Source organism: Sminthopsis crassicaudata, chromosome 1, assembly GCF_048593235.1.
Source record: "Sminthopsis crassicaudata isolate SCR6 chromosome 1, ASM4859323v1, whole genome shotgun sequence".
Classification (NCBI taxonomy): domain Eukaryota; kingdom Metazoa; phylum Chordata; class Mammalia; order Dasyuromorphia; family Dasyuridae; genus Sminthopsis; species Sminthopsis crassicaudata.
Genome location: NC_133617.1, coordinates 181,028,086 through 181,172,264, shown reverse-complemented (window position 1 = coordinate 181,172,264; position 144,179 = coordinate 181,028,086). Strand labels below are relative to the sequence as shown.

General features: G+C 34.4%; 4 protein-coding genes across 8 annotated transcripts; 3 read left to right on the top strand and 1 right to left on the bottom strand.

Moving 5' to 3' along the window:
* The first annotated feature begins 6,006 nt into the window (after positions 1-6,006).
* On the top strand, positions 6,007-33,121 carry DEK (DEK proto-oncogene). The gene is made up of 11 exons (XM_074272475.1): positions 6,007-6,176; positions 6,864-7,020; positions 10,482-10,583; positions 11,024-11,133; positions 12,576-12,670; positions 14,155-14,275; positions 16,788-16,970; positions 25,321-25,456; positions 25,815-25,963; positions 30,504-30,572; positions 31,308-33,121. The coding sequence occupies exons 2-11, from the start codon at positions 6,873-6,875 to the stop codon at positions 31,317-31,319; spliced, it is 1,125 nt and encodes a 374-aa protein (XP_074128576.1). The 5' UTR covers positions 6,007-6,176; positions 6,864-6,872; the 3' UTR covers positions 31,320-33,121.
* Positions 33,122-40,965: 7,844 nt separating this feature from the next.
* On the bottom strand, positions 40,966-92,837 carry KDM1B (lysine demethylase 1B). 5 transcript variants are annotated; one of them, XM_074272421.1, is made up of 22 exons: positions 92,661-92,835; positions 92,264-92,307; positions 88,443-88,545; positions 87,814-87,944; positions 86,329-86,418; positions 85,732-85,843; positions 85,239-85,355; positions 84,550-84,588; positions 79,519-79,705; positions 77,711-77,895; positions 75,433-75,609; positions 74,819-74,893; positions 73,879-74,016; positions 72,190-72,361; positions 68,796-68,923; positions 65,811-65,942; positions 65,440-65,514; positions 52,744-52,860; positions 48,021-48,146; positions 46,869-46,991; positions 42,393-42,545; positions 40,966-41,813 (listed from the first exon to the last, which is right to left on the bottom strand). In XM_074272421.1, exons 3-22 carry the CDS (start codon positions 88,530-88,532, stop codon positions 41,730-41,732), a joined length of 2,451 nt encoding a protein of 816 aa, XP_074128522.1. In that variant the 5' UTR covers positions 88,533-88,545; positions 92,264-92,307; positions 92,661-92,835; the 3' UTR covers positions 40,966-41,729. The 5 variants fall into 5 exon arrangements, with proteins under 5 accessions (XP_074128522.1, XP_074128546.1, XP_074128512.1 ...); XM_074272445.1 differs by having other exon boundaries at positions 79,510-79,705; positions 92,634-92,828; XM_074272411.1 differs by having other exon boundaries at positions 79,510-79,705; positions 92,668-92,823.
* Positions 92,838-92,910: 73 nt separating this feature from the next.
* Positions 92,911-117,928, top strand: TPMT (thiopurine S-methyltransferase). The gene is made up of 9 exons (XM_074272460.1): positions 92,911-93,113; positions 96,353-96,536; positions 100,260-100,352; positions 102,132-102,264; positions 104,762-104,814; positions 106,053-106,127; positions 113,858-113,943; positions 116,934-116,978; positions 117,395-117,928. The coding sequence occupies exons 2-9, from the start codon at positions 96,397-96,399 to the stop codon at positions 117,505-117,507; spliced, it is 738 nt and encodes a 245-aa protein (XP_074128561.1). The 5' UTR covers positions 92,911-93,113; positions 96,353-96,396; the 3' UTR covers positions 117,508-117,928.
* A 9,037-nt stretch (positions 117,929-126,965) lies between these two features.
* On the top strand, positions 126,966-130,972 carry NHLRC1 (NHL repeat containing E3 ubiquitin protein ligase 1). Its single transcript, XM_074272396.1, has one exon. It carries the CDS (start codon positions 127,114-127,116, stop codon positions 128,365-128,367), a length of 1,254 nt encoding a protein of 417 aa, XP_074128497.1. The 5' UTR covers positions 126,966-127,113; the 3' UTR covers positions 128,368-130,972.
* The last annotated feature ends 13,207 nt before the right edge of the window (positions 130,973-144,179 follow it).

Below are 144,179 nucleotides of genomic sequence, written 5' to 3'. Positions count from 1 at the left end.
TAGTTCAGGAGTATTGCAATGTTTCTTAGGGTTTTCTTTGTGGGATCTCTTTTTTAGAGGTGATCAATCGATTCTTTAAATGACTATTTTGCCCTCTTGTTCTAATATACCCAAGGAAATTTTTCTTGAAGAATACTATCCAGGCACTCCTTCCCTCCCTTCCTCTCTCTTTGTCTCTCTTTGTCTCTCTCTCTTTTGGTCGTGGCTTCAAGTAATCTAATAATTTTTAAATTGTCTCTCCTAAATCTGTTTTCCAGGTCAGCTGTTTTTCCAATAAAGTATTTTACATTTTCTTCCACTTTTTCATTTTTGTTAGTTTTTTTGACTGATTCTTGATGTCTCATAGAGTTAGTAGCTTCCATTTGCCTGGTTCTAGATTTTAATGTATAATTTTCTTCAGTAGCTTTTGTATCTCTTTTTCCATTTGATTAATTCTACTTTTCAAAGTGTTGCTTTCTTCATTGGATTTTTTAAAATTTTATTTTTATTATTATTATTTTGCATTTGGCCATTTGTTTTACAGGAATTATTTTCTTCAATTTTTGCCCTTCCTTTTCCAAGCTGTTGATTCTTTTTTGCATGCCTCTCATTTCTTTTCCCAATTTTTTTCTACCTCTCTTAATATGACTTTTAAAATCCTTTAGGATTGCTTTCAAGAAAGCTCTTTGGGCTTGAGACCGATTTAATCACCCTTTGAGGTGTTGTGATTAAAATCCTGTCATTAGCCTTCCTCTACACTGTCTAAGCTAGGCTGAGCACCCTTGAATACCCCTTTCACTCCAGTGAGAATGACCTTTCTTTGAGTCCTTCCAAGAGGAAAGAGAATAGTTTCATCCCAACTCTTTGTAGGCTCTATCATTCTATTATCTGTTCTGAAGTTTGGTTTTCAAGGAAAACTGGTAAAGCTTGAGCAGATTCCTGGTTTTACTCTGTCATGTTGGTTCCACCCCCAAAAAACTTCTCTCATGGAATTCTTGACATTTTTACTTCAGATTTAATTATTTTGTATAATTCTATAAAGTAATTCATTGGTAATTTGATAAGCACTAAACTTATAGATTTAGATAGAATTATAATTTTTATTTTAATGACAGTACATTAAAGTCCTCTCTAATAATTTGAGTCTTCCTTTATTTCTGTAAGTAATTCTTTGTGGTTATATTTATATAGGTCTCACATGTACATCTTCGTAGGTTAACACAGACATTTTATGCATTTTGTAATTATTTTGGATGGACTTTCCTCTATTACTTCCTAGAGCAGCCAGAATGATAATAGATAGAATACAGGTCTAGAGTCAGGATATCTGAATTTAATTCCAGTCTCAGACATTCATTAGTTATGTGATCCTTGCCAAAATTGCTAAACCTCTCTCTGTTTTATTTTTACCTCTCTGTAATAATGGCATCTACTTCCCAAGATTGTTGTGAGGATAAAAGATAATATTTGTCTTTTTTTTTTTTTAATAATTATAACTTTTTTTTTTTTTTACTACATATGCATGGGTAATTTTTTACAACATTATCCTTTGCACTTACTTCTATTCAGATTTTTTTCCCTTCCTCCCCCAACCCCCTCTCCCAGATGGCAGGCAGTCTTGTACATGTTAAATATATTACAGTATATTCTAGATACAATATATGTGTGTAGAACCGAATTTCTTGTTGCACAGGAAGAATTGGATTCAGAAGGTAAAAATAGCAGTTTACACTCATTTCCCATTGTTCCTTTTCTGGATGTAGTTGATTCTGTCCATCATTAATCAATTGGAATTGGATTAGCTCTTCTCTATGTTGAAGATATCCACTTCCATCAACATACATCCTCATACAGTATCATTGTTGAAGTGTATAATGATCTTCTGGTTAAAAGATAATATTTGTAAAGTACTTTGGAAACCGCAAAATGTTGTATAAATGTTGTTGGTCATTTCATTTGTATATAATTCTTTGGGATCTCATTGACCACAGCACACCAGGCCTTTCTATCCTCCACTATCTCCCAAAATTTATTCAAGCTCATGTTTGGTATACCTATGACACTATATCCATCCATGCCATTCTTTGCTATCCCCTTGTCTTTTTTCCTTCAATCTTTTCTAACATCAGTCTTTTCCAATGAGTCCCCTCTTCTCATTATTTGGTCAAAGTATTTAAGCTTCAGTCTCAGTATATATTGTTCCAATTAGTCTGAACAAATTTCTTTAAATATTCACTGAGTTTATCTTCTTATTCTTTATGGGATTCTCAAAAGTCTTTTCCAGCACCACAATTTGAAAGTGTCAATCCTGCAATACTTAGCTTTCCTTACAGTCCACAGCCATATAATACTACTGGAAAAACCATAACTTTAACTATATGGACCTTCATCTGCAAGGTGACATCTTTGCTTTTTAGTATGCTATACAGATTTGCCATAGCTTTCCTTCAAAGGAATAAATGTCTTTTTAATTTTCCAGTTTCAATTGTCATATGCAGTGATCTTTTTTTTAAAGAAGTTGTTTTCCTTCTGCAAGCTTTTGGCATTTTCCCCAAAACTTTTATAATTCTCCTGCACAGCTCTCATTTCTTCCTCCCATTTTTTCTTTTATATTTTATGATCCTCTTTGAGCCTTTTGAACTTGAGACAAGTTTTTATCTTCCTTTGAGACTTCACATATAGACATTTTGCCTTTGCTATCCTCTTCTGGGTTTGTGTTCTGATCTTCCCTGTTCCATAATAGTTCTCTATAGTAAGAGCTCTTTTTGGTTTTTTTGCTCATTTTTAAAAGCTCTGCTTCTATGATACAGGGGAGATTGTCCCAAGCTTCTTTTGCAAGAGGACAGAGGCCTCTCACTGACTGCAGTAGGGCCAGTGGGGCTGCAGGCTTTCCCACTATGCTAGATGAATCTGTCCGAGTCCTGCCTGTGCTGGGGTTCAGGGACTCACAATTTGCCTTCTGTGGTTGCCTTAAAGGTCTTATAGCTGGGCTGCTGATTCACTGGTCTTCTGAACCACAACACTGTAGTCAAATTCCCTGCACAGGTCTCCCCATATTGTGCCTGCTCTAGGCTGCTTCTCCTCTGCCCAATTGAGACAGACATTTCCTGAAATCCTTCCAAGATATAAGCTGGAAAATTATTATACTCTGAATATTTGTGGGTTCTGTCACTCCAAAATCCATTCAGAGACGTGATCTAATATTTATTCTGAGGGAAGCTAGGGAAAAGCTCAGGCAATGTTCTATCTACTCTCCACCATCTTGGCTCTGCCCCATCCATCTACAGTGATCTTAACATTCAAAAATATGAAATCTTACATCCATTTCTTCTCCTGAATTTGCCAGGAAGTGATGAAATGAGTTACCAATTAATTTAGCTTTTTTTTTTTTTTTTTTTTTTTTTTTTTTTTTTTAATGATAAGCTTCAAGACAGCTTTTATACTCTCCTCTTTTAAAGATTTAAGATTTAAGATGCTTCTTAATTAATTTTTACTTTCTTACAACAGTAGGGTATTATCTATATATTAGAGATTGTTAATATTTCTCTTAGCAACTTTAATTCCAGCTTTTGATTCATCCAGTCTGGGATGAATAAGATGATAATACACAGCCTTGTTATACTCCTTTCCCATCTTAAATCAATCATTCCACATTCAATTTTTAACTGTTGCTTTTTGGCCCCCATACAGGTTCTTCAGGAAACAAGTAAGATGATCTGGTACTCTATTTTTTTGAGAATTTAACCCATTTTGTCATGATTCACACAAAGGTTTTAGTGTAGTCAATAAAGTAGAAGTACATGTTTTTCTGAACTCCCTTGCTTTCTCCCTAGTCCAGTGAATGTTGGCAATTTGGTCTCTAGATCTTCTGCCTCTTTGAAAACCAGACTGCTCCTCTAGCAATTCTTGGTTCACATATAGCCGAAGGCTACCTTGCAGAATCTTAGCTTAACTTTGTTGGCATGTAAAATAAGGGCAATTTGCTCATAATTTGAACATTGCTTGGCATTGCCCTTCTTTAGGACTGGGACATAAACTGATCTTTTACAATCCATTGGTCACTGGTGAGTAGCTATTATTTCCTCCTCATTTTAGTTAGTAATCTATATTCAATCATAAAGCATATGTTAAATGCCTACTATATGTAAGGTGCTTTATGAGACCATGGACATATAAATGTTTCTGCTGGAAGATACAACAGGCTTGCAGATAAGCAAAATGAAATACAAATACAAAGTAAATTCAGGATAAGAATGGTATGCAGACTAAATAAAGGAATCAGAAATGGCCTCTTGAAAAAGTGGCATGAGCTGAGATTTAAAAGGAGGTTGGTGTTGGAAGAATTGAGTTGGAGATGAAGATAATAATTGTAAAATACTTGGTCAGTATAATTTTTTTTATTTATTATAATTTTTATTTACCAGATATATGCATGGGTAATTTTACAGCATTTGCAATTGCCAAACCTTTTGTTCCAATTTTTCCCCTCCTTCCTCCCATCCTTTCCCCCAGATGGTAGATTGACCAATATATGTTAAATATGTTAAAGTATAAGTTAAATACAATATATATATACATGTCCAAACAGTTGTTATGCTGCACAAAAAGAATCGGACTTTGAAATAGTGTACATTTAGCCTGTGAAGGAAATCCAAAATGCAGGCAGACAAAAATAGAGGGATGGGAATTCCATGTAGTGGTTCATAGTCATCTCCCAGAGTTCTTTCGCTGGGCGTAGCTGGTTCAGTTCATTGTCAGTATAATTCTTAACTTTGCAGTATCCCAAGAGCAGAGAGATATGCACAGATATCTCACTGGATAAAGCACTAGTTACAAGCAGTTAGAAAGACTTCAGTTCCATTTGCCATTCAGATACAGTGTGACTGTTGCCTCCATCTGTAAAACGGGGATAACAGCCCCAGTCTGTCAGGGTTTCTGTGAGGCTGAGATAACAATATACAGTCCTCTATGTGTGAAGTCCTACGGATCTTCCTTCATCCGGGAGACTGCTGGGAGATAGGTGCTATTGTCTCCATTTCACAAACAGGGAAACTGAGTCAAGCGGAGATTAACCGGCTTGCCCAGGGTTACATACATGTGTCTTAAGATCCCATTTGAATTCTGGCATTCCTGACTCTAGAACCAATGATCTATCAGTTTTATCATCACCTAGCTTTATAAGCTTTAAAAAATAATACAAACTATTGTTGGGGATCTCCCTTGAAACTTCCTATACCTTCAAAAGTCTGTGACCACGAAAAAAATGAACGTTTCTGTGATTAAATCAACTGCTTTGCTGTGAACACTTTTGCATCCCTCGGATAAACAACTTTTGGGGACTGGCTGTATCCCCGTCTCTGCTACAATTTTATTAACAACTTCTGCATTGGTGTTCAGTAGTGACCTGAGAAGCTTTTCTAATGGATCTCTCATTCTTCGGGTGTTGCAGGACAAGGACGGCCCTTAGGGAACGGGATCCTTTTTCGGATGGATAAGTTAAATCTCTCCCATACGTGTGAAAAACAACACTGCCTAAAACAATACAAGGACAACTACAGAGAATATGACATTTCTCTTCCAAGAAAGGAGCAGCAGCATCTGTAAGGGAAACAAGACAGTTTTGTCTCTCCGAAGCCAGAATCGGCCGATGCCTGCGGGTTTCGCCCTTTGGGAGCACAGTCCTACTAGGTTTTTCTGCAGACGTACGAGCAGCGCGACCTACCAGGGAGGGATGGCACGAATGCTGCCCAGACGCGCGCAGGCGCCTCTAAAGCCCACGCCCTACCCGCCTTTAAGGCGCGAGCCGCTCGGGACCACAGTCGGAATCTATAAACCCCCCTCCCCATCCCCCTTCCAGCCTGAATCCCGCCAGCCTCGGGCAGCCCAGCGCGCTCCCCACTTCTTGCCGCGAAGACTAGCGTCCAGCTCCGCCCCCAGCCCCTCCCTATCCAGGAGGCATAGATCCACCCCTCGCCTAGCCACCTTCCACTGCGGGCTGCTGATTGGCTGCTGCATTCCCGCTTCCTTCCCGAACCGCCATTTTGAAAATCTGGTGGCTTCTTGGGAGGGACACGGTGCAGAAGCGTCACGCGCGAAAAAGACAGAAAGGGTCCTCCGCCGTTCCCCCACCCACCAACCTGAGGAACCTTCCTCTCGCCTCACGAGCCAGGGAGGCCCCAGGCATCCCCGACCTACCGGTGAGGGGGCGCGAGGGCGGCGGGAAGGGAGGGATAGCGGCTGGACGTCTCGAAGGAGGCGCCGTGCCCGGCCGGGAAAGGGGGAGGGTTGGCGGCTGTTAGGGCTGCGGGGCCGGGAGGCACCGCCATGAAAGTGAAACTGCAGCAGACGCCGCCGGGCTCGGGCGGCCTACGGAGCTGAGGCGCAGGCGCCCCCGAGCCGCCGGCCGCCCCTCCCGAGCCTCACTGCTGGGTGGCGGTTGGTGCCCAGCTGCAGCTCGAGGGCCGAGCTGCGCAGGATGCACGGGCCCGGCCCGGCCCAGCGCCCCGGCGCCTCGCCCCGCTAGGGGGCGGGCGATGGCCTGCGGGTCCCTCGGATTCCCCTCCTTTCCCGCCTGGGAGGGGGGGCGGGAAGGACTACCACAACACTTCGAGGACCGCCCCTAGGGAGGGGTTGCGGGAGGGGCAACCTCGGCTCCCGAGGGCTGCTTGGCCCGCTAGGATGGGGAGGCTGGGGGACAGGGAAGCATTTGCAAAAGCGCAGGATGGGGCCGGGGGAGGATCCCCCATCCTTGCGGTCTCCTTTAGGAGGGCTAGGCCTCCACCTCGGCAGGCCTTGTTGTAAAGGGCAGAGGCAAGAAGCGGATACTTAGAAGATGGCCAGAGATCTCTTTTCTGCCCCGATCCCTTCCTCCTACTCCTCTGCAGGTCATTAGCATGTCTTCTTCAGCCCCCACCCTAGAGGGGGAGGACCTGTCCTCCCAGACCGCCCCGAAGAGAGACCCCGAGGTCCCCGACAAGGAAGAGAGTGAAGAGGAAGAAGAGGAGGACGACGAGGATGAAGAGGATGAGGAGGAAGAAAAAGGTGGGAGAGTATTTATGCTGCATGCCACATTCTTTTAGAAATCTATGGTCACTGTGCCAGCTAGTCTTTGAGACATTAAAGAAGCGGAGGTATGAATGAAAGGGGGGAGTTACCACCCCTCCTGGTAAACAGAAACGCCGTGTTTATTTCTGGTAGCAAAGGGATTCTGCCATCATTGTAACTGAATTTAATAAAAGGAAACATACATTGAATTATCAATTTCCTTCTCACCTCTTTCTCAGCTTGTTTTAATTTTAAAAAAGAAACATGCATCAGGTTATCAATATAAATCTCAGTTCTATCCATGACTTCCTAAAAGCTGTTTTATTAGAACCTAAATTTTTCTAAAATCACTTGGGATTGTTGTGGGCAATAGAAAATGAGATAATAGAATTTTTTTTAAAGATAGAATGGAAAATACTTTTCTCACTCAAACTTAGTAAAGTAAGGGGAACTGCTCGGGTCTGGGCAGTAGCTGGAAAAAATAATAGGTATTTAAAAAATTCTTCCCTCTAGTTATTGCTGAACTTAATTCCCCCACAAAAAAGTCCCTTACCTACTTGAGCCATGCTGATGGAGGTTACTTAACCAGTTTTTGTTCTTTAGCTGCAAGCTTGAGGCTTTAGGAATTCAAATTCAAATTGAGTGGTATCCTATATAATTTCACTTATCTTTCAGGAATCAATCAATCAATATCAGCCAATAAAATTGAGTGCCTGTTTTGTGCCAGATAATGTTCTAAGTGCCTAGGATACAAAGGCTTTTTTTTTTTTAAGTCTCCAACCTAAAGGATATTATATTTTAATAGGAAAAGATATTATGTGAACAAATATATACAAAGCAAGCTATATACAGGATAAATAGGAAATAATTGACTGAAGGAAGGCATTGGAATTAAGAGGAATCAGAATTCAGGATCTCTGTTCCGGCCTCTATTACCTATCCTGAGATCTCTTAACTTCAGATATGTTCTGGTTTGTAGACTTAAAAGGTCAGTGGGCATCCCTTCCTATAAAGTTTTGCTTATTGGAGAAGATGGAAGAAGCGGATTATTGAATTATGTAATAGTAATAACATCTGTTTGGCTTAGGTTTTGCTTGCAAATTCAACAGATGTATAAAGTGATCTCTATTTACTCAGAAGGCCCGACATTATTACCATCTTACCTATATTCCAATGGGAGCTGGGGGAGATTTAAGATTTCCCTTACTATTTTCAAGTACTGAATTTTTAAGCCTGTATGTTTAAATTTCTCTAACGAACATTTCATATTAGTTGGAATTTATATCCATGTGAAAGGCATTGTTTTATCTTCAGGTGACTTAACAGGTTTTTATATTTTCCTAAATTTCATCGATATAGTTTGATTTGACTTTTTTGGAAATTTGTGGGTTCCTAGGATATGAACATTCATATTTTAAATACTCTAACCACTTGAATCTAGTCTAGTCTAATAAAAGACTAGATCTTGATCAAGATTTTCCTTTCTTGATATGAATAAATATAACACTAATATTAGAGAAAGACCAATTACTATTTTTTGGTCAAGGATCTGGCACCTTTTTTTTTTTTTAAATGATAATTGTTTCTGGCTCCAGGAAACTGAAGACCATACAAGAAAAAGGCAAACACCTGACTTTTCATTTAAGAACAATAAATATAACATACTTTAAAATAGAGTAATAATTATATGTCTACTATCTATTAGACATGTGTTAAGTGCTTTATTCATGACCCTAATATAATCCTACCTGGGTGATGGTGCTGCTATTATCCATTATTCCCATTTTACATTTAAGGAATCTGAGGCAGCCAGGTTAAGGGATTTGCCTAAGCACACAAAACTGGGCTCAGATTAAATTGAACTTGGGGTCTTCCTGACAGTGCCATTTAGCTGTCTCTATATATTTTCATTCCATATTATAGCCAGTTAAAAGGGGAAAGTTATAGTAGGGAAGGCAAGAGTCGGAGAAGGCTAGTGTAACCATTAAAAGGTGTTAGGAATCTGCTTAAGTGTTAACTTATTCACTTGAGCAATTTCTCACTGGTGTAACTTTTGCTATCAAATTAGATTCTGTAGTAGTTACTCACCATAAATCCTGAATGATGGAAAGCAGATGATGATATACCTTTATCATACTGTATAAGGTCTACTTAAGTTTAGCTCATGCCACTATTATTTTTCAACTTTGGCTGGTTATTGCCAATTAACTTTATTATTGTACTTCTTATGCACAAGTCTTTGGAGGGCTTCATACAAACAGAATCATAGCAGATCCCTGGAGTTCATATTCTTCTGAGTTACATTTGCATTGACCTGAACAATATTTCCCATAGGCCAGATGAATTAAAACTGAGGCCTGAAGCCACTCTCTAACTTAGAAATTGTCCTTTTAGAGTAATCATGGATATTGGAAGTTTGAAGATAATTATACAGAAAATGTGGAACTTTGAAATTGTTCTTAGAAAAAGGAATTTATTCAAAACACTGAGATTTAGTGGTAGAAATCTTGGTCTAGCTAAATATAAATTACTTTTTGGTGGCAGTCTTGTGGTGTTGGGTCAGCATTGTTTGCAATTAATATTATAAACATGACTATATCAAGCTGGTCCTTTACCTTTTGAATATTCTGAGAACATTTAATTATGTATATTTGAAATTAAACATAATTCTGAGAACATTTCGCCAGACAGAGGTCCATGAAATATAAGAACTCCTCTTCATACACAGTTGTATTGTAAATAATGCTATTAAAAAACATAACAGTGCTACCCTTAAGGAGATAAGTTGATCAAAAAAAAAAAAACCACTCATTTTTATTTCTATACATGAAAGATAATTAGAATCTGGAAGCAATGTCATCTCTTATTTTTAGAGGTTAAAACTTGTTGAATGGTAATTGTAAATGAATTGTAAAAATAAATAAGCATATGAAAGTAAAGTTTTAAGAAATGGAAGAGTGAACCTAATGATATCAGATAGTAACCTTGAAAAAAATCCTGACAATGCTTGTGTTTTGTTTTCCTAATATTCTGTTTACTACAGACAAGATACACCTATCTTGTATTCTCCCCTTAGTCATAAGTATCAAGAGGTCATGAAGAGTTGGCATGACTAAAAAATGACTAAACAAAAATAAAGCAATAGGAAATAGGGATGGCTAATAATGGGATAGAATAACATGAGCTAATCCATATTAATGTAGTCAAATATTATTTGAGTCTTTCCCTCATAGATGTTTACCTAATGTTTTTACAAGACTTATTATATAGGGTCTTTGGGTTTGAGCCTAGATAGGCAGAAAATAAGCAGCATATTACAACTATTTCAGAGTCATTATGTTAGAAGTGAAAGAGGAGTTCAGGTTTGATCCCCTTCACTTATCAGGAAGGAACCCTGCTGATGATCATACCTAAAGCTTCTTGTGATTTAAAAAAAAAAAAAATAAATTATCTTTCAGAAAAGAGTCTCATTGTAGAAGGCAAGAGAGAGAAGAAGAAAGTGGAGAGGTTGACAATGCAAGTATCTTCCCTTCAAAGGGAGCCATTTACAATTGCCCAAGGCAAGTATGTATTTCTTTTTCAATTTGGTCTGGTGATTTAATCAACTGGGCATGCATGCTATGGAAACTTTTGATGATACAGTTTAGCAACAAGAGTCATGATTTACCCCTAGCCCATATTTGTATTGTTATGTTCTCAACATAAGACAACCCTAAATGTATGGTATCACATTGGCTCGTTTTCTGCTTCCATATTGTAGTGAAATACTCAAACTGTCCAAGTGGTGATCAAATAAATGTTTTATTTTTAGAGAATATATTTTGTTTCTAACATAATTTCTGAAATTTGTCTTCTTATTCCTTCCTACAAATTAGATAATTGTTTATATAAAATGAGCAATTTATTTAAAATTTTGTTTGAAGTTTTGTATAAAATAAAGTAGTACATAGTTTTTCAGCTAAATTTATGATGTTAACCATTTAACTTTTTCTTTTTACAGGAAAGGGACAGAAACTTTGTGAAATTGAAAGAATACACTTCTTTTTAAGTAAGAAGAAAACTGATGAACTTAGAAATCTTCATAAACTACTTTACAACAGGCCAGGCACAGTAAGGATTATTTTAGACTTCTGGTATTTAACATATTTATTGAAGTATTTCAGAGATACTTCAAAGTTAGCTGATGCTTAGCTCAATGCTATATAGTTCTGGTAGACGGCATTCATATTGGAAAAGCATTCAGATTATCCAATCAAATTTATAATCCCCTCTATTACATTGTCAGTCTGTCCTTAAAGACTTTTCTTTAGAGCATAATCATAAGGCATTCCATTTTCCTTTGGGTATCTCTAATTGTTCAGTTTTTTATTATATTTACTCTTAAGTCTGCCATTTCTCAACTTCTACCACTGATCCCACTTCAGCCCTCTGGAATTAAACCAGATAACTCTTTAATTATTTTTCCATATGCAACTTCTTAAGTATAGGTACCATATGTCCCCTAAATTTTCCTTCTCTTTAGGCTAAATATTTTCCCTTTATCCAATTTAATGATATCTTTTTAGTCTTTTTCTTTTACACAGTTCTACCTCTTTGATTCAGACAAAGTTATAACTGGTATTAACCAATAATAAACTAAAACTGACTATGTTCTACAGCAAAGCTTCTTCTTTTTTTTTTTTTTTTGGTGAGACAATTGGGGTTAAGTGACTTGCCCAGGGTCACGCAGCTAGGAAGTGTTAAGTGTCTGAGACCAGATTTGAAGTATATTTGATTAGTTATGTTAATATTTTATTCTTAGAATCTTGTTATATCTTTAGCAAGTCATTGTGTTTTTACATCAATACTGACACATTTTGCATGAGACCTTATATTTTAAAAATAAGTGGTGATTTTTTAGCTTTACAAAAGAATTCTTTATTGGATTCTTTTAAATTCCATGCAATTAAAACTTTAAACTTCAAAACTCTTAGCCAGGGCAGCTAGGTGGCACAGTGGATACAGCACCAGCCTTGAATTCAGGAGAACTCGAGTTCAAATCTGGTCTCAGACACTTAACACTTCCTAGCTGTGTAACCCTGGGCAAGTCATTTAACCCCAGCCTCGGGGAGACAACTCTTAGCCATTTTGTAAAATGTAATATATCTTGAGTTGAACAGTCCTGATTCTTCCTTCCCATTCCATACCTATCAATGCTCAAGTAATGCTTTTGTTTGAATTATGTATTCTAAAGTAAGACAAGGAATTTTATAATGTTACTAGTTGAAATGTGCTTAAGAACCTTTAACTGGAGAGAAAAGAGGAGGGTAAGTAAGATGAAAGTTTTGATTTTTTTTTGCAAGGACTTAGGCAACAAGTTGACATTGTATATAGCTTTTCATATATATGATGAATCATTTGCAGTGTTCATATTAATAGCAAATAAAGTTCTAAGTGAGCATCTGAAGGCATATATAAATAGAGGGTGTTTTCAAGTATTAACAATTTCTCTCTCCTACTTATAAAAAGTCTGCTTGGAAAATTACAGTATTTAATAAGAGAAACATTTTTAGGTAGCTTCTCTGAAGAAGAATGTGGGTCAGTTCAGTGGCTTTCCGTTCGAAAAAGGAAGTGATCAATATAAAAAAAAGGAAGAAATGTTGAAAAAGTAAGTTATATTTATAAATATAAAATGTTTGTAAATAAATATGTCTCGATCATTGTTCTTATAGCTTCAAAAAATTTGTGGTCATGCCCAAAAGGTAATTTTTTCCCCTAGATACAAAGGTGTGGCTTGATTTAATAATTAAGTTTTTATTGTCTGTAATAGCATTTTCAGTAAGTAGAAAGGTGGTATAAAAACATTTTCTAAGTGAAATAACCTTCCTGAATTGTTAATAGCTCACATAAGCATTCTATTGTTTCAAAACACTTTCTACAGGACAATTTTTGTTGTTCATCATACTTCCTTTTGCACCTTTTAATAAAGATATGGTGACTTTATAAAGGTGTGGTGACTTAAACTGTGGTCATTTAGCTAATAAGTATTAGATTTGAACTGGGGTCTCTTCTGACATCCAAATTTAGTGCTCTTAATACTGAACAAGTTGCCTGCTATGGGTTATAGTTTTGGTTTTTTTTCTTGGAAATTTTATTAATAAGTTTATCATGAGCAATATTCTTCACTGCCTAGTGAGCATAAGATAGTATTTAATATAATTTTTATTTGGGGAGATTTCCTCTAGGAAAGAAATATTTTTAAAATGCTATAGATGATTTAAATGATAAGGTTGAAAATTCTTATTTCCAGACACTTCGTAACACAAAATGTACTATTTAATACTATATAATAATTGTACAGTTAGAGCAGTGAAAGGAAAGAAATGTTAAGGTCCTGTAAGAATGTTAATTCCAAATTTTCTAACTTTACAATTTACTGCAAAAGATTTTCTAATGAATTAATTTTTTAAAACTGGGTGTTTTTATGCCTATATCTTTAAAAAAATCTATCTTTTTTGGTCTTAGTCTTTAGATTACAAATCTGTTCATATTTTCGGATTAGCTGATGTATTTATTGGTTTTAAATCCCTGGGTTTTCAGACTTTTATGAATGAATCTCTTTGTATTTAGTTAGTTTGAATTTAGTCTTCAGTTAGCAATAGTGAGGAAACTCTTGTAGTTTAGCAATACTCACCCAGGCTTGTACAGTTTTGAGGTAGTCTTTGAGCACTAAGGACCAGCATGTCATTTATGAGTTATTGGAGTAAGTTATATTGGTACATAGAAACACTTGGAGAAATTTTAAATCTAGCAGCAAATGCTAGTTTTGAATATGTTTTCTGGTTAAATTAATTACTTTTTGTTTTAATGAGTTTCCAAAATGTCTGGGCATATAGAAATTTCAGATACCTACAAATATGTAATTTTTTTTTCTTGCCTTAGCATCATCTACTTGAATGTTGACATGGTACCTCTTCCTTCAAAAAAAAATAAATAAATAAACATTGTGGGAAACTTTACTTTGCTATTTCATTAATTTATGTCTTTGATGGGAACATTTTAAAATACTCATTCTAATTTTTTTTAATATGTTAAGACATATGTTTTAATATGTTAAGACTTTTTACAATTTTTTTTTCTTCTTTTGTTTAGATTTAGGAATGCCATGTTAAAGAGCATATGTGAAGTTCTTGATTTGGAGAGATCAGGCATAAATAGTGAATTGGTAACCAGGATCTTGAATTTCTTAATGCATCCAAAGCCTTCTGGCAAAGTAAGAATTTTTTTCTTTTTTAATTGTTCAAAACTTTCAATGTTGAAAATAATTCTTCCTTGTAGGTAGCTTTTTTAATCTTAATTAAAGCAACCATTAGCATACCAGTAGAATAATATCTTATGAAGAGCTTATGTTCACCTAAACACATAAAGTATGAGGATAATTAAAAAATGTTTTAAATGTTAACTATTGTCATGTGTCTGAAAATATAAGAATTTAGGGGTAGAGTGGAAAGTTTTGGAGTGGCTTCAGGGTAGTAACCTGTGTTGGGAAAGAGTTTTGAGTCTTGGGACATATATTAAAAAGGTAGGTTTTGACTTCTCAAAGGAATCAATGAAGAATGTTCCACATAGATTATTTCCTGGCAGCTACAAAGACTTAAAATTTCATCATTATAAGAGATTTGTGTTTACAGTCATTTCTCATCTTTTTGTATCAATACTGGCGTTATTTTTGTTTTCTTTTCAAATATATCCTGAAGACTTTATTCAACAATTATTCTCTCTCATTGACATCCAGCAAAACACTGCTCTCATGAACTTAACGTTTAAGAAAATACATAGACTGGATTTTGCACTATACCCTTTCTTTTTTTAAATCAAACTCTTGCAAAGTCAGTCCATTCATTTTTCCATGTCTGCCTTTCTAGTTTAGTAAATTTTTTCTCCTCCTTGTAATCTGAATGTAAATTTGCCTTTCAAGATTCTGCCTTTTTCCTCTGAATTTGTAGCACTTTTCTTCTCCTTTCACTGTTGAGAGATATTGTACATGGAGGTCCAATTGGTTTCTTTAGGAAAGTTTTCCTTGATCAGGCCATTGATTGATAAAAGTTTGCTAATTTCAAAATGGCAGAAATGGGGTGATTGCCACCCTAAACAGTATCAAGAAGGTGTGATTGGGTAGTAATAGTACTGTGTTTGGGCCAGATTTAGAAAATATTTACACAAAACAAGTCTGAAATCAGAGGATCCCAGCAAGCATGAGGTGGAGGGAGAAGTGTGGGGGAAAGAGATTTTCTAAGTTGACAAAGAAATTGTAGAACCTGTGATGGCCCTGAATCCAATAAAACATGATTTTATCAGGAGAGGAAATATAGTATAAAAAGAGGGCTGACCTTGAAGTCTGGAAGATCTGGGCTTAGATACTAGTCTACTTGTCTTAGACCAGTCCCTTAATCTCTTAAAGACTAATTTACAAATGAATTACTAATCCTTATGATTGGAGGAAATTTATGCTTTGGAACTTCCATACACTAATGAAATCACAATTCTGGTCCATGGGAAGAATTGCAGAAAACTGTTAAGGAATGTAATACCAAAAATTAGTGTATTCTAGTTTTAAAATTAAAAATGTGAGCAAAACATTACTAAAATAGAATTTAATGTGAATCACAGCTGGGTTAAGTAATGAAATTATGATTTTTTTCTCAACAATCTAATGATTGGAATCTGGCATTTTTTAATTAAACATGTTTTTAGTTATTTAACATAATAAAGCAACTAAATTTATGATCTTTGATTAGTTTTAGCATTCTTGGAATTTGTTAGAAACATTGACCATAGTTCCTGTATTTATTAAAATGATATCCTGGTGATGGTATACATTTTATACAAATCATAATTCATATCCAGAGTGCATAAAATGAAGGTAAACTATGTTGGATGGCTAACCCTTTAAGTTTTTAGTTGTGTCCAGCACTTCATGACCCCATTTGTGGTTCTCTTGACAAAAATATTGGAGTGATTTGCCATTTCCTTCTCTGGCTCATTTTACAGATAAGGAAACTGAGGCAAGCACGTGACTTTTCCAGGTCACAGCTAGTAGTTGTCTTGATTTAAATTTCTAGAATCTCCTAAAATTAGAATTGGTGTTTATTTCCATGGCCTTCTAAGAATTACTGCTTTAGAGTTGAAAAGGAATTTAGAGTTCATTTAATCACATTTGCTTTTGGTGCTGATGAGTGAGAAAGAAATTAGTTTGTCAGTTTAACTAGCCTGTTGTTGTTATGACCAGGCTGTGTAAGTTAATCACAAGGACAATATGACCTTCAGTTTTATAACAAGATTGGATGGCAGAGTGATAGAATGTGAAGTCTGAGCTAGCATATATTCATATTATTAGGATAGTTATTTAAAGCACTAATGTGAAAGTTTGTTGAGATAATTAGGTGAGATCATCATTGAGATAATGAAGCAAAGGATTTCCCTGAGAAATTATCTTTCCCATTCCACCCCCTTTTTGAATTTTATGATAGTAAAATAACTTTGCAAATAACTTCTAAGTTCTATAAGCAATTCTAAGATGATAAATTGCAAGGAAGGTGCCAGCCTGAGTTGATGAGGACCTAGGGAATTAACCTGTACCAGTGAAATCACAGGTCCAGTGCCAGTCGTGCCAGTAAAGTTAAATTTTATCAAATAAAATGTTTAACACTTTGGAATTGAGATATTTGTTGGGGGAGGATTATTTTTATTTTTTTGTTTTTATCATGACATCTTATTTTACACAGCCATTGCCAAAATCAAAAAAAACACCAAGTAAAGGCAGTAAAAAAGAACGGAGCAGCTCTGGAATGTCAAGAAAGGCTAAGCGTACCAAATGCCCTGAAATTCTTTCAGATGAATCTAGTAGTGAAGATGAAAAAAAAGAAAAGGACTCTTCAGAGGAAGAAGATAAAGAAAGTGAAGAAGAGGTAAAATGTGTTTTTGTGGTAGTTCTCTGGAATCAGCTAAACAAATGCTGTGTTTTAAACTGTTCCTCTGGAATAGGTTAAGTGCATCCATACACATATACATATATACACAGATGTCTGTATATCAGAAAACAGGCTTATGTAACCATTTAGCAAAAGCATCTCAATTGTCATGGAACTTTGTAGAGGAGATATATTCTGAAGTTTACCAGAGTGCACCATATGCTTTTTAAAATAGATTAAAACATAACATTTAAATTTTGGAAATGGAGGTCATGAGAACTTGTGGGGAAAGTATTAACTTTCGTTTTCTATGAAAATATTCTGAGGTTACCATATAACCAACCAAAGAGGACTTACTATATTAGATTACATATACCAAAATAATTGAATTGACATAGAATCAATAAGATCAGAATGTATCTGATTATTTAATGCCAGTAGATTTGGATCAGTCTACCTGTTTAGCTTTCATTGCCACCAATAAGTAAGTAAGCATTAAAAAAGATGACGTATGGAAAAAAGATGAGGGACATATTTGGTCGGGAATAACTGTTAGCAATTATTGCTACAGATTGTTTGCCTCTGTAATAAATTAGTCTATGGATAAGGAGCTCCAAGAGGCTTGGAAGTGGTCTGTGCTACTCAAACTTTGGAGAGATTAAATTGGTTCCCTAAAATGATATTATACAATCTTTGCAAATTTGTACAATTACAAGGATGTAGTGCAAGTAATTATATAATAGTATCTGTTTTGTACAGGGCACTAAGTTCTAGAGGAACAAAAATGTTAGATGACTTTGCCTTTGCCTTCCAGATAATTTAACAATATAGTAGAGGAATAAGGAATCAGCCCAGATATCTGTAGTATGCAATAGAACATAAGCACAGCATTACAAAAGTACAAAAATAAAAAGTCCTGTGTGCCTGAGAGGGATGGTTGTCAACCAGAAGGATCAGGGAAAGCTTTTTAGAAGAAGTGGCATTTGAGCTAATTTTTCAAGGATGGAAAGGTATTTAACAAGTAAAAAGATGGAAGGGAAGACATTTCAGTCACAAGGTGCAATTTGAATAAAAGAATAAAGATATTTGGTTGGAATGCATGGAGGAGAATGGCATGAGTTAAGATCAGGAAGGAAGATGAAGAAGATTTATAAAGAACCTGGAATTCTCTGTACAGTAGAATTAAGACTCTTGAGAGCTTTTGAATAAGGGAAGAATTCTGTTCATAGGAAAGCTTATTGTGGCAATGATAGAAACTGACCTGGAAGAAAGGGAAATGGGGAAAGGCAGGAAAACATGTTTAAGAAACTTAATAATAGTCCAGATAGGTAATAGGGTTAGCATGGTAATACTGATAATAGAGAAGATTGATGCTAGAAATTGTCGCGTTAGAATTGATAACACTTTTTAAGATTGAATGTGAGACTTAAGGGAAAGAGAAGAATCAGAAAAGCATCATGGCATATCAAAGCCCTAATTATGGCAACAGAAAGTCCTAGGTTTACATTCTGCCTTGTGTGACCATGGGCAAGTCACTGTCTGAGCCTCAGTTTTTCTTCTGTAAAATGGGAATATTAATAGCTGGAATGTCTTATTTCATAAAATTGTTACGAGGCTTCAATGAAATGTTTGTAAAGTAAGCTTTGCAAATCTTATAGCACTCTATGTAAATGTAAGCTATTTTCAGTAGTAGTACTAATGGTAATAATAGTAATAGTAGTAAGAGAGAAAAATCTAAGTGTTATAAACCTGAAAAACCAAGTAGTTTCCCATATAAAATTATGCAGTTGGAGGGGAGGAAGAAATCGGATGTAATTGGATGTATTGTGTTTGAGGTACTGATAGTGCCAGATGATGTCCTGAAGTTTTTTATAACTTGAAGAAACCCCACTCTCCACTTCCAGAGTTTTTCCCCACACACACTTTTTATCTTTTTGAAACTGAGATTGGAGCATTCTCATTTTTATAGACCAAGAATTGCTATCAAGTGATTATTGTTTCTGGGTTCTAACTAAAGCCCATGATTTCCATATTTTATGAATCATAGAACAGTTCTGAGCCATTAAGACTTTGTTGGAAGGCAAAATTGGAAAGTCAGTATTATGTCTGCTTAGACAATTCAACCTATTTAAGGGCTTTTTTTTAAATGAATTTATTAATTTTGCACATTTCTTATTCTTGCTATATTCTTCCAGCTAAGCAGCCTTTAATAGATTTTCATTTATTGTGATTTTCAGACACCCATTCTGGGTTTCTAAGACAAAGTATTTTTTAAAGTAGCTTATTGAAAGCTAATATATATTTTATTCATCTGTTCACCCAGTACAACCTTTCTGCGGTGAGGACAGGAATCTGGCTCTGTGACAGGCGTCTTTTTTGGAGACCCTCCTTCAAGAGCCCTGCTGCCTATAAAAGATAGGTAAGCTCCCCCAATATTTTTTGGCCTTCCTTCAGAAAGTAATGGCGTGTTCCTCTGTTTCTGTTCCTTCAAGGTATCAGACAGATGGAATTTTTTATATATGTATTACATACATATATACACACACACACACACATGCATAGATTTTTTTTCCCTAATTTGGTGGCTGGTCTTGAATGTTGGACTGGCTGGTATTGTTGTGCCTGTGCAGTCTGATCTGTTCACCTGTAGCACACCAAAAAAAAAATTCTGATTTTTGAGAGAAGTTAGCCGAGTCTCTTGGCAGCATTTTTTCCCCCCAAAGAACAAGCCAACTTTAAAATGCATATCTGCATCTCTGCCCCATGATAATTAAGCTTTTTTTTCTTACTGTTTTTATCTATTTCTATTCATGAACTTTGCTTAGCAAACAACTTCAGACCCCATTATATATTTGTTTAAAGGTCAAAGCTGTTCTGAATTATGCAAATTTTTCTGACATTTTTCTTTTGAGTTATTAGGGTCAATTTAACTTTAGTATTTCAGCCTCATTCAACGAATACTATTTAGTGACTGTGTGGACAGCATTGTGAGGATCACAAAATAATAAGTGTAAGAGATGGTATGTGCTATATATGTGGTACAAGGAAAGTTCTCTTTGGAAGGAAAGAATATTTTCCCTGGGATGATCAAGAAAGGATTTGTGGAAGAATTAGTCTTTGAGATGAATCTTGATTTCATATGGAAGAAGACTACCAGTAGTAAGCAAAGACATAGCAAAAAAAATACAAGATGCATTTTATGAATGATCCAACTTTGCTTTTGTAGAATTTAAATAGAATGATGAGAAAAGTCAGACTTAATTATGGAGCCTAGCTGAGGAGAGAGAAGCAAGTTACTTAAAGCATTTGAATTAAAAGTCAAAAAGCATTACCTCTATTTTTGAATCCAGATTATCTTTGATATCTTGTGCAAATTATATATCAGCTTTTCTTTTGATAAAAACTCCAGAACACAATTTTTTAAAGCCAAATAAATATTTCTAAGAAAAAAATTTATTTTTCAAATGGACACCATAAATTCTAGTTATATAATAAATATTTAAACTTGTTACTCATTACATGAATGGAGACTAGATTGTTGAAAACTTAAATTGTATGCACTTGACACCTGGGTAGTTTAACTATTCCCAAGTTTTTAAGGAACTTTGAGAATTCAGGAAAACTGGTTTCATTCTGGTTTTTGTTCTACTAACAGGAACAACATCATACTTCTGCCCTCAAGAGAAAAGCTGAAATTGGAGAAAAATAGGATTTATTAGGATTGTGTTAGCTAATCTATTCTGATATTCTCTTTATCTGTGCTTGAAGTGGTTTTATTTTAGTTATGAAAAAGTGACTTGTTATATGCCTATTACTGTTTACTGTAATTTTTAAGTAATGGGAGTAATCCCTATCTTTTTACTTCTAGATAGTATGTTGATTCCTAGTTTGTATTTTGTAGATTTTTAGTTTTGTACCTTTTTGGTTTGGGAGGGTTTTTTAAGTTGATTGGTTTTTTGGTGGGTTTTGGGTTTTGGTTTTTTGGTTTTTGGTCTGTATAGTTTGATTTGGTCAGATCACTAGGAAAAATTCTAAATTGGCATGAATATAACTTGATTAGTTTGACGAATAGATCACTAGGACCAACATGTTTGCTTAGAACACAAAATTTTCCAAGTAAAGGCTGTAATGTCTAATTTATGATACCATGGCCTTTGCTAATAAACATGTACTTTAAAATTTTTTCAAACTGACTCTAATCATTTAAATTTTAATTTGAGAACCTAATTTAGCTGACATTTACATTTTTCTAATAGATTTGACTATAGATATACCTAATAATATTTGTATATCTGAATGTGATTGAACTCTTGGTGCATTCAAGCACTTTCCTAAACATTATTTACCCCTAGTAAAGAAATATTCAGTGTAGCAAATAATGCAGTAGTTATATTGGGAAAATCATACATGAAGAGTATATATTATAAATATAGTATAAAAATCTCTTGTATAATAAAATACAATATAGATCTTCATGGTATATTGCCATTCTCCAGAATCTAAATTGCAGAATTCATCAGTAAGTTCCAACAAACTATGTTCTATTTAAAACTTATGACATTCAGTCCATTTTTCAGTAAGTAGTACAAAGGCCACAATCACACTTACTTACACATTGCCTCTAAGAGCTCCTTTGGAGAGGAATTGGTATGCATTTACTTTCTTCACCAGTCTGTTAAGATCGATTTCAGGATCTAGTCCTATTCTCCATAAAAGGCAGCTTAGTGGTACAGTGAATAGAGCTTTGGGTTCTGTCAGGAAGAACTGAGTTTGAATCTGGCTTAATATAGCTATCATATTCCCAAGGGCAAGTTGCTTAATCTCCATCTGCCTCAATTTTTTAAAGTTGTAAAATGTAGATTATAATAGCTCTTATTATAACTACCTCCCAGTGTTGTTTGTAAACATCAAATGAGATAATTTTTGTAAAGCGTTTAGTTCCATATTGAATAGAATAGAAAAAAGGAAACTAGTACTAAAGAGTTAAAGTGACTGGTCCTTTATTTTCAGATGACCAAAATAATATCACTATGCTAGGAATTGAGTTACGGTATGTCCGACTGTGGCTGATCAAATCAATATAAGTTTGGAATAATCTGCCATAGAGCAGACCCAAATAGTCCATATGAACATTTGGAGTGGCCACTCTTAATTTGTACATTTCTTTTGGGCTACTTCAGTTCTGCTTTGCTCATAGAGCATAGCACCACCTCTGATGAGGGCAGGCCATGCTAGACAGAAATGTGCTGGTTCTCCCCTATCATACAATCAATTATAAAGTTCTTAAGAGATCCCTTGAGAGTATTCTTGTATCACTTTTTTTGACCACTGTAGGAGTGCTTCCCCTATGTAAGTTCTCCATAAAATAATTTATTGGGCATTCAAACAATGTGGCCAGCCCAATGGAATTGTGCTCTCTGGAGTAGAGTTGGAAGTTTGGCAGTTTAGTTTGAGAAAGGACCTTAGTGTCTGGTACCTTCTCCTGCTGGTGATTTTGAGAATCTTCCTAAGATAATTCAAATGGAAGCGATTCAATTTCCTGACATGTTGTTGGTACATTGTCTAGTTTTCACAGGCATACAGCAATGACATCAGCCAGTGACTCTGTAGACCTTCAATTTGGTATTCAATCTAATACCTCTCACATTTTTCCTTCAAAGTCTCCCCAAAACTGAGTTATCCCTGGCAATGTGTGTGTCAATCTGACAATGGGCAATGCTCTCAAATTTTTCCAGTTACCAGCTGGGTGCTTGTTCCCATACTATTTTAGCATGGTGTTTTATGTTCTCCAATGCCTTCAATGAGGACATACATGGAATCAAAATTAGCTACCACACTGATGGTAAATTTTTTCACATTGAAAAGACTATAAGCCAAAATCAAAGTGGAGGGAGTGTTGGTGCATGATTTTTTTTTTGTTTGCAGCCACCGAAACAGAGATGCAACAAAGTATAGATCTGTTCTCTGCAGTTTGTGCTAATTTTGGCCTAACAATTAACACCAAGAAAACACAAGTCCTCCATCAGCCAGCACCACACCATCCACATGTGGAACCATCAGTTACAGTAAATGGTGAAGTTTTGAATGCTATAGATAAGCTCACTTACCTTGGTTGTATACTTTCGAGGGATGTCTATATTGATAATGAGATTGACACACTCATTGCTAGTTATACAGATAATAAGTAGTAGTAGTAGTAGTAGTAGTAGTAGTAGTAGTAGTAGTAGTAGTAGTAGTAGTAGTAGTAGTAGTAGTAGTAGTAGTAGTAGTAGTAGTAGTAGAATCAAAACTTGAACACAGAAGCTCTATGACAAGTGTTTTTTTTCTTACCTCCTGTTCTTAAAACTGCCATTTTCTCTTACCTCATATCATCTGCCAATACATACTAGGTAGACCATATTTCCCTACAATGACATGACTCTCATAACAATATGCTCAAATTAACCCTTTCTGAGTTATTTATGTTTCATAATAACCTTATCTTCCTCCATTATGCTTCTAATTAGAATTCCTGTTTTGATTTCAGATAGGGAGGGGTTAGGAAAACAAATGAATTTATATTAATTCACAGTGAAGTATTTATAACTTTCAACCCACCTTGGAGTATTAGCTTTTTTTTTTTTTTTTTTTTTTAAGTTGTTTCTAGCCTAACCAAATCTCTTAAGAATTAGAATTTCAGTTATTTTAAAGATTTTTTTTTTTGTAAAGCCTATCCATTGTCATATAATATACATTCATAGTAATGCTATAGCAGAAAATAAAACTGCTTAAAGGATTTTTAAAAAAATAATATGCTATTTTATATTTTAAATAATATGCTATTATCTACTGAACTGTTGACTTTTAGCAAATTCTTCCACATTACTACCATTCCCAACTGAAATCTTATTCCATCAATAAAAGATACTGACTCATCTCTGTCTTTGTGTAAATTCATACTTATCTTGGAAATTTAAATTTTTATAATATATCTATGTTAACTACTATGAATTTCCCTAGTCAGTATTACAGTCTTAATAGAAATATAATTTCTAGAACATTTTTCAGTGTTGTTGGATTTGTGGAGATTAATTTTCTTAATACTACTATCTACTCCCAATGTATTGTCTTCCATGTGAAATCTATAGAGTAAACAGCTGTACACATTAATACTGCCTGTTAAGCTGAATTTATAGTTTTCCTTTGATCAGTACTTGAGCAGAGAACTTGGCATTTTCTTTGTATTCCCTTCAATACCCAAGACATATTAAGTACAGAGTAAGCATTAATACTTAATTTTGAAACTACATCTTGAAAAAGCATCAACATAAAATATATCCCTATTGAAATCTCACTTGAGAATGCTCATTCAGAAATTTCAGCCTCCTAGAAAGTAAACAAGAACTAACCCAAAAAAAGACTTGTTAGGAACCAAACAGATAGCACATACTCTGTGTATTAAAATCCTTGTTCTTGACTCTGAACATTGACTCAGCTACTTAAACATAATTTTTTCCTCTTATTTTACATAACAAGTCTAACAAGCTTGATTATACTGTTTCCCACCCCATCAAAATAGGGCGAAGGGAAGAATCTCATAGAGACAGGCCATGACCAATATAATAATGGAAGAGGAAGGAAAATATTAAAGTAGATATAAAAGCATTAAAAACCTGGACTTATTTAAATAGTACACTGGATAAATAGCCAGACATCAAGGCAGATTAGAAGAATGATAATTTATTTGTTCATAGTAATGACACTAGATTATTAGATATAATTGTGTTCAGTTTAGTCTTTAAGAAAGCAAGAATCAATAATCTTATAAAGCTACCTATCAAAAAGAATTTGACCATTAGAAAAGTAAATTTGAAGTTTTCCTAGAAAATTCATTTTCATAGAATTTTCTGTGTTGATTAAAAATTTGTCCCTGTCTCTTTTGGTAAATAAATTTTAATTCTGCCTTTTTAAATGCCACTTTCTTATGCCAAACAAATGAAGTGCTTGTTGAATTTATATTAATTTTCTCACACCTTAAACAATTTATTTAATAAAGAAATACACACACACACACACACACACCATAATTCCTTGCTCAGTTAATTCCAGATCCTCATTGTTAGGTTTTTAGTTATCAACTATTAGTGGATATCCTCTGGGAATATAGGTAAGGGTTTAATAATCAGGGAATTTAAAAAGGTTTATAAAATTGTGGCAGAGATTATAGCTTACCAGGCCTGTACTGCAGAGGAATGAATAATTATTAAATATTTGTGTTTAGTCTAAAGGTTATTGGTCCTTAATTTTAATTGCTAGATAGAGTAAAAGCTATGAATTTAATCCATGCATGTCTCTATTCTTTCAATAGCCACCAAAAAAGACATCTAAAAAAGAAAAACCTAAACAAAAAACTCCTTCGAAAAGCAAAAAATCTGTTAAGAGTGCCAATGTCAAGAAGGCAGATAGCAGTACCACTAAGAAAAATCAAAATAATTCCAAAAAAGGTAAAAAAAACAAAACCAGTTTGTTGTTCTCATTGTCCTTGTTTATTTTGTGTAGCAGTAATGATTTCAATTTAAAATTAGCTTAATGTTATTGTGGAGGAAAGTTTGACATGTAGAAAATGTATTAATGAGGAAATTGAAATCTAGAAAATAAATTGAAGTGTGTCTTGGTGAACCTTTAAGAATACTGAAAAGGCTCACGTTGACAATTTTGTAACTATTAAAGATTTGATTAAACAACAAAATTAAGACAATAGTTTCACCATTTATATGTTATGGTGATTGGTGAAATTGATAGAGAATTATATGAATGCAAACATTTGAAAGTTCTTATACTAAAATCTTTTTCTAAATTTAGAAAGTGAGTCTGAAGATAGTTCAGATGATGAGCCTTTAATTAAGAAACTGAAAAAGCCACCTACAGATGAAGAACTAAAAGAGACTGTAAAGAAACTTCTGGCCAATGCCAACTTGGAAGAAGTCACAATGAAACAAATTTGCAAAGAGGTATGTGTACATATATATTTATATATTTTTTAAACTATTTGCTGGTTTAGTTAATAAAATCCTTTAAAGAGCCTTTTTCTTCAATTTACTTTCAGTCTGTATTATGTCATTTAGAAATATTAAGAACAGATGAAATTTTGTATAATTTTATATTTTTTATTTAATTTTAAAAATTCTTGAGTTCCAAATTCTTTTCCTTCAACCATACTTTGCCACTTGATAAGGCAAGATAAGTAAAATCATGCAAAACATTTCCATGTTTCTTCCTCTGCTATTCCCCAAAAAGATAAAAACAAAGGAGATATTTTAAAAGTATGCTTCCATCTTCACTCTAGTGAGTTTGCATCAATTCTTTTTCTGAGGTGGGTAGCATGAGTCTTGGATTATTTTATTAATTAGACTAGCTAAGTTTAGTAGTAGTTCAGTTCAGATCACCATTACAATATTGCTGTTACTGTGTATACAGTGTTTTCCTGGTTGTGTTAACTTCATTTTGCATCATATTCGTTTTTCTGAAATCATCTTGTTTGTCATTTCTTATTATAAATTGTATTACATCACAACCATATACCTCAACTTGTTCAACCATTCCCTAATTGGTGGTCATCCCCTCAATTTCCAGTTTTTTTGCCACCACAAAAAGAGCTGTTCCAAATATCTTTGTACATATGGGTCCTTTTCCCTTTTCCTTGATCTTTTTTGGGATACATGTGTGATAATAGTATTGCTGGGTTAAAGGGTATGCATGGTTTTATAACCCTTTAGGCATAGTTTCAAATTGTTCTCCAGAATATTTGAACCAGTTCACTACTCTACCAGTAATACCTGTTATTTTTTTAGTCAGTAATGACCTAGAGTGTTTTTTCATGTGACTGTTGACAGCTTTGATTTCTTCTAAAAACTGTTGATATCTTTGTGAGGAGTGACTTATTTTTATAAATTTGGCTTGATTTCCTATATGTTTGAGAAATGAGGACTTTTTCAGATAAACCTGCTATAAATTTTTTTCCTTCTTTTCCTTTTAATTTTGGCTGCATTGCTTCATGCAATCAGAATTGGCCATTTTATTTCTGGTAATCCTCTCGGTCATGAACTCTTCCTTTATCTTTAGATCTGACAAGTAAATATTTTCATTCTTCCCTGTGATATTTACCCTTTATAACTAAATCATGTACCTATTTTGAGTTAATCTTGGTGTATTGTGTGAGATATTGAACTATGCTCAGTTTCTACCAGACTGCTTTCCAGTTTTTGTAGTAATTTTTATCATATAGGAATTCTTGCCCCAAAAGCTTAGAGCTTTGATTTTATCAGACACTAGATTGTATGGTCTTTTACCTCCATATATTGTGTACTTAATCAATTCCACTGATCCTCCACTCTTGTTTCTTAGTCAGTTTTGTATAATTGAAAGGGATAATTTGTATAATTGAAAGTTTTATTGTATAAATTGTTTTACCATAGAGAGCTTATACTTTTACCTGTATTGCTTGTCTAAATATAGTAGCCTCACTATGTGATGGGGAAAATACTGTTTCAGACTGTGGTAACATAATGTGCCACTGAACTTGATTTTTTGAATAAAATGTCTTGCATTTGAGGTTGTATAGAATTAATCTTAAAAATGAGAGTTCATCTAGTCCAACTTGCTTCCCAGTAAAAGTATGTCTTGTAAAATAAATTAGACTTAGTGATCTTGTTTCTCTTTCTAAACTTCTTTGTCAAGGAGAGCACTACTTTCAGCCAGCATTTAGTGGTATATTTAATTGCTAGAGAAGAAGAAGAAAAAAAATCAACCCCTCCTGTAGTTCCTATTTACTCCAGTTCTGTCCTCTGGAAATAAAGAGAATCTGATTACTCATTATATTTGCCAGCCAATTGTCAAATATTCAAGCCATAATTATATTCTTCCCTACTCTAGAAGAATTTTCTTTTCCAGAATAAACATTAACCCCAGTCCTTTAATTAAATTTCAGTTAACCTGTTCATCAAATTTCATTTTTACATATTGCTTAGAAGAAATTAATGTAGTGTTCCAAATATGACCTGTCCAAGCACAGTGTATTTGGTTAACATTCCTTAAGATTTCATTAGGTCTTTTAGCTCTAATGTATATCATAGTGCTGGCTGTTATTGAATTTGTACTCAGTTAAAACATAAGGTCTTTGAACCATCTTTAGAAAGCAGGATGTTTTTTGTCATCTTGTCAGAGTTGAAGGATCATTTGTAGTGTTGTTGTTTTTTTCTTTTTTCCCAGCTTTTAAATTTTTGAGTTCCAAATTCTATGCCTCTCCCTCCGAGATAGTAAGCAATCAAACATAGTTTATACATGTGAAAATCTGTAAAATATTTCCATGAGTCATTTTGTACAATAAGACTTGAATAAAAGAAAAAAAAAATGAAAGAAAGTAAAATATAGTGTGCTTTAGTCTGTATTTATTACTTTTTTCTCAAATGGAGATGGGTAATATGTTTCTTCATTCGTCCTTTGGAATTGTCTTGGATCATTGTATTGTTGAGGGTAAGTCATTCTCAGTTCATTGAATACTATATTGTAACTACAACATTTTTCTGGTTCTGTTCACTTCATTATGCATCAATTCATGTAAGTCCAGGTTTTCCTGAAATCATCTTGCTTTTCATTTTTTAGAAGACAATATTACACTCATACAAGTGGAGTTAACTTTTTCCCAATTGATGGACATCCCTTTGATTTCCAATTCTTAACCACCACAAAAAAAGCACTATAAATATTTTTGTATAAATAGGTCCCATTCCCATTTTTTGGGTGTCTTTGGGATATAGACTTGGCAGTAGTATTGCTCAATCAAAAGGGCATACATAATTTTTATAGCCCTTTGGGCAGAGTTCCAAATTGCATTTCCGGTTGGTTAAAGGATCATTTTGAATCTTAATTCTGTCATCACATCCACATATTCAATAAAACTCTTTTTTTTTTTTTTTTTTTTTTTTTTAAAGTCTTGTCTATGTCGTATTCTGTTCTTTCCATATTACCAGCTTCAAGCTTTTAGGATCACTTTTTTTCTGAGATTTCCACAACTTCTACTCCTACAACCTGTGCATCAAGTCTAAAATAACAGCTCTGCTTTCATTGTTTCATCTATTTCTTGAAGTAAAATTGTCAGCAAGTCAATTTTTATTGGCTTCTTTCCTTTTTGTATAGTTGGACATGAGGTTTGGATAGTTGAAGAACCCATCCCTTGCCTGTTGTTTCATATTATCTTAGTCTCTGTGATCCCTTAAGGGGAAGCATTGTCAATATATTCTCCAGCTTTGGTATAATGTCATTTGTGATTTTGTGTTTCTCTTTTTAGTCTCATTCACATTTCACAATATTGGTGCCTTCAGGTTCTATGTAAGGTTTCCTGTGTTCTTTTCTATTTTATTTCTTTCACATACCCTACAGTCCAGTTACAGTGGTTTATGTAGGGTTCCCTCTGCAAGACTTGTCATCAATCATCCATCCAGAATGGATGTTCCTCACCTCAGTTATTTTTGTTCTCCCCTGCTGCAAGAGGCTGATGCTGCATCTTCAGGCGAATTTAGGGTTAGGGTTTAGAACTAGAAAGAGCATTAAAAATCATCCAATTCACCTGTTATCTTATAGATGAGAAGATTATCATCTTCTAGTGATATTGACTATAAAAGGCCAGTACCTTATATGGAGCAAGTTTTCTGATTATACATCCAAAGCACTTTGTACAGTTACTAGCTCTTTGACCCTGGGCAAGTTACTTAATCCTTCAGTTTTCTCTTCTGAAATGGGCTGAGAAGGAAGTGGCAAAGCACTTCAGGATCTTTGCCAAGAAAATTCCAGATGGGATCACAAGAAGGCAGACATGACTGAATAATAATTTGTTTTAGAAAAGATTTCCATTTAGAATGATAAAAATTGTATTTATATTTCAAGAGTAAGCTCCTTTTTTCTGATAAATTCACTTGTGGGAAATACTTTTTATTGCCTGGTAACACTAGTTACTCTGTATTAAAATGTTATTTTATTTTAAATTGGAACCTAGATTTTAGTATTTTTATTGTTACATCATGTGTTTCCATCATGTCAGACTCTGCCTTATGCTGAAAAAATTCTAATACTTAGCTAACCAAACCCCCTACGACAGTAAATTACAATTATATTGAAATTAATGCATTGTCAGATTTATGTTTCATCGAGAAAAATAAACTTTCCCCCCCTTGAGGCAATTGGGGTTAAGTGACTTGCCCAGGGTCACACATTTAGGAAGTGTTAAGTATCTGAGGCCAGATTTATGACATAATAGAAAAAGGCATTTATAAGAGGATATAAGATCGTGATAATGAATAATCTGAAATATTGTGTGTGTATATATATATATTAAAAACTCTTTAGGCTACACATGGTGTTAAATATAAACTCATAATTTTACTATGCATTTATTAATATTCATATCTGGAGATTTACCAAGTCTCTTACATGATGGTACTGAAAAAGTATTTTGATGATAATCTTTTATTCTTTTTCATGTTTTGTGTTCTATAGGTATATGAAAACTATCCTGCTTATGATTTGTCTGAAAGAAAAGATTTCATTAAAAAGACTGTTAAAGAGGTAAAGTTTTTCATTTCTGCTGATTTAATTATGTTTTATATAAATAGAATATCAAGCTTCCTTTAATTTTTCTCAAAGTACTTTCTCAATCCTATTTCATCCCCATTAATCCTGTGAGCTAAGCAAGCTGCTAACATCACCACTCAACAGATGAGGGGAGTAAGAGGTACAGAAAACGTGTGACAAGTAGAACTACACCTCAGAGGACTTCTTGGTCAATACTCTTATTGTCATTTCACACACTTGATATTTTATTATTATGGGTTTTTTGTCCCTGTTACATACTTTCTTGAGCCAAGAAAGAATCTTGAATGTTAAGAAAATGACATTACATGCTGCCATTAAGAGTTCTCTTTCATATTGAGTAGATGTTTATTTTTTTGTTTTTGTTTTTTATTTACCAAGGCAAATATTTCCTGAATTCTTAGAATACAGTATTTCCCTCTTTGGTGATATAGTTATACATTTCTCTCTTCTCTTTATGCCTAAGGTATATACAGACTCTCTCCCCATCGCCCAACTCTCCCAGACCCTCACTCTTCCCTTCCCACCCTGTTCCTGTTAGTTTCTGGGCCGCTCCCCCCCTCTCCCCTCCCCCCCTGTCTCTCTCTCTCTCTCTCTCTCTCTCACACACACACACACACACACACACACACACAGATCTAAGAAAGGAAGTTAACACAATGTTCTGATATATATGTATATATATATATATTTTTTTTTTTTTCGTTTCAGTTAATTTCATGAGACAGAGATCATTTATAAAGGCTGCTGATTTGGATTGTTCCCGTGAATTCAAAGATCTGATAAACACCAGCAAAAAGAATGTATTTCCTTTTCTAAATCTTTGTTGGTTAAGCATTGTGTTAAGCAGAATTGACTGCTAACTTTGTGTCATAAGTGTTATGTAAAAATTTGTTTGAGTTCACCATTTTAAATTGCATTTTTATGCAGTTTTTTTAGTTAAGATTTTTGCATGGCAATGAATGTTCCCTGCTTTTTTTTTTTTTTTTTTTTTTTAATAGTTGTGTATTTTGTACATTTTGGATTTCTTTATATAAGGTAATGGACTCTTGGACTGTTGTAGCTTTTAGTGTGCTTAATATTCATAGCTTGCTAATGAAATACTTTTAATAATCAAGTAGAACAAAAGTTGTAACTATTAGCATCTTATATATGCAGAGTTTGAGTTATTGCAGTATTTGGTATAGAAAATATTTTGAATACACATTCTGTCTAATCTAAACTTAGAGTAGTGTGTTCATTATATTCAGGATATACAATATACATGCTATAAATATTTGGGTGACTAAATCTGAACTATCTAACATATACTGCAAATTATTAGCATGACAATTGGCATAGATGTTATTTTTGTACTTTTAAAAAACAGATTTGTTGTATATAAGGTTTTCATATTTCTTTGTGCAAATCAATTTTTAAATCTATGTATCTTTAGAATTATAACATGAAGTGTCAGTGTTTTGCCAGAAGGCTATGATGGAGCAGTGGAAGTGGACCTTATGAAGATAATACTGGAGGAGTAGTTAATTTACTCTTTCTTTTCCACTTAGTCCTGTTTTGCTTAGAAGTATAATCTGCCTATAGCTAGCTTTACAATATGACAGCAAATGCATTTTATATTCCAAGGATTAACTTTAACATATATATATATGTATGTATGTATGTATACATATACATACATATATATATATATATAAATGTATAAATCAAAACTGCTTCAGAAACTTTGGAGAAAAGCTCAGAAGAGTAACCATGTCCAGCTCATCATAAACTTGAACTCAGTTTCATTTAACTGAATTTTGCCCACATAAAATATATTATTATTCACAGGAAACAGACTGCTTCTGTAGTAATGATGTAGAAGTTAAACAAATGCCAAATGAAGATAATGTAGTTACCTAGTATTCGTCAGCAGCAGACCCGTGACTAAAAGTATTGCTCAAAGAAGCCAGTAGTGCATTTATTTTTACATTAATGGATTGATATGTCACATCAGGGTTGTTGGAGTATAACTTTTGGCCAATCAAGATGTTAGTTGATCACAACAGAAGGATTAATTTCTACTGCATGTGATTCTTCATGAGACTAAAATAACACATTTTATATTTTATATAGACCATATCTTAAATCATTTTGCCAGATGAACTTGTATCTAATTCTGAAACAATTTTGATTTGTTAAAGGGAGACATTTGACCTTTGAAGCATTTGAATAGAAGCTTTTCATTGTCTTTGTATCAAAGGACAGTGTAAATTGCTGAAATGTTGAGTTTGAATGGTGTTTTCCATGTGGCATACTGGCACTTGTGTTTCCTTATAATAGGACGTTATATTTTACTTTTTTCCTTGGATGACAGTTATTAGAATGTTAGGGTATGCTTATTAATTCAGATAATTGGAATAAGCTACTTTAAACTAACCTTAAAGCAGGTCCCAAAATTGACTTCTGATTTTAAAATAAAATTTCATTTTTTTCCTGTGAAACTTGTCATTGAAAAAAATTAAAATTGTGAGTATTGAATGTTATATTTAGTCTTTTGCATTTGATTCTTATATCCTGTTATCTTTTGAGAAACTAATTATGGGGATTAGCAAATATAAAAAAAAAAAACCAAAACAGCTTTTTATTAAAAAAAACCCTCATCAAAACCCTTAATTATTTGACATTTTTTCTACTTTTAGTAAAAAGTTACAATGCTATTTTAACTCTTAGAAGTAAAGGTTCCACAATTTGTTGTTCAGGGATAAATAATGGATTCAAATCACCCTCAGTCTTCTCTGTCTAGAATGATAATATATAAAATAATGATCCAGAGAATGTTACTTAGTTTATTATAATTAGGTTACATTTTAGGAAGACTTTTTAATCATTTGAAATGAAAGAGGTCTGTTTAATTAGGGGTTTTTTTTTTTGGCTAGAGTAATAACACAGGTTTCATCATATCTATGATTTTACAATTCTTTATATAAAGTAATAATTCCTTGAGAGTTGGTAGCTCTTAGTGTACTTTAATAGTTTATGAAATCTTTTAATATGCAATCCCCCCCTCTCCCAAAGGTGGTGTACTTGAAGGCTTGAGAAGTGTGTGGTTACTTTATCTGATCATAATCATTACATTTCTTCCTGTAGGTTAAGTTCTCCCAAATGTATTCATTTTCTCCACAACTAGCAATCTCTACTCTTTAATCTTTGCCAATCTCACTCATGCCTTGGTTTCACTCTCCTCCCTTCTAGATTTAACTTCTTGTGAGCCAGTTCAATCCTACATTTGTATTGTTGAATCTTTTTCCTTTGGCTTTATCCATCACCAAATCCCATCCTCCTGCTTCCAATAATCCTAATAGTCCGGCAGCTTTTCACTGTATCAGCTACAAATACATCAAGTGGGCACTGCTTTTACTTCTCTCTACCTGGTTCTTTTTTTTTTAATCCTACTCTTCACATCAAATATTTCTAGTTTCTATTCCTGTAAGGCAATTTGGGTAAAGAACAGCTGGGGTAACAGTTAAACCTTTTAGTAGAAGAGAACAGATGCCAACAGGGAACCGTCTCATTGTGCATGGTCACCTTTGCTTTGGTTCATGAGCAGCACTCAGTGGAGTACCTGGACTTGGGACTGTGAAATGGTTTTCCACTCTGGGCAAAGACCCAGAGCAAGTGTTAGACAAAAAGCCAGCTGGCACCAATAAGAGACTGTACTGTCATCCCTAGGGAAGAGAGTAGTACAGTAGAGACCATTGAAATGAGGATATTTTCTAAGTTGTCTTCATGAAAAATGGGGGACAGATATATAAAATTTAATTCTAACTGTACTACATAACAAGAAGTAGGACTGGAAAGATGTGAAAATGCTTGGTCTGTGTATTCATGTATATTTTGGTCAAGGAAAGGGATAATCCATACTGTTTGACCAGTTTTTAACAATTCACATGCTGTCCTCAAACCTACCTTGTAACTGTCCCTTCTCATAGTTTACTACAAAAACCCAAAACCATGTGTTAAAGAACTTTCCTTGTATCAATGGCATCAACTTGTCCTTTTTATCAATACTCCAGCCTGATGGTCTTTTTCTTGCCAAAGCCAACTCCTCTATACATATTTCCGGTTCTATATCTTACCTCCAGTAGTCACAACATTATACCCATTCTAACTTAAACATTATTTTCTGATTTCTTGCTTAAAACCACATTAACATTTCTGTTCTTTGGGGAGGGAAAAAAACCCTTGGTAGATAGATCCCAACTGTCTCCTCAGCCATCTTCTATGAAAAAGCATCTACATTTGGTGCCTCTACTTTTTCTCTGCAATCTTTCTTCCAAACTTATTTTGGATTGCCTTACTTTTCCCCACTCTAACCTACTACACAATTGCCAGAGTGATTTTTCTAAAATCTGAATTTGATCAAGTAACATCTCCCCCATTCGGTAGACTCCAAGGCTCCCTATTATATTTAGAATTAATTATAATAAGCCTCCTCTATTTGGCATTAAATCTCCTCACCATCTGAACCCTTTCAGCCTTTCTAGTCTTCTTACACATTACATGCATTTTGCAGTCCAGCCTAGTTATTCCTTGTACACAAAATTCCCATTTTCTATGCTATGGCACTGGCTCTTCCCACATGTGTGAAACCGACTCCCTTATCTTTGTCTCTTGGAATCAGTATACTTCATGGTTTTCAGAAGGTGGGTACACACTGGTTTTCAAAAGTTCATTTCTCATCTTATTCAATAAGGATTACCCCAACACGGAACAAAACGTTTCCAACAATCTACTTAGAGGTAGATTTCAGAGGTCTTACCTCAGTGGTTCAGAAATGTCAGATTTGGTATTGTGGCTATTCTTTATATTAAAGTTTTGGGTTCTGCGTAGTTACCAAAAGTAATTCAGTCCCAAGGGAATATTCTTTAAAATACTGGGGGCATTTTCTGTTAATAAATCATATGTTGGAATAGAAAATACTTATTAGGTAAATTTACTTCTGAATTCCACCCTTTTGCATATTTAATTCCTCTAGGGCCAAGTAGAAAAACAGTTTTTCAGATACTTGGAGAGCTGTCATCCCTTTAATATGCTTCACCATTTTTTTAATTGCTCCATATGCCTTGGGAGATGAAACAGACTTATAAATAACAGTTGTTAGTAGTCATTTAATTTGATCAATGTAGCCAAGTAGATGAATATTTTTAAAATACTTTTTATTGGAAGATGATAAAAGACAACAAAAATACCAGTAATGAGTGAAAATAACAGCTTTTCTTCAAGGTGTCATGTTTCTCAGTATGCAGCTATATGCACCAAATAAAACTTGTAAACTTGAATTGTTTTAACTCAGCAATAAGTCTTGTTATAAATCATTTTCTCTATTTGGTTCTATTTGAGGATTGGCATCATATCTTAATTTCCTCTTCATGTTTTTAAAAGTATGAGTGTGAAAACAACAAGAAGGTCATTTTGGCAGGGCAATAGAGTTTGGGAAGGAGTGAAGGATGGACTCTAAAAAACTTATTGATGAAGTTTCCCAAGACATTCAATGAAGATAAATCAGGAAAGTGACTACAACTTCAAAAAAATTCAAAAGCTTTCTAGAAATGGTGATGAATATTTAAATGAGCTAGAGGATCCTTGTGCATTTTAACCAGTCTTTCAGAAATAGGAGCATGATAAAATAGAAAAAGCATTAAACTTGAAGTTTGGGCAGGTAATACATAAAACTAAAAAAGGTTAGGGTTGGGTTATAAAGGACTTCAAATTTCAGACAGGAGTTGATATTTGATGTTGGAATCATTACAAAGCCATTTGAGTTTGAGTAAAGGTATGACAGACCCGTGCTTTAGGAAAATCACTCTGGATGTTGTGTGGATAAAAAAAAAGCCAGGAAGAGGCAATAAACTAGATAAAAGGTGATGAGGGCCTAGTTAGGGTGTTGACAACTTAAGGAAGGAGAAAGGGCCTTATTTGAAAGGTAGACATGTGACAGGAAGAGATGGCAATTGCCTGTGTAGAATAGGTGGAAGGAATGAATGAATGAATAAAAAAGGATTTACTAAGCATTATGTACCCGCCCTGTACTTAGAGCCCAGGATACAAACATAAAAGTGAGTCACTACTCTCAAAGAGAGTTTACTGAGAGAAAACACTAGAGGATTCAGCATGTAGATAAGTGGTTTTAGGGTTCCATAGAGATATAGGTGGCAAAGTGATAGGGATTCTGTAGGGCATAGTAAGGTAGATGGGAAAGACTTTACATTTACTGGAGAGCTTATAGTTTGTGATTCCTCCAGGTAAATCATGTGCATTCCATAGGTGAGAAGGGCCTGAAGAGAGCTGGTTCATCATTTTGGGGAAGGAGAAAGTGGAGATTTGGGGTTTGCGACAGGGATGGATGAGGTGTCTTGTTTAAGAGAAGGGGCCAATGTGTTAAGGTTGAGGATGGCACCTTGTGATATTCAGGTTGTCTAAGTGCCTAGATGGCATCTAACTGATCTAGAGGAAGAATGATGGTCTGCTCAACAGAAATAGAAATATTTAGACAGAATAGAGAAATAAATTAGGATATCTACCAGCTAGCTATATCACAACCTCTCCAAATTTGGGCAGTGGCCCCAACTAAAATGGAGAAGAAAATGGGTCCCACAGTCACTGCCTTGAATATACACCTCTTTTTTGGGGGGTATTTAATCTCTTTTTTTTACTATTTCACATACTGTTTGGTGACTAATAAATATAAGGCAAGGAGATAACAGAAAACGAGTAGATGTATGCTCACCAGAGTTCTTGCCATTGTGGATGAAGGAAATCTAGCTCAGAGTTGAAGTAAAGGAGTTGTTCCTACCAACTGTACACCTCATTTTTTTAATGGTTATTTTCCCCCAGTTACATGTAAAAACAATTTTAAAAATTTTGAATTCTAAATTCTCTCCCTCTCCACCCTCAATTAAGAAGACAAGCAATTTGATAAAATAAATGGTATAGTCATGCAAAGTATTTCCATGTTGGTCATTATGAGAAAACAGATTAAAATAAACTTCAATCTGTATTCAGATACCATCAATTCTTTCTCTAGGGATGGACAGTATTTTTCATCATATGTCCTTAAGAGTTGTCTTGGATTGGTGCAGCTCACTTTCTGAGGAGCTTCTGGAGCAGCCATAATGTGACCTGAGACCAAGGGGGAAGAGTTGCCTAGTGGGACCTGTGCAGCTGCTGCTGAGGGTGCCCTATCTTCAGTTGGAAACCTACAATGATAGGAGGTGTAGTAGGAAAGTATTAGCAGGGCAATCACGAGTGATGGGTAGATAAAACTGATGGGAAAGCCCCACTTTTGACTTGGTGAGATGTAACCCAATCTCCTATGCTGTAAATGGTGGAGTACAAACCACTTTTGCTTCATGCCATGATCTCCCACTTTGGAAACTATTTTTTAGTCTTCAATCCTTATCCTGTCCACAACAGTAGTATGATTTTGTTAAGAACCTTGCTAAAGGGGCAGCTAAAGGTGGCACAGTGGATAGAGCACCAGCCCTGAATTCAGGAGGACCCGAGTCCAAATCTGGTCTCAGACACTTAACACTTCCTAGCTGTGTGACCTTGGGCAAGTCACTTAACTCCAGCCTGGGGGGGGGGGAAACGAACTTTGCTAAAACCTAGACAGATGAGTCTGTATCCATGCACCCACATGGGAAGAAGAATGCATTCCAATGATTATCAAAGATATGAGGTTTGTTTGAATACTTGGTCACAATGAAATTACGCTAGGCAGTTAGGTGATGCAGTGGAAAAAGTACATAGAATCTGAAATACCCCGACTTCAAATCCTGCTTCAGATATTTACCTGTGTGACCCTGGACAAGTCACTTAATATGTTTCCTCATCACTAAAATGAGGCATAGTAATTACTTCCCAGAGTTGTAAGAACACAAAAATCAGATACTTTAAAATTTCTTGGCAAGCCACATATAACTATTATTATGGCTTTGTGACCATTGCTTCTTTTTCTAAATGTTCACTCTTTCAAAATGTTCTGAAATTTTAACAGAAATTGACAAGTTCCTAGTTGTATAGTTTTTTTTGTTTTTGGTTTTTTTTAGGACATGTGTCCCTTTTTAATTCAGTTCTACACTTCTCATTCACCAATCTTTCAAAAATCACCAGCAGTGAATGAATGTGGCAACTACAAATTTAAATAATTATAATAATCTGTTAATACCTGAGAATATTATCCCTTTAGGATTAGTGATTTGACCTCATTAAGTGCGGGTAGTTTTCTCATGATTATCAAAATTCCCTTTTCCCTATTATTCCCTATTATGTCTTCAAGTCCAAAAAACTTGGTAGAAAAAAATTGAGTGTCTGCCTTCTCTTTACTGTCAGCAATTGTAAAATTAAGTCTCCTGTCTCTTTTCCTCTTTTCCCAAGTATAGCTAAAACAGTGTTTTTTGATACCATCTTTTCCTCACCAAGCTCAGTTCATTTGGAGCTATTGTACTAGTGACACTTTTCCAGGATCATATCATACTTATGTTTTAATTTTTAATTTATAAGCCTTGAATTAAGGCTTATACTTTTATTTTTAAATCTTGCCAACTTGGTGACTTTAATTTTTCTCTAATGAAATGCTACTAATGTAGGATGGAATCAACCCTGGGATCCAGCACTTGGCTGGAAAGGCTTCAGGGATGCAATGATAGATTATTGCCTGAAGACCAGCCTAAGTTCTAAGAAGTTTATAACTGGAGTTAAAAATTTTTGTCAACCAACTCCTGAAAAATTATGTAAGTTCAGCACTCATAATACTAAAATCCCAGATACTATATTCTGGTTTTCATGAAAGTGTATATAAAAGCACTTGGACTATAAAAAGATTATCAGCTCAGTGATGTGATAAGAATAGTAAAAAGAGACTATAGAGTTGGTTAGGAGTGCTTAACCTAGGTTAAATTGTTTCAACTCATGGAAGGCAGTATGCATGTATAAAATCATTTGGCCCTCCTGGTTTGAACATCGATCAGAAATTAATAAAACACATTTTACAAAAAAAAAAAAAAAAGACATTTCCAGTTTTATTACACATCTTTAACATAACATAGTCACACAAAAGAACATGCTCTGCATTCAAACAATATACTTAAAAAAAGGCTCACTGTATATTTACAAGTCTTTGTAGACAAAATGGAAAGACATGCACATTCAAGTCCCAAGATTGAGAAAAAGAATATTGTGGCCTGTTAAATAACAAAGCGTCAAACCAGAGACTATTAGTTCTGAAACAATGAATGTTTCAAAATATAAACATTTACTAGAATTTTTCATGTAGGTATGTTTTTCTCCCACAACTTAAAAAAGTAGTTTTTTAAATATCCTCATATACTGACATAATTTAGTTGTGAGGGTAAGGATGTGTGTGTCTGTATGTATGTATATCTATCATTCAACCTTGATGCTTTACACTGATAATTTAACTCTTGCCATATCTTTACTATGTTCAAATAGTTAAAGGTGTAACAGTCCAACTAATACCAATGTTCTCTTATAGAAAAATTTTAATTGTAATTCTGAAATTTTAATTTATCCCCTTTAACAATGAAAAAAGAGTTTTGGTTTGGTTTTTTTTGGTTTGGTTTTTGTTTTTTCAGCCTACTCTGGGAATATGCTTGAACCTGTTTAGGTTTTTTTTTTTTTTTTTTTTTTTTTTAATTCAAAAAATTGCTTTTAAATTTTTCCTCATATGTTTAAGGTAGATAATTGTGCTAGTGATATATCCTTAAGGTTCAATTTTTAAATCACTGAAAAACAAGTTAAATTGCCATCTTTGGATTAGAAAAAACAAACAAGTTATAAATATTCCCAGACAGTTTACATTGGAGATTGTGATTAATCTGTATTCACAATGGGACATCATTTGAACATAAATAACACAAAATAGCTTTCAATGGTCACAAGGCAAGTCTCATGAAAATGTTATTTTAAAGTAACATTAAACTAAGCAGTGTATAATCAAATTAAGTATTGTTTCTAGGTGCATGTGTGCTTGCATGTATATGTACATGTATATGTGTGTGCACTCATGTGCTTGCGTGTATGTGTGTGTATAGAATGGGGTTAAATCTAAAATGGGGGGAGAGAGATTAGGAAATTCTGACATTTTTCTGTAACTTTCCACTGGACCTGCCTATGGAATACTCTGAGCAGAGATCTATTAGAAGATATATTCCAGTTATTTGTGTCTTAATTCTAGTAAAAGTCTTTTCTAAATTTTACAAAATTATTTTCTCAAATCTTCAAAAGTGATTGCCATTCTTAAGGACATTTCAAGTATGTTTACCATGAAGTTTGGCTTCAAAAAAAAGAGCCTTTTTAATGCCACTTTAATACAAAACTAAATAAAGTTTATTTCCGATTCTCAGTTATTCAGGCTAATTTCCTAAGCAATTCAATGGTTTGAGAAATTTGCTTTTGAGAAGAGATTACTTTTGGCTCTCTTCCAAATGTGACTGAACAAATCGAAAATGTTTTATCATAAAAGATTTCTAAAATTTAAATACCCTCCAAGTAGCCAACAGGAAGAAATATGTACAGTACAAAAAATAGTTTCAGAGTTTCGGCTTATCTTTGATTAAAGCAAAGATCTGCATAATGCCTTCTCTGTTATCCAAGGTATAAATAAAAGCTTAGTTTTAGGGACATACAAAAGTCTTAAGGCTCATGTGGTAAAGAGGATGAATTTTCATGATTTAGATTCATGGCTACATCTAGGTGGTTCAATGGTTCCTTTAATTTTTCACTTTTTGAAGGTGACACGCTGGATGAAACAAATTTTAATTGTCTCCAACCATGAACCTTACTTTAAGACACAAGGTCATTAAATGTCCATAGCCTTACTGTCTGAAACACAAAAGGCTATAGGCATAATGTGAGCTAGTTAAGAGGAAAAGTCAAATATAAGTGCTAATATTTTTCTGTGGCTAGTGCTTCCATATTTAGTGCTAAACAAACATCAATACATCACAATAGAAAATTTTCAATTTCTGATATCCAAAAAGTTTTAAGAAAAATCAGTTGAAACACAGTGTCCATCTTTGTTTGTAATGTTTGTCCATTAGGAGAAGGAGTTGGGTCCAGAGATAAACAGAATTAAAATGCTGCTATCTTGCTTGCTTCTCGTACACCACTCAGGTATGCCCCTGTGACTGTTTGTGGAAAGTGCCTATTTGTTGCCTGTAACACAGTATGAATGAGATCAGATATAAAAAACTGGGATAATAAAGTAAAGCATGCTCTAAAAGTTACAATTACAAATGGTCACACAAAGCAAGGAAAGAGATCAGATAGAGTTCGGTAGAACTTAAATGAAAAATTTTACTCTATAGACATGTAGCACATAAAGTCATTCTCAACTAACATTTTACATTGATATTTTGATAAGATCATCATAAGGATTATAGTTAAATACTATAATGACACTATAAGGTGATCACTGTCCATTTACCAACATAGTACTAACAACTGTCTATAAGATAATTTCTTTTAATATTTTTATTGAACCAATTAGTAATATTAAGTATGATATTTTTATACTAGAAAATACTAAGATGAACATACAAACAGCAAGTAAGCACACAGTGTGAACATAATACTCCTATAGTTAAGAGATAATTTTTCTAGATGCTATCACAAATGTGTCTGGTACATAACTGTTTATTTAACCATTTTTTCCTTGGTCCTACAGAGAGCCACAGAACATTAATAATAAAATTAACCAAATATGATTGGATGTTGGGGAATTAAGTCACATACCTCACCAGCAAAAAATATAGTGCGTTGTATGTCTTCTGCTAGGATGTCATAAGCTTCACCAGTTCCACCTGTCTTTACAAAACTATATGCCATCTGGATCCATGGCTCTGTATTCCACCGAGTAACAAAGAAGTTTACTGGGTCTGGTATTTCCTGTGTTGACCAGAAATTAAAAAAAAATATTATACAACTGGAACTGAACTTAAACAATGGGGGGCAGGAGAGAGGAGAGAGGATAGAGGAGAGAGAGAAGAGAGAGGAGAGGGGAGAGGGGAGAGGGGAGAGGGGAGAGGGGAGAGGAGAGAGGAGAGAGGGGAGAGGGGAGAGGGGAGAGGGGGGAGAGAGAGAGAGAAGAGAGAGAGAGAGATTCATTTTCTCATACTTAAGTCTCAGTATGACTTCCTAAATATTATGTCTTGACTCGGATTTCTAGTGGCAAAAAATGTTGTTTGGAAATTGGAGGGTAGTGGGGTGAGGAGAAAACAAGTAAATAGCTATTGGCTGAAAATATTTCATAAGGTTATTTGCAATCAATTATAATAAGCAAAGATGGCCTAATGTCTGATTAAACAATGTGTATAGGCCCCCTAGCATACTGGATAATGAATTCACCTCAAAGCTGGGACAATCTGAATTCCAGTCTTACTTCTGACACATAATGGTCTAAGTGACCCTGAGCAAATCATTTAAGCTCTTGAGTGCTCAGGACAACTAACTCATGACTACAAGTTTCAGAGAAAGGACTTATTTGCAGAAATCAATATGGAACAGTTCCCTATATATATCAATAAAATTAGAAATCTAGTACCTAAGCTTTATCCTATGGACTCCCCTCTTCCCCCCCAAAAATAGAAAAAAAAAATCAGGATATATAAAATATTATGAGGCAGTTTCTTTGCAACTATTACTGTCCCCATTCTTAAATTAAAGGTAAAAGGTTAAGTGAATCCTACAATGAGTATTAGACCCAGGCAATGAAGCCTGGTGGGCTAATTCTGCATCCAATGTTTTCTACAGTATAGACAGCGAGGTGGTACATCAGGAAGAGCTGACTTCAAATATAGCCTCAGATCCTTACTAGTTATACACCCTGGATGTCACTTGTTTCCTCAACTGTAAAATGGGGATAACTGATTCTCAAGGTTGTTGCAAGAATCAAATGAAATATTTGCAAATGCTTAGCCCAATGCCTTATTAAATTTTTCTTCCCTTTACCTCCTTCCTTCTCTCCCTCCACTCCCTCCCTCTGAACGTAGTGATGTCATGACACATGGCAGATGCTATTTAAATGCTTAGTTTCTCCTTCCCTTTTCCCACTACACTCAATTTTATCACTATGAAAGGACACTGAAGAAAGCAGTATAGTTGTAAAGACTAAAGTGTGTATATGCTCTAATATATTTAAGTAAACATACTGACACCTAAGAGACAGTAAACAAATCTCCATTCTACTTCCAACGCTTATCAGAACCTCTTTCTCAGGCCTAAAGAATTACCACTTGTGTCTTGGAGGGTTTCAGCTTCTCTAAGCTTGTAAACTAAAAGAGATTGGAGAGGTAGAGACAGGCTTCCAGGTATCCTAAATTAGTATTCTTAATACATTTTCCCTATAAGAAACTTTACAAATGATAGTGAAATTAAAAATTAGAAAAGCTGCTGGAAGGGAAAGATCCAACTATCTGATCTTATCTTTGCTACTATGTGATTCTGGGCACATCATTCACTCTGGATTTATTTCCCTTTACATAAACTAAGAGTTGGACTACATGACCTCCATTGTTCCTTCTAGCTTTAAATTTTGTCACTAATATTATACTTTAGGTACATGATGGGTTGAATAGTCTTTTGTGGGCTAACCTGTAAACCTAACCAAACTTTGTAACACTATTTCCCATGGGAAGGGGGAAATATCAAATTCTAAACCACTTCCAAACTTTTGAAATAAAACTAAAAGACCACCTGAAGAAAAAGACTATTTGATCCAAATGCAAAAATTCAATTGAACAAGCCTTTTTAAGAGGCACTTTGCTAGGTATTGGAGATATATATATATATATATATATATATATATATGGAGAAAAGGATTCAAGCTCTGCCCTAAGAAGCTTATGTTCTATTGGCAAGAGGTGGAAGAATAGAGAGATGACACATACTTAGAAAAGTTAATACAAAGTATTTGAAGGAATGCACTAATAAGACAGAGGAGTACTAATAAAGGCCTCCTGTAAGAGAAAATACATGAGCTGAATCTTCAAGAACATAGGGCAGTGGTCCTCAAACTTTTAAAATAGTTCACTGTCCCTCAGACTGTGGGAGGGCCGGACTATAGTAAAAACAAAAACTCACACTCTGTCTCCGTCCCTCAGCCCATTTGCCATAACCCAGTGGGCCGCATCTGGCCCGCGGGCCGTAGTTTGAGAACCCCTGGATAGGGATTCCAACTGAGTGGATGTCCATCAATTTTAGAATGGCTAAATAAATTATGGTATATGGATGCTATGGAACACTATTGTTCTGTAAGAAATGACTAGCAGGATGAATACAGAGAGGCCTAGAGAGACATGAACTGATGCTAAGTGAAATGAGCAGAACCAGGAGATCATTGTACAGCAACAAGATTATAAGATGAGCAATTCTGATGGATGCAGCTCTCTTCAACAATGAAATGACTCAAATGCAATGATGAGAACCATCTACACCCAAAGAGAGAATCATGGGAACAGAGTGTGTAACCCAACATAGCATTCTCACTTTGTTATTTGCTTGCATTTTTTTTTTGTTTGTTTTGTTTTCTTCCTTCTTATTCTGATTTTTCTTTTTTTTTCCCCCTGAGGCTGGGGTTAAGTGACTTGCCCAGGGTCACACAGCTAGGAAGTGTTAAGTGTATGAGACCAGATTTGAACTCGGGTCCTCCTGAATTCAAGGCTGGTGCTCTATCCACTGCGCCACCTAGCTGCCCCTTAATCTGATTTTTCTTGTGCAGCAAGATAACTGTATAAATATGTATACATATATTGGATTTGACATATTTTGACATTTTAACATGTATTGCACCTTCTGCCATCTAGGGAAGAAGGTGGGGGGAAGAAGGGGAAAATTTAGAACAGAAGATTTTGCAAGGATCAATGTTGAAAAATTACCCATGCATAGGTTTTATAAATAAAAAGCATTAATAAATAAAAAAAGAAAATAAATTTTAAAAAAAGAAAAAAAAGTATAGGGATTCCAACAGAAGACAGTGAAGAAGGTATGCATATTTCAAGCATAGGAGAAAACCTATCAAATAGCACAAAGGTAGAAGACAGAGTGATAAGAGAAATTAATAGGCCTGTAAGATTGTAAGGCAAAATATGTGAAGAGAAATAACAGGAGTGTGGAGGGAGGAGTCTTGAGAGGTTAGCTGGAACCAGACTCTGAAAGGCCTTGAAATGACCACGGTCTTTCCATTTTTGCCTAGTGACAGTGTATATAACCACAGGAACTATTTTAGCAAAGAAATGACACTGCTTCAAGAATATTAAATTTGGTATCTGCGTGAGGGAGGAATTGGTGCAAGAAGAGAAGGAAATCAGACATCCAAATTAAGAGGCCATTATTATAGTCCAGGTGAGAGCCAATGAGGGTCTGAAACTAGTCTTGTGGCCATGTGACTGGAGAGAAGGTGATGAAAGCAAGAGATACCATGGATGTGTAAAATTCAAGACTTAACAACTGACAAGAAGTTCTGAAAAGCAACTTATTTGCAACCTAACTCATGATCTCAGATAAATCACTTCACATTTTCATGTCTGCTTCATACATTAGATCAATATTAACTTGACATCCATGCATAGACTCCTGTGAGGATTATTCAACTGATATGTGAAGATCACCTAAAGCTTTCTGTGGGGAGGAGGAAGCTGCATTCTTCTTAAGGGAAAAATTATATACCTGATATTTGTGCACATCATGTAGCAGAAAACACCAGAATTGACATCAAAAGACCTGGATTCAAATCTTGGTTCTGCTACTTGCCATCTGTGCAATCTGAGACAAGTTATTTCCCCTCTGTATGTCTTGATTTTCTTTACAGTCAAAGTGAGATGGGCAGCCAAAGTAATATCCAAGATCCCTTTCAAATCTGAAGATTAACCTATGATTGCTAGAATTCTATATAAATTACATCCTTAAGGAAACCATAGCTATAAGTTCGCTAAAGTTTGAAAAATTATATACAGTTCTCAATACAAAGTGATATACTGGAGCTTTCAAATTTCAAACTGAGAAGAAATTTCCAAGATAACCACAGAAAAGGAGACAACAGGGTGAATCATCGATTTTTAGCTAACATTGGGGAGTAAAAAAGTAAAATTTATGAAAACATTAAAGAATACATAGTTCTCTTAATTCTTTTCCTTTTTGACCAGTTTTAGTCTTGCAAAGAATAATAGATTAAATTACTGGATAGAATCTCTTTCTCATTTTGAAGAGTCTTACCTGCTCTTTGAACAGTTCCCGAAGTGTGGCCATACACTGTTGTAGGACTTGTTTATCATCCAGGTTCTTAATGGATGCTACAGCCTCTCCAGTAATGACTGACATCAAAACACTATATTTACCCTAAAAAGTACCAGGAAAAACATTGCTTCCTTAATTTTTACAAAAACTAAACCTATCTTCTTTCCAACTTGCTATTCCAAGATGACAAAAGGGAGAGGGAGAGAAGGACTGCGGGAGAGAGAGGGGTGGGGAGGAAGGGAGGGAAAGATAGAGGAGGGGGGGTAGAGAAAGAATTTATTTCCTTTCCTCAAAATGACTTTTCCTGTTTTTTCCACTCACCAATTCCATCGTTTACTTAATTTCACTCCTATTTAGGCATCTGCAGTGATATGCAACTCTTTATTTAACATGGGTATTCTTCCCTCCACAAAGGACTAAGTCACTCTCAAACCTGTGATCTTGTTGGTCTTTCCTTACATAGTTTCATAATAATAATAAAGTGTGGTGGAAGATTGAAAAAATGCAAAAGTTTAGGGCCAGAAAGAGATTTAATTGTTAAAGGCCCTTTCCTGCATGATACAGAAAGTCTACTACTTATTTCCATATAAAAATTGATGAACTTCAGAAACAGAGGCTCCAAAAATAAGTTTATACAACAGCAGCAATAACAAAATACCATAAATTGTACAATGGTCTCAAGCTTCAACTATGGTTGCAGTAGTACAATCATTTCTACCCCTTTCTTATTCCAGAGTTCCTTTTTTTTTCTGTCAGTCAAAATCTCACCTAGACACAAGACTATTTTCTTGTAGTAAGACAATCTCACTAAATATGCTTATAGATGTTTAAATTTTCAATGATTTGAGCACCATGACAGTAATTTGATAAGGAATTATTCCTAACTGACCTGAAATAAATACATGCTATCCCCAAATTCTCATATTCACTTTGAGTCTCAGAATCTTATACTCTAGGAAAATAAGGGTTTCCCATAAACACACAGCCCTCCCCGCCTTAGAATGCAAATCCCTAAGTAATGTTTCTTATATTCTTTACATAAAACAGTGTTTAGTCTTGCAAATATTGAGTAATCAAACCAAATTCTGGCTAGAATAAGAAAACTCAAACCACATTACACATATCTCATACCTGAGGATCCATATCATAAAATACAGCAAAGAGTCCACGCTTACTGGAACAAGGAGGAACATGGCCAAAAAAATCAGCTCTTTGAATCTTACTGTCCCAAAATCTATAAGGAAATTCCAAGGCAATCTAGGGAGTAGAAGAAAGAGTAGTTTGTTTTTTAACTGTTAAGTTATTACAATGCTAATTTCCCACATTTTAGCATCTTCTCTTTTGACTGACAGACTCATATGAGATATCCTTTAATATCAAGATTTAGGGAAGGACAGTGATACTAAAACAAGTACAAATGAATCCCAGTTTCAGATATCATGTCATTCAAAAAAAAAAAGACCAAAAAGGAAGATGGGTTTATTACATCACAAAGAAGATGCATAGGCTTAGGAGACTTATAGTGTAGGGAAAAATGTTTTAAATTACTATTGATTAGAATCATCTTAAATTTGCATTTCTCTAATGTACCACTTCACTACTCTCAGATTGGCTGAGATGACATGAAAAGGATAACTACAAATGTTGGAGGAGATGTAGGAAAATTGGGATAATAATGCATCGTTGGTGGAATTGTAAACTGATCTAACTTTATGGAGAGCAATTTGGAACTATGCCCAAAGGGCTATCAAACTTGTACATAGTCTTTGATCCAGTGGTGTCTGTACCCAAAAAGATGATAAAAAAAAAAAGGGAAAAGGGCCCAAATGCAAAATGTTTGTAATAGCAAGGAACTAGAAATTGAGTGGATGCCCATGAACTGGGGAACTGCTGAATAAATTATGGTATATGAATGTAATGGATATTATCATTCTGTAAGAAATGATCGGTAGGATGATTTTAGAAAAGCCTGGAAAGACTTCCACAAACTGACACTAAGTGAAGTGAGTAGGACCAAGAGAACATTTTACACAGCAACAAGACTGTGTGATGATCAACTGTGATAGACATGGCTCTTTCCAACAATGAGGTGATTCAGGGCAATTCCAATAGACTTGTGATGGAAAGAGCCATCTGCATCCAGAAGAGGATCTTAGGGACCCGAAGGTGGATTTTGATAATATTTTCACCTTTGTTGTTATTGTTTGTTTTTTTGCTCTTTTTTTTTTTTTTTAAACTTTTACCTTTTGATCTGATCTTTTTCACAGCATGACAACTATAGAAATATGGTTAGAAGAAATGCGCATTTAACCTATATTGGATTGCTTGCTGTCTATGAGAAGGGGTAAGGGAAAGGGAGGGAGAAAAATTTGGAACACAAAGTTTTGCAAAGGTGAATGATGAGAACTATCTTTGCTTATTTTGGAAAAATAAGCTATTAAGAAAAAAAAAAGTTATAGTGTACATCAATGGAAGTAATAATGACATCATAAATCCTCTGAATCATTCCTGCCAACCTCATTTAAAAGCAGCCACATACAAGCTAATATGGTCACATACATGGTCTTTAACTGTATGGACACTACTAAAGGAGCAGGTAAGAGCCTCAAAGACAAATATGGATCCTTATACTAGTTAGCATTGACCAAGTTAAGTGGCAAAATTAAAGATGGAAAGAAATAAAATCTGTCTCAGTAGAAATATAATAAAAAATACTCAGATTTAATATATACTAGCTGTATGAACATAAAGTCCCTTAATCCCTGGTTTTCAGTTTCTTCTTTTGTAAAATAGAGATAATACTTTCACTATCATATCATTTATACATATAGATTTTATATTTATAAACCTTAAAGGACTATCTAATGTGAGTCACCCATTATTAGTGATAGGAACTAGACCTATGATTTTGTTATTAGAGGGAAGTCTAAGGTGAGAAAACCATCAACGCAAACTTACTGTCTCAGAAAAATGTCTAGAGCACCAAAAGATTTAAGTGGTTTACTCAGGCTCACAGAGTTAGTTAAGTGCCACTGGTATTTCAAATTGAGATCTCTATTCACCGTCTTACTACCTCACTTATTAATAGATAGGAATTGTTATTTATTGGCTCAAGAGTCATAGACATCTTGGCTAACTTTCTTGTTTTATGGGTATTCTTAGACAACTCTGATGGTTATTACTTGTGTGACCACAGGCAATTCAACGCTACACTATCTTCCAATCTTTTCATATCACCCAGTCGAGCCTCCATCTTGGATCGTTCTCATCATTCACTGACTTTCCTCCTACAAACATATTGAGTCAAAGTGGAGAAAATTACACAACCATTCTGACTAAATCCATTACAAATTTACATAATACAACCTCAAGTGGGCCCTTACAACTGCTATGCAATCCCAGCTCCTTTATCAATTCATTATCCTACTCTCCACAGCAACTTTTTTTTAAAATCCCTCCTCAAACTTCCCATGATTCTTTCCTCCACTACTCTTTCAGCCAAGAAGCTTGCCTCTTATTTTACAGAAAAAATTTATGCTTTTCACCAGGAGCTTCATTTCTCCTTTGTTCTTCATCACTTATCAACTCAGATGCCTTCTGCTATTTCAACTTCCCTCACTCTTGTTTCACATGTTAAAGTGATCTTACTCCTTACCAAGGTTAGCCCCTCTACTTGTTCAAGTGATTTCATTTAATCCCATCTTCCCTCCAACAAAATTCCCCTGCCCACTACCCTCCAAGTGTCATCCCTACTCTAGCACCTATTTTCAATCTCTACTGCTCACAAATATGCCCATGTCTTTCCCATCCTTAAAACTCTCACCTGATCTTTTTAACACTACTAACAATTATCATCCTGTATCTCTTCTGCTTTTTGTAGCTAAGCTCCTCAAAAAGGCTTTCTGCAATAGGTGCTTTCCCTATCTCTCCTCTTGTTCTCTAAACCTGTTACACTTTGGTCACTCTTACACAGTCTCCTTTCCTGGATTCTCATGTTCTCTGAGTTTCCTTAGGGTTATGTCCTGTGCCCTCTGCTCACTTTACTTGGTGATCTGACAACCCATATGGATTTAATTACCATCTCTCTGATAATGATTCTAAAATCTACTTATTCTGCCCCAGCCTCTGCTAACTTCCAATCTTGCACTTCCAACTGTCTTTCAGACATCTCAAACTGTATGTCCAGTACATCTTAAACCTAACAAGTCCAATGCAGAAGCATCATCTTTCCCCTAACCCTCTCCACTTTCCCTATTATTATAGAGCGTAACCTCCGGTTCACAACCTAGGAGTCATCCTCATCTCCTCCCTCTCTCTCATCTCCTCCCTCCATCTCCATGAAATCTGCTGCCAAGTCATGTCAGATTCACCTTTGCAACACCTTCCAAATATACCTCCCTCTCTTCTCTGCCACTGTCAGCACTCTAATGCAATGCTTCAATCACCTTATGACTAGACTACTGCAATAGCCTGCTGGTGGGTTTGTTCTTCCCACTATAGTGATTTTCCTAAAGCACAAATCTGACCATGTTATTTTCCTACTCAATGAAGTCCACTGGCTCCCTATTGCCTTCAGGATCGTATACAAAATTCTCTGTTTGTCATTCAAAGCTCCTCACAACCTACTACAGACGTTGCCAGTTTTCTTATACCCTAAATCCTCAGCACACACTCTTCAACTGAGTCTCACTAGACTACTGACTATTCCATAAACAAACTACTACATCTCTTGGCTCTAGGGATTTTCTCTGCCAGTCACTCATTTCTATAAATGCTCTTCTTCTCCAACTCCATCTACTGAATTCCACGGCTTCCTTTAAGTCCCAACTAAAATCTTGTCTTCTGGAACTTTTCCCAACCTCTCTTAATTCTACCTCCCCTCTAGTAATTGTTTCATATTTATCCTATTTGTAGTTTTCTTTGTATATATTTATTTGCATGCTGTTTCCCCCATTAGACTCAGGAATCTAATGTAAGCTCCTTGAAGGTAAGGACTATGTTTTACCTTTTTTGTGTATCCCTAGCACTTAACATAGTAATAAAGCTTGCCAAATAATTGATTAGCCTTCTTGGGCTTCAGCTTCCTCATATATAAAATGAGACAGCTAATTTACTAGAAGGCCTCTGAGCTTTAGATACATGATCTCCTGATCAATTATTAAAATCATTTGGCAAAGTTTATTTTGCAGTCTATTTCATTCACTGCCTTTGCTCCTACAAACATATTGAGTCAAAGTGGAGAAAATCACATAACCATTCTGACTAAATCCATTACAAATTTACATAATACAACCTCAAGTGGGCCCTCACAACTGCTATGCAATCCCAGCTCCTCCTTTATCAATTCATAATCCTTCCTAAATCCTTCCAATTTTAACTTGGAGTGATTATTGTAAGAAGTAAATAAAAAGCTCTTTTTAACTCATGCTGCTTCTAAATTTTAAAACAGTATATACCTTTTCTTTTTTACTGCCATATTAACATACAGATTTACTAAATGCCTACATGTAAGATTGTCCTGTTTTCATCATGGAAAAACTTATTTTGCTTATGACACAAAGTGGCCTCCCCCAGTGACTTGACTCCCAACAGAGTACCTTGTACTCTGAACTGTGTTCATACTGGTCCAAAGTCCAATGTCTCTTTGAGGAATCATTCCAGTTGGTATCTTCTTACCCAACCATTAACTCTTTTATAATTCACGGTGAATTCACTGAGCCCCCACCCCTGTCAGAATGTAATCCATGAAGAACAATGACAAATATGTAGTGATCTAGAAAACGTGGGAACATCTCACATACCAACTAACAGTGACCCTTTAATTCCAAAGGTGGACCAAAGTGATCAAAATTACCTTTTCAATGATTCCTGCTCCTAAACTGTTGATGGCTTTTGTTTTCTTCTCAGGCAATGGTGGGTTAAACTGAATAGCACCTTTCTGAAGCAAGGACAAAGGTACAGTGACTAAGACCTGTGGAAAACAAAACAATGAAGACATAAATGACCAAAGGCTATGAACAAACAATTTGCTAAGGAAGAAGCAAAAGAAAAAAAAAATACTCTGAATCACTAAAAATTAGAGAAGTGCAAATTAATGCTGCTCTGATTATCAGAATTCAATTATATTAACAATATGATGAAAAAGAAAATAATAAATGCTGATAGAGACATATACACACATATATTTGGACATGAATATTATGGTAATTTGTTTTGCTTGCCTATGTATATTCAGGAGCAAATACTCCTGAATCATAGATGGTCACTTTATTGATCAGAGTTCTTAAGATTTTCAAAGTATCTGTTTTTCTGGGATTTTCCCCCAGTGGTGAAAAGTTGGATGGGTAGGAAAGAAAATTAATTTTTGCTTATTGGAAAAAAAATTAATAAAAAAACTAATGCATACACATTTGGCAGATGAATGACATACGTGCTCTAAGAAGTTTATAAGTGAATTTGTAACACTTTTATGGTTTTAGAATCAGAAGAGGGAAATTTTTTTAAAAGCTTATAATAGTATAATGGTACTTCTTAACACACTAGCATACTATTTCTTCCACTGAAATGTATGATTAAAAAAATCAATAGGTAAAATGAACCGATTCAAATATAAGCCCCCAATCTGACTAATATAAAACTTATTGACTACTGGAGGATTCTGGGAAGATGGTGTAATAAATTGGTAAATTTCAAGCTCTCCTTATTTCCTCCACAAATAGAACAGATTTGCACCTTAGAGTCAAACATAAATGGTGAAAAACCAAAAAGTCTTGGAGCAGAACAAGGGCCTTCCTGATATAACTTGCCAAGATCTGAAGAAAAATCATTAACCTATCTGAAGTGCAAACTCCTCCAGGTTAGCTCCACAGAAACATCAAGTGGGATCCCTTGGACTAGTTAGGTGTGGCTGAAGCCTCAGCAGGAATTAGACACTTTCACCTCCTGCATTGTTTGTTGAATTGGGATTTGAATCCAGGAAGACAAAGTGAATCTCAGCTGACTGGAAATTGCTGCAAGGTGCAATCTTAGTGAAAGGGAGCCAGTATCTGGCCAGTGCAAATGCAACAGAGCAGGGCAGAGGCACCGCTCGCTGTGGGCACTTCCAAGAAGGTAGAGCTCTTGGTTTGGGGTTCCTAGGCAGAATGGAGAGCTGAAGGGAAGTTTGAGGCATCATCCACCCCATAATTAGAAGTACCTCTTATTTCAAAAAAATGAACTGGCAAAGAAGAAAGAACCCCACCATTGAAACATATTTTGGGAACAAGGAAGACTGGGATTCTTCTTCAGAGGAAGAAACTTTAATTAAAAAAAAAAAAACTTCTACCCCAAAAAGTAACATGAAATATCTCCCTGCCTAAAGAGAATTTATATAAGAACTCAAAAAAGAATTCAAAAATCAAATGAGACATTGAGGAAAAACTAAAGAAAAATTTAAAACCATCCAAGAAAAACAAGATTATGAAAAAAAAGTTAACTAATTAGAAAAGAAGGTATAAAGTCTCAAAGGTGAGAATAATTCTTTAAATATTGGAAACGGGTAAAGAAAAGCCATTGAAGCTATGAGAGAACAAGGAATAACAATCAGATCATAAAGAATGAGGAAAATAAAACAATGTGAAACATATAAGAAAATCAATAGATATGGAGAACAAACAAGAAGAGAAAATATATAAATAATTTGACTGCCAGAAAGTTTGACCAAAAAGAGAATCTAGACACAATAATGCAGGAAATAATCCTAGAAAACTATTCTGAAGTGATAGAACATGAGGGAAAAGTAGAAATAGAAAAAAAAATCTACTGATCAGCACCTCAAAGAGATCCTTTGTGGAAAACACAAAAGAATATTACTGCCAAACTTCAAAGCCCCCTGATCAAAGAGAAAAATTTGAAAACAAGAAAAAAACAATTCAAATATGCTGATGGCACAATTAGAATTGTACAAGACTTAACAGCAGCTATAATAAAAGACCACAGGTCGTGAAATCATATTTTACAGACAAGCAAAAAAAACTTGGCCTGTGGCTAAAATATCATATCCGCAAAATTATCTCTAATTTTTAAAGAGAAAAAATGCACATTCAATGAACCTGCAGATTTTTGGGACTTTCTATCAACCAAACCTGAACTTAACAGAAAAATTAACATATAATAGCCAATATCAAGAGCAATTTTAAAGAACTCAACATGGACAAACTTTTAAAATGGAAAATTGTTTACATGGGTTTTTTTTAAACATGGGAAATGTATACTTTATGCTTAAGATTTACACATCAACAATAGGGTAGGCTCAAAAGAAAGATTGGCAGAGTAAAGGTAAAAATAGTTATCATAACATACAAACAAGGAGCAGAGAAAGAATAGACAAAGAGGCATTAGAGGGGGGAGGAGGACTCATAGCTCTGAAAACCTACTTGTATCGGGAATGGATTCACTAGAAAACACTACATATATACCTTGAAAAGTATAGCGCCCTCCAAAAATCTATTAAAAAAAATAAGAGGGGAGGGAGGAATGGATGGGGAAGCAAAGGGTGAGGGAAGAAGGCAAGGAGGGATCCCTGGATGGGGGAAGATTAAGTAATAGTGAGCCAAGTTATGGAGCAGAATTTAATTAAAATTAGCATTTGTATATCTGGGGTGCGTATTTTATGTATGTGAGTGTGTGTATGCATGTTTATATCTACATGTATCTACACAAATACATCTTAACTATAGCTTGCTTGGGGCTGGAGACTAAAAGGGAAATGTGTTTATGTATATATCTACATATATAAATATAAATGTATCCTTTCCTAACTATACCCCGCTTGGGGGTTAGGGGAGTTGAAAGGGGGAAAAAAGAATAAAGTAAGTAAGACGTGCAGCAGAGAACAAATTACAAGGAAGTAAAGAAAAGAACATTCATGAATATAATTTCTTCTATTATATTTATGAACATAATTTCTTCTTCTACTAATACTTTCTTAAATTGGTATTTGTTGTAATATATTTTGAAAATTCCTTGATGTTCTGCTGGGCACTTGACAATGTTTTCTTTTGTTTTGTTTCATTTTGTTTTATATTTTTTTTCTTTTTGTTTTTTCTGTTTCTTTAAATAAAATAAATTTGGAAAAAAACTTGACTATTATTTAAAACTATTACTATTTTTCCAAGTGTGTATGCATGTATCCGTGTGTGTGTGTGTGTTTGTGTATATATGTGCATGTGTATATATTTATATTTCAGAAATCTTTAGGGTGCTCTATATTCAGGGTCAATGAAATATTTATTGAATTCTTACTATTACCCAGCTTATATGATACAAAAAATAATAATAATAATGATAGCAGCATTCCTTCCAAGAACTTATAGTTACTATTACAAGAAACAACTGAAGAATAAAGAAATAATAAACTGCATTTTAATGGTTGTGTAAAATAAGAACTCTAAGAAGGAAAATCAATGTGAGCTGGAGTACTTAGAGCAGGCTTTATGGAATAAGTAGGATTTGAGTTGGGTCCTGAAGAACAGTGTTTAAACAACTAGGTCCATAGGAAGACTATTCCAGGCAGCAAAACATCATGAAAAAATCTTTCAGACTGGCAAGTCACAGGAACAATTTTGACAGAAATGGAAAGTATACATTGGAAAATACTCTGAGGCATGTTAAAGAGTTATTCCTAGAAATGAGCATAGCATTAGTATTTACATAAACCCCATCAATGTTTTAAATATGTTTGAAAATTTCCAAACATACTTAAAATTCAGATATTATCAAAATCAAAATAAAATCCAATACTTTTAAAAGCCAAGGAGGGAAAAGTACAAACTATCCCATGAGGAAAAAGTGTTAGGAAAAGTGCTAAAAGCCTGATATTTTGATTCTGGTCATACTTACTTGATAGCAGAAAAGTCTTCAGAATCAATAAGCATGGATATAACTACTAGCTGAAGATATGACTTTGGTGTATCAAATATGAGTTGAAAATTGCAATTTGCCTTTAATTATTTTCCTGGATTGACAATGGGAAAGGCTTTAGCCTATAAATTGTGGCTTATATTAGCTCCATAAAAACGAAAAAGTTGCTTTATAATGAAAGCCGGATATGCAGCCAGGGTGTAGTTCCTGAGGCTGTAGCACTCCTTTAGGGAAGTATTATGGCACAGCAGACAGAGTTACATAATTTGAATTTAACTATTAGAAATCCTAATAGCAAAGTTTCTACCACACTACCTTAAATTTATCATCAAGGGAATTCACATGGAGGGAAGGAAAGGTATTGTAAATATGGCAATTCCCATGGTAGCACATGATGTATTAAAAACCAAAAAGGCAAATAGATTATTTCACCCTCTTCAAGTTTGTCCCTGATCATCCTAACCCTATGAAGTACACTAGAGGACTCTATTTCTATACCAGGGAATCTAATAATGAATAGACTTAATTATCTTTTTAAATAAAAACAATACATCAAATCTCAGAAAAATTAATTAAAACATTCATTTACAGCAAGTACCTCCATTAGTCAACTTGTACACAGAATAGGGTATTTCTCCTTAAAGGAATTTTCTAGTTAATTTAGATTAAACACTTGACAAGTCTTGAAATTGTTTATAAATTTTACTACACATTCTACTTTCGTTGTTCAGTCATTTATCAGTTATGTCCAACTCTTCTGACCCCATTTAGGTTTTTCTTTGTGAAGATACTAGAGTGGTTTGTCATTTTCTTTTCCAGAACATTTTACACGTGAGAAGACTGAGACAAACATGGTTAAGTGACATGGCCAAGTTCATACAGCTAGCAAGTGTTTAAAAAAAAAAAAAAAAGAAAAAGAAAAATTTATAAATAAATTTAACATTAATTTAACTCATACAGTATATAGTATATGTGGTATGGGAAGAACAGGCTATTAAAAAGATGTACTCCAAACAAAACTAATGCAAACAAGATTAGAAGGGAAGTAACAAATTGGGAAAATATTTTTACAGTTTAAAGGTTCTGATAAAGGCCTCATTTCCAAATTATATAGAGAACTGACCCTAATTTATGAGAAATCAAACCATTCTCCAATTGATAAATGGTCAAAGGATATGAACAGACAATTCTCAGATGATGAAATTGAAACTATATCCACTCATATGAAAGAGTGTTCTAAATCACTACTGATCAGAGAAATGCAAATTAAGACAAGTCTGAGATACCACTACATACCTGTCAGGTTGGCTAAGATGACAGGAACAAATAATGATGAATGTTGGAGGGGATGTGGGAAAACCGGGACACTAATACATTGTTGATGGAGTTGTGAAAGAATCCAGCCATTCTGGAGAGCAATTTGGAACTATGCCCCAAAAGTTATCAAACTGTGCATACCCTTTGACCCAGCAGTGCTACTACTGGGCTTATGTCCCAAAGAAATACTAAAGAGGATAAAGGGACCTGTATGTGCCAAAATGTTTGTGGCAGCCCTTTTCATAATGGCTAGAAACTGGAAAATGAATGAATGTCCATCAATTGGAGAATGGTTGGGTAAATTATGGTATATGAATGTTATAGAATATTATTGTTCTGTAAGAAATGATCAGCAGGATAAATACAGAGAGGTTTGGAGAGGCTTACATGAACTGATGCTGAGTGAAATGAGCAGAACCAGAAGACCATTATACACTTCAACAATGATACTGTATGAGGATGTATTCTGATGGAAGTGGATATCTTCAACATAAAGAAGATCCAACTCACTTCCAGTTGATCAATGATGGACAGAAACAACAACACTCAGAGAAGGAACACTGGGAATTGAATGTAAACTGTTTGCACTACTGTCTATCTACCCAGGTTACTTTTACCTTCGGAATCCAATTCTTAACGTGCAACAAGAAAATTGGATTTACACACATATATTGTAACTAGGTTATACTGTAACACATGTAAAATGTATGGATTTCCTGTCATCTAGGGGAGAGAGTAGAGAGAGGGAGGGAAAAATTGGAAAAATGAATACAAGGGATAATGTTATTAAAAAAATTATTCATACATATGTACTGTCAAAAAAATTTTATAATTATAAAATTAAAAAAAAAAAAGATGTACTCGAGGGGAAAAAAAGCATATCTAAAAGAAAAAGTATGATGAGAACATTTAGGTAAAGATCAGCAGGGCCAAAATCAAAAAGGGTATTGTTGCTGAAATATAATACAAACTGCCTGGAAAAAAGAAATGGATGAAGAGTTATAGAAACACATCTCAAGTCTGGCATGGAAATATATAGTGGAGAACAAGATGCCACAGTGAGTAAGAGTGTCAGGCCTGGCATCAAGAAGCCCCAAGTTCAAATCCAGCCTTAGATACTTACTATCGAGGTGGTCCTGAGCAAGTCACTTAATTTTTATTTACCTTAGTTTCCTCAACTGTAATAGAGGAATAATAACAGACTCGACACCTCCCCAGCTTGTTGTGAAGGAAATATTTGTAGTGTTTTACAAACCTTAAAGTGCTATATAAATGCCAGATATTTAAGAAAATTAAATAAATTTAATTTAATTAAATTTAATAAACCAATCTACTAGAATTCTGTCATAAGTATAGGAGCTAATAATTTCTTAGCTTGCCTTAACAATTAAAGGTAAATGTAGAAAAAAATTGCTTTTTGGACTCAGAGGATCTGGGTTTGAACTGACAACTACTGGTGAAAAATTAAGCAAATTACTTTACTTCTTTGGTTTCATTATTTATAAAATTAAGATGCATGAACTAAACCAGTGTTTCTAAAAGTGGGATGTACAAGATTGGGGCAGGAGATAAAAAGGAAACATTTAATTTTTTTTCTAAAAAATAAGCTTAGCAATATTTAATAACTGAATTGTTGCTGGTGCCCTCAAATTCCATGTCAGGCATAATATGCCATATATGGTATGCAAGACAGCTTGAAGGAAGATTAATAATTCTACAACTCAAGTTGACAGGGGCACCCTCATAAATTCATTCAATTTTAATTCTCTGTGATACATTGCTGTTTTTATTTACCTAATTAAGTAAGTTTATGGATTATGTTGCCTGGTTTTAACCAAACTAACATTACTAAAATGAAGTAACTTTTAAAAAAAATCATGAGAAAAAATTTCAGATTCACAATAATATTGTCTGGCACATGGCTTAAAAAAGAAGAAAAGGGAACAATAAGAAAATATCAAAGCTCCTATTAAAAATTCCTTGCCGATCATATTATAAGATTAAAAACAATAATACTTTAATCAGATAGAAGAAGTGGATCAATACATATTTATTAAGCTCCTGCTACATGCCAAGCACTGTACTAAGTAAGCATTGGAGATACAAAAAAAAAAAAAAAAAAAAAAAAAGGCAACCAGTAATTCCTGTCCTCAAGGAGCTCACAACTAACAGAAAGTAGAAGAAAAATAAAAGGTTCTTAAAATTATTTAAAATAGGATTTATGTTTACTATGGTCAACTGTAAACCTCATCTTAAGCATGTGTTAAGTTTCTGCATATTAGCTAACGATAGTATAAAGCTATCAAAATTAATAAAGCATTCAAAAAATAAGTTTCTGTTGTTGAAAATGATGTTTAACACCTATAAAAATTCTCATTGTACATTTTTAAAACTTAGAAATAACTTCTTCCACCTATTTAAAAATTTTCCATATAGTTTCAGTGGGTTTTGAGCCCAAACATCAAAAATATTAGAATGCATTGGATATGGTGATACATATGCCTGTAAATCTCTGCTACTAAGAAAAGCCTTGATAGAAAGAATGCTTGAAATTGAGAGATTTGAGCTTCAGCAGGATAAAAATCAATTTTGAAACTGCATTAATTCAAGCATCAAACTTGTGATCCTCCAAATAGAGGATTCCTAGACTGCCTAGGAAAGGGTGAACTGGCAAAAGTTAGAAATGAAGTAGGAAGCTTCTATTCAATCGGCCTTTAAGTTGCTATACTTTTAGACTAAAAGAAGTAGGGAAAAACCAATCTCAAAAAAAAAAAAAAAAGTGTGTGTGTGTGTGTGTATAAATGTTATATCTTTTGATCAGTTTAAATAACTGACACCAAAGAAGTTAGAACTGCACTAACTGTATTTTAACAAAAACCTTTACATAATTTGTAAATTAGGCTAAAAAGTGATCACTATGATTTGGCAAGTACAGCCAATAATATATTTGTTTCAATTCAATCTATGTCTCTTTGTGAGACCAAGTATCCAAAAAAAAAAAAAAAAAAAAGACTTTAGAACTAGACCTTTAATTCATTATATCATCCATGCTTTAAATCAGGATTTTTTTTTTCAAAATTCTTTAATTATATTCAGTCACACTGCTTTTAATGAAAGCAAAAAAAGATTTTATATCATTAACAAAATAAAAATTTACTTAAAAATATTTTCTGGAGGTAGCTAGGTGGCGCAGTGGATAGAGCACCAGCCTTGAAGTCAGGAGGACCTGAGTTCAAACTGGTCTCAGACACTTAACACTTCCTAGCTGTGTGATCCTGGGCAAGTCACTTAACCCCAACTCCTCAGCAAAAAAATATATACAAATATATTTTTTTCTGCCTGTCATCTTTTAGTTTCTATTCTCTGTGTGTTTATATATATATATATATACACACACACACATACACACATATATTTATTAGAGTAGAACATGTGTACAATTAACAAACATACAGAATTGGAGTATGAATTTTTTTAAACTGATGATTTTGTGATTTTTTTAAAAATATGGACACCAGTAGATTAGACAATCATTAAATCTGAGACTATTCTCCTATGGACATTTAAATGATGAGAATCTTCAGAAATGACTACTTTATCTTAATCTGATGTGTACCTAGATTTTGAGAGTAGATTTCCAAGGGTTGAGTGAGGATATAAGAACCCATGGGCAAGTAAGGAGATGAGAAGCTCTTGAAAATGAGACAGAAAAAGAAACAGTTACAATGAAGAAGAAAAGAGGGAGCTATTCAGTATCAGTCAACAAGTATTTATTAAACATGTTACAATGTACCAAGGCACTATGCTGTAGAACTGGGATATAAAAAAAGTTCAAAACAAAGTCCCTTCCCACAAAGAGCTCACATTCTAATAAGGTAAACATGAAAACTAGGTACACTCTTAGAAAGAAGGCACTGGAACAGGGAGGGGAGAAGAGAATCAAGAGAGGAAGGGGGAAAGGTATGTGGTTGGGAGAGGGGGATGAGTTCCAGTAAGCTTGAAGAAGTCAAAGATGAACATGAGGAAGGAATGCATTCCATTTCAGGTACAGAAGGCAATCAAAGGAAAGAGAGTATCATATTTGAAAAATAGCAAACAGGTAGTTTAGCAGAATCATAAGTGCACAAAGGAAGTAAAGTATAAACAGGAAACAGAAAAGAGCCAGGCTGAAACGAGTCCTAAATGCCAAATATTTGATGGGGGAGAAGGGAAAAAGGGAGGGAAAGAGGGAGAGACCCATGGAAAAGATAGCAACACTCAAGTCAATGGGAAATAAAGGAGAGGAAAAAAATGTGGCATATGCCTACCAAAAATGTTAGTAGTTCTGAAAATCAGAATGAACTGAAAAGCAAAGAATAACCAAAAAGAAAAATTACCCACCCCCCTTCCAAAAAAAAAAACAAAACTTTAAAACTATGATGCAGGAGAAGTTAAAAGACAAGACAGGACAAGTACTTATAGTATATGAGAGAATAATAATGGATAATGGAAAGAGGACTCATTAACAACTCTGTCTTTGTAATAAAAATAATAACTAGCATTTATATAAATCACTTTTAGGTTTACAAAGCACTTTACAAATGTTATCTCATTTTATTCTCATTTATAACTCTGGAAGGTAGATACTATTATTGACCACATTTTATAGATGAGGAAACTAAGTCAAGCAAAGACTGAGTGACTTGCATAGGTGAGTACCCTCTAGGCTGGAGACAAAACAAACACAAAAATGGCTAATATGTTGTTGATAAATAGGAATTTAGTAAAATATATGATAAGTAAGAAGAAATAGTGTTGCCTAGGAGATAGAGAGCTGCCCTTTGAGCCAGAAGATATGGGTTCATGTCCTGACTTGATCCATACTGTTTAATGACCCTGCACAAATCACAAACTCTCAGTACCACTAGAAGACTTCTTTAACACTACAAACTTTGAGAAAGTACAACTCTAACATAGTCAACCAAAAGACATTTATTTATTGAGTACTTACTACAGTCCAGTCCTTGTGAAAGGCACTACAGATATAAAAACAAAAATGAAATAGTCCTCCCCTCAAGGAGCTTATATTCTATGAGGGAAGAAAAACCAATTACATATATAAGTATGTACAAAACAAATATAAAATATTGGGGAGGGGAATTGCTAAGGGGGGAAAGCAGAGAAAACCTCATATAGAAGATGGTCCCTGAGGAGCAGCAAAGTGAGGGGCAGCAGTGGATAGAGCACCAAAAGGATCTTGGAGGGCTGGAATACTAAGCCAAATCAAATAAGATTAAAATTAATAGGCTTAAAGACAGAGCTAGGTAAAAGTCTGACTGAAAAATACCCAAAGATTTTAGCTGTGAGCTCAGCTCAAAACAAACAAACACAAAAAACCAGATCTGATCTAAAGCTTTTATTTTTAAAAAGTACAGAATTCAGGATTAAGGAGGTCATGGTGTCCCACTTTACTTTCTCCTGGTTAGAGACCAGTATATAGTATAGTACTGGGGCCCATTCTAAGGACCAGATAATGAAGAAGACCCAAAGATCAAGCCATAAGAGAATTGAATGAAGGCAGTGAAGATATTTAGCCTGAAGAAATAATTTGGGGGTAGTAGGTAAAAGCAAAGAGATGGGTGAAATGATTACTATCTTCATATATTGGGAAGGTTATCATATGACTTATTCTGTTTGATTTTAGGGGATTGGAGGATATAAAATCTGGAAACTACAGAGAAGCAAATTTAAGCTCAATGTAAAGGAAAAGTTTCTAATAATCAGAGCTGTACAAAAGTGAAATGAGCTGCTTTATGAGTTAATGCTACCCCTTAATGGAGAGACATCTTTGGACAAGGGTGGATAAATGTTGGATATTAGGTATGGAATAGGACTAACTGGCCTCTGAGACATGATCCAATTTAAAAGGACAAACATTTACTGTGTAAGACACTGTCCTAGGAATGGGGAACAAAAAGTTTAAAAAAAAAAAAAAAAGTTCCTGTCCTCAAGACTTAGGTGAAGTAAAGATGGGGACAGTAACTTAGATCAAATACTTGTAAACTGTTGTGTATACATATGATAATTCTAGAAGAAAGGAGAGAAAAATAACAACTGGGGAGATCAGAGGAAAATTCCAACAAGGGATGGCATCAGACCTAACCCCAGAGGGAAATAAGAGGTTTCTAAGAGGCTGCTGAGTTGAGCAGGAAGTACATTCCAGGATTATAAGGAAAGGCACTGAGATGGGAGTTTCCTTAATAATGTGCTGTTTGCTGTTTAACCAAATTGAATCTACCTTGAATAAGTGAGGACTTTACCTAGCTTCTGGGTGATCAGTCTTTTCTTTTGAGAGGCAATTGAGGTTAAGTGACTTGCCCAGGTTACACAGCTAGTTAAGTGTTAAGTATCTGAGGCTATATTTAAACTCAGGTCATCCTGAATCCGCTCTGGAATGTGCTCTATCCACCTCACCAACTAGCTGCCCATAGCTGATCATTCTTAACATGAATTTAACTATGATACCAAGTATTGGAAACCGTGCAAGGAACTGGAATAAATCTGCATTGCACTAAGCCTAAGATAGATTTCAGAAATGGTTTTCTAGACTAAATTCCTGATAGCAGCTTGTGGTCTTTTTGATGCTTTCATCAAAAAGTGCAATGTAGCCCTCCCCGCCCAAAATTCTTGAAGATTCCAGTTATCTGGAATGTAAAACAAAAACCATTAAAAATAACTCCCAAACAAATAGCTTTAAGGACTGAGCATAGATCCAGCCAATTTGGAAAGCAAAATTCTGAAGGAAAAAGACATACAAAAACATTCACAGCAGCACCATGAATCACAGCAAAAAGGTAGAAATGAACTGGAAGCCCAACAAGTGGAAAAGAGATGAACAAAAGAGATGAAAAGAGATGGCATTATGAATAAAATGGAATGAGTAGTACTGTGCCATAATGAACGATGAATGTGAAGAGCTTAAAGAAATACATGAAGACTCATACAAAGTAATGCACAATTAAGAAGGCAAAAATGAACACAACTTTAAATCTGAGGTCTAGACCTTTGATTCTATCAACATGAATGATTTCATAATTTTTCCAGGTAGAAATATTAGTATTAACTTATTAAAATTATAATTCACAGCCTTTCCTTTTACTAAATAACAAATTATTCATGTGTAAAGCTGCAGAGACTATTCATCATAATCATTCTCATATTATTTTAACTTATTTTTAGAAATCAATTATAAGCTTGTTGGGGTTCATATGTACAGTCACCAAAAAAAGCATCCAAAAAAGCTGTACCCCTTGTACTGGTCAAGAAAAAGAAAATGAAATGATGTATTAGTCACCTTTTGTGCTGCCCAAACTGTACCGTCTATGGTAGTGACTTGGACATCTTCCCCAGAATAGTCAATGGTCTGAACCTAATCAAAAGAAACAATTATGCAAGAATGAATCAGTGGGCCCTGAGATATGCAAGGCTTTAAAAAAAAAAAAAAAAAAAGGAATCCCAATTACTTTAGAGTAACAGCAGCTACCTAATTAGAAAGGATAATAATACTAGTTGAAGCCTAACGGAATATAAACAAAATACTTCCTTGGAAAAACTTGGCAAATAGGGCTCAATCCATATGCAGGGGCAGTGAAAACAATTAACTTCTCTCCACCTGCCCTGAAGACAATCAAATTTAACCCAAAGATTATTTTTGCTAATACTCACTGGAAATTTAAGTCGAATGTCCAGTCCTTCAGCCAGCTTCTCAATTATTACAGAATACCCTGGAGTCAGAAGCGTATGATCACCAGCAAACTGAGCAAAGAACTCATTGTGGTCCCATGAACAAGCAGATACCTATAAAATATAGGTAAGGCAATCAACATGTGACTATGTGAGTCAATGTAGCCATAGCTGGCTGAAAGGAATTCATGATGGGGGAAAAACATGCAATGCAACACAGAGCCCTAAAGATACTATGTATATTAACAAAAAAAAGGGTACAGGATAGGTTATAAGTCCAGAAGGATTTTTGTATTCGTGATAATATTCTGAGAACTCAGTGTTGTTTTTGTTTTTATTTTATTTGTAAGGTAATGGGTCACATAAGCATAAGCTAACATTCATAATGAAAAATATAATCAAGTCATGAAACATATGTTTTATCTGTGCACTTAAAAAGTCAGTTCATATTTGCTCTAGGTCATTTCAGAGTTTGATCTTAGCCTTACAGAACTTGTTCCCAGGTAATTTAGAATTTTAAAAACTAATCCTAATCTAGTGGGACTCAAATACAAAATATATATAGTCTTTGATTCAAGTTCACATTCATCTTTGAAAAAGTCAAAACAAGTATGAAATTACAAGATGGAATTATTTCAGTCACAATATTAGAGTGGACAGAAGAGGAGAAAATAAAACTCAAAGTAGATGGAACTTATGATTAAGGTAAGAATTAGGATAGATAACATCTTAGGTCTGTTCCAAGGACTTTCATTTTATAAAAGTAACAGGAATCATTAGTGGAACTTATATTCAAGATGTAGATTTTGAGCAATAATGTTCTCTTCAAGTTGATAATTTTAGCACTGAAGTCTAGGTAACAAATGCAACTAAAATATAGTATCTATAAAACATTTTGCCAAAGAATTTTAGACTACATTTTAAGGATCAGCCCAACAATGATGAATGATTTCTTTTAAAAAGAAAATTAAAACACAGAATGGCACAACAACATTCAAACATTTTAGTTCTTTGGGAAGGTGTCAATAGCCTTGCATATGGTTAACTCATACAGAGTAGACAGAAAAGGTAAATTTGCAAACTATGCTATAGAAGAGATTAATACAAGATTGTAGTTTGGTATAATAGAAAGAACACTGCTGGCCTTAGAGTCTGGATATCTGTATTCTAATCCCAGCTCTGAAATTCAATAGCTAAGTGATGGACAATATCACTTACTTTTCCATCTATAAAATGGGGATCATAATAAATCCATACGGTCTACAATTGAAGGATTATGAGGCAAAAAGGAACTGTAAATCTAAAAGTGCTAAAGAAATACTTATCTTTGTAACATGTTATATAAGTGAGTATATTCAATAACATATTTTATATATACGCATGTGTACACACACACACACACACAGTCTCTGTGTTTATACACACATCCTTATATGTATATGTTGTGGACAAATGGCCAACCTTAGATTCATGAAGACCTAGACTCAAGTCCAGACTATGACACACATTTCCCCAAGTGACCATGGGCAAAACACTTAACCTTTCAAAGAAAGAAAACTATGACTAGATTAGCAAGAAGTTGTCAATGAGTATTGGTAAGGAGATTTTGAATACAGTGTTTTTCATACAAATGAAATAACAGACCACAGTTAAAAGATACAAGCATAGTAAACATATATGGTTATATAGATAAACATACATACACACATATGCACACACACACACACACACACATATATATGCACATGCAGGAACTTTAACTAATGTCCTAAAACAGGTAAACTATAAGAAATTGTATTTGTAATTATACATGTTATATTTATACTTGTACTAAAAATTAGAACCATTTGCCCTTTAAATTCATGCTCTTAATTATTATAATCACTATGGGATCTTAATAAGAGATTTTTTTAATGGCTTTATGTTACGTAGATACGAATTACAACTCATCTACACCATCTCATCCTGTGGCTTGAATTTCATAAATACATAAAAACTGGGTTATCTTATATTTCAATTACCTTACAAAGTCTCAAATCCAAGCTAACAAATTATTCTCCCTCACAACAGAACTATAAACAGATTTCCATGAAGATATTTTCTAGTAGCTATTTTATATTTGATCTTGGAACAGCTAGATGACACCATGGAGAGTGTCAGGCCCAGAAAAAGTTTCAGCTGATCTCAAACTTTATTGGCTGTGTGACTTGTCTAGAGAAGTCACTTAACCTTTTTGCCTCATTTTAAAATGAACTGGAGAAGAAAATGACAAACCACTCCAATACCTTTGTCCCCCCCCCAAAAAAAATCCGATAGTATCACAAAGATATGACTAAAAATAACTGAACAACAACAAAAATTTGATCTTAAGTCAGGTTGATCTGGTTTTTAAAAAAGAAAGAACAAATTGTGGGGAGTGGGGGAGTAATAAGGGTAACTCTTACGCCTATGATTTTATTGATGTGGAAAGTCCCAAATGAGTAAACTACTTTTACCAAAGCAGTTTAGCAGTCATCTTCCAACTAGTAGTTTTAAGAAGTTGTCTGTGTCTAGGGGAGGTAAAGGAGATGAAAGGGGAAAAAAGAATAAAGTAAACAGTGCTCAGCAGAGAACAAAAGAATAACCTACAGGGAATCAAAGAAAATATGGACACTCACAAACATAATTTCTTCTATTATACGTTTCTTGAAATGGAAATTTATTGTTAAATATTTTGAATCCTCCCCATGTTCTGCTGGGCACATGATAATGTTTTTGTTTTATTTTGTTTTTCTTTTCTACCTTTCCTTTTTGGACTTTATTATTTTATTCAATTAAAAAAAAAAGTTGTCTGTGTCACCAGCAAGTTAAGTTATTGTTAGAGGAAAGACTTGAACCCATATGTTCCTGACTCAGAGGCTTTCTATTCACCGTTTCATGCTATCTCTGAATACGACTGACTCCCACTTTTTACAAATCCAAGTCTACCTGACTTAAGTTGCTGCCACATGCATATTCCAAGTTGCTAAGATGGAATTGAAGCACTTGTTCCTCTAGTTCACTAAACTGGATGCCAGATTCTTGAATAAAGGCCTTATAGATTTCCTGGATCTTTTCTGTAAAGAGAGATCACAAAGCAAAAGAACTTTTAAATTTTATTATCCAATTCCTCAGGTACCTGTCCTGACTGAACTGAGAAACATTTAACTTTACAAAAAGGAAAAACAGAGTGTTCTTTAGAAACAAGTTTTTATTTCCTGAGAAGGTAATCTTATAAAAATTATTTTTATTATTTCATTAAATATTTTTCAATTACATGTAAATTTTTTTACCAAATTTTTTTTTAATTTCAAGCTCCAAATTCTCTTCCTTATTCTCTCCTTGATAAAACAAATTTAATTATACATGTGAGGTTATACCAAACATATTTCCATATTAGCCTTGGAGCAAAAGAAAACACAAACAAAATAAAACTAAAAAAACAAAGAAGGAAAAAAAGTATCCTTAAATCTGCATTTTGAGTCCATTAATTCTCTCTCTACATTTTTCATCATGGGTCTTTTGTAACTGTTGTGGATCACTGTGTTAATTAGAGTGGGTAAGTCTTTCATAGTAGAGCATCTTTACAATATTGCTGTATAATGTTCACCTGGTTTTGCTCATTTCATTTTGCATTAATTGATATGTCTTCTCAGGTTTTTCTGACACTGTTTCTCTCCTCAATTGTCATAGCCTAGTAGTATTCTATCACAATCATATATCACAAATTGTTCAGTCATTCCCCAATTGATAAGCATCCCCTCAATTTCCAATTCTTTGCCACCACAAAAAGAGCTGCTACTAATATATTTGTACATGTTTCCTTTTTTTTTTTCCCTTTGATCGCTTTGGGAGGGAGAAGTGTATTGATTTTAATGGGTTAAAGGGCACACACAGTTTCATAGCACTTTGGACTTATTTCCAAACTGTTCTCCAGAATGGTTGGAGCAATTCACAACTTCATCAATAGTATATGAATGTACTTAATTTTCTTCATTCCCTCCAGTACTTTCTTCCTTTTCTATCATATTAGCTAACTTTTAGGTATCTAAAAATTCAGGAATAGATAATTCATTTCAAAAAGCATTTCTATGTTAAATAGTGTGCTGTACAATCACTATTGGTTCTGTATACCAAAGAGATCATTAAAAAGGGGGAAAGATCCACTTGTTCAAAAATGTTTGTAGCAGCTCTTTTAGTGATGGCAAGGAATTGAAAATTGAGTGGATGTCCATAAATTGGAGAATGGTTAAATAAGCTGTGATAGATGAATGTAATGGAATACTATTCTTCTTTTTTCTTTTTGTTTTTAATTATAGCATTTTATTTTCAAAATACATGCAAAGATAGTTTTCAATATTCACCTTTGCAAAACGTTGCATTCTAAATTTTTCTTCTTCCCTTCCCTTCACCCTCTCCCCTAGACAGTCTAGATCTATTCAATATATGTTAAACATGTGCAATTCTTCTAAACATATTTCTACATTTATCATTCTGCACAATAAAAATCAGATCAAAAAGGGAAAAAATGAGAAAGAAAGAAAAAGCAAGCAAACAACAACAAAAGGTAAAGAAAACTATGTTATGAGCCATATTCAGTCCTGATAGTCCTCCTTCTGGATGCAGATGGTTCTCTCCACCACTATTCTATTGAAATTGGCCTGAATCACTTTACTATTGAAAAGAACCATGTCCATCAGAGCTGATCATCATATAGTCTTCTTATTGCTGTGTGCAGAGTTATCTTGGTTCTACTTACTTTACTTAGTCTCAGTTCATATAAATCTCTCCAAGCTTTTCTGAAATCATCCTGCTGATCAGTTCTTATAGAACAATAATATTCCATAACATTCATATACTATAACTTATTCAGCCATTTTCCAATTGATAGGCATCCATTCAGTTTCCAGTTTCTAGCCACTACAAGAAAGGGCTGCCACAAACATTTTTGCACATGTGGGTCCTTTCCCCCTTTTTTATGATCTCTTTGGGATACAGATCCAATAGAGACACTCTGGATCAAAGGGTTGAAATACTATTTTTCTTTTTCTTTTTTTAATAGCTTTTTATTTACCAGATATATGCATGGTCTTTTCAGCATTGACACCAAATCTTTTGTTCCAATTTTTTCTCTCCTTCCCTCCACCCCCTCCCCCAGATGGCAGGTTGACTAATACAAGTTAAATATGTTAAAGTGAAATACTATTTTTCTATAAGAAATGACCAGCAGGCTGATTTCAGAAAATTCTAGAAAGACTTACATGAACTGATGCTGAGTGAAGTGAACAGAATCGGAATACCATACACAGTTAACAGTAAGATTGTGTGATGATCAACTATGACACACTTAGCTCTACAGGCAACACAGTGTTCCAAGACAATTCCAAGACTTAGAATGGAAAACACCATCTGCATCCAGAGAAAGAACCATGGAGACTGAACATGGATGGAAGCAAACTATTTTCACTCTTCTTATTGTTTTTTTTTCCCATGGTTTTTTGGTTTTGTAATTTTTTTTTGCCATATGACTAATATGGAAATGTTTAAAATGACCTACACATACAACTTATATGAGATTGTTTACTATCTTGGAAAAGGTGGGAGATAAGAGAAGGAAGGAGATAAATTGGAACTCAAAATCTTACAAAAATGAATGTTGAAAACTATCGTTACATGCAATTGAGAATAAAATACTGTCAAGTAGAAAAAAATCCCAGAACAGATAATGTGCTGTACTGGATATTCAAAGACAAAAATTGAAATAGTCTTGTGTCCTCAAGTTTACATTCCATTAAGAAAAACAACATCTGTACAAAAAGTAAATATGAACTATATGGTCATTTATAAAGACTAGCTGGTTACCATGCATAAAAGTTTCAAATACTTAAATAAAACATATTAATATACAATACTTGCTTGTCCTTCCTTTTCAAAGAGGAATAAAATGACATCATCATATTAGAATTGAATTGCGATATGACCAACGTGACTAATCGATCAATATGAGCTCAAAATGCTCTGCCACAGGTTGGACAAAAATAATCCATATGAATATTTGGGGTACTTTCTCTAATTGTGTATATTTCCTGTTTCCTTTGGGCTAATTCAATTCTGCTTTGCTCATAGAGCACAGCACCTTCTCTGATGAGGGCATGCCATGCTGGGCAGTCCTGTCCCAGTGTCTTCATATCATACATTCGATTCTAAAGTTAAGAAAGATCTTGACAATGTCTTTATATCACTTTTTCTGACCACCTTATGAGCACTTGCCCTGCATTATATCATCCAAGGAAAAAGACTTAAGTCTCAAGAAATAAGTATTGGGAAGATCTCTCTCTCATACCTCCTAAAGGAACATCTTGTAGCTGAGTTTTGTCTTTCCTCCACTCAGAAACAACATCCAACATGGCATTAAAGTGAAAGTCCATGCGCTTATCAATAGTGGGGTCAGTGATTCTTCCACTTTCCTGGATCAAGTCACATCTTTCTCCAAGTTTGTGCATTTGGATACCAAGCTTCAAAACAATGAGAATGAACAACAAACATTTTTCTTGGGAAAAAAAATTATCTTCTTAAATCATCAGAAAACAAACAAAAAATCCCAACATCCCAACACTTTCTGCAACAAAAGAGAAGAATCCATAGTTCTAAAGTTTCTACTTAGAGTTGATGAGTCTCTGTTAAGACTTTTTAAATTTATTCTTTTATAAAACTAAAACCCATAAATATTGTATTCTCAAAACAAATAATAGCTAAAACATTATTTACTGAGAGGGCACAAAAAAGGATCAAAAGTATTTTAAAGTCACATTCAAAGATCTCATATAATTACCCAATTACCATATAATTACACTCATCTCTGGTGAGATTAATTTGAATGTCACAAGTACATGACTCTCTTATGCTTCATCTACAGTCACAACTGGTATAACCTTCACTTAGGATTACTTTCAATCATCAAGGCATGGCATACCAATCAGAAAAGAAATGGGAAAACTCCCTCTCACTGTTAAGAGCATATAGAATATACAGGTGGTTTTGAACTCTTGTATGATTTTATGATTAACAGCTTTCATCTTGATATTATTTCAACATGAAAATAAATAGCCAAAAATTATCCGGTTGAGGAAAATATTTAAAGAAATAAAATATAGTTGTATAACGGAAATAGTATAGACTGGGAACCATAAGAACTGGTCTTAGTTTTTGTTCTACCACTAATTGGTTAACCATGGGCAAATCATTTGACTCCTAAAGCTCTCAGTTTCTTTTTCTATAAAATGAAGAAGTTGAACCAGAGAGTATCATTAAGTTCAAGCAGTCTACAATTCTATTAAAAATTAAAAAAAAAATAACAGTACAGCATCACACTTCCTTTGGTTCTTTAATAACTTACATGTCATGCTTTAGGAATTACAAATTGTTTTAAGTATATAATACCATTTGATACTTAAAACAAGTATTATTACTGCTTTCAGTTCACAGATAAAGAAGTTGAAAGAATGACTTGCTGAAGAAATATCTAAGGTGGGGTACAAATAAAGATCTTCCTGGTTCCAAGTCCAATATTCTGGTTACTATACCATGCTGTTTAATTAATATTTATTGGTGCTAAGTCTATTTTCTCTCATTACCTTTACATTCCTCTCCTTCCCACTTTCCTTCTGACCTCTTGTTTTCTCACCTTCTCTCTCATTCTTCCCTCTCATTTGTATATAAACATACATTAAAGTTCAAAGTTAACAAACTAATAAATATTTAAGGAGATATTATTCTTTATAGCTTTTTTTTTAAAATGAGATAGCCTTCAAAGATATTAAAGACCTTGAAAAACAAAAAGTTCTTTTAGGTTCATGTATTCAAGAGAGCATTGCAAATACTCTTTTTTTAAATACCAGGAAGGGAAAAAATAAATTATTTCAACAGGCAAAGTCTGCTTCTATATAATAGGGGGAAAACGCCATACAAACAAGATTCACGAAACTACTATTCTTTCCCTTAGTTATAGTATAGCTCTCTTAGAGAAACCCACTTGCTCACACATTAGGGCTATAGGGTTGTTTATACAGCCATTGACAATCTGAGCTCCTCTTCCGACCGTGACGCCTTTAAAGGATTTATCATCCCAGACTCGACCACCAATCCTGTCTTTGGCTTCTAGGATGATCACCTGCATAGACACACAATTCCAGTGACAAAAATGAAAATGTATCACTGTTGCTGCAACCTATCACTCTCTCTGTGTCCCCCAGTCCATCCAACCCCATTTTAGCCTTCCTCTTTGATTACAACTGAAAAGGAAAAAAATGAAAGTTCATGAAAGTTCAGTAATGATGCTTATCATTCAGCATTTTATGATGTTTGGTCATAAAGGACTTGAAAAGAAAAGTGGTTTCCCTGAGTTTAAAAAAAAAAATCTTCTTTCTAGCCCTGAGCAAATCAAAAAGATAGAACAAGTCATCCAACTACTCATTTTTTTTTTCAGTTTTTCTCTTATGATATCCCTTTCAATTTGATTCCTAGGTATAATGTAAAGATTGACAAGAAGACAGTTTTAAGACCATGGTATTTGGTTTTGTTTTTTAAACATTAGGATTTAAACAGGTGAAAGGAAAGCAGGAATGGCAAGTATAGGCAAGAACAAAAGAAAAAGGCAGAGATGTCAATTGGAACCAAATATTTCCCAATTCTAAGCCCAGTGCTCTAACCAATATAAAATAATGCTTCTATAGAGAAGTCTAAAAGTCTTTCTTCAAAATTTTGATAATTTTTATTTCTCACAAACCTTACTTTGATAATTACATTCACCTTATATATTTCATCTTTATTGGCACTAAGCAGATGTCAATATTGTGAATATTTACATTCTCCATACAGAAAAGAACACTGTTCTAATGCCCTCATAAAAAGCAGTCAAAAGATTACTTTATCCTCCAGATATTTCTAGTACCGGTATTATAAAAGTTCCTTACCTTAATTCCAAAGTTGTGCAATTGCCTAGCAGCTGCTAATCCTGATGGACCAGCTCCAACAATGATAACTGATTTCTTTAAATAAAAAAAAGAAAGAAAAAGAAAAAAAATCTAAAAAGTTACATAACTACAGACTGAAAATACTCACTTTTTCATAGTTCATTTACCTCCATCTTCTGTTATCACAAATTATTTTTCTTTTGCAAATTCTATCTTAAACTTTTCCATTAACCACCCCCTCTCCTATTTTCCTCTTTATGATTTGGGGAAATGATGCATGCCATTTCCTTCTCTGAAGGGATTACTCATTGTATGCTGTTCTTTGTAAAGGACATAATTAATTTTTCTCCAGGATTCATGTAACTCACCAATTTTACTACTGGAAGTAATATATTAGTAATATTTATCATTTGCATATTACAATAACAAACTTAAAGAGTATTTTAAGGGTTTCAAAGATCTTTACAAAGATTCTCTCATTGGATCCTTCAAACAACCCTGCAAGGCAGTTGTTGCAGTCATTATCCTCATTTTACAGAAGAACAAACAGCTGTAGAGCAGTTAAGTGACTGTTAGCAGTGGCAGCATCATTGTTATAAACTGTAATCACCTACATTGTGATAGTCTTTTGGGAGAAGATGATGGTCAGGACTGACAGATAAAACCCCAGTATTGATCAGGCCTTTTCTCGTCATAAAATAAAGTATTCTCTCCGCTTCCTGAACACATCGAATGCGCACAAGGCCTCGGACAATAATGTGATGAGTGCATTTCTGAAGAGTAAGTGCTTCCTGTGTTTTGAAACAAAATAAAACTGTTAAAGCAATTAAATATTTCATTTAATACCCATTAGTTATCAGTCAGCAAGAATAAACAAGATTACTTATATAGTGGAGAAACAAAGGAGTTTATATTTTAACATGGGTTTATATTTTATCACCAAAAAATTCCTGAATCTTCATAATTCTCTTCCTAAAAAAAAAAAAAAAAAAAAAAAAAAAAAAAAAAAAAGTGACTGTAAGTAGGATAGAGTCTAAAAGCATATCCGTCCCTGATTCCCTAAACTAGTCTTTTTTAAAGTCACCACATATTGGCTGCCTATCTATAAAAGAAACATTTAAACTTGTGCCCATGTGACTGAGAAAACAAAAGTCATCTGTGGAATATGATATATGCTCTTAGTGAAGGATTATTCAGAATTAACTACCAATAAGAATCCAAAAGCATTTTTCAAAAGCAAAACATGATAATTGGCCACTGTCATCCTTTTTTCTACTTCATCATTTTGATAGATAACATGGCCCCCCAAAATTCTAGAGATAAATGAGAGGCAGGATGGCATAGTGCATTAGGGGAAGAAACCTGCAGGTTCAATATCTGGCTGTAGCATCTATTAATTATGTGACCCTCAGTGCCTCCAGATAACATCCTCCAACATTCTCTGTTTTCTCTCTTTTTTCCTTTATTATTATTCCTTCTCCCAAATTCCTCTGAGGGCAGACCATGAGCAAGTACAAGGGAAAACCAGAAGTATATTAACTATTTGGAAAGGTGTGGCAAAATGAGCTTGGGACTGGTGATGGAATAAAAGTTGACACTTGAAATGTGTGGAGCAAATTTAAAAAAATATTTAAAGTCTTCAGTGTGTTTAAATCTTCATTAACATCACAGAAAAAATCTATTATGTGCTATTAGGCAGGTACCATAGAATCTTCTTATTCAAAACATATAGCCAGTCTAAAAAGCTCAGGACACTTTCAAGAGATTTTTCTTTCTTAATAAAATGGGAGGAAGACATCAATGAATGAGTATATTGAATCTAAATGCCCCAAAGCAAGGCGGGAAAAACCAAGGAGGTATTTAATAGAAGGTCAAATCATGTCTAAAGATATTAATTTAAGAATGGAAATCGGGGTAAAAAGGAATACAATTGAGTATGCACACTTCCATTATATGTGTGTGTGTGTGTGTGTGTATGTTTATACACACGTATATAAATGAGAAAAGAGCATTAATAATGAATGTAAGATAAACTTTAATGATTATTAGTTCTTTTCCTATAAATTAGATAAATTCATAACTAGTTAATTCTGAGCACCCACATACTAGATTAAGAACTATAAATAATTCTATATTGTTTAAAGAGCCTAAGTTGAGTGTACATTCAGTATAACAACCATAATTTAACTGCATTATTCTGCTCATTTCTGAAGAATGGTCTAAAGACATTCCAACAGGACCACTGGAGTGCTTATTTACACAAAAGAGGAGAAAAGTCTGACAAAGTCAGGAATTTTATAAGTTTATATTCCTCCCAATTTAATTTCACAGCCTCCTTATGATATTTTCTCAGTTTATAAATCAACAAATGATGTCCAAAAGATCACCTTACTCCAACATCAATTCGTTACACAGAGATGATTAGACTCTTGATCTCCCATCTCCCTTTCTGGTGTCCTTGTCACTGTATAATGCTGACGCAAGACTACCTGAAGAAAGGGGACCATGTTTCCTATTTCCACTGTAATTTACAAAGTAAGACGCTACACCTTGTTCATGTCTCCTTTACTTAGTGACCGGTCAAGCTTTCTTCTTAGAGAATTCAAAAATTCAGGTAGAAATAGCATCAACTTTCCTCAGATACACACACACACACACACACCACACACTACACACACACACAGCATGCATATATGTATACATAAGCACATATCTAATCATATATATGTGTAACTATGTATGCATGCTTACATATACGTGTGCACACATCCATCCATGAATGTATGTGTGTATGTATATATACTTATATTTACGTGTGTGTGTGTGTATGTGTGTGTGTGTGTGTGTGTGTGTAGACTAATTGTACTGTACAACAATGCCAATCTTACTTACTTTGCAATTCATATACCACAGAGCAAGAATAAGATTTCTCAAAGCCAAATACATGGTGGGGTCTCGTGAGTATTCTGGGAACTCATAGAGCTCATCCAGTTCCATCACATCTGGTCTCACACAGAGAGCTTTTCCACATTCATTGGGCTGGTAGAAAGGCTGGAAGTACTGGTTCATCCCAGGAACTAAGAGAAGAGAAACTCAAAGTAAATCTCACATCTCCTTAACAATAGGTGGTTTCAATCAAAGAGCATTATTAATTAATTATTTAGTAAAGCATTCACTACTTAGTAATTATTATTATTAAGCATCTACTATGTATCAGGTACTATAGTAGTTACTGTAGATGCAAAAATAAAAGCAACAACAATCCTAACTCTAAAGAAACTTACATTCTATCTATACATGTGTATAAAATAGATACAAGGTTATCAGATAAGAAAGGGCAGTACTAGCAGCTGGGGGAATCAGGAAAGAAAAAAAAAAATCAGAAAAAATAATATAGAAGGTGTCACTCAAATTGAGTCTCCCTCTCAATTCAATTTAACAAATTTTAAATGCTTCTATGAAAAGGACTAGATATAAAAACAAGAGTCATGGACTTCAAGATGCTCACTTTCTACTAGTCAACTAATTTCTTCATGCCTCAGCTGAGGCCCATATATCTAGAATGTAATTCAGACCATTCTAGTCTTCTCATTTTATAATCAAAGAAACCAATGTTGAGCTGAGTCTGGAAGGAAAATTGGAATTCTAAAGTAGGAGGGAAGCAGTATATTGTAGGAATGGGGGATGGTGACTGAAAACAGAAAGCTGTGGATGACAAACAGTACACTGACTGGACCATGCTAAAAATGGAGGGTCTCGTTAGGCATATAATTCTGATTACCTGAGTGCTCCAACTCGGCCTTGAAACTCTCTCATGCACTACACACATAAAGGGAAAAGGCTTATTTCTAAATTTTATTTTATTTTTAAGGTGTTGGGGATTTTTGTTTTGTTTTTATATTATAGTTATTTTTTCTTAAGCTCAGCCAATGAACTATGAAATTTACCTAACAAAAGCTAATGTTTAATCAAAATTAATTGGCCAACTGACTGAGTCTAACAGTGTATTCCACATCTCTCCAGGGAAAAGGGAGGAATATATTATGAATTCTTCAGGACTCTCATGCCTATATTTTAACAATATACCAGCACCAATACTGTAGGAGAAGGTTAGAGTGCCTTACACCAGTGGTATCAAATTCCAATAGAAAGAGATTCCTGAAGTCATATATTAAATTAAAAAACCACACATTTATGGTATCTATGTTTTATTACATTTGTATTTATTTTGTTAAATATTTTCTAATTATATTTTACTCTAGTTCAGGCTTCACATAGAAGTGTTACAGGGGACTATTTGCCACCACTAACTTACAGGTCACATAAAATCTGTTTCACTAGCAAGGAAGCTAGCAGTTATACAGGAAGAAGAAAATTAGAAGTTTTTTTTTTCCTTTATAATTCATTTCAACTGAAAACAATCCCCCCCAAAATGACTTTTCCCAATATCAACAACTAGGAATATGGCCTAAAAACTACTCAGATATTTCAGGGCTTTTTTCTTCAACAAATAGAATGGGTCAAAGATAAGCTTTATTAAGTCCCTAAAAGACATAACTGCCAAATCATGCATAGTCAAATCCAAATATATCAAACTTTAAATCTTTAAATTTTCCTGATTCTTTTGTTTCTGAGGGGAAAAAAAAAGAAGAATGGGGGAGAGCATGCTAGCCCAAGGGAACACTTCTTACCAAACACACCTGAAACAGCCTTGCAGTGCTCCACTTTTTCAGGGCTGGCTTCACGGTTGGTGCTGGTGCAGGAGGGACTCATGCCCACACAGTCAGGATAATAGGCAGAGAGTAAAGGGGCAGCCACGCTATCTTTCAGAAAGGGAGGAAGGATAAGCATGGAATACCACCAATTATTAGACACTTCAGCGACCCTCTGAGATGGAAATAAGAGAAGACCACAATGGGAAGAGAAAGTAGAATTGAGAATAACAAGAAGATAGAAGAAAGAGAAGACAAAACAAACATTTAATAAGGCTAAAATAATTTTCTTCAATTCACATTATCTTTCCTTTTCCTTTCTTATTCTGCATTTTCCTCACCTACACTTCCACAATACAGATCTGAAATATGAAAATATGAGATTTGTACCAAATATGGCTTCCCATACTTAAATGACTAATTTTTCCAATCAAAATTCTTCCATGCAGTTCACAAGATAACTCCAGAGCTGAAAGTGATCTCAGAGACTATCACTTTATAGATGAGTAAACTAATGCAGTGACTTAAATGACTTTCTAAGGTCATAAAGGTAAATAGGCATAGAGGTGAGATATGAAACCTGTCCTCTGATTTCAGAGTTGGTGGAATATCTACTATACTTCCTGATCAAAGACTTTTAAAAATTTCCATTTTTCTATAGATAAAGTCAAATCAATCAGCAAACTTACTTATAATACTTACTAAATATATATTATATATTATAAATGCCAAGAACTGTGCTAAGTACTGGGCATATAAATTAAAAAACTGTCCCTGCCTTAAAGGAGCTCATATTCTGATGTGGTCTAATGCAAAGTATAACTGAAACACCATCTTTGAAGTAATTTAGGAAGGTTTGCTTTCCTTCCCATCAAGCCCACATATTAAACCTTTTATTATTATTAAAATATAAACCTATATTTTATTATTTATTATAAGCCTGAACTCTAGATACTGGGCAATAGATACAATATGCTAAATAATATTCCAATCCATCTTTAATGCTTCTGGTCAAAGATTAATGGAAAACATGTCTACTACAATAGTTTTCAAAGATTTAAAAAATATAGACCAAAAAAATTAAACAATTCTCAGAACATATAACATTGTTCCCAACTAGATTTCATCTATGGAATACAAAATACACCCAATATAACTAACTGCTATATCTGAAATATCATTTGCTAGAGATCTTAAAGTAAAAAATAAAAAGAAAAGAAAAAAAGAGCTCTATGTCAAAAGTAAATCTGTATCAAAGAAACGCACCTTTTTTGATACTGATCTTTAAATACATTCAAGTCAGATTAAACCTAAGAAATAGTTGTTGGAGTTCTAAGATAAATGAATAAAATGGAAAAATAAAATCACCATAGTTGGAAATTTAAAACAGATGGCCACCAAGGCTTCTGAAAGCTTTAGAAAGGCACGATTAAATATACAAGATGCTCTTCCACAGTCATTTTGATGTCTATTTTGTTGCTTTTCAATTGTTTTCAGTCAGGTTCAGCTGGATCTCATTTGAGGTTTTTTTTTTGTTTTTTTTTTTTTGTTGTTGTTGTTTTGTTTTTTTTCTGGCAGAGATACTGGAATGGTTTGCTATTTTCTTCTCCAGATCATTTTACAGATGAGGAAACTAAGGCAAACAGGATGAAATGACTTGCCTAGGTCCCATAGCTAGTAAATGTTTGAGGTCAGATTTGAATTCAGGAAAAATGAGTCTTCCTGACTCTAACCCAGATACTCTATAGTACCACCTAGTTGCTCAATAAGTCTATACCACCTGGAAAAATCTGTACTCAATATCTTTCACGTCCGTTTACTTTAGGCCTATCTCATATATCTTTATGGCATGGAGACCCTTGGTTCTCAATTCAATAACCACTGACTAAAAGCTCCTACTATGTGCTTGCTGATCAAATATAAGACCAAAAAATAGGCAGCCCATGCCTTCGAGAAGCCTACATTCTACTGAGAGGAAAAACTATATATATGAAGTACAAAAGATAAATTTATGCAAAGTAATTTCTAAGGGAAGAGACCATGAAGAATCATTATAGACTGTAGCATATGGCACCTGAAGTGATCTATGAAGAAAGATATGAGTTATATAAAGCAAAATGAGGAGGGAATAAATTTTAGGTCTCAGGGACATAGCCGGTATAAATGTATGGAGGATGAGATAGGCATGTGGTAGATGGAGAAAAGCAAGGTATCGAGTCTACAACACAGACCATATAAAAAACAGAAATGTGTAATAAGTCTGAAAAATTGGCTAGAGGCAGAAGATTTTCAAGAGAAAGACTGATGATGTTTAATCTAAAGACTTGGAACTCATCTGCATAGAGAATGATAATTAACCCATGGAAACTAATGAGAGTATCTGAAAAATAGCCAAAGATGGACCATCACATAGATCTGGGATAAACTCTTACCAAAAGGGAATGGAGCATAGATAATGATTTTGAAAAGGAGTCTGAGAGGGAATGATCAGACAGATATAAGAACTAGAAAAGAGTAATGTTACAAAAACCCAGGGAAAAAACTCAAGAAGCCTATTAAATGCCCCAGTGAGGTGAGGAAGGATAAGGACTAAGAAAGAGTCAGATTATGTTTGTTTTGTTTTGGGACTTGGACACCTTTTGGCAATCTAGTGGATCTTATGGGTTCATTCTTAAAATGTCTGTTATTATATTCATAATTAATGAAAAAATTTTCCACCCAAATTAACAGATTTTCCTAAAAACTATCTAAGGATGCCAGCTTTAAAATTCCTGTAAAAAAAAAAAGGAGAAAAGTGAGAGATGATGTTGAGGTGATTTAGAATACAGAGTTGGGAAAAAGAAGTACTCAGGATACACAGCCTTCATTTTTTCTCTGAAATCCTTAGCTGAAAGGAAGGAGGAAGATGCTATGGATGGCCTAAGGAAAGACAAGAAGGTTAGAGCCCTCACTTAGTAGAGTCAATGAGAATTGTAACAACCAGGAAATATATATGCTACTATGTATATAGAAGTAAGGATCCAGCTGAGATTATAGTTTAAAAAAATGAGATTACTTAATAGAGGGCCACAGTGAGCTAGGACATAGGAATTTCTCTATCAACCAATCAAGAGAATAGTAGGCATAATATAAGGTTGGGGTTTAGAAAGGGATAATTGGCAAGAAAACAAAAGACTCAGAGAGAGACTCGGAGAACAGTGTTAAGATTGAACCAGTTTTCACTATAAAGTCAAGATCATTAAAGGAGAAAGTGGGTCCAAAGCAGAGTGATGGTGTGAAAAATCAGGAAATGCAAAGGAACTAGAAATGGTGATAAAAATGGAGAATAAAGTGAAGGAGGATAATGCTTACAGAGTAACTGAAGAATAGGAGGTTATGGTCAGATAAGAAATATCAGAATAATGGATAGTAGAAGTAGAACATATGTATATCTGAAAGGGGTATGGTGGTGGAAATGCATATCCAGGGATCAGAGAAATTTAATAAATTGCAAAGCAAGGGTTTTTGAGGGGATAGCAGCATATAAACTGAAGCCCTCAAGTATAAAGTAAAGGGTTAGAACTCTAGAGCTAAGCCAGCCAAGTATTAGCTCTTGCAGGTCTTCTTTGATTCTGTGCCCAAGAACAAGCCCAGTTAAATTTAGAGAAACTAATTAACAGGGGACTGGCCACTAGGCAATGCTTTTTGTTCAGGCACAGCAACCAAGGAAGGGCATCTATTTAAAAAAAAAAAAAAAAAAAAAGTTCAATGATGGGAAGTATCCATACAAATGAAATCATAGGTCGCTCCCAGCCCATGAGGAAATGTTTATCAAAATCTTAGTCATGAAGTTTAGCTCATTAAAAAGTGGCCAGAGATTACAAAAGAACTGAATTGAAGGAAACGAAAACAAAGTTCCATCTTAATGGTTTTGCACCTTGACAGAAACGATTATGGCTAGAAGTGAAGAAGGCCAAATGTCTTATTAGGGTTTTGTTTTGGGACTTGGACACCTTTTGGCAATCTAGTGGATCTTATGGGTTCATTCTTCAAATGTCTGTTATTATATTCATAATTAATGAAAAAATTTTCCATCCAAATTAACAGATTTTTCTAAAAACTATCTAAGGATGCCAGCTATGTATCATAGACATGGATCCTAAGGTGTTGAAAGATATTTAGCTTTTGCTCAGATTAAAACTTCGAGAATTCTGTCTCCTGATTCTATAAAGCTCTTTCAGGAAACAGTTTTGTGGAAATTCTAATTCAAAACCACATACCTATTACTAGTTTCACTAGGTAGTAGTTTTGCTATGGAAGAGAATTGGCAAAAGATAAAAAATGAAAACCACCTTCTGAATAAAAGAATTTCCATATATTTCTGCTAAATATTTATTTTTCTTAGTTCTGCAATCATCACTAGTTCAACTGCTAACCTGAATAGATTGGGTACATGTGTATTCCCACTTTTTTTTTTTAATCCTGAAATTTAAGATTACATTTTTAAAAATTTCTATAGAGGCAAGCAGAATGTTCAGCATGTAAAAATTATGATATGGTTCATCTACTCTGAGGTTTCCTATAGATGGTCAAGTAAAGAGATTAGATTTCACCAAAATAAATAATGTTGCAATTTGCTTGATAATGAGACTCCTTGATACAACTGGCAAGAGAAAGAACCAAAAATAAAGATGTCATCAGTCATAACACAAAGAAACATTAGTAATCTAAGTTTTATGCATAGAGGTTAAAAAAAAAAAGGCAGCATGAGCTTCTATTTTTTTTTTCTCATGAAGGAAAAGGGTGGAGTTTAGCACAAGAGTTCATCCTCACACAACTGGGGCATCTGGCAAGACACTGGAAGTAGTTTTTGAAAGAAATAACATAGCAAACTTCATAAGAAAGAAAGATGGTACTCTGATCAGCAGCCAAGTGAAGAGAAAACTCAGGAGAATGTCACTGTCATTCACAACAGAGTTCAAAAAACAATGATACCATGAGGGCAAATAAAAAAAAAATGTGTAATGGTAGTTTACTTACTAGATCTTCTGGTTGGGAGCACTGGTCTGAGCCCTCCATCTACAAAAGAACACCAATACATCATTGTCTATGTAAAAGCCCTTAATCCAAACACAATTTAAACTCATTTAGCTGTGAGGTGAGGTTTGTTTTTCATATCATTATTTACAAATCAATCCTTTAATCTGAGTTTAGAAACTTAAAAGTTATCCCCCATGAGAGTGAAGCTAAGTATGATTTTTTTTTTTTTTTTTTCAGAAAACTCTGAGAACCCAGGGACTTGACTTTGTAGCTATACATATGGTAACTAATTTAGTATGGTAATTTTAAAACTTGGGCTTTAATATGAATGTTAGATTCTATTCCAATATTTTACATGTGAAATATACAGAAAAGTTCTGCTTCTCATGATCTTATTTTATAGATGACAAGTCAATTTAATTTTGAAAAATTTGTTCAAATTACATTAAAGAATTGCAAGTATTTCATGTGCATAACTATCCTTTAACTTTTTTTAAAAAGCAATATGAATTTTAAAAAATGACTGGCTTAGACTATTTCCAAAATACTGAGGAGTATATAATTTACCTTACTAATATTTTTTAGAAAAAAAAACAATAGCTAAATGCAGTAAACAAAACACATATTACTAGCTTTTCCCAGAAAGCTAGATTATCAAGAGTCAAAAGGAAAACCACGGCAGGACACACCTTAACTGAGGTGTTTGGTTTGGTACCACAGCGGTACGTCTGTGCCATTTGTGACGTAAGCTGAATTTCCTTTGTAAGCTGTCTCCATTTTCCACAGTCAGGTTTTGTGCACTGAACCTAGAGTACATGAGAAATTTTAAAAAAAGCAATGGTGAATAAGCAAATATTTGCCTACTTGCTTATATTCCCTACTCCTAAAAACTTTTATTCTCAATTGCTCATGTTGCCATTTTCTACACATGATATAATTAACCTTCCAGCAATTCCTAGGATTGTTTCCCTTCTGTACTGTACTGCAACCCTTGAAAATCCACTATGCCCAACTGGTTCATTTCTGATTCAACATCAAATTAAGCCCCAACAAAGTGATCTGAAATGAGGGGGTCAAAAAATGTCTTCTAACAACATAAGAAAAAAAGAATTTGGATCTATTCCATCATTTCTAAAACTTCAATTGCATTAAAAGGTACAAATAAAGCAACATACTCCTTACCCAATATGGAAGCTGTTGATCAGCCATAAAAGCTTTGGGACTAGGCTCACATTTCCCATTACTAGTCCATATCCTTTTCCAAGCAGCATATTTTTCATACCCATCTTTGTGACTAAGAAAAAAAAATTTTAATCAAGTGATTAAAAACATTCCATTTTTAAACTCCTGATTTTTTAATCTTCTTTAAATTACTTCTATCTACAAGACAAATAATGAGATGATAGAAGAGTACTTTATTAAAATACCTGCAAACCTAAGTAGTTTTTTAAAAATTATTTAATAGATGGCTGCCCACACAGCACTCTCTGGTGGTTGATATTCTTTTGTATCACCAAGAGCAGAGAAAGAACATGTCACTATCAATTCAGTGGACAAGAATTTCTGTAACCTAGCAACTATTTTCATTTCTTACATACATACAAACACATGCAAAGGCAGAATTAGAAGGAGACAATTCCTTTTCAAGTATGATTTGGACTAGTTGAACTCTCAAATGCTACAATTCTAATAATTTGAGTTTTAGAAAAGTATTTAGAAAAACCTAGTAAATCTTTTAAGGCCCAGGAGCTTAAGAATTTGGGTAATCAACAAACATACCTCCTGTAGTAATGGTCAAAGCATTCATTGCAAAAATGTTCCCCACAGGATAAGTGATACCATCGAGATGTATAACCATTTTTTGCACATCTAAAGAAGACAAGAATATTCATACAGTCATAAAATGAAATGAAAAAAAAATTCTCCAAGGCATCCACCCACCACCCATTCTTTGATTAAGCAAACTATAAACAAAGACTATTGGGAACATGGAACTGAAAAACTGACATACTGTCACCATAGTAATGATGTTTCTGTAGTCTTATCTCATGCTGCTTCATTTCATACACAAAATGACTATTTCCATGAAATATCTTGTCAATAATCCTCAATCATTGTTTTGTAATACAGGACTGTTTCTACAATTACCTTAAGTTATATTATGAAGTTCTCAACAACAACAAATTATTTCCAATAAAACTTACTTTAATTCACTTTATTTTCAAAAGAAATGTAGCAGTTTGGGAGCACAAAAATTTAATAAAAGGTTGGAAATCATGGCTCTAGATTTACATTATATGTTGTATTTAGGAAGACTAATTTAAGAGGCAAGGTCCAACTGAAAAACTGGCAAATGCAACTTATCCTCAATATTGGAATCTGGCAGATATTTGCGAACTGCTTAAATGACAATATTATAAGAGAACTAAAAAAAAAAAAAAAAAAGTTACCCAAAGACATTTTTTCCAACTTAAGGGGAAAAAAAGTCTTTTAAACTCAATTTGGATACTAATTGCTTTTATTTTACTTTTAATATGATTTTCTTAAACTTTGAATTGAGATTTTTCTTTTAATTTGAATAGATCTCATCTGCCATCTAAGAAAGAAGATAGCTTGAAGTGAATATATTTTCTCATGGACCAAAACATATTTTAATGTGCATAAACAACATTATGTATGTGTATGTGCATAATAAATAACAATAGGGAGTACCTACTGTTTACAAAGAGTTTTACAAATATCTCACATGATTCTTACAACCCTGGGAGTTAGATACTTTTATTATTATCCTCATTTTACAGATGAGCAAACTAAAGCAGACCATAGTTAAGTGACCAGTTAAGTTGGCCAGTTATTAAATAAACATTTACGAGGTGCCTATTTTGTACCAAATACTGTGCCAAGAGATGGGTCACACAGCTAATTAGTCACTCTAGACTCAACATACCATCTACTGTGCCAGCTAGCTGTCTCTATTATACATGTATAAGTGTGATAATCAAACATAACTGAAAATTTGAGACATCTCAGATAGTTTTCTTTCCACTCCATTAGCTCCAATTCTAATCTCTACAAATGCTATAGTTATTAAGTATGTTAGGACCAGTGACATGTTCTATGGATAAAAACCTAGATGTATAAGTGTCAGTTCACATGCATGCATATATAAATACAAGTTCTCTTGAAAAACTGGTGTTTCAAGATACAACTGTCCCAAGCAATCCCCTCACTGAACCAACTTGTCAAGACATCATCTAAGCAAACCTTTCAGCAGCACTTGAGAAGCAAACTGGACAAGTTGCTGTGCACCCAGCCTTTTCACATTTTCTGTATTTCTTCTCAGATGAGGCATCATCATCATCATCTGCTGCTACTTCTGTCACTTTTTTCTTCACCTGTGGGAGAACCAGTAAAATTAAGGTACAAAAGAATCATCAAATATTATTAGGAAATAATAGCTGCTGACTGCTAACTCTTAATGGTCTCTGAAGTGCTTTCATACATAGTCTTGTCTGACTTATTTTGAAAGAATACTTCCAAAAGACACTTTTGAAGTTAATGGTGATGTAAATAAAAAATAGAACCTGTAGACTGGGGCATTATATACACTTTAAATCACTGCTTTGAATAGTCATAAAGTAGTTGGTGTTTGGTTCTTTTATTGACTTCCTTGGAGGTGGGCTCACTGTTTTACTGTCACCATTTTGGAGTAGAAAACCCAATTCATTTTCCCTAAGGATCAACTTAAAGCTCCCTTCACTCAGAATAGCTCCACATTTTGAGGACTGCAGAACAAATTTTATAATTCTAAAGGAGGCAGAATTTGAGAGTGTTCACTATAGTTATTTATTAAAGCCCCAAAGAGTACAAGACTAGAAATAATTGTGCAATACCTGCCTCCCGGAACTCCTCAAAGGAAGACTATCTGAAGACTGGTCAACTGAAGCTGCCTTTTTCTTTGCTCGAACCCTGAGGGTTGACATCTTATCACAGAGTCTGCCAAACAGTTAAGTGTTAAAATATTAATGACTAGATACCCTGTTAGCCCTTGAGAAAAAAAAAATAGCACACGTACATTTATAATATATGCAAGTAAACAATAGATTCAACTCATGAGGAGTAGTAGTCAAACCAGCTAACTGTTGGTTAAATCCAACAAACAGAAGAAATCGTAAGTGTAGAGTTTGGTTTGGATTTTCAAGAAATACTTTCCATTCTTTTACTTCCTCATCCTCCAGCAGTTGCTGTTATGTCAATCTTTTAGCATGTTAAAATAGAAGTGAATTTATTGACATCTATTAGGTGTGCCTTGGAAATGATATGAGCTAGATGGTCCAGTAAAAACATCGAACATGGAGTCAGGAAAACCAAATTCTGCTGAAAACACCAGCTAGGTGACTCTGGACAAATCATCCAATCTTTCTCAACCTCTTTCCTCAACTGTAAAATGGAAAAATACTGGTACCTGTCTCACAAGGTTGTGGTGGAGAATCATCAAATAAGAAAAGATGTACAATGTTTTTTCAAACTTCAAATGCTAAACAAATGCTATGATTATAAAAATCTTTGATTCAGTTACTGCTAAAGGCAGATAGACCAGTTATTCTGTATTATATATAACTTTTTTTTTTTTTTTAAGAGCTAGAACAAATCTTGGAGGTCTTCTGATCCAACATTATCAAGAGGCAACTGAAGTTTTAAGAGTTTAAGGGACTCATCCAAAGTTACACATGCAATTTAAGTAGCAGAACCAGAATTTGAACCCAGTCCTCTGATTATAAATGCCATGTTTTATCCATAACACCAGGCTATCTCAAAGGAAACTTTATTCATGCTCTCAAAGAGACTCAATTATGTGGTAGATTAAACAAAACTTCAATCCAATACGTGCAAGAAAAACTGAAATGAACTACAAAAGAATGAAAAACTAACCAGTCAAAATGTAGATGTTTCTTGGCCTTTTTTTCTGGGTATCAATGTATTTAAAAAAACAAACAAAACACACACACACACACACACACACACACACACACAAAACCAAAATAAAAAAGACCTGGGCACCTGGGGCTATAAAGGGGGAAGGGAGGACAGATGTTAAAATGTGTGTGAGGAGGAAGAATATAGTAAATAACTAGTGTAATTTGTACCAACTTGGTGGATTGTTTTGAAGATACAATGTATTTACATTTATTTGTCTCTAATGACCCTTTAAAAAAAGGATTATTTTTTATCAGAGATGGTTGAAATAGCCTATATTGACACATACTATCCTTCCTCCCTTTCTCTCCTTTTCCTCTCTTCCCCCATAGACTTTATCATCCACAAAGCTAATAAAAGACTTTTTAGTCAATTGGTTTTGACTACTGAGATTGGTTTCCCTGTGATCTAATTCTCTATTCAAGTTTATTTAAAATGTTTTAAGTTAGTTATAATATGAAGGCCCCACAACCTGGTTTTTTCATTAGCTTTTCCTGACAAACAGCACTTGCCTAGTTTAAAAAGCTATCTCAAATCATGGAGCAAATAGTACTGGGAATATTTTTCATTGTGTATCATCAGCTTCTCTCAAGGCTTTTAGATTTCACCTACATAGATATTTTATAATATGCCTAAAGTCCTCTAAAATTGAATATTTCTTCCTACATTTTTCAAAGTATTACATAATTAGTGCTTTTTGCTACACCATTGTAACTGGTTAATAATTATAGACCTGAAGGAAGTTTCCAGATTCCACTTACAAATACCATCTTTAAAACGCAACTTCATTCAAAGATAGTCAAGAGGATTAGTCTTTTATGTAAATGCAAAATTCCAAAAAACTCAGTAGAAAACAATTACGAACTTACTGTGTAACATAACAGCAAACACATTAACAATCTAAGTGTAAGAAATACTGTGCAAGAAAAAGGGCTTAGGAACAGAAACTGAAACCTGCATCAATTCAGCCAACCTTTACTATCAATCCATCTGGGAGGATTCAACCATTGACACAACAAAGCACAAACATCAAGAATTTTCAGTTAAGCCTTCAACTGCCATTTTTGTTCATCTGTCTAGGAGTATACTTTTAATTCCATAAGCAATAACCAGTTCCTATTCCAGTTTTTCCTGTTTAAACAGACTCTGAAAAAAGTCATGAAAACCATTGGTCAAATCAGGTTTGTCTTCAAAAATGTCACACTAGTTTTGCAGTTACCATTCTTAATTTATCTCCACATAAGTGCATAAATATTTATGTGTATATACATAAGCATATATTAATTTTCCCTACCCCCTTTTCTAATTCTTTTTGTACTTATTTTAATTTTCCTATCAATGTTGAATTTTTAGATTTTTTAAATGATGGAGAGGGAAAAAACACATACTTTATGCAAAGCTGAAAGGAAACTACAGCTTGAGTCTTTTATCATAATTCAAGATTTATTTATGGGGTACTTAAAAGAGATAATTTAGTTGAAAATTTTAGAAACTGAGCCTACACCTTTAAAAAACATTGTATTAATATAATGTACTTTATATTTGGGATGAATTTTCTTATTTTATGATTAAACTTAGTTTTGCCAAATGTTAAAAAAAAAAAAAAAAAGGGAAAAGAAAGAAGAGTTCCCCTCCCTCTCCTCCTCCAGGGAATAGATATTTTTTTTCTTTCCAAAGCTGCAGACCTTAGGGATAGAACCTATAAAAATATCAACCCATCTGTGCTTACAAGTTATATACTACACAGACCACAGAGACTACTTGTTTGGGGGGGAAGTTAACTAGGGTAAAAAAGTTGTTTATCTCAGAAATAATTAACTGTAGGCCTGACTACTCATATGTGATACCCCAAAAAGCCCAATGCCTTATGGAAAAAATGGCAGCGTGGTACTAAATTCCATTGTCCTATAATAAGGAAATTTCAAGAAAGACAAATGTAGCTCCTATGAGTCTAAGTTCCTGCTACTAATAAGGATTTTCAGTGGTTACCAACTTTTCCTTACATTAAATACCTGGTAATTCTTCAAAATAGTTCCCAAGGTTTCTTCCATTTTTGTCCTCTAGCAATACACTTTTACAAACAAAATATATCACTACCTTCCAGCAGTTGTCAAGGTGGAGTTTCATTTTCTAATATTGGTGATGGGCTCCAAGGAAGCTATGCATTTTTCTTCTCTAGTGATTAAATCACCCTTTTTGCAAGACAGCTGATCTAAGCAGTACATCTGTGGAGTGTAACCTGTTAGTGCAGATGGCTCAACACCAACTTTCTACAGCTGGGCCTTCTTCCTTCCTCTTATGCTTGACAGCTGAGTAACAGCCACTATGGTCTGCCCGCCCTCACCTTCTATTTCTCTAAGCCGAGTTACCCCAGCAACCTTCCTAAGTATGTCCTAAGAAAGTGTCCGGCGCAGGGGCTACTGTTTCTGCAGGATCACTGGTTTCTAGGAGATCATCTTATTAACTTGGGCAGCGCCAGAAAAACCGTTTTCTATTTTATTTTGCATCTCCCAAAGCTCTAGGAAAGCCCTTCCTCCCGCAGCAGACCACCCCCGAGTGACAGAGCTCTGACAGCAGCAATGAAAACACGAAGAGCTCGTCATCCCCCGTGCTAACAAGCAAAAGCAACAGCAGTGCCTCTTAGCAAACTGGTTTTAAATCCTCTCTCTATTTTTCTCTCTCCTTCCCTTTCTCTCCGGGGCAGGGATACGAGGGACAGAATCGCTTTGCCTCTCACCTTTGCACCGAACTGGTGCGGAGAGTCGCAGTGAATAGCACCAGCTGCAAGAAAAAGGAAGGGCTGTAAGGGATGGGGCAAGAGCCACACTACCACCAGCCGGGGGATTCCCTCTTCGCAAATTCGTCCTCACCCCACAACCGCGGTTTGGAGCTCGTGCCGAAGAGCGCACCCCCGCACCGCACCCCACCACACCCTACGCCACCCCCACGCCCCTTTAGCGTCCCCGGACCTCACTGGGGTCCCCTCCAGGACCTTCCCACTTCCCACCCCGATTCTCCTGGGTGGGAGAAATTGCAAAGGAGGAACCGGGGGGCCTGCACCCCAGCCCAGCCGCTTTGTGCGAGCGCTGTCACCCGAAGTCACCCACCGCCCCCGCTCTAGCGCAGCCGCTCGCCTCCAACCTCTGAGTGCCAGCAAGAAGGCGGGCGCGGCTTTTAGCCCCCAGAAACCTCCCGGGAGTAGCGCGTTGCGCGCACGGGACCGGACAATTAGCGCAGGGAGCGAGGCGCAGCCTGCGCTCAGCCGCCGGCCGCCGCGGCGCCGCTGCTTCCGCCCCTGTCACGCCGTGACCCGACGGGGGAGGAGCTGGGGAGGGGCTCGGGACCCGCCTCCGCCCCAGCCGCCCCGCCCCGGCTATTTCCGCCGGCGCAGCTTAGACCCAGAAAGAAGGGGAGGGAAGAGAGGCGGGGTCTGCTGCGAAGAGAGTGGGCCGGACCGCCGGGAGTGGCTAGGGGACTCACCCGTTTGCCCACGGACCCCAGACGGAGATCCCGGAGGTGATGCCAGTGAGTGCAGGTGTCCAGCTCGCTTAGGCGTGCAGGAGAAGCGCATGTGACCTTGTGAAAGCGTGAGTGACTCCCATTTTTACCCCCCCCCCAAACCTTGGGGGACCTTGGAGTTCGTAGACTAGTCCCCTGTTTTTGCTAATGAGGAAAATGAGACCCAGAGAAATGACCCCAAATCCTGCGCTCTTGGCACCGCCCCACTGTCAGAGGCGGAGTGGAACCTACTCCCACCCTTTGCCTAAGAGCTGTGGCTTTTGGGGCTGAGAGCGACGTGCGAGGTGCCGTACGACACCCACCCCCTCCGACCCAGTCATTAACCCAGGAGGGTGTTGGATTTTATAAATTTTCAGAGGCAAGAATGACTGGGTTTTTGCAGCATTCGTTCCAGTCTAGCTATTTCGTGTAAATTAGGGAGAAAAAAAAATTGTAAAACCCTCAACTTTCTTGTTTCCTGACATACATAATAAACCTTCACCTTTAAACTTTCAGTTACTCAAGTTTATTATTATTCCTTAAAAACAGAGGGAAAGAATAGGCTCTGAAAGAAATATTTAAGTACCGCAGGGAACAGGTAAAAGTTGTATGCACTATGTGAAGAGCACCCCCGCCCCCAAGGTAATGATACAGAGAAGTAACAACTTAGTGTTTAAGTGTTACTCTTACTGTAGATGTGTAATAGTTACTTTATATTTTTATAGCTGATTATAATAGTTCACTGGTCCCAAGAACCACTTTTTTATGGTACTGCTTTAAAAGAATGGGAGGGAATAAACATTTATTTAGAATGCTAAGCCTCATTTATCATCCCAACAACCTTGTGAGATACATACTGTTGTTATCCTCTTTTGACAGTTGAGGAAACTGAGGCAAATGGATTAAACACTGCAGGTTCGAGATAGGATTCGAATTAGTATTTTTTTTTTTTTTTTTTTTTTTTTGGTCTTTCTGATTCAAGAGGCCTAGGACTCTACCCTTAGAACTAAGACTACCTGACGTAGGAAATGAACCATTTGAGCAATACCCCAAAGGTATTTGGTGGGGGAGGGTTCCTTGTAGATTGTTTGCTGCTTCTCACAGCTTGGAACCTGAAATTTGAACTTTGATTCTTAAAGGCTCGAAAGTCAGGTTTTTTGTTTTGTTTTGTTTTGTTTTTTGAGGGAGGGGCGGTGTTTTGTTTTTGAGGAAATCCCCAGTGGAAGCTTCCACTGAACCTCCTTTTTCTTCGATTTGGAGTTGAATATTGCAAAAGTACATAATGCAAGAGCTCTTTTTAACTGGACATAGATGAACATGTTAGACTTTATTTTCTTTCTTTTTTAAAATAAAGGCAGTTGGTAAATGGGAAAAAGAAGACCGTTTTGGAGTCAGAGTATAGGTAAATCATTTCTTTGAGCCTCAGTTTCCTCTTAATACAGTCAGCTTTATATACAGTCAACTCAGTTTGCAGGAGAATCTCAAAACCACAGCTGAATTACTTCTAATTTCTGATGAGAGGCTCTTAATCCTTGAATTTTAAGGCAACTAAAGCCCAAATCTTTCTACAGAAATTTCTTTTACTTGAGCCTTGTCATTGTTAAAAGTGATAAATCACTGATGCATAATTGTATTTAAAATGCTAGTCTTTGGAAGTTGTAGCCCAATTTATCTATATTTGTTTTATTAATGAACTGGGAAGTCTTAGATGTAGACCAAAATTACTGGCCTTTGTATAAAATGTGATTACCTGCCACAAAGAGGATAGTAGTTTTCTGGAAGCATTAAAAAACTTATTAGTACCTGAACAAATTATCTGATCCTTTTTTTTTTTTTTTTTTTTTTTTTTGGCAACCAAAGATATATTTTGCCTTCTGAAATAATGGGCATGTTGATTTAAGAAAATCAGGTGTATGAAATCTAAATTTACAAAGATATAAATGAAGGTTTAGTCAATTCATATTACAAATGCATATATTCTAAATAGGCAGCTTCTCCAGGATATTTAAAATAGGATTTGATATATTTATAATGGTAGGCGGTACAGTAGACAGAATAGCAGGCCTGAAGTTAGGAAGACTACAGTTTAAGTCTGCCTTAGATATTTACTAGCTGTGTGACTCTGAGACAGTCACCTAACCCTTTTTGTCTGTTTTCTCACCTGTAAAATGAGCTGGAGAAGGAAATGGCAAATGCTTTGAGTATCTTTGCCAAGAAAAACCGAAATTGGGTCATGAAGAGTCAGACACAACTGAAATATTTGAAGTAGGATATTTGCTTATGAAAAAAAATCAAAATCGCTACAATTCAGCAATAGAAAACATCAATTGCATAAAGTATACTGTATATTTAAATAAAGGAAATTGTTTTGTATCTCATTTTACTTTAATTATCTCATTTTTCAAAAAAAATGGGGACATCAAAAATGTCTTACCTTCCCTGAATTCTTTGGCAGAGTGAGGTAGAGGTGGGGGAAAGAATAAGCATTCCATAGGTATGCAACATTACATATAATGTCATATTTTTGGGTTTTTTGTTGTTGATTTTCTTAATTGTCACTTCTTTTTCTTTAGTTTTTTTAAAAATTATTTTATAAGAGAGAGTTCCCTGGCAAGAAAGAATAAAAGGGGAAATTTAGTCAATGTAATGTTGTGCTACAGTTTCCTTTTATTGTTCTGGCTCAGTTTCCCTTAATTGTTCTGCCTCAGTCCTCCTGTTTGAAATCCCCTTTCCTGTTCATTAGGACTGAGATAATTAAGGCTGTGGAGATCTGAAAACTCTGGCATTCCAAGAGTCATAAAACTCCAGATGTTCTATCTTAGATACCTAATTGGCTTCCTTTACCTCTATCTCTCCAGATTTCCTATCTTTAGCTGACTATCTCCTTTACTCCCAATTTATAAGAATTTATGATCCTACCCCACCACCCCCCCAACCTGTTAGATTCAGATTGATGGTCCCTTCCTGGAAATTCCCACTCATCAGTGTTGGAACTCCATCCCTTACCTTTGTCTCCTCTGATCACTAGAACCCTATAAAAATCACTGGAATCTCACATTCCATGCTGAATTCTTTGAGAGGAAAGTCCAGTTCAGCCTTGGGAGCAAAAGGAATTCTGCTCTGCTTCCAGACAATCTCTCCCTCTCAGAAATTCAAATAAAATATTAAAAACTCTCTCATCTCTATCTTGCCTCAGTTTCTCTAGCATTACAGTAAAAAATATCAGCAAAATTTACTTAAAGAAAAAAAAATATTACTACCAATGCTAACATTGCATAACAACATTTCAATACATTTAATTGATAATGTGTCAATGCCTTTCATTCAGACATGAAGAATTCCTGATTTGTGGAAGGTACCTGACCAGAAATCATGGATTGTTTAACAGCTGTAGCAGGAGCCAAAGAACACTCTGTTCTTGGGGAACAGCAAAATAAGGCACTTACTCTTGATTATTGGCAACAAAAATGGGAGATGCACAATATTGGATTTCATCAAGAACATGGAAATAAGTAAGAAACACATTCTTTTATCTAACAAAGAAATGCTAGCCTTGTTATTGTTATTATCATTATCATTAGATTCATATTGCACAGACCCAGGATAGTTTTGCTTATGTAGAAGAGGCAATAAACTTTTGTTGCTTTAAAATGCATACTCTTTTTGCTTAAAAGAAAAAGCATACATCACAACTACAAATACTCTTTGGCTCTTTATTTGCCATACCTTTGTATTGTTATCACCTTAATTCTTATTCTTATTGTGTCTTACCTGGACTATTGTAATGGTCTTCCTTACTTTCAATCTCTTCCATCTCTGTCTATTTTCAAAAGATCAAATACATCAATTTACCTCTGTTAGCAGCTTATCTAAAAGCATAGAATGATAAATTAAATGTTCAAATGTTTTGCTGAAATCTATGTAAAGTAGATCTACAGCATTTCATTGATCTTACGACTAGGACACAACCCATTTAAAAAAAAAAAGGAAGGAAGGAAGAAAGAAAGGAAAAAAAATTAATCTAGCATGATTACTTTAGAATTTTAGATTTAGGGTTAGAAGGGATACTAGACTCTATATTTAAACAAATAACAGATCCTCAGGGTTTCTTAATCTTTATATTAGAGAGTAAGTCATTCCAGAAATAATTTCTAATAGAAGCCTTTATTATTTTATATTAGCACCTACCAAAAAAGTAGCTGCAGGAGGTCTATGTATCACTAAACAAGGGGTATATTAATTATCTACTCTGTACCAAAAACTATGGCAGGTACAAAGGATACAAAAAAATTTTTTTTAAATGAAGCAATCTCTTTTCTCTCAAGGAACATATATTACACCAAGGGAAATAATTACTTATTTCTTTGATCATGTATAAATATATGTGTGCAAATATGGATATATAAACAAAAATATATAAAATAAGTCAAAATAAATACAAGGTAATAAGAAGGAAGAGGTCTAGCATCAGAATTTGTATAGAAGGTGTTAGGCTGCAAAAAATGAGGACTTCTCAGAGGCAGAAGTGAGAATAAGCAAACGCATTCTTTGTATAGAAGATTGTTCACACAAAAGCATAGAGATAGGAAGAGGGAATATTGTGTAAATGACAGTGATCAGCCAATTGACTGGCCACAGAGAGTTGTATGGGAAGTCAAACAGGAGTCAAGCTGTGAAGACTTCTAAAAGCCCAATAGAGGGATTTATTTTATATATTTTATCTTAGAGACAAGAATCGTGAGTTTTGGTTTTTTGGGTTTTTTGAGTAAGGGAGTAACATTTAAATCTGTGTATAAGGAAAATCATTTTAGCAATTATGCAGAAGATGAATTTAATATATAAGAACCTTGAAAAAGTGAGGTTAGTAGATTATTATTCTAAGAAAGAAAAATATATAGATCATAGACTTAGAGTAGCAGGTACCTTAAAGACTAGTCCAGTCATTTCATTTCAGAAATAAGGAAAGCAAAGTGGAAAAGGTGTACTGGGATCATATAGCTTGTAAAAGTATAAAGTGAAATTTGAACCCAGGCCTTTCTGCCTCTTGAATTCACTGCCCTGCTCACTTTCCATATCGCTTCTTATGATTAGGGCCTGAACTAAGGTACAAGGAGGAACAATAAATGTGGCAATTGCTTGGATAAGAGAGGTAAGAGAAAGTGAGAAATTGAGGAAAGTACTAAGGTTAAAAATCTTAAAGACTGGCAAAATGATGATATCCTTAACAGACATGGAGAATTCATTGAATATGAATGAGATGTCTCTGGAATATCCAATTTAAAAGGCCAAGTAGGTAGTTGGTCTTACACAAGAGAGCTCAGAAAGATTCTTAAACTAGGTATCTAAATCTATGCCATCTACATGGAAGTAATCATTCAATCCATGCGAATTGGTAATGTTAATCAATAAACATTTATTAGGAATCTACTAGGTCCCAGATGCTGAAACATTGGGCATAAAAGAAGTCTAAAACAGTCTCTGTCTTCAAGGAGCTTACACTCTAACTAGGGAGATAACCCAAAAACAAATACAAAAAAGCAGTCTATCTATAGAATAAATTGAAAATAATTAATAAAAGGAAGGCACTAGAATTATATATATATATATATTTTATAATATTATCCCTTGTATTCATTTTTCCAAATTACCCCCCCTCCCTCTATTCCCTCCCCCCGACGACAGGCAATACCATACATTTTACATGTGTTACAATATAGTCTAAGTACAATACATGTGTGTGAATATCATTTTCTTGTTGCACAATAAACATTAGAATCCGAAGGTACATGCAACCTGGGCAGACAGATATTAGTGCTAACAATTTACATTCCCCTCCCAGTGTTTCTTCTCTGGGTGTAGCTACCTCTGTCCATCATTGATCAACTGGAAGTGAGTTGGATCTTCTTTATGTTGAAGATTTCCACTTCCATCAGAATACATCCTCATACAGTATTGTTGTTGAAGTGTACAGTGATCTTCTGGTTCTGCTCATTTCACTCAGCATCAGTTGATTTAAGTCTCTCCAACCCTCTCTGTATTCCTCCTGCTGGTCATTTCTTACCGAGCAATAATATTCCATAACTTTCATATACCACAATTTACCCAACCATTCTCCAACTGATGGACATCCATTCATCTTCCAGTTTCTAGCTACAACAAAAAGAGCAGGCACTAGAATTAAAAGAAGGCTCCCTATAAAAGGTGGAATATTAGTTGGTATTTGAAGCCAGGGAGTTTGGGGGTCAGAGCAAAGCAAAAACAGTGTTTTACATATGGGGGCAGGCAAAGAAAATTCCCTGAGCCAAGAGATAGAATGTCTTATTCTTGGAATAGACAGAAGGTCAGTATTATTAGTTTAAAGAATATGTGTTGGGGAATAAGGTTTCCTACCAGAAAGGTAGGAAGATATTAGATTAAAAGGGTTTTGAATGACAAACAAAACATTTGTATTTGCTTCTAGGGGCAGTAGGAAGCGATTGGAATTGATTGAGGATAGGTGACATGATCAGACTTGCATTTTAGGAAAATCATGTATTTTCCTTCCCTTTCTTCCACTGTACCATCATATGGTGTATAAAACAGTTCTGAGAGATTGAGAAGGATATGGACTGATTTAGAGATTAGATTATCAGTGATAGTTTCTCTGCAGTCTTTCAAAATATTTACCAAGTATTTCTTAAAATCTTAGTACACATATTTTGGGAATCTACTGTCTTAGCAACATAGGAAATTCAACTGAACAGGAACAAATATCAGACAATTAAATTGCAGTAATAAATAAGAGTTATAAGCATTCGCTTTTCCATTTCTTTTATTTCTAAGATCTGTAGTGTTTTCCCTGCTCCAGTGAAGAGATGATTTTTGAGAATAAATGTGACTGGAAAATGAGTCAAAACACGAGCTGTTCAAAAGTAGAACTGAGGGAGTTTCTTTGACTGGTTTTCACTCTTCCATCTTAGTAGAACATCTCAGAGCTTGCACTTCACTGATAAATCCTTCAGAATCCTTCAAGTTACCTTCAAATCATAGTGAGATACCAGATTTTAGCAAGCTTCATTTCTTTTTAATTCAAAAACAGAATTGTGGAATTTGTGTTTGTTTTGTTATTATTTTAAATTTTGCTAATAAAGAAATAAAAAGAGTACATTATTGAAGCAATATTGGTCCTTTGCTGTTGTAATGAATTCTTTTTAAAAAAATGTTAATATGTTTTGTTCATTTCCTCTCCCTCCCAGGTTATTAAGAAAATACATGAATACATTTCTTAATGGCAGAAATGGGCTCAAGGTATTTTTCCCTCTTTGTGGAAAAGCAGTTGAAATGAAATGGTAGGAACAGATAAATACTAGTAATTTTTTCTTTTTGGGATAATATAATGGATTTTTCAAACAATTTTTAAATGACACATGGAAGAAATGTATATGGGTTATACCTAATTTTAAAAATTTCCTTAAGATTATTAGAATTCTTTGATACAGAGAAATTTTTTTCCTCAAGAGGTAACATGAAATTATCTTCTTAGACTAAAAGGAGAGATGATTGCTGTAGCTTGTAGCACAGAATTTTTGTAACTAACTTATTGACCAAAAAAAATGTTTTGAATTCAGGAGGAAAGACAAGAGTCATGGGGGTAGGGGCAGCTTGGGAGGGTAGAAAGAAAACTGGATTTGGAGCTAGAATGGCTGGATATGAATTTGCCACTTTCTTCCATAGTGACCTTATCCTCTTCATACCTCAATTACTTGCTTTAAAATGAATAAGTTTGGCTGGATCACCACTTAGATTTCTTCTCACTCTAGATCAGTTATCCTAAAGTGCTTCATGTCTTATGAAGGGATAATACTACAAATCAATAATACAAATTCTTAGATTTAATTTTAGCAGGTTTTACATAGATCCAACCATAGTGTTATAATAGTGTGTATTTATGAGATAGCTGACTCGGGTTAAAGTCAAGACTAAACATGAGATAGAGTAGATCTGAGGCTCTACTTAGAATTTAATTTCATTGCTTTGTCTTTACTTTAACTATGCTGAGTTAACTAGAAGACAGAAACTCATTGAAAGTTATATGCAAGAACTAGAAGATCATTATACAAGCAACAAAAAGATTATATGATGATCAATTCTGATGGCTCTCTTCAACAAGGAGATGATTCAAACCAGTTCCAATTGTTCAGTAATGAAGAGAGCCATCAGAGAGAAGACTGTGGGAACTGAGTGTGGAGCACAACATAGCATCTTCACTTTTTTTGTTGCTGGTTGCTTGCATTTTGTTTTCTTTCTCAGGTTTTTTTTTTCCTTTTTTACCTAATTTTTCTTTTAAAAAGTTATATGCAAAGATATTAATTCTTGAAGGCCAGAACAAATTAAATCTATGACAATACAATACTAAGATATACATATCGAGAAAAATGCCTATATATGAATATGAGTATGGAATTTTTTATTTACCTGACTTAAAACCATTAGTATGTCTGTATTTCTTTCTATTAAAGAGAGAAGGCTCACCATCTATGTGTTGTTTATTGTTACAGAGATGGTCACAACAGATACTTAGTTTCTACATAAGCATGTTGGATTGAGATCTTGTAAATAATTGAAAAAATATTTTATAAGATGTATATTTGTCTAAGACAAGCATAAAGAGTTTCTAATAAAAATGGTTTGAAGTTTGAAACAATTTACTTCAACTCTAGACATTAAATAAATCAGTGGATGTTTTAAGACTTAACGTGAATAATTCCCTTCCATCTTGAAGGGTAAGTAAATTTAGTTTTTCAGCATTTTCATGGCATATGTGGGTTGTTAAATGCATGCAAGGAACCATTGTGTTCAATGTTGACATTTGTCATTCACAAAACCTGATGAATCTGAACATATGGACCTATGAGAGAAGGTAGATTTCAATTCATTGTCATCTAAAATCAGATTTGGAGTTCTAATATAAATTTTGAAGAAATTATATTGAAGAATGTTGTTCTACATTTGTAGAAGGAATTTAGTTTATCTTGTATTTTCTCTCTACCATAGATTCACTGATATGATAAAATTCCAAACAAAACAATTAGAGAATAAATACTAACAATGCTGTTTTCTTTGTACAGGTTTTCTGACCTGGGTCACAGTGTAATTGGAGTAGAAATCAGTGAACTGGCTATACGGGAATTTTTTACCGAGCAGAATTTGTCTTATTCAGAAGAATCAGTTGAAGGAATTTCAGAAGCCAAAGTATTTAAGGTTTGTTTTACTTTACTTACTCTCTAAAAAATTTATACAATTTAAGTATTTCCCAAAGGCCAAGTTATTTATGAATGGTAAGAATTAAAGAAAACACAGTTTTGAAACTTTCCTGGCCATTATATAAACATACTTGTAGATTTTTGACTCAAGAATCTCAGGGCTTCTCAGTATTTATCACTCATCAAAAATAAGTTTTGTTAGGAAGAAATCTTGCAACTTTTCTAGGCCCAGTCCACTGATGACCATTAAACTTTACTGAGCAGTATGTAATTAGTGATAGGGGCATAGCATAGATATGTAAAATCTATAGTTAGAGGAGGGAGAAATCACTGGAGTCTTGGGTAGTCAAAAAAGGCCTCACAGAATAGGTGGAACTTAAGCTGTACCTTGAAAAGTTGGTTGTTATTATTTGTCCTTCATTCTGGAAGAGGACTGTGACATCTGGAAGGTGATACCATAACACGCAAGTGAGTTGAATTTAAGTGAGGGAGAGCTGTATAGGTCACCAGCCTCATTTTTCTCTCCAGAGCCATCTGGGTTCAGTGGCCAGATATAGATCAAGACAATTGGAGATAGCCCCAGATGCCTTTTTAAGCTAAGGTTTTTAACAAGTGTCAATTTGACTGAGGCAACACCCATTCAATAATGAAGGCTAGGTAAGCATTGAAGCAAAAAATGGCTTCTTTTACCTACTAAAAAAATCTGGAAAGTTGGTAGATTTCAGACAGACGAGGTAGAAGTAATGGCCCAAAGATGAAAGTAGTTACTAGAACAATATAACAGATGATCCTAAAACTAAAAGTTCCTATACAGGGAGGACTCCATCTTGGAAGAAAGGGGATTGTATTGTGTAAATAAAAGCAAACTTTCTATTTGTTAAATTTGGTCTCTAGTAAGAGTGTCTTTAGATAGCTAAGAGGAAATATAGTACTTTGAAAAGAGAATTAGATTCAGGACCTGAAGAGATCTGAGTTCAAATTCTATCCCTGATACTCATTTTATGGCAATGGCAAAGTAGTTTACATTTCTTAAACTCATTTTCCTCCATTTGCAAGATGGAAGTAATCATATCTATATAACTTAGGCCCACAAGTTTGTTGTAAGGTCAATAATAATAATAATTAATACTTATATAAAGCTTATTATGTGTCAGGCACTATGCAAAGTGCTTTCTTATCTCATTTCATCCTCACAACAATCTTGTGAGATAGGCGTTATTATTATCCCCGTTGTACAGATGAGAAAACTGAAATAAACAATGCAAATGATATGCATGCAGTGCTATGCGAATCTTAAAACAAATATAAGGATTAATGTTTACATATCCAATATTTGGTAGAAGGAAAGTATTAGGGAAAATTCTCTTACATCAGTTTTTCAATGAAAGACTTCAGAAAAATCTCAACGTTTCAGATTCTTGGTGAATAGTTTTACCTTTTCTTTATTTTATTTTTTTTAATAGTTTTTATTTACCAGATATATGCATAGGTAATTTTATAACATTGACAGTTGCCAAACCTTTTGTTCTAATTTTTCCCCTCCTTCCCCCCCCCACCATGGCAGGTTGACCAATACATGTTAAATATGTTAAAGTATAAATTAAATACAATATATATATATATATATTTTATATATATATAGTATATATTATATTATATATAATATTTATATAACATATAAATATATGTTGTTTTGCTATACAAAAAGAATTGGACTTTGAAATAGTATACAATTAGCCTGTGAAGGAAATCAAAAATGCAGGCAGACAAAAACAGAGGGACTGGGAATTCTATGTAGTGGTTCATAGTCATCTCCTAGAGTTCTTTTGCTGGGTGTAGCTGGTTTAGTTCATTACTGCTCTATTGGAACTGATTTGCTTCATCTCATTGTTGAAGATGGCCTCATCCATCAGAATTAATCATCATATAGTATTGTTGTTGAAGTATAAAATGATCTCCTGGTCCTACTCAGTTCACTCAGCATCAGTTCATGTAAGTCTCTCCAGGCCTTTCTGAAATCATCCTGTTGGTCATTTCTTACAGAACAATAATATTCCATAATATTCATATACCACAATTTATTCAGCCATTCTCCACTTGATGGGCATCCACTCAGTTTCCAATTTCTGGCCACTACAAAGAGGGCTGCCACAAACATTCTTGCACATACAGGTCCATTTCCCTTTCCTGTATTTTTAACAGAATCAGAGTACTAGCAAAGAAAGCAATTATCCCTAGAATTGTAGAAGTACTGAAATGAATGCCATAATCTGTCTAAACTGATGTGTATCTGTGAACTAATCTTTAATACACCCAGGATGAATGTCTTTTATGTTTAAAATGAGGAGCTATTAAAGCATATTTACCATAAAACTGCATTGTAGAGTGTTTTATCCTTTATCCTTCTTTTTCTGCTCACCTATTTTCTGGACTTTCACCTTTTTTTCTATGATTGCTTACAAAATATTTTTATTTCTGAATTTATGTTGTTTCAGAGTTCATCAGGGAATATCACTTTATATTGCTGCAATATTTTTGACCTTCCTAGGTAAGAATAAATTATATATCTAAAATCACATACTTCGCAAGAAGATTTGTAGGGTCCTTTCATCTGGGCTAAATAATTTGCTATAATACATTCAGAAGATCAATTTTATTTTTAATTTTATGTGGTTAATTTTTTCACTATAGTTACAGATGTCTTCATTATACCGAATTAATGACTTTGACCTTGACTTCTTATTTGGAAAAAGAAATTAAAAAATTTTTTAATTAATTTTATAATTATAACATTTTTTGACAGTACATATGCATAGGAAATTTTTTTTACAACATTATCCCTTGTACTCCCTTTTATTCTGAATTTCCCCCTCCCCCTTCCCTCCATCCCCTCCCTTAGATTGGCAGGCATTCCCATACATATTAAATATGTTATAGTATATCCTAGATACAATATATATGTGCAGAACCGAATTTTGTTGTTGTTGTTGTTGCAAAGGAAGAATTGGATTCAGAGGGTAAAAACAACCTAGGAAGAAAAACAAAAAATGCAAACAGTTTACACTCATTTCCCAGTGTTCCTTCTCTGGGTGTAGCTGATTCTGTCCATCATTGATCAATTGGAACTAGATTAGATCTTCTCTATGTTGAACATATCCACTTTGGAAAAAGAAATTATCATGAACCTGAGCTGTAATCTTTTCTACCTAATCCCTGGATTTATAACCAAAGTTGAACTAATTGATGAAGAAGGGGAAGAGAGCTTTCTCTTATCCCCAACTTCCATGTAGAGTCCTAAATTATAGTCATTTGGGAAAAAGGAGCAGAACTTTCCTTCAGCAGGATTCCTTCTTTACTTTCCCCAAATCATGAGAACCCTTATAGTGGTGATACTTCATTACTCCTTTAAAAATAAAAAAGAGCCAAATAACAATTTCCTTGCTTATTCACTTACTAATTAGTTTTGCACAATCCTTTTAATATGGGGTAGAGATAGTTTGGGAAGACTCAGAATACCATAAACTCTATCATGAAATCACAGCATTCACCTCAAGGGGGAAACATAAAAAGACAAAAAGAAGCTAATCTTTCTGGACTTATTTCCATGTGGCACCCTGTTCTACTTACCCTTTGGGGGATGAGATGGATTTTATTTATGATTTTACCTATGTATTGAATTAATGGTATAGAATTGCCCTCAACTAATAGAAGCAAACTTCTTTGTAACTTAAGAGACTTTTCCTATTCATTAAAGGTTAATTTTTATTTATTTATTTTTACTTATAGAGCCAATGTTGGCAGATTTGACAGAATTTGGGATAGAGGAGCCTTAGTTGCTATTAATCCAGGTGATCGAGAATGGTTAGTATTTTGGATTGCTTTTGAAAAATGTACTCTCAGATTTTTTTTAAAGCAACATGCTTTATAGCTTTATAATTTATGGAAAAAGTAGAATCATCTTGACTTTATTAGTTTTCAAAAATCCTTTGATGCATCTTTAGTAGTTTCATTTTTATTATTATTACCTTATTAGGAAAAAACATAAACATGACAAACTATATAATTAAGAGTGCAATTATATAAGATTTTGTTTAATATCTATACCTATTTATAATTATTACAGTAAACAAAGATACAATTCTTTGATAATAATTAAACCTTAATTTGAAATAGTATGTATATCAAGAAGTTTAATTTTTCATGATTTAGTAGGATTTGTTGCCATATTTCAGCTTACTGAGCTAAAAGGTATTCTCTGAGTACACATATGTAATTTAATTAAAATTATTTTTATTTTCCACTTTACCTTATCATAATACCCAGCATATAATAAGTGCTTAATAACTTATTGTTGATTGATTTCAATACTATGTGTATATGAGATTTATCACTATTTACGTGAGAAAATGAACCTCCAACTAAATAAACTATATAAAATATCTTTCTTGGAGGAAAATTGACAACAGATTTGAAAAATTTTAGGGGAAACTACTTTATATTTGTAGGGAAGTGAGAATATTATAAACATATAACAGTTGTATTTTCAAATTGAGCAACTAGGAAAGGATTTTTTTTAAAGTTGTTTCCTTGTTTTCTAACTCAGTCTTCCTTTCTCTGTTTTGCCGTTTTTTTAATTCTCATGACCATATCATCAAGTGCCCTTTAAAAATTTTTTTTGCCTTATTTATTTATTTATTTGTTCATTAAATATGAAATAGAAAAAAATCATCATGCAAAATGAGAGAATTCAAAATATGAAAGAATAAATTTCCATTTTAAGAAAGCCTATATAATAAATACTATACATTATATTCAGAACTGTCCATTTTTCTTCTTTATAAAGGTTTTCTTTTGTTCTCTACAGTTTTTTGCTTTGTTTTTGTTGTTATTTTTGTTTTTTGTTATTTTTCCCTTTCCTTACCCTGTTTTCTCTCAAGAAGGCTGTAGTTAAATAGAGATATATTTATATATATTCATATATGTATGTACGCTATATATGCCACATACATATATATGCATGTATATCTACATAGATATATATGCATACATGCATAGAAATATATAATCATATGCATAAATATTCATATACATCTATGTAAAGTTGTACTGTTTTTGTTTGTCTTCTATTTTTCTGAAAGTAAATAACATTATGCTTCTTAGGTCCAAGTCTTTCCCTATTTTTCTAAATCCAGCAACTCATTTCTTATACCTCAGCAATATTCCAACCTTTTACTATCTACTCATTTCAAATAGTCTAAAATAATATCAATTGATATGCCTGTCATATTGTGTAGTTTCTCTGTTTTTCTCTTTTGATTGAATCCATTTTAACTTTAACTTTATGATCAATGATTACTATCTCTGCTTTTCTTTTCTAATAAATTGTACTTCTGATCATTATTGTTTTCTTTTTTCTTTTTTTTATAATTTTCATAAATATTCTATCTCACGGTGAACTATCAATTCCAAGTGGCCCCTACTATTTCCCCAGACATTGTCATGTAATGTAATTAGTGAATCTGTAAGAGGGTAATCTGATATTTTTTAAAAAATAAAATTTACAGAGGATTTCTTTTGTAAAGTGAAGAATATTTTTATATGACAAGTGGAATTACTTCTCAATGGTGCTTCTCACACCCAGTGTCTCTTTTGAAACTTTGTTTTTTAAAAGCAAAGCATTTCTCCATTTATTCTTCCATCCATTCATTTTGACCTATTTATATGCTGCCCATAGCTTCAAAATGCTTGGCAAAGAAAATATTTCATTTCACTGGGCCTCCTCTTAGATGGATTATACTTATTCCTTAAAATTATTGACTCAAATACCAGTAGGAAATAGAGGGAACCTTTGGTTTCACCCAAAAGAAAACATATTGCATTAGCAAAATCCTCTTTTCTAAAATGATGGAGCAGCATTTATAGTCAGGGCCAAAACCAGTAAGATGGGCACTTAACAGCTGTGAAAGTTGCTGAGAAGAGAAAATGAAGAAAATTGGGCACAACCATTCTCCTCTAGGAAGAAATCATATTTTAACATTTGAAGGATTATTTTGTAGTTGATTCTGAAGAAACTGGAGAATGACTTGATGCTGTAAACTTGACAGAATTAACCATTACATGTTTCCAAAGACACAGCTGCTCTTTCTCCTCTTGCCACTGACCCAAAGGATTTGAAAACCTTAGAGACTAAATAAAGGAAACCCCAAAAGACCAACCTAGAATATAACAAAAATATCACAAATAAATTAGAAGAATGTGGTTTATTACCTATCAGGTTTATAGATAGGAGAAGAATTTATGAATAAATAAGAGAGTGAGCATTGTAAGATATAAAATGGATAATTTTTATTGCATTAAATTAAAAAGGTTTTGTCCAAATAAATACAATATAGCCAAGATTAGAAGGAAAGCAGAAATTTTGGAAATGTTATAGATATTTTCTCAGACAAAATTTTCAAATATATAGAGAACTTTGTCGTATTTATAAGAGTATAAGTTATTCCTCAGTTGATAAATGGTCCAAGGTTATAAGCAAGTAGTTTTTCAATAAAGAAATCAAAGATAAATGCATGTATACATATATGTGTATTCGCACACACCCCATATATATATTCAAGTGAAAAAATGCTCTAAATCATTATTGATTAGAGAAATGCAAATTAAAACAACTTTGAAGTATCATCTCACAACTATCAAATTGACTAAAATGAAAGAAGGGGAAAATGACAAATATTGGGGGATATGAGAAAATTGGGACATTAATATATTGTTGGTAGAATTGTGAAGACATAAAACCATTTTGGAGAGCAATCTACAATTATGCCCAAAGAATTATAAAACTGATCCACTGATACCAGTACTAGGCCCATTTCCCAAAATGAGGAAAAAAGGGAAAGGAACCAATATGTTATAAAATATTTATAGCAGCTCTTCTTGTAGTGGCAAAGAATTGGAAATTGAGGGGATGCTCATCAATTGGGGAATGGTAAACAAGCTGTGGTATATGATTGTGATGGAATACTGTGCTGTAAGAAATGATGAGCAGGTTAATTTTAGGAAAACAAGGAAAAGATTTGCATAAAATATTCAAGAGTAAAATGTGTAGAATGGAGAGAATATGGTGCACAGTAACAATAATATTGTTTAGGAAAAACTGAACAACAAAGGTATTCTGAATATTATAAGTATTTAAATCAACTGGCCGCCTCTAGTGTGAGGGAGGAGGAAAGAATGGAGATAGTTTGAAACTCAAAATTTTAAAAAGAAAATTTTAATTTAATTTTAAAAATAGTTTAAGGGACATTCCCTTCTTGTAGGCTCTCTTTAAATCTTCAAAGAATATTTTTAAAATGACAGAGACCAATAGTTTGCCTAATGCATTCTACTGGTATGCACTCTCCATTTGTTGAATATCAGGTAACAGGTTTAATATTATAAAATAGTACAGAAATGCTCTCATGGAAACTTTTTTTCATCATTTTTGATCATGATAAAAAGTTGCAGAATATGTTTGTCTTCTTGTTGGGTTAATTACCTCTAGCATCTCTTCTTTTCTCTTTTCCCTCTGGCTTTGCCTTAAGAGTAGTCTTTCACTCATAACCACACAGACTGTGTGAATTCCTTGCCTCCACTCTTTTTACTCTCCCAACCATCTATTATTACCCAGGTTTATCTTCCTGCTGATACTCCTCTACTCCAAACTCTTATGTGTTTCTCTGTTGTCTAGCAAGTAAAATTCATACTTGTTTGTCAGAATCAGATACTATCCATTCTTTGGATTCAACTCATTTCACTATCTTCTACTGAATTTTTTTCTCATTTTTTTTCAAGCTCAAAATATTATTTATTTCAAATTTAACAAACATGAATATTTCAATGTGCTACAAAAGAGGACCTTATATAAAACCATTTAAGTTTATGTGAATATTAAATTTAATTTTGTAGTATCAAAATTGCCTTTTAAAACATTTACTTATGAATGTAAGTAGTATACATTTTAAATCCTATGCATTTAATACCTTTTTTCAATAAATATTCATTTTCAATAACAATAATTAAAAAAATTCTACCTTATTAAGACAGTGCATTGAAATAAGCTTTTTTATTTCTGTTTGTTGCAATATGATAAATTATATTTTAACAATTTCTTTCTGGTAATGTTATTTATTGTCCATGGTTTAATTTAGAGCAATTATGAAGCACAGAAATAAATGAATAGTAGATGCTGCCCCACTGGAGACCACACTGGCAAGTTCCAGTTAGGCAATGCAGATCCTGCCTCCCTACCTCTCTTCCTTGTTTCTCTTCTCTTCTCCTTCCCCTTTCTCCTAAACTTTCCCTCTTTATTCTCTCTTCTCTTCCTCCTTCTCTCTCTTTCCTTGATCCCTTCTGGTGCTTGTTGTCTTGGGGTTTATAGGCTAGATTTCCTTCATAAGGACCATGCCTTAAACAAAATCACTCTGGCCAACTATAGGTCCCAGTCCAAGCCTGACTTGCTCATTGTTTGGACCTGGAAAGCTGAGTGAGTTTAAATAGCATTTATTTCTGTTTTGGCCAAAAATCCTAAGGATCTTTCCCTCCCAGATTCATTCCCCACTGCCCTCCCAAAAGAGGACATTCTTTGCCTCATTTCTTTTTTTTTTCCTTCAGTAGTATTTTATTTTTCTAATTACATGTAAAGATACTTTAAATGACTGATTTTTGTAAGATATTGAGCTCCAAATTTTTTCTCTCCCTTGTTTACATTCTTCCTCCCGAAAACAACAAGCAGTATGATAGAGATTGTATATGTACAGTCATTTTAAACATATTTCCATACTAGTCATGTTGTAAAAGAAAAATCAGAACAAAAGGGGAAAAATCATGAGAAAGAAAAAGCAAATTTAAAAAAAAACACTCGAAAATAATATTCTTTGATATGCTCACAGTTCTCTCTCTAGTGGCAGACGGCATTTTCCATCCCAAATCTATTGGAATTGTCTTGGATCACTAAGTCCATCATAGTTGATCATCAATCACATAAGCTTTCTGTTATTGTGTCCAATGTTCAGATTCTGCTGACTTCACTTAGCATGAGTTCATTTCTTACCTACCTTAATCACTGAATGGATATTGCCTCAGTTAAACTGAGACTTGGAATAGACCTTAACTTAAAAAGGTGAAGGTCTCCCACTACATATCTGGAGCCATCTCCACTCATCCTGAGTTGTATCTTCCCACTGGTCCCATTTGGTTCTAGAAGAAAGAGACTGGTGACTTTGCATACCTCTCCCTCACTTAAATCTAGCTGACTTTCAAGTCATGGCATTACCTTCAAGATGTCATGGTCCCTTTCAAGAATAAAAGACAAACAAGTTTGCCTAGTGTATTGCCTCTTGCTTCAGATATAGTATTACATAGGAACTTTGACCAAGTAATGGTCAACCATCTTTCAGAGACCCCACAGCCACAAGCTATCTCCTAATGGAGAAGTCGGGACATCAAGGTGCAGAATGAGCCCATTTATTTTGGATGGCCAGTGGAGGAATTCCTTTTGCTTGACTATGTATATTTTTCCTGAGGGTTTTCTTTATCTTTTCTTTTTTCTTTTTCAGTGGTAGTAGTGAGTGATAGAAGAGAGAAAAGATCAAATTTCATTTAAAAATACTGATAGGTGCTTAATAAATGGGTTGTTTTGTTTTGTTTTGTTTGGGTTGGATTTTTTTTTTTTTTTTTTTTTTTGCTGTGGCAATTGGGGTTAAGTGACTTGCCCAGGGTCCCACAGCTAGGAAATGTTGAGTGTCTGAGTGCATTTGAACTCAGGGCCTCCTGACTTCAGGGCTGGTGCTCTATCCACTTAGCTGCCCCTTTAATAAATGAATCAAATTAAATCCAATTAAATCTATTCTCTAGTACATTTCTATTTGGATATATGTGTGTATGGAAGTATTAGAATGTTTTCTACTATGACTCTGCTGTGACTAAAATAAGACCATTAAGTCTTATGCTCTGAATTTTATGATGCTGATCTGATTAGAAATACAAGCCCTCACATAATACATTGTTGGTGGAATGTTAGGTTCTTACTAAGTACTAATGAGATAATGATATATTAGGTTCTTACTAAGTGCTAAGTCAGTACTTGACAATTCTCTAGTTCCGGCCTTTACTGGGGAGGAGCTTGCATGCTTAGGAGGAGCAAGTTCATTGATTTAAGTAATTTTTCCCAGAAGCCCTTACATTATCCCACGCCCATTTTCTGGGAGGATAAAAGAGGGCAGCACTCCAGAGATTGGGAGTCTCTGCTCTAGACCAGACTTGAGGCAGCTCTCTACAGGAAGGGAAATCACTTCTCTGGACCAGAGTTAAAAGAATCTGTCCAAGAGATTTGAGTTGACACAGCAGATCTCCTCCCAGAGAGTGATCGGTAGCTTCTGGAGACAACCATTCTAGAGAACAATTTGGAACTGTGGCCACAGGGCTATCAAATTGTACATATCCTTTGATCCAGCAGTGTTTCTACTGGGCTTATATTCCAAAGAGATCATAAAAGAATACAAACATGTGCAAAAATATTTGTGGCAACTATTTTTATAGTGACAAGAAACTGGAAACTGAGTGGATGACCATTAGTTGGAGAATGGCTGAATAAGTTACAGTATACAAATATTATGGAATATTATTATTCTATAAGAAATGATCAGCAGAATGATTTCAGAGAGGCCTGGAGAGACTTACATGAATTGATGCTAAGTGAAGTGAGCAGACACAGGAGATCATTGTATAGAGCAACAGAAAGATTATATGATGATTAATTCTGATGGATGTATCTCTTTTCAACAGTGAGATGATTCAGGCCATTTCCAATGATCTTGATTCCATATGCACTCAGAAAGCAGACTGGAAACTGAGTGTAGATCACAATATAATATTTTCATTCTTTTTGTTGTTGTTTGCTTACATTTTGTTTTCTTTCTCAGGTTTTTTTCCTTTTTTGATCTGATTTTTCTTGTGCAGTATAATTTTGGAAATATGTATAGGAGAATTGTACATATTTAATATATATTAGATTACTTGTTGTCTAGGAGAGGGAGTGGAGGGAAGTGAGGGAAAGATTTGGAACATAAGGTTTTGCAAAGATAATGTTGAAAATTATCAGTGCATATATTTTAAAAATAAAAAGTTTTAATGAAAAAAAATTTTAATTAAAAAAAAATACAAACTCTCATTCTAATATGAAATATTGTCCCCTCACAAGTTTATCCTTTCTTGATAATAATGCCTTATATTGAAAATTTGGCAAGAATGTAAATCTTTTTACTTTGAGATGCTTTGAATAGAATTTCATTTTATAACTTTTTTTAATTTTCAGAAAGGACTTGTTAACTATGTTAAAATGAGGATTAAACCACTTTAATCAAATCTTGATCTCCCTATTCCCTAAATTCCTATAGCTCTTTATCTAGCATACTTTTCTTAGCACATATTTTTATCATTTAATTATATACCTTGTCTTCCTATCTTTATAAAACTATTTTGTATGATTTATTTTGGCTTTTACTTTACACAGAAAAGTTATACGTGCAAAAAATCCCTTTTGTTTTCTTTCTTAGCTATTCCAGATTAATGTTGTCGCTAATGGAAAAAGATTTTCAGTATCTCCTGGCTACTCTTTCATATGATCCAACTAAATATTCAGGTAAGTATTTTTTTAAACTACCATGTATAATAATAAGAAGAAGAAACTCATAAAATCAGTGTTAAAAAGTTTATAAATTAGTTCCTCACAACAAGCATGTGCAAATGTAATTATCCATTTTTAGAAATGAGAAAATTTAAAGCTCAAAAGAGAATTTTTGTGACTATAATTGCACATGTATAAAGGAAGTAGTAGATACAGATCTAGAAACCATACCTTTTTGGTTCTAGATTCTCTGGCCCCCCCCTTACAAATCTGTCATTCTTTTTAAAAAATGAGTTATAAAACTAAGAAAACTGTTTTTGCTACATTCATATTATTGGAATCCTTGATGCAAGTTAAAATAATTCTAGCTAAAAAAGCAAATAGATGCTTACGTGTAAGAATAACATAGAAGCTATAAAACTGCATACCTTTTGACTTATTAGTGCTACTACTGGGCCTATACTCCAAAGATATCAAAGAAGAAAAAAGACCTTTTTATTTATGGCAATTCTTTTTGTATTGGTAAAGAACTGAAAGCTGAGGGTATATTTACAAATTAGAAAATGGCTGGATAAATAAGTTATAGTATGTGAATGTGATGGAATACCATTATGTTGTAACAGAAGTTGAAGGAGATAGTTTCATAATGACCTGGGGGGACTTATATGAACAGATGCAGAATGAAATGAGCAGAAACAAAATAATTCATATAATAATAATACTATAAAGAACTTTGAAAGACTTGGTAACTTTGATCAACCACTACTCTAACAAATCATGATGAAACATCATCCACCTTCTCACAGAGTTATAATGGGCTCAAAATATCAATTAAAGCATATTTTCTTCAGTTTTTTCTTGTTCTTTTTTAAAAACCTGAGTCGTATGGGAATTTATTTTAATATTCTATACATATTCATAATGGGTTCTATTTTTCTTGGCCTTTTTGGATAGGACAGAAGGAGGGAGAAACTTAGCAACTCAACATAAAATTGAATTTTGAAAATTTTGAAAAAATAACATAATTTGTGTGAATATGTGAAATATTAAATAAGGCAAAGTATTTATTTTTCATTAGCTTATTATATTTTTTATTCAGTCTTAGCTCATACTAGAAAAGTGTCTTTGTAAGAAGAGATTTATAGTCCTGTATATTTACAGAAAAGAAAGCTTAAATGAGAAATTAGTTTGCCCCATGACAGGTACAACATATTTCTACATTCATGTTGTATTTTACTAGTGAAATTTTGTGTTTGCTCACTCCTATGAGGGTGGAAAAGATATGGAGTAGGAGTAATTAAAGAGGTGTACTAAGTAAGCAATGTTGTAACATTTTGCTCTATTCGACTTCTAGGCTCTTATGATTTGACCTTTTAATTTGCCTTGTAAGTTGAATTTGACAGTAATCCAAAATGGTTTTGGCTTATACTTCACTGCCCAAAGAATAAATTACCATCTTTTTTTTTTTAAAGTTTATAGAAGGATATTTATTTTTGTCCTTGTTTTATTTATCCTGTTTGGCCTGATTGAATTTTAAAGCTTCACTATGCACATGGCTAATCCAGTTCTCCAGAAAAGTGTATGTGTGATACATCATGTTTTTGATGTATGAGAAATTTCAAGTTTTTTTTTTTTAATTTTTATTTTATTTTATAATTATAACTTTTTTTTGACAGTACATATGCATGGGTAATTTTTTACAACATTATCCCTTGCACTTACTTCTATTCAGATTTTTTTCCCTTCCTCCCCCAACCCCCACCCCCAGATGGCAAGCAGTCTTGTACATGTTAAATATATTACAGTATATTCTAGATACAATATATGTGTGTAGAACCGAATTTCTTGTTGCACAGGAAGAATTGGATTCAGAAGGTAAAAATAACAGTTTACACTCATTTCCCATTGTTCCATTTCTGGATGTAGTTGATTCTGTCCATCATTAATCAATTGGAATTGGATTAGCTCTTCTCTATGTTGAAGATATCCACTTCCATCAACATACATCCTCGTACAGTATCATTGTTGAAGTGTATAATGATCTTCTAGTTCTGCTCGTTTCACTTAGCATCAATTGATGTAAGTCTCTCCAAGCCTCTCTGTATTTCTCCTGTTGGTCATTTCTTACAGAACAATAATATTCAATAACATTCATATACCATAATTTACCCAACCATTCTCCAATTGATGGACATCCATTCATCTTCCAGCTTCTAGCCACTATGAAAAGGGCTGCCACAAACAGAGAAATTTCAAGTTAATTATTAATTATGCTGTTGTTAGACATCCTTATGAAACAAGGCACATTTTTCTTTTCCAGTTTGAAAATCATATTGAAGAAAATTATCATAAAACAAGACTTATTGTCTATAAGTAATTATATTACTTGACTGGAAACAGATTCTATATATGTAAAGTTTATTACTACTGTGATTTTATAGGAATATAGAAGATAGCCCAGAGATGTTATACATGAGGGTAAGGAGTTATAGGTATATAGAGGAAGAAGTAGATAAGGAAATATTTTATTTCTAAGAAATTAAGAATAATTAATTTTTTATTTCTTATTGTAAGAATAACATAGAAGCTATAAAACTGCATACCTTTTGACCCATCAATGCTACTACTGGGCCTATACTCCAGAGAGAGCAAAGAAGAAAAAAGACCCTTTTATTTATGGCAACTTATATTATGTAATATTATAAGAAATATAAAAAAATTCTTATTTTATTCCTGTTCTGACTGTAGCTTCCCTATGCCCATGTTCCCTATCTTTACAAAATAGGAATGATAGGAAGAACTATGAATTCATTTCTAATGAAATTCTGATTTTGGAAGTAATAGATATGGAGATGAGAGCATCACTTTATTTCTTTGAGTAATCTTATTTGGATAGTTGGGTTTTGTGTATAATAAATAAAATGAGAAAAATAATTTGTTATTTTTAAGAATTGAAAGAATTCCATGTCTTTTCACTATACTTCTTTCATATATCTTTTTTTCAGGCCCACCATTTTATGTTTCTGACTGTGAAGTTAAACGTTTGTTTGGTGAGTTACCAAATTATGTTCATAGTCTTCTTAAAAAAAAAATTCCAACAATTAATTTTGTTATACTGTCAGTTTGCTGTCAGAATAATAACAGAATCATGTTAATTATTGCAGAATTTTATTATTCAGATACACTCTAATATGACTCTTACAATAAATATCCTGTGAGGTAACTATAACAGATTTTATCACCCCCACTTTATAGATAAGACAACTAAGTCTTAAGACAGTTGCTATTTGTAAAAGGTTGCACAGTTAGTAAGGGACAATACAGTCTTTCTCCAACTAGTTTATAATGCCTTTAAGAATTTAGACATGTGTGTGTATGTAATATTTCTAATATTTGTGGGTCATGAATGAATAAATGTATCATCTCTCATAATTATAAACTTCAGTCCTTTTTTTTCTTGTTCCAGGTTCAACATGTAATATTCAATGTCTTGAGAAAGTTGATGCTTTGGAAGAAAGACATAAAAAATGGGGAATTGATTACTTTATTGAGATTTTATATCTCTTTACAGAAAAATAAATAAAAATTAAAGCTGTATAAGATTTGATAATATATGTGAAATCTTACATGATCTTTTACCTCCTTCAGCTTTTAGAAGTAACTTTATGTCAAGAAAATGTAATCAACATCTTTGAAAGTTTTTTTTGAACTCTCATTATATACCACTTACAATATCTATTGGAATATGCATGTAACTTCAAGAAATTTGTAAAGGGGCTACTATTTTATTATGATTATGATGATTTCAAAGTTGAGATTAAGTATTTTAATTTGAGCAAAATTTAGAAATAAAAAATTACTCATGCCACCTTTTTGCATGCTCAATTCATGACCTCACAAAATCTAGTTCAAGATTCAAGCAGTTTTATATTTGAATACAGTTTATATCTTTATTGCTTATTATAAATTTTCCAATAAAAGTATCAGTACTTTTTAAAAAGTATTTTTCTAAGTGACTGACAGTGTTAACCTTTATTTTAAAATAGTAATATAGTCATCACCTATACAATGCCAATACTTTTTACCTTTTAAAAATTTCTTTAATGTATTAGAACATATTATATATAATGTATATATGTATATACACACAGAGGCATATATATGTAAGTGTGTATAGGTGCTTATATGTGTCTATGCATATATTTATATCTTGTTCCCATTTTATATAGTATAAAGGCAAGGGGAAGTGAAAAATTACTACGGCATAATATTGTATACCTTTGTCAGAAACAGTCATTGGCTAGAAAATGTCACAAAGATGTTACTTTGTTATAAAGAAAAGGTTCAATCAGGGAGAGGAGTGCAGTTTTCATTATGTTTAAAAAAAAAAAAAGGATAAAACTTTTTTGTAAAAAAAAGACATGTAGAAAAAGTATGTGACATGTAAATAGTGCTAAATTGGGCATAGAAAGAATAGGCAGCTACAATATGAAATAGAGAAAGCCACATTTTTTAAAATTATGGCTAAAAATATCCAATGACTCATAATCTATAGGTTTTTCATATCCAGGTTTCTAATACTGATTTTTCATTTAATTACATGGCAGTTTTTTGTTTTAATATTTAAATGTCTCACAGATTGGAATTTTAAAAGGGTTCTAGTATTCTGGTGTTTATTTTATTTTATTTATTTTTGCTGAGGCAATTGGGATTAAGTGATTTACTTGCCTAGGGTCACACAGCTAGGAGATGTTAAGTGTCTAAGTTCAAATTTGAACTCACGTTCTCTTGACCTATCTACTTGACTCTATCTACTGCGCCAACTAGCTGCCCTCTGGTGTTAATTTTAAGGAAAAAGTAGAAGCAATAAGCCTATACCATTTTAAAATACGAAATTAATTATACGAAAATACAAAATTATTATAAGAATGTAAGTGGCTCAAAATAATGGCAAATCATCATAATTAGGAAGTTGGGTATTATAGGGATAAGTTATTTTATTTTGTAGTGGTTCTTTAGATGACCACTTTCAGAAACATTTTAATGACATTTGCAGGATTATTAATTTTTCCATTGTGTAATATGATATCCTTATCTATTTCTTTTATTAAATTGTCAGACTAAAGGAATACAACTTTTCAAAAGCTACCAAAATGGAAATGTATTTCACACAAGTCTATTTTCAGAGCAAATAAATAATTTCAAAATATCCTAGGAATGCTTATTACATAATATAAACAGATGATTTGGGTCCCCATGCCACTCAAATGGTGTTAAATAATTCATCCTTCCCAGGCCATGTACATGAATGCACTGTGAATCAGTTATCTATATAGGAAACCCTGTAATAACTTATCTAAAACTTACAATCTTAGAAAAATTATCTTGTATGTTGTTAAATTAACATGATTAACCAAAGCTGGAATTTGTACTTAGGTCTTGAATGCAAGGCCATTTCACTGTCTGTTCAATGGTGCTCTGCATTACTTTGCACATAGCAAGGTATTTCATAAAGATGTGCTTAATTTAATTATTAAATCCAACACATTCCTTTAAGGTAGCTTAATTAATCATTAAATTCATGGTTCTTTTATGAAAGGAAACTTAAGAAATAGAAGATATCCTGGCCTACTAGAGAAGACCCCTTTGCTACCTGTTTAAGCAAATAGGGACCTTCTGACCTTTTATGATGGTTGTGCTCATGAATACTAACATTTGCCTTTCAATAACAAGCAATAATAAAAATCTTTCATCAAAAAGCTCCTTTGGAATAAGTTTTTTAAAGCAGAGCAGCTTGCTGTGACATCACCTCATTTTTCATTATATTTGTTTTTTGATGCAACAGCTTTTTATCAGAGGCACTTGAATTATGAATGCAGAAAATGGTAGGAAGATAGTAGGTGTATATCTTTGTAGCCCCTCCCTCTCCACTACAATCTTATAATTAGACTGTAGTAAATACTTTTATGTCTGAATTCTTTAACAGAATATAACTTTAAAATTGCAACCTCCTGGAAGTCTAAATCTAATCAATCAATCAGTAGGGCTTTCTATGTGCAAAACTAAAAGCCAGAGACAAAATATAGAAATAATTCCTTCCCTCAAGGAGCTCACGTTCTTACAAAGACAATATGTATGTAAATAGGGACATATAAAATAAAGATAGCAATAATTAACTAGCATTTATATTTCACTATAAAGTTTGCAAAGGGCTTTAGTCATCTTATCTTTACTACAACCCTATGAGGCAGGTGCTATCATTACTCCCATTTTGCACATAAGGAAAATGAGGCTGGGAGAGGCCAATGATTTGCCCAACTACTATAAGTATGAGGCAGTATTTTAACTTGGACTTTTCTAATTCCATCCAAGTGAACACTCAAAGGAACACTTAGCAGGGAAAGTACTAGCTGTTGCAGGGAGTGTGGAGACTAGGAAAGGCCATAGATAGATTACCTTTGAGCTGAATCTTCAAGAGATTTAGAAATTCTAAAAGTGGTAAATTTACTGGTAGTCTTTTAAACCAAGAGGGCTTCCCTGCCTCACTTTTAGAACTCTTCATGTAGAAAGTGATACTTAAGAAGAATTTTGAAGGAAACAAGTAATTTAAGGAGGAAGGTGTGAGGAAATAATGTATTCTAGGTGTGGGGGAATAGCCTACTTAAGTATAAGAAATACAAAGAAGACCAATTTGGCTGCATTAATTGAGTATGAGATAAATGTTTGCAGCTGGAAAGGTTGATTGGGATTGGGTTTTTAAATGTCTTAAATTCCAAGCAGATTTTATATTCTCTCCTAGAGATGGTAGGAAGCCAATGGACCTTATTTGGTAGGGGAGTGGCACTGTCACATATATTTAGGAAAATAACTCTGGTAGCTATGTGGAAAATAGATTGGAGTGGGAGGGACTTGAGGTAGAAAGAACAATTATAAGGTTGTTGCAATAGTCCAAATGAGAAGTGATGAATACCTGGGATAGAATGGTAGCCATCTGAGTAAAGAAAAGAAGTAGAATTCAAGAGATATGGTAAATGTAGAAAAGATTATATTTGGCTAAAATGGGGGAGGGAGGAAAAGATGGGGATCAGGAATTGATGTGAGAAAGAAGAGTCAAGTATAATGCCAAAATTGGGAAAGAGATTAAATACAATAGTAGTGACCCCCACAGAAATAAGGAAGTGCAGGAAAGCCGTGCATTTTAGGGGCAAAGTTTATGAGTTCAGTTTTGGATAGTTGAATTGAGATCCTTGCAAAATGTGAGGTTTGCACTGTCCAGTAGGCAGTTGGAATTGTGAAATTAATTCAAAAGAGATGTTTGTGAGAGGAGTTCACGAATTTACAAAGTTGTTGAGATCATGAAATATTTACATAATGAATATAAGAGAAATTCAAGCTGAAAATAAAGATTTTTCAAGTCATTTGCATGATAACCATGGGAAATGATGAGGTTACCAAATGAGAGAAGGTAGAGAAAGATTAGAAGAGGGCCCAGAACAGGCCTTGGTGAACACCCACAAATAGGAGGTTATATGGATTATTAAGCAGCAAAGAAGAGGTGAGACAACTAAGAAAACCAAGGGAGAGAAGTCAAAGAAGCCCAGAGAAAAGAAGTATGCAGAAGAGAATAGTCAGAATAGAATAGTCAGAATAGAAGAAAGGTAGTGAAGGATAAGGAGTAAAAAGGTATTTGGCATAGCAATTAAGAGATAATTGGTTTAATCATATTGAATTTCTTATGGTTTTTGTTTCATGTTTAACTGTACATACCCTTTGATCCAGGAATACTATTACTTGGTCTGCATCCCAAAAAGATCAAAGAAAAGGGAAAAGGACCTATATGTGCAAAAATATTTATAGCAGCTCTTTCTGGGAGGGCTAAGAATTGAACATCAGGGGAGGCCCATCAATTGGGGAATGACTGAACAGGTTGTAGTATATCAATGTAATGGAATACTATTGTGCTAGGAGAAGAGACAAGGATGATTTAGGAAAAATCTGGAAACTTATCTGACCTGATACAAAATGAAGTGAACAGAATCAGGAGAACATTGTATATAATAATAACAACATTATACAAAGATCACTTGTAAATATCTAAGGTTGGGAGGAAAAGGGAAGGAAATAAGCATTTATATAGCACCTCCTCTGTGTTAGGCACTATACTAATTGCCTTATAATAGTTTCACAATTATATCAATTAGCATGATTCATGAAAATTGAATTGAGCCAGATAACAAGGTGGTTGTGACAAAGAAAGGATAAACAAAACCCAATATGCCAAGGTTTTTCATCCATTTGATTGCTCATATAGTGAGTATATCTATTTACAGGTTTCTTTGAGTTCTTTGTGTCTTCTGCATTTCTTACAGAGGAAATAAAGGCTGTCCTTTATTCAATAAGTGTTTGTCGCCTTGATTGCTTGTAAAGGAGCTAGGAACCCTGTTATCTCCTCTATTTTTGGAAACTAAGCACAAGCTATTCACACAACTATATTCAGAGACTTCTTCATACATACTCTAGGTGGGGATAGAGAACATAGGAAACAGGATACATGACAAGGTAAAATTACCTTTATATGATCTATATTTTTGATATAAATTATAAATTTATGATTTATATATATATACATGTATATATACATGTATATATATATATATATATACATGTATATATATATATATATATATATATAGAGAGAGAGAGAGAGAGAGAGAGAGAGAGAGAGAGACATAGACATAGACATAGACATAGACATAGACATAGACATAGATAGGTAGATAGATAATCTGATTGTTTAAGGAAGGGAGAGATTGCCCTTAACCATATAGATCAGGAAATGCTTTCTATAGCAAGTAATATATCAACTGAACCCAGAAAAAAGTCAGGGGAAGGGGTTCAGGTTTAAATAGGGATTTACTTTATTTATATATATATATATTAATTATATTATTACATAAATACTATTCCTATTTGCCTGTGTAACATTGTCATCTACTCATATTTTTAAAAAAATTATTGGAAAGAGTATTTATTTTAAAAGGTGATTCCCATCTTTTTAGTGAAATGTCAATTCATCTGACAAACATTTATTGAGTACTTATGACATACCTTTGGCTGATTAATGTTACTAGCTTTGTCTTTCCTCAAATTTTATACTTAGTTAAGGGAAAGTGAACAAAACAAAGTTGTTTTGAGACTTTTGCAATATCCGTTGAAGTAACTGGGGGCATTTTCTGTTGTCACAAAAAGTGGCTTGGAAAACATTGCTCTGTGGTTCAGTAACTAAGATCTTCTAAATGCCTCATCTTACTGCTGTTGCAATCTGGAGAATTTCCCCATGTCCTCTCAACAGTCATTAATTTATCAGTCTCAGCTCAAAAAGAAAATGGATAAATAAAATGAAAGTACAATCTCCTGGCAAGCCAATTTGGCCAAACATTGAGTAAAACATACATAAAGGACATGAGTTTAATTGTATGTCACCCAAGTAAATCATTGTGACAGCCACAGTTAGTCTTGAAGGAAGATAAACAAAAGATGATAGAAAAAGAAAGGGAAAAGTCTAAAAAGGATCAGTCAGAGAATATCAGATCATTCTTTATATCTGAGCTTTTGGTTTGTTTTGCTTTTTGATAAAAGCTAAGATTTAGATTTCTTCTCAGACCATATCAGAAAAACAATAATTTTCCTTTTTCTGTGTATCTTTTTCAAATCTGGAAGGAGAATTTTTAGATTTGTCTTTTTTTATTATAACTTTTTGTTTACAAGATATGTTCATGGGCAATTTTTCAGCATTGACAATTGCAAAACCTTCTGTTCCAACTTTTCCCCTCCCCCTCACCCCTTCCCCCAGATGGCAGGTTGACCAATACATGTTAAATATGTTAAAGTATATATTAAATACTATATATACACATGTCCAACAGTTGTTTTGCTGTTCAAAAAAGAATTGGACTTTGAAATAGTGTACAATTAGCCTATGAAGGAAATCAAAAATAGAGGGATTGGGAATTCTATGTAGTGGTTCATAGTCATCTCCCAGAGTTCTTTCACTGGGTGTAGCTGGTTCAGTTCATTACTGCTCTATAGGAACTGATTTGGTTCATCTTATTGTTGAAGAGGGCCACATCCATCAGAATTGATCATCATATAGTATTGTTTTTGAAGTATATAATGATCTCCTGGTCTTGGTCATTTCTTACAGAACAATAATATTCCATAACATTCATATACCACAATTTATTCAGCCATTCTCCAATCGATGGGCATCCACTCGGTTTCCAGTTTCTGGCCACTACAAAGAGGGCTGCCACAAACATTCTTACACACACAAGTCCCTTTACCTTCTTTAAAATCTCTTTGGGATATAAGCCCAGTAGTAACACTGCTGGTATGCACAGTTTGAGAACTTTTTGAGCATAGTTCCAAATCGTTCTCCAGAATGGCTGGATTTATTCACAATTCCACCAACAATGTATCAGTGTCCCAGTTTTCCCACATCCCCCCCAGCATTCCGCATTATCTTTCCTTGCCATTCTAGCCATAGATTTGTCTTTTTAATAGAATTACCAGAATCCCAAATCAAAGATGATGGTAAAAGAATGGGAAAGAAGTGACAGCAATGGTTGATGTTGGGGTGTGAGATAGAAGGGGGGGGGTGTAAGGAATGGCTTGATAGTGTATATTAGAATAGGAATGGTGGACTGAACTGACCCTATATGATAAATATATTATCTTCTTAGAACCAGGAACTAGATCATCAGAGTTTCCGTTATCACAAATCACAGAATATTTCAATCTTTTGACTTTAGTTCTCTTTTCCACACACATAACTAGAAGCCTCCATCATCAAAATACATATTTGAGAAAGGCCTTGATAAAGTCATTTGCACAGTAGTGTAAATGATTAATGAAATTTAATATTTCCTTTCTTAGTCATATGAATAATGATCAAAATACCTTTTTGGATGAAAGTCCTTCAAACCAGAGGGTTGGTTTTGCTTACAAGATGCAGCCAAGGAAATCATCCAGACTATTAGTTAAAAGCCCTGGAGAACTCTTTCAGAGCACACTCTTTTCAAAGCCCACTCACATATAGGGCACTCTACTTCACCCTTTCTTGGAGGTGGGTGTATCTCTACACTGGATTTAGGCAGGCATGTGAGTATACTGAGTTAAATCCTAGGAGGAGCCAGACCTCCTAGAAGGATGACCTCACTGAGATCCAAACAAAACAAATGCCTACAATTTAGATTGAAGCTCAAGTTCCCAAAAAGGAGGTAAAAAAGTACTCAATGTATAATATGAGTAAGGTATGATAGTCATTTTTTTTCCCAACACACAAAATAAATGCTAATCACAAAACCTACGTACAGAAAATAACTTATTTCTACTGTTAGATTTCAGGTTTGGAAGTTGAGTTGTGAATAGCAGATCATGAAGTAATTTGTGAGACTGCCAAATAGAAATTCCCCATTTTATTTTAGCTCTGAATTAGCTAAATAACTCCTGGTTCAAGTCTTCTGTCAGTGTTCATTTTCTCAATGAAAAAATTCTCCTTGCTTCTCAAATACTCTACATGATGCATCCAGAATTCCTCAGAATGACAAAGTTTCCTCTAAACTTGGACAGGTGAGAAGCCATGTAAATGAAAGACTTTTACTAGTGTTAAGAATTTTGTTAAGCAAAGGTGTCAATCGTGACCTGCAGGCTGCATTTGGCCCAAAACTCTCTAGTACACTCAAATCAGATTAAAATATAATTGGGCAATAGTTTAAAATGAATAAAAATGTAAGAAACATAATATGAATAATAATAAACAGTAAATAACAATAATTTAAAAATAAATAATAAAAACATTTTAATAATGAAGTCAATATGAAACCTGTTTGTAGCTTTTATTTTTATTTGACTTTTATTTTATTTCTTTTTGACCATTGTTGTAGCGGTAAAATCAACAAGATTGAACAAATGATTTGATTTAGGGGTAAAGGAAAGGGAAAAATCTAGAATGATTCAGAAGTTGAACATCTACATGACTGGAAAGATGTTGTTGACCTCTATAGAAAGAGGGAAGTGGAAAAGAGCAAGTTTAGGGAAAGGGGGAGAATAAGTTTGAAAAAAGTTCCAGTTTGCCAAATTTGAAATGCTGACAGGATATCCTGGTGGATTTGTCCAGCTAGATGATGTGGGATTGGAATTCAGGAAAGAGAAACAGACAGACAGAGAGAGAGAGACAGAGAGTAATGCTGGAGATATAGATTTGTGAAATAATTGCATAAAGATGGTAGTTGGATCCAATGGGAGTGGATGTGATTTTTAAAGCAAAGAGTAGAGAGATGAAGAGAGAACTCAGGATAGTCTTGGGAAACACTCATATTAAAGGAGCAGGAAATAAATAAAAAGAATCCAGAACGAAGGGAAAGAAGAAGCAGTATAAAAGAAGCTGTTCTCCATCCTTCTGACTTCTCCTTTTCTACAAAACAATTCCTTTATGAAGACTTTCTGATTCTTTTATTACAATTTCTCTTCCCCAAACCTAGCATGCATTGCCTAACCACCATTGGTCAATTCATCAGAGGCTTCCGTAAGCAGCTCTTCCCTCTATCCCTTTCCTAGATGGCACAGTGGAGAAAGCACTGGATCTGGATTTCAAAAAACTTGAATTCGGATCTGGCTTCAGACACTTACTGGATCTGGGAATACGATCCTCTGTTTGTCTCAGTATTTCACAATTGTAAAGTGTTCTTAATTCTTTACTTCCTGATTACGAGACGGGCACAGTTCTTGGTAGAATGATACAAAAGAGTATAAGATCCAATCACTGTCTTTCGAGATTATCTCTTCCATAGCTATTATGGATACACACACACACACACATACACACACACATTTATTTGTTTCCCCGCAAGATTGCAACCTGCTTGTGCAAGCTATTTCTCTGTACCCCATTGGTGCCCAACCCTTGGTCATGTCCAGTAATTAAAAAAAAAAAAAAAAAAAAAGGATGACGCATTGGCGATGCTCTGATACTCACCAGAGGGCAGCAGACTGCAGCAAATGCCTTCCAGCTGGCTCCTGGGCAGCTTCTGACGTCGCAGACCCAGTGACATTCCAGCGCTCAGTCTAAGACTGCGTGGGGACAACGTCACGCCGCCCGGCCCGTGGTGGGAGAGATCGGGAGAGATGGGGGAGGGGAGGGAAGCCCTCCTCAGCCTAAGCATGTCTGCAGAGGCTTCGGAGAGAGAGCCGGCTCTGAGGACGCTGGTGAGGGAAGCTGAGATCAGCCTGCTCGAGTGCAAAGTGTGCTTTGAAAAATTCAGCCACGAGAAGGACCGGAGGCCCAGGAACTTGACCTGCGGCCACGTGATTTGCCTGGGCTGTGTAACGGCCCTGGTGCAACCCCGGACCCGCACCCTCGAGTGTCCCTTCTGCAGGAAAGCGGGCAAGAGCTCCGAGACCAGTGACTGCTTACCGCTGCTGCAGTTCCTCGAGCTCCTGGGCCCCGTGCTCCGCGCGCCCCCATTCTCAGAGGCGGGGGCAGCTAGGGCACCTGAGGATCCGGCGGCTAAGTGGGTCCCCGGGGTTCTGATATGCAGCCACTCTTTTGGGGGTTGGGGGACTCTTATCAACCCCACTGCGATGGCCTTGTGTCCGAGGTCCGAGAGGGTGGTTATAGTGCATGACGGCAGGAAGCGAGTGAAGGTATTTGACTCAGATGGAATATGTGTCCATCAGTTTGGAGAAAAGGGGGAGGCCCCCCAGGAAGTCCGGTATCCGCTGGGTGTTACCGTTACCTCTGACGGCCATGTGGTCATCACCGACGCTGGGGACCGCTCGGTGAAAGTATTTGATCTTTCAGGGCAGAATAAGCTGGTCGTTGGAAATCGCTTTTCTTTGCCCTGGGGTGTGCAGACCACCCCACAGAAAGAAATTATGGTGTCTGATGCGGGGGCGGGGTCGCTTCACCTTTTGGTGGTTGACTTTCAGAAAGGGGAGCTCAGGAGGGCAGAAAGACTCCTGGCTCATCTCTGCAACCCCAGAGCCCTAGCTGTGTCTCCCATCACCGGGGCCATCGCGGTAACAGAACACCTGCTAGCTCAGGGGCCCTGCTCTGCCAGCACCAGAGTGAAGGTGTTTAGCCCTGGCTTGCAGCTCCTGGGCCAGGTGGACACTTTCGGCCTGAGCCTCTTCATCCCCTCCAAAATAGATGCCACTGCGGTGACCTTTGACCATCAGGGGAATGTCATTGTTGCTGATACAACTACCCAAGCTATAGTGTGTTTAGGGAAACCTGAGGAGTTTCCAGTCTTGAAACCTATCATTACCCAAGGGCTTTCTTACCCTGTGGCATTGACTTACACAGAAGATAATTCCATTCTTGTCCTAGACAGTGGAGTCCATGCCGTAAAAGTCTATAAAGCTGGCTGCTCACTCTAAGCAGATAAATGTACATGTGCATATGTATACCATACTCTTATTTAAAAATCTAATTTATTTCAGTTGGATTTCATAAAGAAAAGACCTTAGGGATTGTCCAGTGATAGAAAGAGGAGCTTGTGATTTCATCAAATCAATGTTTTTTCTCTTGATCATTTTCATCAATTCTTCTTCTTTTTCCCCTGAGGCAGTTGGGGTTAAGTGACTTGCCCAGGATCACACAGCTAGGAAGTATTAAGTGTCTGAGACCAGATTTGAACTCAGGTACTTCTCACTTCAGATCTGATGCTCTATCCATTGTGCCACCCAGCTGCCCCATTTTCATAAATTCTTGATGATTGTACTATTTTCCTTGTTCCTTTGAGCAAGAAAAACAAAAGGCTTATTTCAAAAAGGAAGGAATTTTTGCATTGCACAATATAGTTAACAAATAGGTACTAATTGGTTAGTTAGCTGGTAGAAAAGGTCTGAGCTAGGCTCCCAGGTTTTCAAATATTGTAGTACTGCATGAGTGTTAGTAGCCCTGTATACCTGTATTATGGTAAGGACATTACAGTGTACTATAGTGTGTAACCTTAATTTACTATATCATTATGTTTGAGGCAATTAGGTGGCTCAATGAAAAGAGTATTGAAGTTGGAATCAGGAAGTCCTGAATTTAAATCCAGCTTCAGATTTAACACTAGGCAAGTAACTTAGCCTCTGCCCGTCTTGGTTTCCTAATCTGTAAAATGGTAGCAGCACTTACTTCCCAGGGATTGTAATAAAAATAAAATTAAATAAGTTGAAAGTCCTTTGCAAATCTATAAATGCTAGTGGCTTTTAATATTATTATCATTATAGAACTATTCATTAAAGGCATAAAATAGCACATTGATCTAGGACTTTTGTTGTTCAGTCAGTTTTAAGTTGTGTCCAACTCTTTTGTGATCTCATTTGGCGTTTCCTTGGCAAAGATTACTAAAGTGGTTTGCCATTTCTTTCTCCAGTTCATTTTACAAAGAGGAAACTGAGGCAAATAGTGTTGAGTGATTTTTCCCAGGGTTATACAACTAGCAAGTGTCTGAAACCAGATTTGAATTTAGGAAGATGTGTCTTTCCTCACTTCAGGGTCCATACTCTATTCAACCATCTACCTACCCCGAATTGGTACTTGAAGCTTTTTTTTTTTTTTTTTTTTTTTTTTTTTTTAAAGCACTTGCCCCACAGTAACTCCGTTATTCAATGGATCTTAATCTTTTCTTGGATCATAGATACACCAGACTTTAAGAGGTCTGGTAAATTCTATAGGCCCCTTCTCAAAATGTTTCTAAATGCAAAATATAAGACAAAGGATTACAAAAGAAATTAATTATATTGAAAAAGAGTTATAAAATATTTTAAATAAGTTCATAAACTTCAGTTTTAAGAACCCCTGCTATAAATTAAATATTACTATCCTCATTCTCCAACTGAAGAAAAAGCTACTCAGATCAAAATTTGACATAGTAACATCTGTTAAATGTCAAAGCAAGCCAGACCTTTTGGCATCAAGTCCAGGGCTCTCTCCACCACACCATGTTGCCTGATATCTTGGACTTAACCAAATGAATTATGTGATATCATGAAACAATTTATGGGGAGGTTTACTCTATGCAATTTGAAACTTGTTCTATTTATTGCAAAATTCTCAAGAAGTTACACTCTGTCTAAAATCAGCATCTCACCCTGTTCGCCACTTAATAAATGCTCATTGAATTGACTCAAATCTTGGACTACTAATGTAATTATTTAACTGAAGCTTGTCTGTGAATGGAATGGAAATTCCAAGTTTGTTTTCTTAAGAAGGGATTCACATGATTGTACAAAGAACTCCAATGATCACAAATGAAGGAATAACAACAGCAAGAAGACTCTTAAGAAATTTTCTCAAAAGAAGGAAGGATAAGTACTTGCTTTAGAAGGGGAAATTACCTTTTCTTCACCAGCAAGGATTTCAAGCAGTCACCAGTTTAGGAATGAGATATCTCAAATGATTGTTTATTACTTAGGACAAGTTTTACCATAGAAACAATGGTCATATAATAGTCATGACTGGTCAAGCTAGCCCAGAAAGGTCTACTTAATTGAAAATATATAATTGTAATAATATTATTTTAATAATATTTAATCACTATATATGGAAAATCTACATTTCACCTGGGGATGCTAGAAACAGCACTCAGCCCCTTTAGTAACATCTGATGATAGAAGCTTGCTTTAGGTAAGATGGAGGAAGTAAAGGACCAAGAGGAACCACTAATTTATTAACTTTCTATATCAGAATAAGAGAAAACATCTATCTATCTAGCATCTGCAGTTGCAGTTGTTCTGGACATGAGAACAGAGGAGGGTTGGGAAGTATAAAGGCTCCTAAGTTCATCTCCCTTGCAGCTCACATCTAAGTATGGATCGTACATGAGACATGATAAGGACTGGATTGAGGACTTCGATGTAATAAATAACTATTAGGTAAAATAAATTATTCCACCAATATGAATTGATTCTCTGCAAAAATAACCTTTGAGAGTTGACTGAAGCACTGAGAGGATCATACAACCAAAATGTGTCAGAGATGGAATTGAACTCAAGACTTCTTGGCTGTGAGGCCAGATTTCAATCCTCTATACCATATTTTCCTTGTTTGTAGATTGAGTATTCATAGTTTAGGAATTGTCTTTGAATTCCACATCAAAACCTTTTTCTTCAAAAACAATTTAATTCTAATAGTCATAGTAAGGAAAAGTATTGTACATTAGGGTCAGTAAAGAAAATGGGTAGATCCTAGTGATTTTTAAAATTAATGATAAATAGTACCATCTGTAACTATAAAGATCATTTGTATATATTTGTGTTTACATGTAAACATTTTAAAAGAGAAAAGTGGGGATTATGTGCCATGAAAAGTAGAAGGTTTTTAGAGTTATAAATATATTGGGCACTGAAATATAGAGGGCTCAAACATCTTAAATGATTGTGGATTTTGAACATTTGTTACATTTACATTTGGGCATATATGCCTCTCTCATACGTCAGGCAATATAAAAACTATTTAGCAAGAATAATTAGTGAAATTAGAAAGATGCCAGATGCCAAACTTCTTCTACCATCTCTCAGCCTCAAACTAGCTAATCTCCTTGCTAGGCAGAGCTTCTCAATATCATGAGATTCTTATTTCCCTTCCATAGACACTATTCCATAGGCCTTCCCTCCCATAGGTTGGGATCATGCTTCCTCCCAATATGGGACCAGCCAGTGTCAAGAGTGCCCTACAACCCACCAAGGGAGGCTAATTTGAGAGTACATTTAGGGACGGGAGCATTCCCAGTTACCAAAATGCTATGGTATCATGGCTTTGAAGATTATATTAGGAGTTCTCTGTTGAGTGCTTGACATGTCACTAATTACTGTCATTCCAAGACAAATTGGCAGGGTTCAGATTAGGAAATCACAGACTTATATAGTTAGGAGTGAAAGGAACCTTAAGCTTGAAGGCACACTTAAGCAGCTAATGAATGATGCAGTTGGTAGAGTAATGACTCTGGAGTCAGGAGGACTGAATTTCAGATCTGGCCTCAAACACAGCTGAGCAGTGTGATTGTAGGCAAGTCACTTCAGCTCTGTTTGCTTCACATTCTTTAATTGTAAAATGGGGATAGTAAAGCACTTCCCTTCCTGGGCTATTGTGATCAAATGAGGTAATATTTGTAAAGTGCTTAGTATATTATTACTTAATCCAACTTTCTCATTTTATAGATGAACAAACTAGGCCCAGAAAAATGAAGTAATTTGCCCAAAATTACAAAGGTAGTAAGTGGAAGCACTGGAAATCGATCTTTTATGTATGGATTCTAATTCCACTGTTCTTCTTACTATGTCCCACTACCTGGAGTGGATTGGGCTGAAAGGTATGAAAGCTGATTTAATAGCATAAGGAATCATTGTGAAAATAGGGAGTTTCCAAAGTAAAGCTACAAAGTATTGGAATCATTTTCCCTGACATGAGGGTATATATTATGATTGTGGTTTTGCCAGAGGCACTCACCACCTGTGGAGTTATTAGAAATTCTTCATTGACATAGTTTATTTTTATTACCATCATTATTATGATTACAGAAAACTATCCTCTGAAACAAAGAGAGGAGAAAAAGAATGCTAGCAAAATCAATCTCCTTTGATAGCAAAGGCAATATTGGGCATCCATATTATTCTGCTTCTTTAAGAAGAAAGGGAAATGTTTTTCTTTTTCTTTTTTTATTAAAGCTTTTTAATTTTCAAAAGTGGATAATATTTCAACATTAATCCTTGCAAAACCTTGTGTTCCAATTTTCTCCCCTTCTCCTCACTCCCTCCCCTAGATAGCAAATAATCCAATGTATGTAAAACATGGTAAAAAATATGTGTTAGATCCAATATATGCATACATATTTATACAATTATCTTGCAGCACAAGAAAAATCAAATCAAAAAGTAAAAAAAGAAAAAAAGAAAAGAAAATGCAAGCAAAGAACAACAAAAAGTAAAAATGCTGTGTTATGGTCCACACTCATTTTCCATAGTTCTCTACTCTGAGTGTAGCTGATTCTCTTCATTACTGAACAATCGGAACTGGTTTGAATCATCTCATTGTTGAAGAGAGCCACATCCATCAGAGTTGATCATCATATAATCTTGTTGTTGCTATGTACAATGATTTCCTGGTTCTGCTATTTCACTTAGTTCATGTAAGTCTCTCCAGGCCTCTCTAAAATCATCCTGCTTATTGTTTCTTATAGAACGATAATATTCCATAATATTCATATGCTGTCACTTATTCAGCCATTCTCCATCTGATGGGCAACCACTCAGTTTCCAATTCCTTGCCACTACAAAAAGGACTGTCACAAACATTTTTGCACATGTGGGTTGCTTTCCTTCTTTTAAGATTTCTTTGGGATATAATCCCAGTAGAGACATTCCTACATTAAAGGATATACACAGTTTGATAGCCCTTTGGGCATAGTTCCAAATTGCTCTCCAAAATGGGTAGATCAGTTAACAATTTCACCAACAATGTATTAGTGTCCCAGTTTTCCCACATCCTCTCCAATATATGTTATTGTCTTTTCCTGTCATCTTAGCCAATCTGAGAGATGTGTAGTGGTACCTATGAGTTGTCTTAATTTATATTTCTCTGATCAATAGTGATATAGAACTCCTGGAAATGTATTTTTTTCAATTCTCCTCCAAGACTGTTTTTGGGTCATTATAATTTTTTTTGAAAGCAACATTTTGAATTTATTATATCCTTTTTCAGAAAGCAAGTGATCTGATTTGGAGACTTAGGGTTTCATATATAATCCTGTTTTGTGCTCTGCTGTTTACATAAAAATGCTCCTTTTTCAGATAAAATTCTAAATAAAAGTTTAAAAAAGTACTTGAACTAGAATACATTAATAATAATGATAGCTCACGTTGGAACCTTAAGCATTATAGCAACCTTTCTTTTTTCTTATTTATAAAACATATGCATGGGTAATTTTTCAGTATTGACCCTTGTAAAATCTTCTGTTCCAACTTTTCCCCTCCTTACTCACACCCCCTTTCCTAGATGGCAGGTAGTCCAACACATGTTAAATATGTTAAAGTATATGTTAAATCCAATATATGTATACGTATTTATACAATTATCTTGCTGCACAAGAAAAATCAGATCTAGAAAGAAAGAAAAAACCTGAGAAAGAAAACAAAAATGCAAGCAAACAATAACAGAAAGATTGAGAAGTCTATGTTGTGGTCCACACTCATGTCCCGTAGTTCTCTCTCTGGGTGTAACTGATTTTCTTCTTTACTGAACAATTGGAATTGGTTTGAATCATCTCTTTGTTGAAGAGAGCCACGTCCATCAGAGTTGATCATCATATAATCTTGTTGCTGTGTACAATGTGTGTGTACAATGATCTCCTGCTTCTGCTCATTTCACTCAGCATCAGTTTGTAAGCCTCTCCAAGTCACTCTGAAATCATCCTGCTGGTCATTTCTTACAGAAAAATAGTATTCCATAACATTCATATACCATCATTTATTCAACCATTCTCCAATTGATGCTCATCCATTCAATTTCCAGTTTCTAGCCACTACAAAAAGGGCTGCCACAAACATTTTTATATATGTGGGTCCCTTTCCCTTCTTTAAGGTTTCTTTGAGATATAAGGCCTGTAGTAGCACTGCTGGATCAAAGGGTATGCACAGTTTGATAACTTTTTTGGTCATTATAATTTAATGGTCCATACCATTCAGCTTATGTTTAATTTTTTTTTCTTTCCATCTGTACTGTTATACTAATTTGTAGGTTGTTTTCCCTAGTTCTACTTACTTCACTATGCATGCTAGCCGTTCCCCAATTGATAGAAGATACTTTGTTTCTAATTCTTTGCTACTATACAAAGTAGCTGTATATTTTAAATGTAAGCTACTTGAAAAGGTAAAATAATGGGAAAGCATCATTCTTCCTTGTTTCTTTTTTGGATTATTCTTCTAGGATAATTGTAATCATCATGAAAGCTAGCAAATATGGGCACTTGATTCAGAGAAGAATCTTATATATTTATATATATATATATATATATATATCTATATATATATATATATATATAAAACCAGTATATAATTTGCTCTTTTTCTATAAGATACATATAATCAAGACATTATTAAACATTATAAACTTAGCAGATCCTCGGATTAGTCTCTAATTCTTCTGTTAAACTTGTGAATTAATGGCACTACAGGAAAAAAATCTGAAATCTATCTCTAGTTCTATGTTGGTTAGGAAACTAGAAGATGGGAGCATAGATAAACTAAAAGATGGTAGTTTTCCAGGTGTAAAAGAATAAAAATTGGATCTGAAGGGGAGAGGATTTGGACTAATCAATCAAGAAAACAAGAAATATTTATTAAATACGTACTATCAGACACAGGCACTGCACTGAGCACTGAACCATAGCTTATGACACTAGAAAGACGTATTCCTACCAAGGAAAAAAAGAACAAGAATGCTTTAAGTTATAATTTACAAGGGATGGATAAAAATGCCCATGTAAAACTTGAGGACCAGTTACAATGGAGAACAATATGAGATAGACAATGAATATCAAGTAAAAGTCCCATAATTCTATTTATTTATGTGCTGAGGCAATTGGGGTTAAGTGATTTGTCCAGGGTCACACAGCTAGAAGTATTAAGTATGTGAAGCTGGATTTGAACCCAGATTTCAGAACTCCTGACTTTAGGGTCAGTGCTCTAAGGCCCATAATTTTCATTTTGTTTTTTTTTTAATTAATTTTATAATTATAAAAAATTTTTGACAGTATATATGCATGAGTAATTTTTTTATAACATTATCCCTTGTATTCATTTTTCCAAATTTTCCCCTCCCTCCCTCTACTCCCTCCCCTAGATGACAGGCAATCCCATACATTTTACATGTGTTACAGTATAACCTAGATACAATATATGTGTGTAAATCCAATTTTCTTGTTGCACGTTAAGAATTGGATTCCGAAGGTAAAAGTAACCTGGGTAGATAGACAGTAGTGCTAACACTTTACATTCAATTCCCAGTGTTCCTTCTCTGGGTGTGGCTGTTTCTGTCCATCATTGATCAACTGGAAGTGAGTTGGATCTTCTTTATGTTGAAGATATCAACTTCCATCAGCATACATCTTCATACAGTATCGTTGTTGAAGTGTATAATGATCTCCTGATTCTGCTCATTTCACTCAGCATCAGTTCATGTAAATCTCTCCAAACCTCTCTGTATTCATCCTGCTGGTCATTTCTTACAGAGCAATAATATTCCATAACATTCATATACCATAATTTACCCAACCATTCTCCAATTGATGGACATCCATTCATTTTTCAGTTTCTTGCCACTACAAAAAGAGCTGCCACAAACATATTGGCACATACAGGTCCCTTTCTCAACTTAAGTATTTCTTTGGGATTTAAGCCCAGTAGTAACACTGCCAGGTGTATGCACAGTTTGATAACTTTTTGGGCATAATTCCAGATTGCTCTCCAGAATGGTTGGATTCTTTCACAACTCCACCAACAATGCATCAGTGTCCCAATTTTCCCACATCCCCTCCAACATTCATCATTATTTGTTCCTGTCATCTTAGCCAATCTGACAGGTGTGTAGTGGTATCTCAGACTTGTCTTAATTTGCATTTCTCTGATCAGTAGTGATTTGGAACACTCTTTCATATGAGTGGATATAGTTTCAATTTCATCATCTGAAAATTGTTCATATCCTTTGATCATTTATCAATTGGAGAATGGTTTGATTTCTTATAAATTAGGGTCAGTTCTCTATGTATTTTGGAAATGAGGAAAGGCCCATAATTTTCAAGAGAAAATAAGAAAAAAGTTCAAAACAATAATTAAAGTGTCATGTACCTGTATTATCAGTTTTTTTTAAGCATATATATATGTGAACAAACTAAGTGAATTTGGTTTGAAAAATATATTCCAGGTTACTGCAAAAATGTGCATACATCATTGAGACACCATTGCTTATACTCTGGGAAATTACTGAGAGAGGTGTCAGAAGATTTGAGATAGATGAGCATGGCTCTGGTTTTCAAAATGGAATAAAATAAACTGATTCTGGAAACTACAAAGTATACTTTTTGCAAAATTCTAGAATGCTTATTTCCTCTGACTTCAGTCTATCTTTTTTTAAAGTTTCCAACTTGCTAAGTACTCCTTGAATTGCTCTAATTCTGACATCAAACAGCCCTTGTTTCTCCTATCTTGTTACTTGTTTCTGGACTTTTTTACTGGATATTTCTGCTTTTGAGTGACTTTGGAAGTGTCTCTCAGTTGCCCAATTGTCCTGACATATGTCTTATCATTGGATTCTGATGATTCCAGAGGAGAGGGGTGAGTCTTTTAATTTTGCATAGCCTTGTCTCACTTAAATTGATTTTAAGGGACAAAAAAACAGCAGTCTGTGATTTTGGAGTCCCCAGTTTATTCCTTAAACTCACTCACTCTCATCTGGCTGATCTCATTTCTCTAGTAACTTGATACTTTCCCTTTGTTTTAGTTGGATCTTCTAGTACTTATTTTAATTCTTTCAACAATACCCTCTAGCATTCTCTATACTGTAGATGATTGTCATGGACTTACTGATCATCCTGAGCATGGCCTCTGTTGACACTTACCAGTGAGAACTTAAAGCTTCAATTCAATTAAACATGTATTAAGTACTTACTATCCGTAAAACATCTAGCCTTCCAGGTCAGTTCTTATTTTTTCCATTCTTGTACTTTAGGTTAAAAAAGTGGAAGGAAAAACTAATACACTTGATGATAGAATTAAGATTCAAAAATATTTCAACAGTCTGGAAGGAGAGCTGAAACTAACAAGATAAATTTCAAAGGAATAAACATTAAATCTCACACTAAGATTAAAATAATTTTATTTGATGTTGGAGACTTGGCTCTGTGGAAATTCCTTCAGGGGAAAAAAATTCAAGGTTTTCACAGATGAAGTGTGATATATGTGACTGCTACCACAATCTCAGGGTTAATAGAGAAGCAAGCATTCAAATCAAGCTCTGTGCAAGTCAGATTCCATCTGGAGTAGCATATTCAATTTTAGGTGCCATATTTGAGAAGGAAGATTGACAAACTTTAGTATCAAAGGAGGGTCACCAGAATGGTGAAGAAGCTGAGAGACCATTTCAAAAGGAAGAAACACTGAGGGACAGAACTAGGGATGTTTAATCTAGAGAAGAAAACTATATATGGGTTTGTTTATTTTTGACAGGGAGTTGAGGTGATATGAGGATGAATACAATTGTTACCTTCCAAAACTTGAAGTCTATTTTCAGGAACAGGAATTAGAGTTATTTTGTGAATCTCTAAAGGGAAAAAAAAAGAATTGGACACTACAAAGTTTAACTTTCACAGTAATGTGAGAAAACCTTCCTAACAATTAAAACTATTTAAAACTGGAATATCCTGCCTTATAAAATTATGAGTTCCCTTTCAGGGGATGCCTTCTGAGGAAGGCTACTTTCTCTATAAAAGATTACTGAATTGATTGAAAGGTTGGAAAACTAATGCCTTCCAAAAATCTTTCCATTATCTATGATTCTAATCCAACTACCTTATTTTTCCTTTGCCTGTCCCATAAGCTGTGTGGTGGTTTTATAAACATATTTTGACAAGCAAGCTTAAAACATGAGAAGAAAAACATTTGTGCAGAGATAGAAATTATTGGAGTATTTATTAGTTCTTTCTCTGGATGCAGATAGTCTTCCCTGATATATTGTGGTTTTGAAAAAACCACAAACTTAAGATAATAGCCCATCCAGCCCAAACCAGTTGGGGCCAATGACCTGACTTGACCAAATTATTATTGCTTGCTTAATAAGCTAATTGAATATTAAACAATTTTTAAAAAAATAACAATTTTAACGTGTTCAACCATTCCCCAATTGATGAGCATCACTGCAATTCTGTTATCCACTACACTACAAAGAGAGTTACTACAAATATTTTAGACATAAGTTCTTTTTCTTTTTCTATAATCATTATTTTGGAATAGATCTAGTAGTGGTATTGTTGGGTTAAAGGATATAGGCAGTTTAATAACTCTTGGAGTATCATTCCAGATTGCTCTCCAAAATGGTTGGATCAGTTTACAGTTCTACCAACAGTTAATTAGTGGAGACAGGGGAGGAGGAGAATTTATTGGAATACCTTATTTGTCCCCCTATTTACATAATTTTAGTGTATATATGTATGTATGTATAGATAGAGAGATGATTGAAGAGAGAAATTCTGTGATCTTCCTTAAGGTTCAAAGGTTTCTTCTGAATTAGTTTTTGCAATTACTTTGTAAATTATTGTTGAAGCTGTGCCTCAAAAACTTCTTTTGTATCAGGATTATTTGACTTTTTCTACTAAGAATTAATTATTCTCTGTTTCAGTTTAAGCACTAAAACTCACTTGACTAAAGGGTTGGGGGGACAAAGTTTGGAAAGTAAGGTAATTTGTATGGATTTTTGTAATGTGCTGTTGTCTCCAGAGACTGCTGATGACTCTCTGGGAGGAGATCTGCTGTGTCAACTCAAATCTCTTGGACAGATTCTTGTTCCTGTAGAGAGCTGTTGTCTCCAGATAGTTGCCGTTAACTTTGGTCCAGAGTTGTGATTTCCCTTCCTGCAGAGAGCCGCCTCAAGCCTGCTCCAGACAAGACTCTCTCCCTATCTCTAGAGTGCCACCTTGTTTTATCCTCCCAGAGAATGGGCGTGGGATAACGCAAGGGCTTCTGGGGAAAATTACTTCAACCAATGAACTTGCTCCTCCTAAGCATGCAAGCTCCTCCCCAGGAGGTCACAGAAGTAAAACTCTCAGTAAAGGCCAGAACTAGAGAATTGTCAAGTACCTACTTAGCACTTAGTAAGAACTTATCATCTCATTATCTATCTCATTAACACTTAGTAAGAATCTAACAGATTTCAAATATTGGTTCAATTTGAATTTAGTAGATAGCACAGAGTCAGATAATAATTTATTAAGTACATAAGTTGTTAATCAATTGATTATGTATTTACTTCCCTATGTTCCTATACTTTCCCCCTATAAAATGTAACCAGAAGCTCAAAGACTACACTGTTACTTATTTTTTATCTCCAGTGATAGATATTATACCAAGTATCTAAAGCCTTGCAGAATGGGCTGAATGAATAAATCCATATCCAATAATCAATGGTGGATCTTATCATTCTCATTACAAATGAAACCAGAAAACAAAAGGAAATTGCAGATAGATGGTAGGACAATGCACAGTTACTCCTTGTAGAGGTAAATAAAGGACTTGGTAGAGCTGCTTTTCAAAAAAAAATTGAATATCTAAAAGCAAAAACTTTCATTCCATGGTACATTTGGCTATCCTGTATCACAGTATTCATGAGAAATATTTACCAAAAATACCTCCTTGAAAATAGCGTGTGCCAACTTATGTGTGCTGCTGTTTTGTCAACATCTGTTGCAGAGAAATTCTACTGTGAACTTGATAAGACACTAAATTAATTCAAAGTATGTTTGAAACTTGATAATTTCAATATAAAGGTGAGAACAGCAAAAAATAAATAGAAAAAAATGTAGTTTAGAAGAAAAAAAAAGCCAATGACTTGTACAGTCTCATACAAACACTTCATGTCATAAATGCTTTCTTTGAGAAAAGAACTAGAAGACATTGGTCATTCCAAGCATTAATTAACATAACCTTGTCTTTCACACATTCTAAACCACAACAGCAGGTTTTCTATAGCTTACTTATGAGGAAAAACAAATATACAAATTCAGAAATAACATAATAAGTTTAGATAATTAGAACTTCATACTTAAGAAAACTAATATTTTACTCCCCAGTCAAGCCCTATCTAAAAGAGGAAAAGAATAAAAGAAAAAAGATTTATTGCAACTTTTTTTGTATGTTGTATATATTATTATTAAGTTGCCCATCAGTGGAGTGCATGTGAACAGATCACAGTGTATGATTATGATGGAATACTACTGTGTTATAAAAAATGATGAACTCATTGAGCTTAGAAAAACATGGATAAAAGTTATCAAACTGTGCATACCCTTTGATCCAGCAAGCAGTGTTACTACTGGGCTTATAACCCAAAGAGATATTAAAGAAGGGAAAGGGGCCTGTATGTGCCAAAATGCTTGTGGCAGTCCTTTTTGTAATGGCTAGAAACTGGAAATTAAATGGATGCCCATCAATTGGAGAATGGCTGAATAAATTATGGTATATGAATGTTATGTTATTGTTCTGTAAGAAATGACCAGCAGGATGATTTCAGAAAGGCCTGGAGAGACTTACATGAATTGATGCTAAGTGAAATAAGCAGAACCAGGAGATCATTATGCACAGCAACAAGAAGATTATACAATGATCAACTCTGATGGTGGCTCTCTTCAACAATGAGATGATTCAAACCAGTTCCAATTGTTCAGTAATGAAGAGAATCAGCTACACCCAGAGAGAGAATTATGGGAAATAAGTGTGGACCGCAACATAACAGTTCCACTCTTTCTGTTATTGTTTGTTTACATTTTTTTTCCTTCTCAGGTTTTTTTTCTTTCTTTCTAGATCTGATTTTTCTTGTGCAGTAAGATAACTATATAAATATGTATACATATATTGGATTTAACATATACTTTAACATATATTGGACTACCTGCCGTCCAAGGAAGGAGGTGGGGGTAAGGAGGGGAAAAATTGGAACAGAAGGTTTTGCAAGGGTCCATATTGAAAAATTACCCATGTATATGTTTTGTGAATTAGAAACTGTAATAATAAAATAAAATAAATGAAAATAAAAAATAAAATAAGAAAAACATGGATAGATTTGCACAAAATGAGTAGAACCAAGAGAACACTGTATACAGTAATAACAATATTGTTTTAAGAATGACTTTGAATAAGTCATTTTGAGTATTATAAATATCTGTTAGCTATAAAAACATATGAAGAAAGATGCTATCTGAATCCAGAAAAAGAACTGACAAATGAAAATATGTATAGGATAATTTTATATATACATACTTATTTGTATCTAATAGTAACCATCTCTAAGATGTGGAGGAGGGAAGATGAAAGAAAAAAAGAAATTTACATGAGAATTTTATTACTATTTAAAAGGAATAAAATATTGTACAAATATATTTGTAGTTTTATGTGCAATAATTTCTTTTATTATATTATGTTATGAAAATGTTTTATTCCATAAATTAGAAGTAAAGAAGAAAATAAAAAGAAAAATTTATATCATATTTACTATGATCCAGGTATTGTACTGTGATCCACAATGATTTCATTTGATCCTCAGTACTACACTAGCAGCTAGAGGCTGATCTATTTTAATAGAAATTGAGGCAAAGAGATTAAATAGTCACACAACTAAGAAGTGATTAACCCATGTTTTCCTAATTCCATTGCGCCACCTATCTAGTGATATACCATAGTATATCATGATATGGTACATCATAGACCTCTCTGTCTTTTTTCTTTTGAAAGACTTTATGAATTAATCAGATTTACTTTCATATAATATAATACAGGAATGAATTAAGGTATGAATAGGATATTTCTATCTTTGCTTTAAGCCCAAAGTTTAAGAAACAAACAAGTTAAAACACAAAGCAGCCCTTTGCTATCCCATTTAGAATCATGGTCAGCTGTTTCACGTTTGTATTTGCCTACCCTCCTCATATTTTAGGACCTTGTAGACTGATTCTACAGATCACAGACACACACAGACAAACACACACATGTGCACACACTACAATGACCTCTTCTGGAAAAGATTCCTGGGCTAATTAATACATACACATATTACAATAATCTCCTCTAGAAAAGATTCTTGGACTAATTAACACAGTACAATGACTTCTTATAGAAAAAATTCTTGGGCTAATTAGCACACACACGCACACACGACCTTTTCTAGAAAAGATTTTCTGGGCAAATTAACACAGCTAGAGCATACATCTGATTTAGATTTACTTGATTTGGGCTTTGGATGTTCTCTGGCTCAGGTTTTATATTTCAATATAACCAAATATTTATCTAAAATAGAGACAAATATAGACAAATAATAAATACAGAAAAGCCTCTTCCACAGATATCATTTTCTTTCTTTTTGGTTGGCTAGTCAATAAGCATTTTTTTATTATAGCTTTTTATATACAAAACATATGCATGGGTAATTTTTCAACATTGACCCTTGCAAAAACTTCTGGTTCAACTTTTCCCCTCTTTCCCTCCATCCCCTCCTCTAAGTGGCAGGTAGACCAATACATGTTAAATATGTTAAAGCATATTTTAAGTATAATGTATGTGAACATATTTATATAGTTATCTTGTTGTACAAGAAAGATAGGATTTAGAAAAAAGGTAAAAATAACCTGAGAAGAAAAAACAAAAATGCAAACAAACAATAACAGAAAGAGTGGAAATGTTATATTGTGGTCCATAATCATTTCCCAGTGTTCTTTCATTTGGGTGTAGCTGGTTCTGCTCATTACAGATCAATTGGAACTAATTTGGATCCTCTCATTGTTGAAGAGAGACACATCCATCAGAATTGATCATCATGTAGTATTATTGTTGAAGTGTATAATGATCTCCTGGTTCTGCTCATTTCACTTAGCATCAGTGCATGTAAGTCTTTCCAAGCCTCTTTGTATTCATCCTGCTGGTCATTTCTTATAGAACAATAATATTCCATAACGTTCATATACCACAATTTATTCATTCATTCTCCAATTGGTGGGCATCCCTTCAATTTCTAGTTTCTAGCCACTATGAAAAGGGCTGGCTGCCACAAACATTTTTGCACATGTGGGTCCCTTTCCCTTCTTTAAGATCTCTTTGGGATATAAGCCCAGTAGCAACACTGCTGGATCAAAGGGTATACACAGTTTGATAACTTTTTGAATATAGTTCCAAAATTCTCTCCAGAATGGATCCATTCACAACTCCACCAACAATGTATCATTGTCCCAGTTTTCCCACATCCTCTCCAACATTCAGCATTATCTTTTCCTGTCATCTTAGCCAATCTGACAGGTGTATATCTCAGAACTGTTTTAATTTGCATTTCTCTGATCAATAATGATTTGGAACCCCTTTTCATATGGCTAGTAATAGTTTCAATTTCTTCATTCGAAAATTGTCTCTTCATATCCTTCGACCATTTATCCATTGAAAATAGCTTAATT

Excerpts from the sequence above, each read along its gene's own strand:
- KDM1B (XM_074272445.1), bottom strand. The coding sequence starts at position 88,532 with ATGTCAACCCTCAGGGTTCGAGCAAAGAAAAAGGCAGCTTCAGTTGAC. Across the intron at positions 74,894-75,432 it reads TCCCAAAAGACTATCACAAT|AAATCAGTTATCATTGTTGG; the intron begins GTAGGTGATTAC and ends TTTTATTTAAAG. Across the intron at positions 72,362-73,878 it reads TAGCCCTAATGTGTGAGCAA|CTTGGTATCCAAATGCACAA; the intron begins GTGGGTTTCTCT and ends ATTGTTTTGAAG.
- TPMT (XM_074272460.1), top strand. The coding sequence starts at position 96,397 with ATGGATTGTTTAACAGCTGTAGCAGGAGCCAAAGAACACTCTGTTCTT. Across the intron at positions 96,537-100,259 it reads CATCAAGAACATGGAAATAA|GTTATTAAGAAAATACATGA; the intron begins GTAAGAAACACA and ends TCTCCCTCCCAG. Across the intron at positions 106,128-113,857 it reads AATCCAGGTGATCGAGAATG|CTATTCCAGATTAATGTTGT; the intron begins GTTAGTATTTTG and ends TTTCTTTCTTAG.
- NHLRC1 (XM_074272396.1), top strand. The coding sequence starts at position 127,114 with ATGGGGGAGGGGAGGGAAGCCCTCCTCAGCCTAAGCATGTCTGCAGAG.
- DEK (XM_074272475.1), top strand. The coding sequence starts at position 6,873 with ATGTCTTCTTCAGCCCCCACCCTAGAGGGGGAGGACCTGTCCTCCCAG. Across the intron at positions 7,021-10,481 it reads GGATGAGGAGGAAGAAAAAG|AAAAGAGTCTCATTGTAGAA; the intron begins GTGGGAGAGTAT and ends ATTATCTTTCAG. Across the intron at positions 12,671-14,154 it reads AAGGAAGAAATGTTGAAAAA|ATTTAGGAATGCCATGTTAA; the intron begins GTAAGTTATATT and ends TCTTTTGTTTAG.